General features: G+C 38.2%; 1 protein-coding gene across 5 annotated transcripts; it reads right to left on the bottom strand.

Moving 5' to 3' along the window:
- Nucleotides 1-25,037: 25,037 nt before the first annotated feature.
- On the bottom strand, nucleotides 25,038-106,997 carry LOC149227378 (uncharacterized). Of its 5 annotated transcripts, none has more exons than XM_089377771.1 (5): nucleotides 106,712-106,997; nucleotides 106,256-106,382; nucleotides 26,304-26,425; nucleotides 25,822-26,107; nucleotides 25,038-25,676 (listed from the first exon to the last, which is right to left on the bottom strand). In XM_089377771.1, exons 1-3 carry the CDS (start codon nucleotides 106,784-106,786, stop codon nucleotides 26,364-26,366), a joined length of 264 nt encoding a protein of 87 aa, XP_089233897.1. In that variant the 5' UTR covers nucleotides 106,787-106,997; the 3' UTR covers nucleotides 25,038-25,676; nucleotides 25,822-26,107; nucleotides 26,304-26,363. The 5 variants fall into 5 exon arrangements, 3 of the variants coding, with proteins under 3 accessions (XP_089233897.1, XP_089233896.1, XP_089233895.1); XM_089377770.1 differs by having other exon boundaries at nucleotides 26,308-26,425; nucleotides 106,712-106,986; XR_016247788.1 differs by lacking the exons at nucleotides 25,038-25,676; nucleotides 25,822-26,107; nucleotides 26,304-26,425 and adding exons at nucleotides 104,712-105,393; nucleotides 105,541-105,838; nucleotides 106,043-106,160 and having other exon boundaries at nucleotides 106,712-106,862.
- Between the last annotated feature and the right edge of the window lie 37,182 nt (nucleotides 106,998-144,179).

Consider the following 144,179-nt stretch of genomic DNA (forward strand, 5'->3'; position numbering starts at 1 on the left):
GTATGCTCTTGAGGTTCAAGATGCATGCAAAGCCTTGAGGAGCAAGGAAAATATTAAAGACTGGGTGTTTGAGAGGGAGAGTAAATTACCTATCAACATGCAGTCCCAGAAGAAGTCTCAGACAATTGTGGAGGAGCCACAATTGGAGAAGTAGAGAGGAGACCGAGTGAAGACATCCACTCAAGCAGAGTCTTCCAGAGATGGACGAAAGCGCACAAGAGAAGTTGACAGATTGTTGAAGGATGCGAGAGAGAATGTGGGAGCACCATCTTCTCAGCGCAGACAGAGGAGGTCACCTGAGAGGTACACTGGATACATGGCCCTTGTTGGGGTGATGTGAAGTGATAGTCCCAAGAAGGCTGAAATTGGGTAGGGTCTATTGAGAGGTTTTATCTCATGGATCGTACCTTGCTATGGGAGCCCAAAGTACATAGTAGCGGGACGAATCAGTGGGATTGATGCAGTCAGAGATCAAAGTGACAGAGGCTAGAGTAGTTAGATACTGAAGAGCGTAGAGAAGGATTGACAACAGTGCAGAAAGGCAGAGTCAGCAGAAGCGCAAAGTTTTCAGTTGACAGAGGCAATAATAGTCAAAGACTTTGCTGACAGATGCATCATACTGATTCAGATTGGATGTTTTTTTTTTTGTTTCTGGAGTTGCTGGAGCAACAACACTAGAGAGAAGTGTTGCATGCATAACATTCCAAAGGTTCACGATCGGGATCGAGTTGAATTCCTTTCTTGTTGAGAGGGAGTGTTGAAAATAGCAACAAGAAATGATAAAATTAGAATCAAGAATATTCCAATTTTAATTTGTCCTTGAATTAAAAAACAAATTTAGTCTCACCAGCTGCTTGGAAATAATTAATTAATTCATTATGGATTAATTAGTTGGAGAAATTCAAGTTAGAAGTCTTTCTGAAGTCATGCAAGAGTTATCCCTTAAATTAAGGAGACAGGATTGAGTTATATTTGAGTTGTAATTAGTTAACTTAGTTTACTGAGTTAAGTCGAGTTAAATTAGTTCCAAACTGTTTGAGGAACTAATGGTGAGTTATCAGTCAGTTGATGCATGCATGCACTCAACTAGTGTACTCCAGTTAACTGAAGATTCTCTCATCAGAAACTCATGCATGTCTATTCTGAGAAAGACCTAGTGGATATTAAAGTCAAGGACAATGTACTATTAGTTGCATGTGTTTTCCTATAAAGAAAACTCATGCATGCAGAAGGAATCATTCCTTGAGGATTGCGCAGTTCATACAGGGTGTGAGACCAGTGTGTGAGATCAGTTTTCCACTTGGTTGGAGAAGATCATCCTAGAGGAACAATGCAAGGAAATAAGAGCTTGGAGGGCAGAGGAGAAAGCTGGAGAGAAGCCATGATTTCTTGTGAGCATTTGTGAGGATTGCACTGAGAGTTGGATAGCTGTGAGAGCTAAGGCTTTGTATAATCTCTATGTATTTCCACCTTATTTGATAATACAGATAGTGGGGTTTTTAGCTGAGGCTTTCCCCAAAGTATTTTCATGTGTCTTGTGCATTGATTATTCTTCTTCTGGTTATACGTGTTTAACTCGATCTTTTAAGCTTCCACAAATTGTGAGTAGAAGTAGGTTATAGTATTTTAATTTGGTTACATTGCATTATCAAGTTAATCTACAGGAAGATTTTCTACATAGGTCTCATAGCGAGATTTGTAGAGAATTTGCAGAATTTCTAGATGGTATCAGAGCTAAGTTTATCAGAGCTGGGAACAGTATACTGAGAAGAGAATTCGAAGTTTGAAGTTCGGGGTTGCAAGTGCAAATTGAATTCTTATCATACTTCAAGGTTGGCCAATGGCGTTATATGGCTTGAACTCCAGTATGCCCTGGAAGGTAGCTCGAATTACATAGCATGGAAAGATAGAATGGAGGCTATATTGGAATACAATGGCTTGAAGGAATTCATTAATCAAGAAATCCAAAAGCTAGCTTCAACTAATGCACAAGAGTTGGCTGAGTGGAAGAAGTGTGTGGCGAAGGCGAGACAGATCATCCTTGAGGGAGTTCGAGACCATATTGTCTCGAGTCTCCATGGGAAGGTTACTCCATTTTCAATGTGGAAGACATTCAAGGACCTCTACCAGAACAGTAGTGACCAGAGGAAATTGGCGCTCAAGGATAAGCTTCAAAGAATTAAGATGGAGAAGGGCAATACTATTTCCACATATCTGAGCAAGCTCACCACCTGCAGAGATGAGCTTAGCAGTGTGGGAATAACTACTGCCGATGATGATATGGTGAGCCTCGCTCTCCTTGGCCTTCCAAAGAGCTGGAATAGCTACCAAGACTCTGTGAATGGAAGGGAGAAACTGCCAGATTGGGAACGAATGTGGTCAGATCCGATGCAGGAGGAGATTAGGAGGAGCACATGAGATGGTTCTTCATTCAAGGATGATGATGAAGAAAATCTGGCCTTAGCAAGTAAGGCAAGGAAACGAAAGGGGAAGGCTTCCCATTCCAAATCAAATTCTTCTGATGGAAGGAAGAAGGGTGAGAAGTCTAAAGTGAGATGCTTTAATTGTCACGAGATGGGAAATTATGTGACTAATTGCCCATCGAAGAAGTACAAGAAGGGATCCTCGGAAGGATCGGAAGGTGATTCATTGGCCTCTCAATTTGAAATGGACTTCACCCTCATTGTATGCATGGTGTCATTGATGATGGGTTGTGTTTGGTATCTTGATAGTGCAGCCTCATTCCACATGACAGGCGATAAAAGTTTATTCAGTGCCTTGGAGGAGAAAGACCTCAAGATGCACAAAGAGATGGGTGACGACGGAAGGTATAGTGTTTCAGGAGTGGGCACGGTTGCTTTTCAGAGGGAGCATGGAGCTCCTATCACCTTGACAGATGTGAATTATGTGCCTAGACTAAAGAAGAACTTGGTATCAGTCGCGGTATTAGAAGACCGTGGCTATGATGTGTTTTTTAGTAAGGGAAAGGTTTTCCTTAGACACATCACCACGAGACAGGTGAAACAGATCGGTTCACGAGTTAAGAACCTGTATGCTCTTGAGGTTCAAGATGCATGCAAAGCCTTCAGGAGCAAGGAAAATGTTAGAGACTTGGTGGTTGAGAGGGAGAGTAAATTACCTCTCAACATGCAGTCCCAGAAGAAGTCTCAGACAATTGTGGAGGAGCCATAATTGGAGAAGCAGAGAGGAGGCCGAGTGAAGACTTCCACTCAAGCAGAGTCTTCCAGAGACGGACGGAAGCGCACAAGAGAAGCTGATAGATTGTTGAAGGATGCGAGAGAGAATGTGGGAGCACCATCTTCTCAGCACAGACAAAGGAGGTCACTTGAGAGGTACACTGGATACATTGGGCGATGTGAAGTGATAGTCCCAAGAAGGATGAAATTGGGTAGGGTCCATTGAGAGGTTTTATCTCATGGATCGTACCTTGCTACGGGAGCCCAAAGTAAATAGTAGTGGGAGGAATCAATGGGATTGGTGCAGTCAGAGATCAAAGTGACAGAAGCTAGAGTAGTCATATACTGAAGTGCATAGAGAAGGATTGACAACGGTGCAGAAAGGCAGAGTCAGTAGAAGCACAAAGTTTTCAGTTGACAAAGGCAATAACAGTCAGAGACTTTGATGACAGATGCATCATACTGATTCAGGTTGGATGTTTTTTTTGTTTCTGGAGTTGTTGGAGCAACAACACTAGAGAGAAGTGTTGCATGCATAACATTCCAAAGGTTCACGATCGGGATCGAGTTGAATTCCTTTCTTGTTGAGAGAGAGTGTTGAAAATAGCAACAAGAAATGATAAAAATAGAATCAAGAAGATTCCAATTTTAATTTGTCCTTGAATTAAAATTGTGAATTAAAAATCGAATTTAGTCTCACCAGCTGCTTGGAAATAATTAATTAATTCATTATGGATTAATTAGCTGGAGAAATTCAAGTTAGAAGTCTTTCTGAAGTCATGCAAGAGTTATCCCTTAAATTAAGGAGATAAGATTGAGTTATATTTGAGTTTTAATTAGTTAACTCAGTCTACTGAGTTAAGTCGAGTTAAATTAGTTCCAAACTGTTTGAGGAACTAATGGTGAGTTATCAGTCAATTGATGCATGCATGTACTCAACTAGTGTACTCCAGTTAACTCAAGATTCTCTCATCAGAAACTCATGCATGTCTATTCTAAGAAAGACCCAGTTGAGATTGAAGTCAAGGATAGTGTACTATTAGTTGCATGTGTTTTCCTATAAAGAAAACTCATGCATGCAGAAGGAATCATTCCTTGAGGATTGCGTAGTTCATACAGGGTGTGAGATCAGTGTGTGAGATTAGTTTTCCACTTGGTTGGAGAAGATCATCCCAGAGGAACAACGCAAGGAAATAGGAGCTTGGAGGGCAGAGGAGAAGGTTGGAGAGAAGCCAGGATTGCCTGTGAGCATCTATGAGGATTGTACTGAGAGCTGGCTAGCTGTGAGAGCTAAGGTTTTGTATAATCTCTATGTATTTCCACCTTGTATGATAATACAGATAATGGGGTTTTTAGCTGAGGCTTTCCCCAAAGTATTTTCATGAGTATTATGCATTGATTCTTCTTCTTATGGTTATATGTTTTCAGCTCGATCTTGTATAATCTTTTAAGCTTCCACTAATTGTGAGTAGAAGTAGGTTATAGTATTTTTCTTTGGTTATATTGCATTATCGGGTTAATCTACAGACATATTTTCTACATAGGTTTCAGAGCGAGATTTGTAGAGAATTTGCAGAATTTCTACATGGTATCAGAGCTAAGTTTATCGGAGCTATGAACAGTATACTGAGAAGAGAATTCGAAGTTTGAAGTTCGGGGTTACAGGTGCATATCGAATTCTTATCATACTTCAAGGTTGGCCAATGGCGTTCTATGGCTTGAGAATCGAGTGTGCCTTGGAAGGTAGCTCGAATTACATAGCATGGAAAGATAGAATGGAGGTTGTACTAGAAGACAATGGCTTGAAGGAATTCATTGATCAAGAAATCCAAAAACGAGCTTCAACAAATGCACAAGTGTTGGCTGAGTGGAAGAAGTGTGTGGTGAAGGCGAGACGGATCATCCTTGAGGGAGTTCGAGACCATATTGTCTTGAGTCTCCATGGGAAGGATACTCCATTTTCAATGTGGAAGACATTGAAGGACCTCTACCAGAACAATAGCGACCAAAGGAAATTGGCGCTCAAGGATAAGCTTCGAAGAATCAAGATGGAGAAGGGCGATATTATTTCCACATATTTGAACAAGCTCACCACCTGTAGAGATGAGCTTAGTAGTGTGGGAATAACTACTGCCGATGATGATATGGCGAGCCTCACTCTCCTTGGCCTTCCAAAGAGCTGGAATAGCTACCAGCACTCTGTGAATGGAAGGGAGAAACTGCCGGATTGGGAACTACTATGGTCGGATCTAATGCAGGAGGAGATCAGGAGGAGCACACGAGATGGTTCTTCATCCAAGGATGATGATGAAGAAAATCTGGCCTTAGCAAGTAAGGCAAGGAAAGGAAAGGGGAAGGCTTCCCATTCCAAATCGAATTCTTTTGATGGAGGGAAGAAGGGTGACAAGTCTAAAGTGAGATGCTTTAATTATCACGAGATGGGACATTATGCTACTAATTGCCCATCGAAGGAGTCCAAGAAGGGAGCCTCGAAAGGATTGGAAGGTGAGTCATTGGCCTCTCAGTTCAAAATGGACTTTACACTCATCGCATGCATGGTGTCATCGATGGTGGGTTGTGTCTGTATCTTGACAGTGGAGCCTCATTCCACATGATTGGCGATAAAATTTTATTCAGTGCCTTGGAGGAGAAAGACCTCAAGATGCGCATAAACATGGGTGACGATGGAAGGTATAGTGTTTCAGGAGTGGGCATAGTTGCTTTTTAGAGGGAGCATGGAGCTCCTATCACCTTGACAGATGTGAAGTATGTGCCGAGACTGAAGAAGAACTTGGTATCGGTCGCGGTATTGGAAGACCGTGGCTATGATTTGTTTTTTTAGTAAGGGAAAGGTTTTCCTTAGACACATCACCACGAGACAAGTGAAATAGATCGGTTCACGAGTTAAGAACTTGTATGCTCTTGAGGTTCAAGATGCATGCAAAGCCTTCAGGAGCAAGGCAAATGTTAAAGACTTGGGGGTTGAGAGGGAGAGTAAATTACTTCTCAACATGCAGTCCCAGAAGAAGTCTCAGACAATTGTGGAGGAACCACAATTGGAGAAGCAGAGAGGAGACCGAGTGAAGACATCTACTCAAGCAGAGTCTTCCAGAGATGGACGGAAGCGCACAAGAGAAGCTGACAGATTGTTGAAGGATGTGAGAGAGAATGTGGGAGAACCATCTTCTCAGCGCAGACAGAGGAGGTCACCTGAGAGGTACACTGGATACAAGGCCCTTGTTGGGGTGATGTGAAGTGATAGTCCCAAAAAGGCTGAAATTGGGCAGGGTCCATTGAGAGGTTTTATCTCATGGATCATACGTTGCTACGGGAGCCCAAAGTACATAGTAGCAGGAGGAATTAGTGGGATTGATGCAGTCAGAGATCAAAGTGACAGAGGCTAGAGCAGTCAAATACTGAAGAGTGTAGAGAAGGATTGACAACAGTGCAGAAAGGCAGAGTCAGCAGAAACGCAAAGTTTTCAGTTGACAGAGGCAATAGTAGTTAGAGACTTTGATGACAGATGCATCATACTGATTCAGGTTGGATGTTTTTTTTGTTTCTAGAGTTGCTGGAGCAACAACACTAGAGAGAAGTGTTGCATGCATAACATTCCAAAGGTTCACGATCGAGATCGAGTTGAATTCCTTTCTTGTTGAGAGGGAATGTTGAAAATAGCAACAAGAAATGATAAAAATAGAATCAAGAATATTCCAATTTTAATTTGTCCTTGAATTAAAATTGTGAATTAAAAATCGAATTTAGTCTCACATTCATTATGGATTAATTAGTTGGAGAAATTCAAGTTAGAAGTCTTTCTGAAGTCATGCAAGAGTTATCTCTTAAATTAAGGAGATAAGATTGAGTTATAATTAGTTAACTCAGTTTACTGAGTGAAGTCCAGTTAAATTAGTTCCAAATTGTTTGAGGAACTAATGGTGAGTTATCATTCAGTTGATGCATGCATGCACTCAAATAGTGTACTCTAGTTAACTGAAGATTCTCTCATAAAAAACTCATGCATGTTTATTCTGAGAAAGACCCAGTTGAGATTAAAGTCAAGGAAAATGTACTATTAGTTGCATGTGTTTTCCTATAAAGAAAACTCATGCATGCAGAAGGAATCATTCCTTGAGGATTACGCAGTTCATACAGGGTGTGAGATCAGTTTTCCACTTCGTTGGAGAAGATCATCCCAGAGGAACAGTGCAAGGCAATAGGAGCTTGGAGGGCAGAGGAGAAGGCTGGAGAGAAGCCAGGATTTCCTGTGAGCATCAGTGAGGATTGTACTGAGAGCTGGCTAGCTATGAGAGCTAAGGCTTTGTATAATCTCTATGTATTTCCACCTTGTATGATAATATAGCTAGTGGGGTTTTTAGCTGAGGCTTTCCCCAAAGTATTTTCATGTGTATTGTGCATTGATTCTTATTCTTCTGGTTATATGTGTTTAGCTCGATCTTGCTCAATCTTTTAAGCTTCCGCAAATTGTGAGTAGAAGTAGGTTATAGTATTTTGCTTTGGTTATATTGCATTATCGGGTTAATCTACAGGAAAATTTTCTACATAGGTCTCAGAGCGAGATTTGTAGAGAATTTGTAGAATTTCTACATGCTCATATACTTAATGTGGATTGCAACAAAAAGTAATACATTGACCAAACATAAATGTTCATGGAAAATTTAATTAAAATGAAACAATAATATACTGACCAAACATGAAAGAAAAATTTATTGCAAGAACTTGAGGTTGGAAGGGTTGATGAACAAATAGACCAGGAGAAACGAAAGCGGAATAAGCCTCAACATTAAGCCATCAAGAAATTGTTCAACAAGAATCAATTGTTTGATTACTTTAAACACCATAATTATTTGTTTTCTCTTAACTAAATCAGTTGTTTGATTACTTTAAACACCATAAATATTAGTTTTTTCTTATGCCTAAAAATCTTCAATCTTCTAACATTCCATCCAATGATCTAACCCATATTGTAAAACATCTCTTGATTCAAAACTATTAATAAACATCTTTAAATCACATCTTGATTCAAAACCATTAATAAACATCTTTAAAGTATTTTCAATATAATCTAATTTAAAGTTAATATAAATTTATTAACTAATAATAAATATAAATGATATTGATATTATCATTTTTATCCTATTTTATTATAGAAATAACATTTGAAAAAATAAAAACTTATTTTTCTAATAAGTTATATTTAATACAAAGATAATATCAACAGTGTTCTCACCAAAAAAAATGATCAAACTACAAGGCATTAATGAAAAGACATCTACTCGCCGGTGAATTCTTAATCTCTTGTTGAAGAGATCGGCTCTGAGAGAGGCGACCTGGTGAAAACGGGGGTTTGTAGTTCACGGACTCATCAGATCTAGGGTTCGAAACTGGAAAAGAACAGGGTCAGAGTGGCAGAGCTATACAGAAGAGGACAGATCCTGACCCGACAGATGGAAAACGAGGGGTCCATAAGGACCCCATCTTATAAACAAATAATGATGCACAAACAGACAGCACAGGAAGGTGTGCAAATAGCTGGGTATGAAAGGTCACAGAAAGAGGACGTGACCAGCAAGGGAAGGAAAAGATATGAAGGCAATGAGGATTGCAACACTCAAAAGCTGAAAGGAAAGGAGGATGGTAGTCGAACAAAAAACAGAGGCAGGGAGAAGCCAACGCAAGCACATCCCACCCATGAAAGCAAACAAGAAAAGAAGCAGACAAAAGAAGAAGAAGGGGCTTTGAATAAAGATAAGGAGGAACAAGGAGACAAAACAGAAACATTCAACGATAAAAAGACTCAAGGCCCATGTAAACCTAAGGCGGCAGAAACCCTAAGGGTGGTGATAACAGACCCAAACATTCAAGCCTACCGGGATCACATGATCGAACATGCAGTGATCTGCAAGTTCATGGGACTCTGGCCAACAGAAAGGGCGTTGTGTCAATGGATAAAGCAGCAATGGAAACCCAAAGGTGATGTTAGACTGCACTTAGGAGCCAAAGGTTTTTTCACTGTTGTTTTCTCAAATCTAGAGGATAAGGATAGAATATTTGATGGCGGACCTTATTTCTTCGCTTCTGCGAGCCTATACATTAGGCCTTGGAAGTTCAATTTTGTGCCAGAAAAAGAAACCTTCAAGTAGGTGCCTGTCTGGATACACCTCTTCTCCCTGCTAATAGACTATTGGGGACATGCAGCTCTAAAACAAATAGGTGATAAATTAGGGACCTTCATCAAAACTTCAGAAGCTACTTTGCAGAGAAGATACACCTCCTGTGCCAGAATCTGTGTGGAAATGGATGTGTCGGGGGCACTGCATGAGGGACTGTGGCTGGAATATAGGGATGAAGACTATTTCCAAGCCATTAATTATGAGCAAATTCCATTTCGATGCAGAAAATTTCATGAGCATGGACATTTAATCAGAGAATGCCCATTAAATAAAACAACGGAAGACCTTAAGGTAGACAAGGCAGAGAAAAACAGAGAAGTCTTTACTCGACCAAGAGCGAGACAAAGAGCTAACAGGAAACGCCCGACCAAAGCAAGCACATCACAAGGTAATACTAGCAATGCTTTCGAAATTCTGGAAACTGAAACCGAATCGGAGGACAACAATAAGGAACAAAACACCTCTGAAGCAAACAAAACTACAACAGAGCCTGAAACTAAAACAATGGAAAAAAATCCTCCAAGCATTATACTACAGAATCAAGAGGTAACAGAAGGGGTAGATGAAGACTCAGAAATGCTCATAAGTGACATCGAAAGTGATGAGATGGAACTTACTGACATACTAGAGCAAGAAGGAGTTAATCTACCAGACATGGGGGAAAACTGGAAAAAGAAGGGGATGGAACACATATCGGAAGAGGAAGTTAGGAGAATTAATGATATACTAATAGCACGACAAAGAGTAGAAATAGAAATGCAAAGCAAGAACTTGGGTGTAGCCAAAGGAATGGGACTCCGAACAAAAGGTCTACTTCAAACCTCCACAAGTTCCAAACAAAGGAAAAAGAGAGGACGCAGAACCAATAATGAGGCACTGCAGGAATTGGGACAAATGCTCTTAAACTCTGGTAAGATGAAAGCTCTAGAAGCTTTTTCTCTAAACTACTAAATCTTGTTTTAAAATGAAAGTCATATCTTGGAATGCTAGAGGGCTTAATAGCCAAATAAAACAATAACTTTTAAAGAAGAAGGTCAAAAGGAAAAACTAGACATTATATTTGTGCAAGAAACCAAATGTGCAAGTAGTACTATTCATAATGTAAGCAAAAAATTAGGCAAACACATGGAATACCTGGAAACTGCTAGCAATGGATGGGAGGGAGGCTTAATCACCCTGTGGGATCCGCAAGTAATCAAAATCCTCTCCTCTGAAGCGACCAGATCTTTCGTAGCTGTAGAAGCTCAGGTGGTAGGAAATTGGGAAACCAATTTATGTACTAATGTCTACGGGCCACAAAAGCTAGAAGAGAAGTTTCTTTTTCTAAGAACTCTGCTGAATCTGAAGCTAAGATATCCCAGAGCTAAGGCAGTCATAGGAGGGGATTTCAATATGATAACTACCCTCATGGAAAAGAAAGGAGGGATAAGGAAACTCAACAAAGATTCTGAAGCTTTCTTAGACTTCATCAAAACAGCTAATCTAGTGGATGTCCACCCCAAGAGTGGGGCTTACACTTGGAATAACAAAAGGGGAGGTGAAAGACAAATTGCTTCTCGACTAGACAGATTTCTAATCTCCGAAAGTATTCTGTTGAAGGGAGTTATAGTAGAATCAGATATACTCCCTAGTGGAGGGTCAGACCATTGGCCCATTTCTCTGATTGCTGCTATCCAGGGCACTCCAAGAAACAAGCCGTTTAGATTTGAGAAATTTTGGCTTACCCATCCGGACTTCATTCAACTTATTGAAAAATGGTGGAATGAACCGGTGGGCATCAGAGGTACCAAAATGTACAAATTACAAGGCAAACTGAGATATATCAAAGACAAGATCAAAATTTGGAACAAAATAGTCTTTGGAAACATATTCAAAGAAAAATCCAAATTAGAGGAGCAATTAGAGCAGATACACAAAGGTTGGATCACTGGGGATATTAATCCAGAAACAATAAACAAAGAAAAAATGTTGATGCAGCAATGGCAGCTTCGTTGCCAACAAGAGGAAACCCTATGTAAACAAAAGTCCCGTATTTAGTGGCTTAAGGAAGGGGAACATAATACAAAATTCTTCCATAGATCAACAATGGACCATAGGGGAGCTAACAAAATCCTTAGTCTAAAAAATGAACAGGGAGCCATTCTACAGACACACAAGAAATTTCAACCCTTCTTACTACGCATTTCAGAATTATAGCTCAAGAGCCAGAGGTTGATAGAACAGAGGCAATTGATGAACTCATCAACTCCATCCCCAAGATAATCACTAATGAGAAAAACCTGGCACTGACTCGAGAAATTTCTTTGGAAGAGGTGGAAGAAGTGATGAAGGATATGCCTAATGATAAAGCTCCTGGGCCTGATGGTTTTACCATCAACTTCTACAAGGCTTGCTGGGACATTGTTAAAACAGAGGTCTGGGAAGTTGTGGAAGACTCTCGGCGTTCTGCCTCAATCCTCAAGTCCCTCAACTCTACATTCCTTGCCCTGATTCCAAAAGAAGAGGAAGCCAACACCCCTGCAAAATTTCGGCCGATAGCTCTGTGCAATGTTATATATAAAATTATCTGTAAAGTCATAGCTAACAGAATGAAACCCATTCTTCCGGGCCTCATCTCTGAAGAACAATCTGGATATGTTGAGGGGAGACAAATTCTGGACAATATTTTACTCGCTCAAGAAATGATTCATACTCTTCAATCCAGAAAGATTGCAGGCATGATGATGCAACTTGATTTGTCAAAGGCTTATGACAAGGTCAACTGGAATTACCTGGAAGCAAGTTTAAAAGCTTTCGGCTTTGCTAGTCAATGGATAGTGTGGATTTTAGCTCTGTTCAAATCTACTAAATTTTCTATTCTGGTAAACGGTGCCCCTTCTGATCAATTCTCCCCCTCACGAGGGCTCAGGCAAGGCGACCCATTATCACCATTCCTGTTTGTAATCCTGATGGAAGGTTTAAGTAGACTCATTCGCAGCGCTAAAGAGGAAGGAAATATCATAGGATTGTAGCCCCTGCCTTCCATTCCAACAACCATTCACCAACAATTTGTGGATGATACGATGTTACATGGTACTCCCACAGTCAAAGAAGCCTTGGGCTACAAAAGGATCCTCGATCTTTTCAGCGAAGCTTCAGGTATGGAAGTTAATCTATCTAAATCTACCATCTTCTTTTTCAATACTCATTTAGCAGTGCAAAAAAATCTTTCTACCATCCTAGGCTTCCGGAGAAGAAGCCTGCCCTCTAGGTACCTAGGAGCTCCTCTAACTGATAAACCCTGGCAAAAAATCCATTGGGAAAAGATCCTAGCAAACCTGGAGAAAAGATGCCATCACTGGACCCATAGGGCCCTCAATTTTGCTGGTAGGCTAGTCTTAACCAAAGCAGTCCTTCAAGCTATACCTCAATATATGCTCTCCATAATTCCTGCTCCCAAAGGAGTCCTTTAGAAAATGAGGATAATTCAGAGAACTTTCTTATGGTCAGGGAATTCAGAGAAGAAAAAGTGGGCACTAGTGGCATGGAATAAAATGTGTAAGCCCAAGCAACTGGGAGGGTTAAACTTGCAAGACCCCTCCACAAGCAATAGGGCTTGTGGTGCTAAGTTGTGGTGGAAATGCCTGAAGGAACCCAAACTTCCTTGGGCTAGACATTGGAAGGAAAAATACGCTCCAATGCATAGTATACAGTTCCTGATCAGAATGTAAGAGAACCCAGAAGGCTCACCGATCTGGAACCTAGCAAGAAAAAACTGACACATTATACAGGAGAATAGCTTCTGGGAAATTCGCAATGGAGAAACTGCCCTTTTTTGGGAGGATGCCTGGCAACAACTCCCCAAGTTGGAAAGGCCTGAGTTTGCAGGTCTTCAAAGGAATTACCAGGAGCTTGGGAGAATGACGGTGAATCACTATTGGAATCCTAATAATAGGGACCAGGAGTGGAGAACTTGGGTATCCAATGAAACAGAGCACATGATCGAAGCAAGCAATGACATTAAGAACTTGCAAACACTGTTAAACAAAAGAAGAATTAGAATTGCGAAAGACAATGACCAACTAAGATGGGGAAAGCAAGGAGGGGGCAATTTCACGCTCAAAGAAGCCAGAAAATTCATTGAAGATTCGGAGCAAGAAGAAAAAGTTAAATGGAGCAACAAGGTTTGGGATTCACAGTTCTGGCCGAAAATTAAAACCTTCCTTTGGCTCCTAATGCACAGGAAAACTCTCACTTGGGATAATCTCCGAAAGAAAGGGTTCTGTGGCCCATCTAGATGCCCCGTGTGTGGAAAGGAAGAAGAAACAATGAATCATCTCTTCAACACATGTGATTTGGCAGACCTTCTGTGGAATTGGGCGGAAACCACTTTTCAGCAAACGGACAAAATAAGAGATTCCATTCAAGAAACCATCGAGAATTGGCGAGGCAATTTCTCCAGCAATCAATTGGTTAACATCATTTGGAAAACCATGCCAATATTCATTACATGGTCAATCTGGAAGGAAAGGAATAGAAGAGTATTCTTAAACAAAACCAGAAATATAAATCACTCTATAGATATTATTATACAAAATATCAGGTAATTGGTTCTTGTCAAAGGAAGACCAGAACAAGATACTAAAGCATCAACTGGGGACTTACAAATCTTGAAAGCTTTCAACCTGGATAAAGGAACCTTCGCGGCTACCGTGAATCGCCAACAGGAGATAAATACCACTTTAAGTATCTGGAAACGGCCACCTTCAGGCTTCCTTAAACTAAATTTCGATGGTGCTTCTCGGAGTAATCCAGGTCTGGCCGGCATCGAAGGCATTCTCAGGAAAAACGAAGGAGAAATTCAGTACATCTATAGCAGAGCCTTAGGGGAAGGAACCAATAATGAGATGGAGTTTGCAGCACTGGAACAAGGTCTGAGAATTCTTCGGAAATTACAGGCGGGCGCAGCAGTGGTAGAAGGGGACTCTCAGCTCGCAATCACAGCAGCGAGAAGGATGTATGCGGGAGCCAAAGCAAGCAAAGTCATTCAGCATTGGAGACTGGCCAAGGTGACAAAGAGTATTGCCGAACATCTTGGGCGTTTGAATGGTTTAATCTTTCAGGCAGTTCGCCGCAAAGCTAATATCGTAGCGAATCATCTGGCAAATTATGGTATAGAGAACTCCGCTATCATCATGGACAGCTGTTGGCAAGACGTCACCTGCCCGGAAGTAAGAAACAAGTGTACTATGCTCTCGAGGCAGGACATGGTTAACGAAAGATAAGGCCAGAGGGACGACGGTCTTTGCAGGTATTGGAATCGTACTGCTGGGAGAATTAAGGGTCGGCAAAAGAATGAAGGATAGGCAGGAAATGGGCTTTCAATGCACAAGCAGGCGGGAGGTACTCCCTTCAGCTCCATGAATGAAAAGTATGAGTTCCGCCAGCACCCATTTAAAAGTATGGACACTTGGCACTCATCGGAGAGGTTCAAGCGGGAAAAACTTAATAGCAAAAATCTGATACATCATCGAAAGTGTGAACCACGAAGCAAGGATAATTATGAAAGGATTTGTGGTCAGCAGGTGACAAGATGGAACGCAGCAAGTGACTCACCTGCTCTCTCCTCTATATCTTCAGTCCCCAATAACGGTAGCACCACTGTGTATTCTGTTAGTCTGCAGAAACTCATTTTCTCGGCCCTCAGAATACGGTGTTGTTCGGTGCTTAATTTCAAGACAATGGTGGGCGAGGGCAACAGAAATGCTTCTGCCAACTGAGATCTCAAGCAAGCTCGGGAAACTTATGAAACAAGGACCTCTCAGAGGGAAAAACATAAGATTGAGGAGCTGGAGGCTATAGTGGCCGAGGAAGAGGAGAACTTGGAGGAGCATGCACTGGAGAAGGATATGGAGTGGGTCCAGGACCCTGGAACATCTACAACTCGGGCCACCCACTATGTCCGCACGCAGGCGGAAATGTGGCGGATGAAGACGATGCTGGAAAATGCCATAAGCATGCAAGGTGATTATATCAGCCAGGCACGATAGGCTCAAAAAGCTATTTTTGTAACTTCTGCGGAGCATGAGGCGATCTTGGAAACCTTGGACTTTAAAATCAGCGGTCTGGAGCAGCAATTCGATAGCATTTCCAAAAAGCTAACAATCTTGATCAGCCTTCTGCGTCACTCCATTTGTCAGGAAGTTGTGAGTGTTGGGGAAATGGCAAAGGAGAAAACGGGCACCAGTCAGGGCACACTCTCATCGCTACCTCAGGCGGGCAGAGCCAAGGCTCCGACTGGTCAGGAATCCTCCAAGAATTATGTTGTTCTCGAGATGTAATGGGTATCTGTTGCAAGCACTGGGTGAGTTCCTGGGGCATGGGTCTGTACATTCGATCACTGACCTTGGAACTTATCCGTTTTGTCAGTTTTCTGGTTTTTTTTTTCTCTTAGTAGTTGTCTAAGGCTCTATGTGGGTCTCAGTGAGCCTCGGATTTGGATATACTATGGTTTTGCTGTTATTCTGCTGGTTCACTGTTTGTTTTTTTTTGTCAACCCCTGACTTTCTCTACCGCCCTGCGTGGTGTGCCCTGGGGTTCTTTAGGAGGTCATTTTGGTCATGATTGGTTGTATTCGGACTAGGAAAGCAGTCTTCTGTCTGCACGAGCAGACCTTTTGTAAATATGTATTATTGTCTTAATATAAAATGCTGATTTACACAACAACAACAACAAAAAAATGAAAAGACATCTAGAGGTAAAAACCATTGGTTTAAAAAATGAAAAGTGTTTTACTTTAAGAATAGTTTAGAGAAATATCTACTTTTAAATACATTAAAGAACAAGTAATAATTGGAAATATGTTGAACTTATTCAATAATTAATATACTATTTATTTATATATTATTTATGATTGCCAATAAAAATATGTTTTTATTTATATATTATTTATAATTGCCAATAAAAATATGTTTTATATTTATGTCTTTTATCTCACAAAATATATTTTATATTTATTTAAATTAATTTTTTTATATACTAAAATATTGTATAATATATAATTATTAAATTTTAATAAAATATAATATGTTTTTTTGAAACAAATTAAAAAAAATATCTTATTATTGATAATAATAAATTTATAATAAATATTAAATAAGAAAATTGAAAACAACCTAACAAAATTTTTAACCGTTCAAAACAATATCTACCGATCACAAAAATGCAAAAAAAAAATTATATGAATTCAACTAAAATCCAACTACATATCTCACAAATCACAAATGGAGAAATGTTTTCACAAAAATAAAAATTAAATTAAAATCCAGCTACGCGCAGACGTGGATATATTTAGAAATCCCCAAATTTAGCGAAGCTACTAAACTACGAATTTTGCCAAACATTCAGTTAAAGATTAGATGGTCGTATTGGAAACTCACAGAGCGTTTCAATATCCAGCGAAGAATAGAAGTTTTCAGGTTCTAACGGTCCCGCCGAAAAACCATCGGTGATTTCAAAGTTCAAAGTTCAGTGCCGATGCTGCCCATAGATTCCAAAAGCGGTATTGTGTGTGAATATCCAAAATCTTGGATAGCCATCTCATCTCACTCTGAATTCTCTGATCCTTTTTCTCCGGGCATCATTTATAAAAACCAGCGGCTGAAAAATGTCAGGTTTTGTGTTTTCCCCTGCTTTAAATAATTCACTATAAATCTACAACTATGAAATACTCATCCTGAAAAATAAATATGGGAAAATTTTAAGGAGTCAATTTTAAAATCTAAATCTCATTGTTAAACAACAAACAACCAACATCGCTTTGTGGAGTGTCCTTTTCTACAAGCTAAAACCCCATTTTTAGATTTTCGTTCTACATTTCCTCCTCATTTGTATTGTATAGTAAAACTGAATCAGATCCCAAAAAAAATATAAATTCCAAAATTCAATCATTAGTGTGTCAAAGGACGCAAAAAAACTTACTTTTGCTTTCCTCGGATATAAATAACCCTTCCGAATTCTTCTATTTTTCTCAAGGCTCCGTGTCACGCCCCTACACTAGCGGTAGTCTTCCAACCGCTTATAGCGAGGTGCGGCACCACCGAACGCTTTCTTTTCACCAATACTCACCTTCATGGACTACGCCTAATTCACTTGTCCTTACTTAGTTTGTGTTTCTCAACCAAGTAAAATGCATTAGCCTTTATACTTAATGAAGCCCATACTCATTCATTATCCATATGCAATTAACCGAGAACAACAATTGCAAACAAGTATAAAGGGAGGGGCAACTCCCGGTAAAGTTTGCCCAACAATATATTATAACAGTTCTTCAATAATACAATACAAGTGTGCTTGTCAAAGCTTCAAGCCAACACTTAGAATAATTTACAATCCAAGGCATAGAACAGCCTTACAATACATCAATGCCAATCTACACGGTAGGAGGGTGCTCACCCGAGACACCTAAGACTCCCCCTTAGACTCTGCACGATTTCCACCTCAAACTGCCCTCTTGTCAACCTACGACTGCTTCCGGTAAATCTGTGCACTTCCTCCCTGAGCGCATGAGTTATGCGCACTTATCTGCGCCCTTTTACCCCTGCTCAATGCGTAGAAGAGATAGCGAGTTGCTTGGTGAGTGATTGCCAAATGAGCTCTGCGTCCATGTATATATACTCATGCTTGCTCAAGTGTGAAGGGGTGTCCAGCCTTAAGGCCGACCCCATAAACCATGTTACAACGCCCATAACATAACCAAATACAAGTCGGCTTTGCTCCATCGTGCAAGCCTCTCCAATCGTGGTATAAAGCCTTTCGCTCTCCTTTCATTTTCGCACTAAGTGTTCGTGCTCCCACATATCGTCGCATTCTTTCGTCGCAAGAGGCTCGGATGACCGTCGCGCTTCGTCGCAAGGAGCGCCCGTCCGTCACATTGTTCGCCCGCTCGTCGCACCCGTGTGCGCCCGCCGTGCCGCGCGCCCGTCGCTCGCCTGCCCGAGTTGCGAAGGCCTTACATCCTCCTCCACCTGAAATCGTTGTCGTCCTCGACAACATGCCATCTCGGTAGCTCTCCACCAAGATCATCATCAACCATGATGTAGACTCCTCCATATAAGGCAAACATCCCTGCATAAAGCTCCATCTCCATCATGTAACACCTTAGTGACCAATTGTCACCAAGACAACCATACCAATGTATGTCATAGCTGTCCATGATCATCGACCACGCTGTCACAATCTCCCCATGCTGCTCTCCACCATGGAAGGTTTGATCCCTCCAACTCAAGCTACATGTCTACCGCAACAATGTGTCAACTCCATCATGTCATCATCTCCATGTGCAAAACTGCCCATGATATGTCAACAAGTGCTAACACACCTCAACCATGTGTCAACATCTCATCTCAACAATATATCAGTAGTCATCTCGATCCATATGTCATCATGTGAACCTCTGTCATGATACTCCAGCATAACGCCAACACATCTCTGTACACTTCGCGACCCCATGTCTGAACTAGTTGGGTAGCTAATCCAACCATCACGCTCAATCCATGAGAGTGAACATCCTCATGTCCTCATCAACTGTTCCTCAAACATCAGCCACGTCCTTGACTCATCAATAATCTACAATCCATGCTCAGGTCCATGGAAACTCCATCCATCTGCAACATGCCATGATGCTTGATGCCAAGCCATCCCTGCACCATCAATCATACCTGCTCAAACATGTTTAAGGACTCACTGCCATGAGCAGCTAACAATGAGCCCCATCTTCTATGTCATCTAAGAAGATGTAGAGGGAGTAGAGCCTGAAGGCTCTCCCTCACTAATCAACTCAATCCACCTATCAGGATCCTCAATCTCCATCCTTTGTAGATATGCCTCCCGGTCTTCCTTCTAGATATTCGGCCTCACATACACCTCATCAATATCATCATCATCATCCTCCACTAGCTCTAGCCTTCTTGATAAGTCCAAGATGCTATCTGAAAGTGATCTAATGACCAATGACTGCTCCACAAGCTTTGCCTCAACAGTGGACAACCGCTTGTTCACCTTCTCCTTATCTTCCATTTGCATTCCTCCCAATTTATGATCAGGTTTTGTCACACCAATGGTTGGAACACCAATGGGTACATCTTCCCTTCCATCATAAATGAAGAGTTTCCTCAAATGTGGTACAACCATAGCCTCAAATTGTTTCATGAATTCCATCCCCAATACAGCTTCATAGTCATCAATCCGCACTATAGTGAAGTCCACCTTCCCGGTCCATTCACCAAGTGTAGTGTCCACCTTCTCAGCTATACCAAGAATCTCACTAGGAGGAGAATTCACTGTCTTCATTTGTGCCCTTGCCGGTACAAATTTCAGCCCAATCCTTCTCGCAGTATCTTCACCCATGAAGTTGTGAGAAGCCCCACTATCCACCATAGTGAGTATATCCGCACCTCCAACCTTCATCTGAACATACTCCAACCTGTTCCTTTCAGGATCTCTTCTAGAGGTTACCTCCGTAGTAGCAGAAGCACCAAGTATCTGCATCATCCCCACAGAAGCACCTTCATGCTTTCCATCAGATTGTGCAATAGCAGCCACCTTTGGTTTAGAAGGACAATTCTTCACCGTATGTGGACCAGCACAAATCCAACACTTCAAAGGTTTCTTCATCTTCGAACTATCATCCGATTTTGAAGCATCTTCCTTCTTCTTATCTTTCGGTTTCTCAGACTTCTTCTTCCTATCATCAGAAGTCTCATCATAATGTTCCACCAACCTGTCAACAGCAGCAAAAGCTTCTTCAAGTGTCCTTATCTTTTGCCTCTTCACTTCATTGCGTGCCCAAGGCTTCAACCCAATAATGAAGTTGAACACCTTGTCCCTCTCCGCCATGTCAGGAAGTTCCAGAGCTGCACTTGCAAACTCCCGCTGATATGCTTGTAGGCTTCCGGTCTGCTTTATGTACTTAATCTTTGTCCTTGCTTCCCATGTTTCATCCTGAGGACTGAAATGAGTCTGCAAAGCCTTCTTCATGTCATCCCACGAAGTAATGTCATCAGCACTGCCATTGGCAATCTGATCTAACCTCCTTCGCCACCACATCTTAGCATCCTTTGTTAAGAACTGAGCAGCTACCTTGACCTTTGTCTCATCATCAGATAGACCCAATCGTTCCAAGTATTGCTCCATGTCCCATAGAAAGTTGCCAAGAGTCTTTGCATTCCTTGTGCCATCATAAGATTCCGGTTCCTTGACCTTCACATGAGGTACTCCTCCACCTGAGTTGTGCCTCACTGCTTTCTTCAACACCGCTATCTCATCATTGGCTCCGTCAAGAGTTTTCTTCAAGTTCACGATCTCTGCAAGACCCTGATCCCTTGCTTCTTCAACCTCTTTGACCCTTACTTCAAGTTGTGTACACATAAGATCAGTGTACTCATACTGTGCTCGGAGTTCATCATGTTGTGTTCGGAGTTCTTCAAGTTCTTCCCTGGTCTTCAAGTTGGTCTCTTGCTCTCTAGCAAGTGAGTCCATCTTCTTATCCCAAGAAGTCTCCAAAGCCTCCATCTTTTCAATCACCTTTTCAATGAACCCAAGAGTAGTATCCTTCATTGTATGACTAGACCCAGCCTGAGAATCAGCTGCCATTTCTAACAACTTTTTGCTCTTCTGCAATCTAGTTTCAACCATTCAACAGCTTCACCAAGTCACCTGCAATTAGAACCAACCCTTGTTCCACTTTGTGTGAAACGGTTTCCTTCACCTGCAAGAACCTGTCAAACTTCCAAGTGTCCAAGAGTGTGGGTACACCTGCTTCAATTATCAACCGAACACGAGCAAACCTTGCTCACCAACTCTAAACCGAGCTCTGATACCACATGTCACGCCCCTACATTAGCGGTAGTCTTCCAACCACTTATAGCGAGGTGCGGCACCACCGAACACTTTCTTTTCACCAATACTCACCTTCGTGGACTACGCCTAATTCACTTGTCCTTACTTACTTTGTGTTTCTCAACCAAGTAAAATGCATTAGCCTTTATACTTAATGAAGCCCATACTCATTCATTATCCATATGCAACTAACCGAGAACAACAATTGCAAACAGGTATAAAGGGAGAGGCAACTCCCGGTAAAGTCTGCCCAACAATATATTATAACAGTTCTTCAATAATACAATACAAGTGTGCTTGTCAAAGCTTCAAGCCAACACTTAGAATAATTTACAATCCAAGGCATAGAACAGCCTTACAATACATCAATGACAATCTACACGGTAGGAGGGTGCTCACCCGAGACACCTAAGACTCCCCCTTAGACTCTGCACGATTTCCACCTCAAACTGCCCTCTTGTCAACCTACGACTGCTTCCGGTAAATCTGCGCACTTCCTCCCTGAGCGCATGAGTTATGCGCACTTATCTGCGCCCTTTTACCCCTGCTCAATGCGTAGAAGAGATAGCGAGTTGCTTGGTGAGTGATTGCCAAATGAGCTCTGCGTCCATGTATATATACGCATGCTTGCTCAAGTGTGAAGGGGTGTCCAGCCTTAAGGCCGACCCCATAAACCATGTTACAACGCCCATAACATAACCAAATACAAGTCGGCTTTGCTCCATCGTGCAAGCCTCTCCAATCGTGGTATAAAGCCTTTCGCTCTCCTTTCATTTTCGCACTAAGTGTTCGTGCTCCCACATATCGTCGCATTCTTTCATCGCAAGAGGCTCGGATGACCGTCGCACTTTGTCGCAAGGAGCGCCCGTCCGTCGCATTGTTCGCCCGCTCGTCGCACCCGTGTGCGCCCGCCGTGCCGCGCGCCCGTCGCTTGCCTGCCCCAGTTGCGAAGGCCTTACACTCCGGCTGCCATTCGCACTTGCAACAATGGCCTCTTCAAATGCAATTGCTTCCGTATAAGTCTCCAACGTATGTTGAAGTTCAATCTTGAACATTTCTAATCTACTCTTAGTCTCAGGGTGCATGCATGAAACATTTTGCCATTCAATATCTTTAATGTCTGACCACTGCATTTTTTCTCATTAGGCATCCTAAATAGAAGCTAGTTTAGCTTACCCTTGATATAACTCGGCCTTCAAAATCCCTTTTGTTGTTCCCAAGTTTCTGGTTGCCATTCGCATTTGAAACAATTGCCTCTTCAAATGCAATTGATTCCTTGTTTGTCTCTATATGAAGTTCAGTTTTCAGCGTTTCTAATTTTTTTCTTGATATGAGGGTGCAAGCAGGAAACCATTTTCCATTCAGTTTAGGAACAGATTTGTCTTTTAACATTTAGTTCTAGTTTGTATTAGAACTAAAAATGAATCAGGTCCGAAAAATATGAACCTAAAAATTTAGTCTTTCTTGTGTGACTGGAGATTCTTTCTCACCAGGCTTACTGAAAAGATGCTGGTTTTGTTCTCAGGGTTCTGGCCACCATTCTCATTTGCTCACCTGGGTGATAAACAGGCCTTCAAAAATCTCTTTCCTTGTTCTGAGGGTTCCATCTCAGCAGTTACAACATCAATGCTAGCCAGTGTAATTATCAGGTGGTTTCCACTGCAGACCAAATACAATAAAAATCTCTTTCGTTGTTCTCAAGGTTCCATCTCAGCAGCTACAACATCAATGCTTGCCAGTGTAATTATCAGGTGGTTTCCACTGCAAACCAGATACAATAAATAAAGTTATTTAAAGTAACTCTGATATACAGGCCTTCAAAAATCCCTTTCGTTGTTTTCAGGGTTCCATCTCAGCAGCGACAACATCAATGCTGACCAGCGTAATTGTCAGGTGGTTTCCAATGCAAACCAGATACAAAATAAGCTATTTAAAGTAGAATGCAATGCTATAAAACTCAAAATCCTTAAATCTCGCTGTAGTTTGGAGGTAAAAAATCGTCAAACGTCTATAATATATTTTAAAACGGCAAGTGGTTTCCGAGTTCAAACCAGATACACATTAAAATTATTTGAAAAAAAACGATCATACAAAATTCAAAACCTTGAAATTTAGCTGTTTATAGCAATAAAAGAGGGGACCATTGGTTTACTAATACAGATTAAAATTACTTAAAAAAATAGCAGTCATACAAAACTCAAAACCTTGGAATTTCCCCGTTTATAGCAATAAAAGAGGGGAGCATAGGTTTACCCTCTAATCCATTAAACCCTGCGCTCTGACGTTGAATCAAAAGTTTTCTCTTGTAGAACCCTCTGTCTCAATTAAAGACTCAACCTCTGCTGTAGTAAAACCCTCTGCCTCAATTAAAGATTGAAGGTCTGTTGTAGTCGAGAGAAAGCCACGGAAACCCATTAAACCCTGCGCTCTAGCATTGAATCAAAAGTTTTTTCTTGTAGAACCCTCTGTCTCAATTAAAGACTCAACCTCTGCTGTAGTAAAACCCTCTGCCTCAATTAAAGGTTGAAGGTCTGTTGTAGTCGAGAGAAAGCCACGGAAACTTAGGAAAAAGCCTGCAAATGGCCGTGAAGAACCTATGAGCTTCGTGCAGTGGTCCTAATGTGTCGAAAATGGACAAAGCTTTTCTGCTCGGTGATGTCGATGCTTATATCAAAGATCTTTGTTAAAGCAACAGGGTTTGGAGTATCGTAACAAACTAATACCTGTAAAAAAATCAATCCAATGGTCTGAATTATTTTAATCGTCTAACATTCCAATCAACAGCTCACGAAGGCACAGATGCCCTGGGAAGGGAGTTAATCTCGGAGGAAACGCCTTAGGACATAATTAGGTGGAAAGATTTAGTTTTTATAAAAAAATTGGTCCACTCTTGAGCACTAAGCATGATTGCTTAAATTTAAAAAAACAAATTTTCAAAAGAGAAAGTTACGATTCAACCAAATTTCAAAAGAAGTGATGATTCAAAGTGATCTCAAGTGAAATGTGCAGGTTCTTTAGAGTGGCTCGGTTGAAACATCTCATTGAAGACATGTAGTTCTGAACAATATGAGAATTTGGAAGTGATTATTCTAACCAGAAATTCAATTCATTAGAGTAGCGCTATAACTGGAGAGGTTTCTTTGTTCAAAGAAGTCGCGTTATTTGATTTATTTAGAGGGTTTTGATTAGCTGTAGCTCTAGGTTGCCTATGAAGCAGACATGCATGATTTATTCCCTTCCAAGAGTATGCTATGAAAGATGCTGTTTGATGAGGTCGATCCGGTTGAAAGCCACTAAAGGAGGGGTTTGCAGTTGGATGTTAGAGTTACCCTCTTTATGGGGTTTATTATGAACAACCAACAGTTTTCTTTTGTTACCAGAAGTTCATTGGAACCGCAATTTGAGATAGATGACAACGAACAGGAATGCGAGAAAATTATAATTTTCTATTTTTTTAAGTTCCGGAAATTGAACTTCCAATCACTTATATATAGAGACTTGCTAACATACATTTTGCCAATTATACTACTAGCCAGTAACAAATTATTTCGTTAATATAAATGAAACCAAATAATTAAAAAGTTTTTATATTTACCAAGTAATTATCTGGTAACAAAAGTTGGAACTATTCTACAGAGCTGCAAACTTGTCCGTTAAATTCATCTTAATGTCTCCACTCTCCTGGAGAGTGTCACGAACCTCTGATATCATGTCATCACCACTAACCTATCAAGAATATGAAAACAGACCACAAGTTGAAAGCAAATATCCACAACAAACTTGGCAACATCTCTCTTTATCATACCCAATAAGCCATCACTTTATTATTACGAATAAAACATAATAAAACTACCGATTCGGTGCCTGTACCTGTACTATTTTTACTACCATGAAACAATCTCAACGATCAGTATTACATAAGCGCTAGACACTGCTGCTTTCGCTGTGTTGTTTATAACCCAAGACTACGATGTGCTACTGTACTATTTTGACAACGATTAAACAATCTCAACGCTCGTCATAACTTAAACAATCGAAACTGCTCTTTTTTCTGTGTTCTTTGTAACACAGCACTGCCATCTTCAGCAGAGGTTTTCATTCCATTGGCGCAACTGATCAACAATTCCACCTCCCTACGAACATTACGCAGCAGCTTCCGACACCAAGAAACATCAATCACCTCCAAAGATATCAACGTTACAACTTCTCTAATTGTTCACACCCGCCGACATTTAGCTCGGGAAGTTTTTTTTCCCAACTGCAAAACTCCCCTAATTGTCTCAATTCTTTACAAGAATACAAGGTCACATGTTGGCAAATAAGCTATCAAGGTGCTTTGTTTCCCTATGGTCTTTGGAATGTATCAAAGGGAATCCCATATATTTTATTCTGGCAGTTGTAGAGGCACCTGCAAATGCAAATATTTAGATTTCAGGTACACAGATATATATATCAAATGGAATGAAAATATGAAGCAAGATGCTTTTTTTTTCAGTGGAAAAAAAGGCTTTTTCTTTATATGAATTAAAAAGATAGTAGCTGAAGCAAGATACCTTTGTCTACCATAAATTCATGCTGCCACAATGGTTGTAATTTCCTCCCACTCACTTGTAACACTGAATTTCTCCACATGAATCCGGGAATACAAGGGATTATAAGATGTAGTAACCCCAGTCTTCGGTTGCAACAAGATGTCAGTTCCTCATAACTCAAAATTGGGAAACAGTGAATATGCGTCAGACAGACACCGAGGACCTGATCCCTGATCTTTCCTGTTATAATATTTTTGAACGAATCCCAGATATGTATGTATTGACCTCCGGGAACTTCGCTTATTACCTATTCATTGAAGAAAAATATACAGATTTATCATTCTGCCCTTCAACAAACTTGAGAAGTGTACAGATCTATCACTCTTCATTATCTACTAATTCAAGAGGAAAAATATACACCAGGCAGATCTATCACGCTTGGCATAAACAAACTTGAAATATTCATTTTCAATAGAAGACAAAGTTTGAAATGATTGAAGCACTTACACAAGACGATAGCTCCAAGAAAACTTCAATCTGTGTTGGTCGTCTGCTGCAAACGACTACAGAGCATCCATTTGTCCTCTGCAATATTTCTCCCAAGATCTTTGTGGTGGATTGGCATCTGTAATTTAAATTTGGAAACCTCATATTTCTGTACCTTATTTTTTTTTAATGAAAAAACAAACAGTATACAGAGAGATTCATAGATTCACTTACCAGTAATGTGTAATTTTTCCATCACAAAGTTTGATAATCCGATCTACCAAATCTACACGCTGGATGTGGCTTGAATCTGAAAAGATCGGAAGAATGTTAACCCCTTGACTGCACAACAAGGTCGAGTTCATCCAAGCACCAAGTGAATTGCTCATTGTTTGCATATAAAATGGCAATATGAACGGATGCTGTTTGAACATCGGCTTCTACCCTAGAAGCAATGTGTTTTATCCTTCCACCATTTCCAGCGAACTCGCAATCCATTATCTGCCAGATGATTAAAGATGAGAGGGTGAAATGTTCTTGACCTCCGGACCACCGATGATTGATAAAGACATCGTACTAAGCGATGCAAAACGTGTAAAGATAACATGTTCTTGACATCCAGACCACGTGGTGTGTGAAAAAGTCGTAACAGGGACTGAGTAGGAGGCCGAAGAAGTAAAGAGGGAAAAAGCTTTGTTATTGTGATGGAGATCGGTTGCCATTGATGAACAGAAAGATGAAGCTCAGACATAGACAGACATGCAAATGCAAAGAGGATGAAGCCGAGGCAGGTAAAGATCTAGATAACAAGATAAATGAAGCTAAGCTCAACATACATATGATCGCTGATTAGCTGGAACTGCACGCAGCAATCTTGACCTACGCGTTGAACCGGAGACATCCCACCACATAAAGATTCTTGGGGTTGGTTGCGAACAGACACGTGTTTAGTGCTCGACAGCTTGTGAATTGTGATGTGGTCCTTTCTGAACCAATAGTGCTGACCATGACTCCCTGAACGCCAACTACTAGTTTTGCTTTTGCAATTAATAATCTTAGCACAGTAATCCATTGAATGACCCAACTACCGACATGGTACGTTGGGAGCACATGGCCACGAAAGCAATTTACTTGGTGTTAACATTTGTGAAAGTAATCTACTTGGTATCAACATTTGTAAAAGTAATCTCCTGTACGAATCCGGCGAAAAAGTTCCGCTCCACTAGGCCCACAGCCTACCAGCCACTGCTCAAGAAAGAGTCAACTCCCTCTCGTTAAAAAAGACTTACATAGTTGAGAATTAGCGTCATCGATACAGCCCATTGGATGTAGATTACAAATTTAAAAAGCATTCATATTTTATAGGTAGGTAAAATATTTTTTAATTTAACAATGGAGTTAGTTCCAATTTTTTCTATGTGGTGAGTGTAGTTTACCAGAAAGAGATAGAAAGAGATATATAATGTGTATGAATTTAGGAATATAAAAAGTGTATTTGCTCGATAAATGATGATTCTCAGTGTCAATTCAAACTTGTCATGGTTTATTAGGTTATTGGATTTACTATATCAACAATTTGACCTATGAGATTATTGAAGAACCTCAAGTTTTGTCCATCTGAGACCATTTAAATGTAAATTTGCAATGAAGCGAAAGTTAAGTGTCATAGAACTAGAAAAAGTAGTTAGTGACATTGTAGCCATAGTTTTATTATTATTTGTATTAGTATCCCTTAGGACTATTGGATTTACTTTATCAACAATTTGACCTATGAAATCATGAAATGATGTCTAGTTTCATCCATCTCACAACATTAAAATTCATGTTGGCAAGGAAGTCAAAACTAAGTGTGTCATAGTACTAAAGAAAGCAGTTAGTGACAATGTAGCCACAGTTCAATCTATTATCATTATTGGGACCATTATCCCTTAGGGTTGTTGGATTTACTTTATCAACAATTTGACCTATGAGATCATTGAAGAATCCCAAGTGTCATCCATCCCACAATGTTTGAATTCATGTTGGCAACAAAGTCAAAGATAAGTGTCATAGCCCTAGAGAAAGTAATTAGTGACATTGTGTTCATAATTCAATATTCTATTATTATTATTATCATTGGGATTAACATAGTTTGAAGGGGTGAGATTATGGGTGAGGAAAGCACAATCCATGATGAATTTAATTAATTTGATAACGTATAAGCATTATTGTTGCTCCACTTCCAAACATGTGTCATCTTATGGTTTAGGATTATTGCAATCTCATTTACATCGTCATAACAATTTACTGTGTGCTCAATAGTCAAATAGATTTTCTCGTTGCTTGTGTAGGTGGAAGTGCCATCAACACTTTTGACATGCAATGTGATCATCTACTCATTCTTCTTGTTGATGGCAACTTTGTAAAATAAGATAGGAGACAATTCTCAATATCTATTAGTTGTTAACCCTCCCTAGGCTATTCTTAAATCCCCTACCACTATCCCTCCCTTCGACAAAGTTGTTGATGGTGAAGTCCAAGTTGAGGATTCCTTGTACTATCATTGATAAAAAAAAAAAAGGCATATAAAATATGTTCCCTAATTGTAATGCTAGAGGGTGAATCCACTAAGATGTATCCCACTTCTTAGTAACATGCCGCAATGAAAATTTGACATTTTACATATTTTTTAAATTGAAGCCCTCAAAACGCATATACACCTTGTGAATTTTGAAATGTAATTAAAAATAAATTTGTAATAAATTTTGTTATCTTTCTAACATATGTGTGTGTGTTATGTGTCAACTTTGCATTTAATTATATGTTTTTCTCTATAGTTTTTTTGGAAAAAATTAACGAGTGACTTGTTCTCATTAATTAATTTAGTGCTTAATGCATATTTTTCAAAAAATAAAATAAAATGGGCTCTATCTATACAAGATGTAGTTTATTCCACCTATCTTTTAAAAGATCTTTTTTGGTGAAATCATTTCTATTATTTTTTGAAGGCGATAAATTAATATTTAAATCTCATTTTATACACCTTCATGTTCCCAACATAATTTTTTCCTCTTGCTTACTTAAATTGAAAAATTAAAATACGCTTTTGAAGTGGAAACATCCTAATAGAACACATATGTTTTATAATTATTTCGTTGCATAGTTTTTATATTGTTATTTTTTCTTTGAACGATATCATACTAATGGGATTTTTTTTGAAATATAAGTTTAAAAGAAAATACATTTAAAATATCATATGAGACTAGAAGTGTGAAAATGTTATAACATTGGATAGAGTATTCAATAATGATTTTATTGGCATTGAGTCCACCACATGAGATGGAAGACATGAAAGGGTTTCACACCATGGAAGTTTCAGTCGCAAAAGCTCTTATAGAAAGAGGTTATAATTTATGGTATTTAGGCTCTTAATTGACAACCTCTAATAGGATTTTAGAAAACCTGGATGATAATTTAGTAAACCTTGGATCAAGATTTATTTTGAGTTTATGAAATGACTTGATCAATATATTGTTGTAATCATCAAAAATAAATCTTCAAACAAAATTCATGTACTATTTAATTTTTGTTTACTAAAACTCCATACGTGAACTTATCAATATACAATCTAAATTTATTAAATTTATGTGCAAGTTAAAAATGGAATCAATTGGAGACACAGAGAAATGAACTAGTTTAAGGAGAAATAAGATCATATTTCTCAAAAAACGGTTTCAAGAAGCCATCCATTTCTAGAGAAATTGGTTTCTTGGATGGATAAACCAGAAGGATAATACAAAATGATGTTTTCCATGTTATTATGTTTTCTTCTTGAAACAAAAACTCCCATTTCATTTATGGTAACATAGTTATAATCCTGATTCCGATATTGATATGTCGGTCTATTTTTGGCACAAGTAAAAGCATTGAATAGATTTTTCAAAAGGCCACACTCTGTTTATATAATGCTTCATGCATTTCTAGTAAAACACTAAAAGCTAGATGCTAAATATATTTGTTAGATGTTGCTTATGAATGCATAAATAAGGTTGGTGTATCTGATATATTCTCATTGCAATAATGAATGCTTTGAATGCTTTAGTATTATTGAAGCTATCAATTTAAATCTTCAATAATCCATAAATTGATTTTTAACTTGTTGAGATCTTCATTTCTATGGAATCGAGTTTTGTACCTCTAAGATTGGAATTAGATTCAGTAACTACATAACAACTTTGAGTTCTCTTCCAAGTCTGTGTTTACCATTGATTTTTAGCACATATGAAAGCTTTGAAAGTGTGAAAATTCGCCAGAATAAACTCATGAGATAAATACCCATTTCATGCTAAAGTCTCCCTCATGTTTATATGCGGTTGTTTTTCAACAACAATGGAATTCATAAGGGGAGGACTCTCATGACAACCCAAATCACTGGTGCAAAGAAGAAACCAAATAAAATGGATGAATTAGGCACTTCTAGGTTTGATCTCAAGATTCAAACTTACTCCATATCCTATGCTAGAATAAAATATACATCTTATATAATATAAACGTCATATTATTTCTTAAGATATTTGGATTGAATATGTGGCATATATAAAAGTATGGACAGAGAAATATATTCAAGAAATGCCACGGTGTTACCTTAGTTGATGATGCAGGAGCATCTGGACTTAGCCAACAATGTGAAAGTCTGTTCACATGTTGTGGCTAAACAAGTTGAATTTCATTGACCTAAGTGGTCAAAAGTCAATTTTTACTGAGAAGGTTGGATCTCTCAAGAAATGAGTTGTATTTCATTATTATAATAAGTATAAATTGTCTTATTTTAGATCCAAAGATAAGTTGTTACCATAAGTGTGTGATAGAGCTGAAAATAGAGATTTGACTATTAGAATGTTTAAAATAGGGATTGAGTAGTTAGAGTGGGATTCGATTGATTAAAAGGAGAAAAATGTAATGTAAAAGGATGGGCAGGGATGAGAGAGGATTGAGTGAAGCAAGAGTTAAGTAATAGAGCAAGGATTTAGATTGAAACATAGGTCTTTTAATCGTTGTAATAGAGCCAAAGGCCGAGACTCTATAACTGTTTTTTATAATGAATAATTGATGCCATGTGTATGTTTATATATTGATACTGGGGAAACTCTCGTTTCACCTCTGATTATTCATATTCGGGGCAACACCAATATTTCTCTATTTTCATGTTTTATGTTATAAAACATAGAGTTCAATGGAAATCGCAGGTCTTTAGCCTTATTAACAGTGTTGAGGCCGCTTAAGTTCTTAGTCATTGATCCAAGTTCGAACCAACAATGCGAAACCCCGCCAACCGTTGGATCACCCATATCGCATCGCAAACAAATAGTGGAGTGTGATCGGACCGCAACCTTAAGAAATTATGAAGTGTGATGGCAAAATATCGCATTGCAAGAAGTCCTGTGTATGTTATCGGACCCCGACCGTAGAACAGTGCGATATGTGATGGAAGTGGGACCATTGACTATATCGCATCGCAACACTATGTACGTAAGGGCCGAGACCTGATGCTTACCCCTAGCGACTTGCGATTGCGATATAATCTGTACAGTTGGATCTAATGTGTTACGATCTATAGAGAATCGCGAGTAGTTCTAATTACAAAGGGGAAATATCAGTGTTGGCTACTTAAAAGGGTGGAAATTAGAGATTTGCAGTAGAGGTGAAGTGAGTAAAGGACATAGCAAACGCAGGGCCGATTGTTGATATTTCCTTGAAATAATTGTTTCCTGCATAATTTGTGGTATCGAAGCAAAGATTAAGGTTGATTACAGTTAACATGCTACCAAGGAGAGGAGCTGGCATTGGTCGAGGAAGACTGAAAGCAAATGCAGTTCTGCTAGAGGAGATCTGAAGTCTGCATGCGAGGATGGAAACAATTGAGACTACTCAGAGAAGAACCCCTGATGAAGGGGATGACAGTGTGATCCAGGTGGATATTGGTGGCCACCCGCCAAGTCCACTTGGACCCCACCATTGTGTCTTTCAGTTTTTTAATTTCCTTAATTGTAGCACAATTTACTATTTTTAGCAGTTTTTCGGGTCTTGAACTTCTGGAGCCGTTTTGAGGCCCTAAAAGATGTTTTTTGGGAAAACCGGGAGCAACATAGTTTATAGATTGACGTTGTTCTTCCCAAAGTTATAGTCCTCAGATAGATCTTTCTAACAAGCTATTGTACGCGTTAAACGGAGATCAGATGCCAAAGTTACGACCCCGGGAAGTTGATGTACCAATTTACCCAAACGAGGCCCATAGTTTGGTGTTTCATCTTCTAGGGTTAGGTTTTTGGATGTTTATGATTTTCCGTTGTTTCTCAACAATAAATAGGCCTTCGAGCCTCATTGTAACACAATTCAAAGGCATGTAGCCGCCACATCCCTTCTCAAAGAAAAGCTACCATCGCCCTAGCTGGTTTATTTCCATTTATGTTTGTAAGCATATTTCAATATTTTACATTAATTAAATGAAGTATTATTTCCGCTGCATATCTGTGTCTATGGTTTTTTCCGAAGAAAAAAGCGAACTTTTTATTAAGAAAATAAAAAGTTACATTGCATATGCTTTTAGCATTTCTGATGATTCAGATGCTTGCTGATTTGTCATTCTTTAAAAACACAAAAAATCTCAGTCTTTCTTGACTGATTGAGAAGTTTGAAATATATCCTATACTGCTGTAATAGAAGTCTGATAATAACTATCATGTCTTCCTCCCTTCAGGAGGCTTAGAACAGTTAACAGAAATATTTTAGGGTCTCCTTCAGAGAAGGAAAACAACCCCTTACATGGCTGTAAGTTCACAAAATCATGCTGTTATGAAAAGTATAAAGAGAGTTTTCTGATTGCAATACTCGAAATATAACAGAAAAAGATGCTGGAAGTATAAACAGTGGTGCCCATGAACCAGAACAAAAAGAAATATAGAGCCGCGATCACTGTGGAGGAGCAAAAGGAGGCCGAACAGAGGTAAAGGACTGCCCCTGTCTTAATTCAACTATTGACCAGCTTCCCAGAGCTTGTTGTAAACCAGTCTTAGAAAGCTGGTCTGCTTCCTCGTTTTTATCCCTGTAGACATGGCAGATGATAAAACTGATAAATGATGACTTTAAATGCAATATTTCTTCTAAAATGATCTTCAGAATTTGATTTTGACATATAGCACTCCCATTAACCCAGTTTATGACATTCAAAGAGTCTCTGAAAATTTGAATTGTGAAGATGTTTCTTTGAAGAAGCCAGCAAAGAAGAAGGCGCAAGGCGGACAACTCAACAAAGTTGTTAGTGCCAGAACCTAGACCTACAGATGCTTTTAGAGAGTGATCAGGATTCAGATGAATGCACAATCCTGCACCGGCCTTGTTATTTTGAGATGCTCCGTCGAAAAAAGCCCAGGGCATGCCCTCCTGGATAATAGCAGGCTTGTGATGTGAGTGGGGATTTTTTGCTTCAGGGATAGGGATGGCAGAGTAAATGGCTGCACAGTTAATAACTGTGACAGATGTTGGAGTGTCTTTGTCTTGAAACAGACTTTTATTCCTCGCTATCCACACCCCCCAAAAGAAGATAAGAGGGAGGTTTCTCATGTTCCCCTCCGGGTAGTTCTGCCACCATCTACTCCAAGCTTCTTCCAAGGGTTCAATCCCCCACTACGCCTTAATGTTGAGCAATCTGATTAACTCCCCCCATATCTTTTTTGATTCTGCACAGGATATAAAGAGATGACTTATTGATTCCTCTTCTATCTTACACAAGGGGCACCTCCCTGGCCCAACCAAGTATCTGGCTCGCAAAATGTCCCAAGTTGGAACTTTCCTTTTTAGCATACACCAAAAGAAGATCCTGGCCTTTGCTGGGCATTTTAACTTCCAAATGTGTTTTGACCACCATTCTGGGTTTCCCCAACCTTTCTTTTGCATTAAGAAATTATATCCGTCTTTTGGGGAGTATTCACCTGTTTCCCCCTGAGCCCAGATCAGCAAGTCTGGTTCATTTTTAAGCCTGACATTGGAGCGATGGAGTTCTTGAATGAAAGAGCACCATTCGTTCTTCCACCTGATGTTTATTCCTAGCTCTTCATCATTTTTCCAAGCCTGTCCCCATATAGTAGAATGGCCTGTTTTCTCCACCTGATTTAGAGTTAAAATGCCCTTACTTCCTAAATGTCTGAGTAAGCCTGGGGATAAGGCAAAGGCTTCATTACAACCTACCCAGGGATCCCTGCCAATCCTTATTTGTCTTCCGTCTCCTATCTTCCACGCCAGCCCTTGTTCAATCACTGAGAATGCCTCCACCGTGGCTTTCCAAATGACTGAGACATTCTTCTTTATCTTTTCCTAGCTCCTTATCCAATCTTCCATAGAGACTGGGTCTATGTATTTTCTTTTGACCACCCTTGTCCATAAGTTCTCCAACGAGATTAATCTCCATCCTGATTTAGCTGCCAGAGAGAGACTAAACTCAGGGAGCCTTTTTAACCCCCAACCTCCCCATTCTTTTGGCCTAGCCAACTTATCCCATGCCACCCAGGGAAGAACTGAACTTTCTTTTGAGCCTGCCCACAAGAATCTACAGCATATCCTTCTGATTTTCTCCAACACTCCTTTAGGAACCCAGGTTAAGGCTGCCCAGTGTACTGGAATGACTAATAGTACAGATTTGATGAGGGTCAGTCTACCAGCTCTGGAAAGCCATTTGAAACTCCAATGAGAAATTCTGGCTTCTAACTTGGCTATGAGCCAGTTCCAATCCTCTTTCTTGTATGCTGCCGGTTTTAACCAAAACCCCAAATATTTGAGGGGGGAATCCAGAGGTTGATATTGGAAAGGAAATAGATTAAGCAACGTGGTTCTTTCCCTTCTGTCAATATCTGCCACAGAAACCTGAGACTTCCTGGAATTTATCTGCATGCCAGTAGCTTTCAGAAAAAGATCTAATATGCATTTTAGTTCCTTAAGTTCATTATACGATCCATTTGAGAAAATCAAAATGTCATCAACGAAAAGGAGATGAGTGATGAAAAGATTTATTGCTACCTCGATACCTTTTACCTTCTCCTCTCTTCTAGCTTTATGAATCAACCTGCTTAACCCTTCTGCCACTAGAAGAAACAGAAGAGGAGATAAAGGGCAACCTTGCCTTAAGCCTCTTTGACCTCTGAAAAAAGGTGAAGCTGCTCCATTGATAAGAACTGCATAACTGACATTGGAGATGCAACCCATAATCCAACTGATGAAAGAATAATTGAAGCCCAGATGAGTTAGAAGCAACCGGAGATAAATCCAATTGATTCGATCATAGGCTTTGGAGAGATCTATTTTAAGAACCACACCCTTCTTTTTCTTTTGTCTGACACTGTGTAATACCTCCTGTGCTACTCCAATGGCTTCGTGGATTTGTCTTCCATTTAAAAACCCAAATTGTTCCATTGAGATGTTTCTTGACAGAATAGGAACTATTCTAATAGCTATCACCTTTGCAATAATCTTATATATACAGTTGCATAAGGAGATCGGCCTGAAGTCTTCAAAATTCTCCGGATCGTCCTTCTTTGGAATGAGAGCTAGAAAAGTTGAATTGAAAGGGCTGTAGACTTCTCCTTTCTGTCTTGATTCTTCTACTACATCAGTGATTTCAGAACCAATTAAATCGAAGAAAAAGAGGAAGAGTTCTATAGTCCACCCGTCAGGCCCGGGGCTTTTATCCTTGGCCATAATTTTCATAGCAGCTTCAACCTCCTCCTTGGATACGGGGTTTGATAATTCTTCTGCTTCTCCCTCTTCGACAAATCTTGGAAAGCATTGCGCAGTTCTAATAACCTCTGCTATGGTGGCCTCTCCCGAATCTGAGAATAATCTCTGGAAATGTCTCTGTCCTAAACCAGAGAGGCCTGAAAAAGTACTGACCTCCCTTCCTTCTTCGTCTTTAAGACTCCAGATGGTGTTTGCTGATTTTCTTCCTTTGGCATAATTATGAAAAAAACTGGTGTTTTCATCACCCGCTTTTAGCCATATTGCCCTGCTCTTGAGCCTCCATTCCTCTTCCTTGTCCAAGAGGATTTGGTTCTGAAGTTTTTCCAGATGGAGGATTCTATCCTTAGAAGCCTGCGAAATATATCCATCCTCCTCAGTACTCTCCAATTTCTTCAGTTCCTCCCTGATCCTGATCAGCTCTTCATTCTGTTTAACCTTCCTGTCCTTTGCCCAGGAGATAGTTGCTTTCTTCAATCTCTTAAGATTTTCCATAAACAGGAAACTTTTGTCCTCTCTTGCGCTTCTATCCGGATGAATCCAAGTTTCCTTGAAGAGCTTATTGAAGGAAGGATCTTGTAACCAAGAGGAATTGAATTTAAAGGGGGCAGGAGGCTTTGGGGGGGGGGAAGGAGAGATCCAAAAAAATAGGGAAGTGATCAGAGTTACCTATCTCATCAACCCACTGTCTGAGAATAGGGACCTTTGAAATTAAATCTTCAGATTAAAGAAAACGATCCAGTCTTTTAGCTACTCGAGCCTCCCTTGCTCTTTTGTTCCTCCAGGTTGGCTTGAGTTTGATCGGGGAGGGGTCAATGAGATTGTTGTCCGAGAGGAGATTGAGGAAAAAATCCGACAAGGGGTCTTCCCTGGCCGATGGACCCCAAGCCTCTGCTCTCCCTACTGAGAAATTTAGGTCGCCTCCCACAATCAACAGAGAAGACTTCATCAAGGATTTGGCCATCAGGTCATTCCAGAATATCTCCCTTCCTTGACAGGGGCCATAAATATTTACAATTGAAATGGGAAGAGCGAGGTCGGGGGAAATAATCTCCAAGCCCATTACATGCTTCGTCCCCCATTGATTTATTACCTTTATTCTCCCTTCTTTATACCCAATTGCAAGACCTCCAGAATGGCCCGATGAATCCACTGCTGAGAATTTCCACCCTGGCAGGAGAGCACTTAGCATTGTTTCCACTTCAGTTCCTTTTCCAAGAGTCTCTTGGAGAAAAAGAATTTCAGATTTAGAGTTTTGGATCCAATCTCTAAGGGCCAATTTTTTAGGTTTACTGGCCAAACCCCTACAATTCCAAGAAGACAGAATCATTTGATAACGGATTCAGGGGTCTGCACCGCTCTAAGAACCCCAGGAATTGAGTGTTGTTTTCCATCAGCTACATCCAATTTTGCTTTTAATTTGGCCTTAGATAAATCCGATTTTCTTCCTCTCTTATTTTTGGAGAAACCTTGAGGGACCAACTGCCCTAAACCTCCAACTGATCCTGACGACCCAGGCTTTCCTCCCAAGGATCTAAGGTTATAGGGGCAGGGGGTGTGAGGTACCGGGGGAACAAGAGGAGGCCAAACATCTTCACAATTCAAATCGAGGGAAGGCATGGCAGCCGAAATAGTTTCAATATCAGGTTCACCCATTGAAGTGTCTTTGTTCTCATTTAAGCCTTCGTTTTGATTGTGAGAAAGAGAGGGCATTTTATGCAGAGATTCAGAATTATGTTCTGGAAATTGAAGAGGAGAAGGAGGTAGATCTGAACACATACCCTTTTCAGGTTCTTTGGCAGGATTTTGATCAGCGATTGAATCCCTTACGGTCTCCTCCTTTGCTTCTGCAGGTTGCAATTCTGTAACCTTGGCCGGTTCTCGGAGCTGAGGATCTTCGGGCGATGGCTCTTTCTGAGTCCCCTCTGTCTCCATTTCTTCAACTATCTGCTCCACCAAGCCTTCCTTCTCCTGAGGAACATGTGCGTGAAAGAAATCCTGCTCCCTGAAAGCTGAGGTCCTCCGAAATCGCCTCCTTCTCCTGGACAGCGGACAGTCCTTGGCAAGGTGCCCATACACATGGCACCTATGGCACCGAAAGGGCAAGTGCTCGTAGTCCAAAATCTGCTCAAATACATAGTCTTTGTACTGCAAATTTATTTTTTGGGCAAGACCTCTGCTAGGGTTTAGGATCACCAGAATGCGAGCCATTGCTCTGTTCTTTGTCTCCAGAAATGACATGTCGGCTTCTAGGAAAGAGCCCAATCTATTTTCAATGGCTTTAAACACTGCTTCAGTCCAGAGGAACGAAGGAAGGCCAAGGGCCCTTACCCAGACCGGAAAAACGTTGGTTTTCTCTTTAATAGCGTCAAAGAGGGGGCTCCATTTTTTCAACAGAACCGGGATGTTCCCGATGGTCCAATTTCTTTCAAGCACCCATTCAGCTGCCTCCCTATCCTCGAACCGGAGCATAAACCACCCCTTAGCTAAACAGGATGCCTCAAAACCTAGGGGTCTGTCAGAAACAAACTGTTGTTCTCCCCATGCTTGCAAAAACCCTGACGAGAGTTTCTTGCCTCTCGCCCTGCCGACCAGGGTGCATTCTGCTACTCCTAGGGTTTCTTCAATTGAGACCTCCATACCTAGGACCAAATTTCCTTCCAACTCCTGAGATCCAATCGGTCTTTGGGTTTTTCTTTTCTCTCCTTTTTTCCTAATTCCCTCGGCAGAGATCATGGCTTCCTCGAAAGCACCGTTCCATTCTGGTTCTTCCTGGGTCGGAACCGAAGGGATTTCTAACTCCGGCCGAGACTGAACTAGGACTAAGGAATCGGGGAAGGGGTCTTCTACTGTTTTTTGACCGACCAGGGAACCATCAATTCCTCCCGGCTCACCCTCTTGACTGTCGATATGGCCTTCGAAACCTCCTGCTATGCTTTCTTTAGGAAAGGGAGGGTCTCTTGAAAGAGAAACCCTAGAAAACGAAGAATCCCTTCCAGAGCCCCTTGCTTTGTCGAGCCCTGAAGCAAGCCCTAAATTTACTATATCTTCGATGCCCCCTGAGAGAAAGTTTCGGCCCGAAACAGATTTTCCCCTGTTACCAAGAAAATGAGCAGCATTTGACGCCCTCTCCGCCGCATCCTCTCTGACCGGCTGCTGGAAGGATGTCTGGTTTCGAATCCTGAGAGCATTTCTGTCAGTTTCCTTACTGAGCTGCAGGAAAGAGGGTTTAGTCTCCAGAGATACCTGAGGAGGCGGTTCTAGCCTTAATAGCTCGTAACCCCCGAAATACCATTCAACATTTTGGGCTGTAGGTTCCTTCCCCCAAACTGATAAAATGTCCTCCACTTCCGGGTCCAAATCAACCAGTTCGTTTGGATTAACCATGGTTATGGATGTCGTTCCGAGGATGGCACCGGAAACAGTCTAGGTGCCAGCGCAAACCCTTGACCTATACTGTCGCAAACGGAAAAAGGTTAATCTAGCAGCTCCTGTGAATATGTTGCCTCCCAGCTGACCACATAAGCGAAAGACTCAACCTCCAGTTGCTAGTCAAACCAAGATTGTCTTTCCTACACCTGCTCCTGCGCACGGAAACTGTCTGTAAACCCCCTAACCGTGCCCTGATCGCGGTTTCGCCCGGAACCCTCGCCTCCAAACCCTAGCCATCCCCCGATCTTACTCACCTGATTCTCACATTTTTAAGTTGTACCTCTCTTTTCATCTGTGTCTATGGTTATCTCTGTAATTTATTGTGTTCCTGTTTAAATTTGGATTAGTGGTATTAGAGCGGTTTGCTTTTTCTCTATTTTTCTTTGCATGTCCCCAACAAGGTCGGGATATAAGGAGTTAGGGCTTGAACTGGTCGAACCTTTGCAAAACCAGCCTCGCAAATCCCAACGGCCTCTCGTGGCATATGAAAAGAAAGATGAGGGGGTAGGAGATCCTATCAAAATCTTGCTTGAAGAAGCCCTCGAGCGGTAAAGGAACGCGATGATGGACAACTTTGCACAGATCCTTCAGCGGCTACCCAGAGGCGACGCATCGGCTTCCAGCAGCTACTCTGGAAACGCCACGCCCTTTAAGGTACAAGTTAACTTTGAAATCCCCATCTTCGAGGGTCAAATAGACGCAGATGTCGTAGATAAATGGTTAAATCTGCTGGAAGGGTATCTTTTTGTTCATGAATTTTCGAGTCGGGAAAAGATTGTTTTCGCTCTTCTCAAAGTAGCCCACCACATCAAGGACTGGTGGAAAACCTACTGCGAGTAGAAGGATGAAAGCACAGGCTCACTATTTTCAGTTGCACCCACTTGTAATTCATTCCGAGATGCCATCAAGGAGCAGTACTACCCTGTCAAAAGCTATGAGGACAAATACATAAAGTGGACACGCTGCGGCAGGGAAGGGATCAAGATGTGTCGGAGTTCACCAACATTTTTCATACCCTTCGCACATAGTTGGGTATCAAAGATTCTAAGCTACATCTGGTACTCAAATACTGAGGTTGCCTACATAGATACATCCAGGAAGAGATGGAGTTCCTGAACATCTCCTTGCTCAGCACAGTATACCGATACACTGTCAAAATCAAGCAGAAGTTGAAACAAAAGAAGCGAGACTTTGGATCGGGTGGCCCAAGTCAACCCGTCCAAGCCGCAAGAAAAGAACAACACCACGAAGTTGAAGAAGGACACAAGAAAGTGGTGTGAGTTCCACAAGAGCCCCACTCATAACACAAGTGAGTGTCGGACCAAGTAATCTCTGGTGGTTGAGTTGAAGGATTCTGAATCAGATGCATGTTCTGACCCTGAATTAGAACCCGACAAGGGGAATGGAAAAGGGAAATAGATCATTGATGCGAAGCCCAGCACCACTGTTTCCACCGCCAAGATCCAGAAGAATGAGCCCAAAGATCTAGAGGAGGGGGGCGACTTTTCCACTCACAATTGTGGGTGAAGGGTTCGCCGCTACAATTCATTGTCGATAGTGGCAGCTAAAAGAACCTCATTTCAGTAGAGGTCATGAAGCAGTTGGGCCTACCAACTACACCACACCCACAGCCGTACAATATCGGGTGGCTTCACCAAGGACAAGATCTCCGAGTTCGCCAACAATGCCGCCTTCCCTACAACATCAAACTCTTCACAGATGAGGCATTGTGTGATGTTACACCTCTAGATGTTTGTGATGTATTATTAAGCCAGCCATACTTGTGGAGGCGACATGTTGTGTATGAGTCAAGGCCTCGCGCTATTATTATTTCTTTGGGTAATTCATTATATAGGATACTAGAGGTAGCCCCACCTACCACCACCTCTTTGATCGCTGCTAAGAAAGGCAGCGAGCTCATCTCCTAGACTAGGAAATTCATTTTCTCTCTGGTTCGCTCCCAAAGTAAGGGGAAGATCGTTGCCACATCCATGACCCCCGCGAAGGGTTCCTCCATGCAGCAGCAACAACAAAGGGATACGGTCATGAAAGAACAAAGAAACAACTTCTCCTCACCCACAGGGGTACGACACAAGTTTCAGGTGGGCAACAAAGTCTGGTTGCATCTACAGAAAGAACGCCTTGCAAGAACCCATCTGAAGCTCTAACCACTCTGACATGGTCCTTACACCATTACCAAGGCTATGGGAAACAATGCTTTGGAGCACAACATTCACCCATTCCTTTGCTTACACTGAGTGTTCAATGTGGACTGTCATCGACCATGCTTCCCACCATTACTGGACACAACAGAGATTGTAGAACAGCTCACCAGGGACCCAGCTCAGCAGAAGCTTCCTCATCTCAGGGAGGAACTCAACGCAATGGGGACCATTGCTTCCTGGGGGGGGGATGATCCAGGTGGATATTGGTGGCCACTCGCCAAGTCCACTTGGACCCCCACCATTGTTTCTTTCAGTTTTTCAGTTTCCTTAATTATAGCACAATTTACTATTTTTAGCAGTTTTTCGGGTTCTGAACTTCTGGAGCCATTTTGAGGTCGTAAACGACGTTTTTTTGGGAAAAGTGAGAACAACATGGGTTACAAACCAATATTGCTCTACCCAAAGTTATAGTCCTCAAATAGATATTTCTAACGAGCTATTGTACGCGTCAAACGGAGATCGGATGCCAAAGTTACGACCCCGGGATGTTGATGTAGCAATTTACCCAAACGGGGCCCATAGTTTGGCGTTTCATCCTCTAGGGTTAGGTTTTTGGATGTTTAGGGTTTTCCATTGTTTCTCAACATAAACAGGCCATCAAGCCTCATTGTAACATATTTCAGAGGCATGTAGCCGCCACATCTCTTCTGAGAGATAAGATACCATCACCCTAGCTAGTTTATTTCCATTTCTGTTTGTAAGAATATTTCAGTATTTTGCATTAATGAAATGAAGTATTATTTCCGCTGCATATCTGTGTTTATGGTTATCTCTATAATTTATTGCGTTCCTATTTAAATTTGGATCACAGTGCTAAAGAAGAATCTTCTGAGGAAGAAGAAGAGGAGGAAAATGAAACTACTAGAGTTATTAAGACGCTGGCGAATGTAGGAGGAAAACCAAAGGTGGAAATTCCTACGTATGAAGGGAGTCTCAATGCAGAAGAGCTAATGGATTGGATCAAGTCATTAGACAAATATTTGACTATGAAGAGGAAGCTGACGACAAGAAGAAGGTGAAATTTGCTATTACGAGATTAAAGGCTCATGCAGCTATTTGGTGGAATGAGCTACAAACATCCAAAGCAAGGAAAGGGAAGTCCAAGATCAAGTAATGGGACAAAATGATGAGTAAGATGAAAGCCAAATTTATGCCTAAAGGTTATCAGTTAAATCTTTTTAAACAGTTGCAGAATTTAAGGCAAAAAGGAATGTCTGTAAAAGAATACACAGAAGAGTTTTATAGATTGATTATTAGAGCAGGACATGCAGAGGATGACATAGAGAAGGTAGCTAGATATATCAATGGCTTAAGATATGACATACAAGATGAGATTACCCTGTTAAGTCTAAAGACTATTGAGGATGCCTATCAAGCGAGTTTGAAGGCAGAAGAGAAGATGTTGAGAAAACAGAATCAGAGGAATAGAGGAAGAAGCTGAGTAAGAGGTAGAGGAACTACCAAACCAAGGGGAGAGCAACATCAGCATGAAGCAGGAAATTCAAGTAGTAGACCACCACAGAGAGGGGATTTTAATAGAGGAAGATTTGCACCTAGAGGAAGAGGTTGATGAAGAGATATTCAGTGCTACACATGTGGAGAATGGGGACATGTGTCGTGTGACTGTCCTCATAATAAACCAGCAAGTCAGAGTAATGCGAATGTGGATGAGGCGAAGCCAGAAACACCTTGAATTATGGAGAAGGAAGAACCCCCTGAAGTAGGAGAATCCCTATTGTTGAGAAGGACATTGCTTAAGACTGAGAAAGAGATTGAAGAACTAGCGTAGAGGAAGAGTTTATTCAAAACTACCTGTAAATCCAAAGGTAAGTGTTGTAAAGTAATAATTGACAGTGGAAGCACTGATAACCTTGTTTCTACAGAGATGGTGGATAAGCTTGGACTAGCGAAGATAGTACAGTCTAGCACCAGTCTAGCCGTCTAGCCGTTTTGAATGAGAAAGCATGCAATATTCATACGCTAACAAATTCAATAGTGCACTAGGCTAAATTAAAAGATTGCAGGGATGTTATTGCTTTTCTCAATTAGCAAGAAATAACAATGGCAGAGGAAAATGTAAGACCATAAAACACATAATTCATCAAACCACATATGGTTAGATGCCAAAAGCAAAAGTGGTAAATTTGAAAGTTGTTTTGCAAGAAAATCAATTCCAATGCTAGTAAATAGGTCATTAAATTATGTCATCAATATTCATATCGCTGAAGGTTACTCCCATAATGTCCCATTAATTCTCAACAACCAGATCTTGAAAGAATATAGCACGTTAGCCATAGCCTTGTAGTCTCCATAATGTCTCATTAATTCTCAACAACGAGAGCTTGAAAGAATATAACAAGCTAGCCATAGCCAAAAATATAGCATGTTAGCCATAGCCCTCTAGTCCCCATAATGTTCCATTAATTCTCAACAACTAGATCTTGAAAAAATATAGCAAGCTAGCCATAGCCCTGTAGTCGGTAGGAACAAAGCAATCCTACAAAGCAATCCAATTGGATCATTGATGTAATATGTACATTATAATTAGATTTTTTTAAACTCAACCTTAGTTATAATAAATAATTTTAGGGATTTGCAAATTCCGGTACAATAGATTTTTAAATTTTAAATTTAGATTTTTAATTAAACGTTAAAATAACATGACCCCAATATATTTTAGACAGCACAAATTTTCACCAACCGTAAAATACTTGCTGAAACTTAAAATACGACACGACGTCAATTTCCAGCCCTAGACTCCTTGAACGCCAACCACTACTTTTGCTTTTGCAACTAACATTCTTAGCACCGTGATCCATCCAATGACCCAACTATTGGGGGCACATGGTCATGAAAGCAATTTACTTGGTATTAACATTTGTAAAAGTAATCTCCGGTACAAATCCAGCCAAAAAGGTTCCGCTCCAGAGGTCCCAGCCACTACTCAGGGAAGGCAACCACCACTTGTTAAAAAATAGATAGTTGAGAACAGCGTCATTGGATGTCCTTACAAATTTAAAAAACATGTATATTCCTTGTCATTATGAAGCACGTAACAATAGAGTAATCAATGCTTTGAAGTCCCAAATATAAATCTATTGCGTTTGAGGGATTAAACTCGTATATATCAATGTAAATAAAAGATGTTTCGGAAATATTTTAGATCTTTTAAATATGTTAGTTTATATGGGATTTAGTTTCCATGGTGATATTGGTTTTTGTTTAAATTTTATAGAGCATATATAAAAAGTAAAAAGTGTATGGATGGAATTAAAAAGTGTATTTATTAGATGAATGATGATTTTTAGTGTGAATTCCAATTTGTCATTTTCTATTAAGCTATTGGATTTACTATATCAACAATTTGACTTATGAGATGATTGAAGAACCTCAAGTTCTATCCATCTCAGAATGTTTAAATTTATGTTGGCAATGAGGTCGAAATTAAGTGTGTCATAGTACTAGAGAAAGTAGTCAGTGACATTGTAGCCATAATTCAATTTATTATTATTATTTGGATTAATATCCCTTAGGGCTATTAGATTTACTTTATCAACAATTTGACCTATGAAATCATGGAAGGATGTTTAGTTTCATCCATCTCACAACATTGAAATTCATGTTGGCAAGGAAGTCAAAGCTAAGTGTGTCATAGTACTAAAAAAAGTAGTTAGTGACATTGTAGTCATAGTTCAATCTATTATTATTATTGGGGCCATTATCCCTTAGGTTTGTTGAATTTACTTTATTGACAATTTGACATTAGAGATCATTGAATAATCCCAAGTGTCATCCATCTCACAATGTTTGAATTCATGTTGGAAATGAAGTCAAAGCTAAGTGTGTCATAGCCCTAGAGAAAGTAATTAGTGACATTGTGGCCATAGTTCAATCTTCTATTATTATTATTATTGGTATTAACATAGTTTGAAGGGGTGAGGTTATGGGTGAGGAAATTACAATCCATGGTGAATTTAATTAATTTGATAACATATAAGCATTATTGTTGCTCCACTTCCAAACATGTGTCATTTCATGGTTTAGAATTATTGCAATCTCATTTACATTGTCCTAACAATTAACCATGTACTCAATACTCAAATAGATTTTCTCGTTGCTTGTGTAGGTGGAAGCCCCATCAACACTTTTGACATGTAATGTGATCATCTACTCATTCTTCTTGTTGATGGCAACTTTGTAAAATAAACTAGGAGACAATGCTCAATATCTGCTAGTTGTTAACCCTCCCTAGGCTTGTTCTCAAATCCCCTACCACTATCCCTCCCTTCAAGAAAGTTGTAGCCTATTGATGGTGAAGTCCAAGTTGAGGATTCCTTGTACTGTCATTGATAAAAGAAGGCATGTAAGATATGTTCCCTAATTGTAATGCAAGAGGGTGAATCCACGAAGATGTATCCCGCTTCTTAATAACATGTGGCAAAAAAATTGACATTTAAAATATTTTTTAAATTGAAGCCCTCAAAACTCTTATACACCTTGTGGATTTTGAAATGTAATAAAAAATAAATTTGTAAAAAAATATGTTATCTTTCTAACATCTGTGTGTGTGCTATGTGTCAAATTTGCATTTAATTATATGTTTGTCTCTGCATTCTTTTGGAGAAAGTTAACAAGTGACTTGTTCTCATCAATTAATTGAGTGCTCAATGCATATTTTTCAAAAAATAAAATAAAATGAGCTCTATCTATAAAAGATGTAGTTTATTCGACCTATCTTTTAAAAGTTTTTTTTTGGTAAAATTATATATTGTATTATTTTTGAAGGCGATAAATTAATATTTAAATCTCATTTTATACACCTTCATGTTCCCAACATAATTTTTCCTCTTACTTATGTAAATTGAAAAACTAAAATACACTTTTGAATTGGAAACATCCTAATAGAACACACATGTTTTATAATTATTTCGTTGTATAGTTTTTACACTGATATTTTTTCTCTGAATGATATCATACTAATGGGATATTTTTTTAAATATAAGTTTAAAAGAAAATAAATTTAAAATATCATGTGAGACTAGAAGTGTAAAAATGTTATAACATTGGATAGAGTATTCAATGATGGTTTTATTGGCATCAAGTCCACCACATGAGATGGAAGACTTGAAAGGGTTTCACACCATTGAAGTTTCAGTTGCAAAAGCTCTTATAGAAAGGGGTTATGATTTATGGTATTTAGGCTCTTAATTGACAACCTCTTATAGGATTTTAGAAAACCTCGATGATAGTTTAGTAAACCTTGGATCAAGTTTTATTTTGAGTTTATGAAATGACTTGATCAATGTATTGTTGTAATCATCAAAAATAAATCTTCAAAAAAATGAAATAAAAAAGGAAAATATATGTGAACTAAGTCACACCTGGCTATATTATTGTCATTGTCAAAAGGCAAAAAACAAGAAATTTATGTGAAATCTAAAATCAATTTGCATCAATCAACACTCAAGATGGGGAATATGAAAAACTACAAAAGGGACTATGAACACCAACTAGTTGACAAAGATGAAGTACAAGAGAAGGATAAAGAGAGGATGAGACAAAGATGAGTAGAATTGAGACAACAACATGAAAAAAATGTGGGTGAACCCATTGCCAAACCTTTGGTGCATCTCACTGGAAAGTCTTCAAGACATACAATGAGGGAAATTGTTGGGCCTTCACTTTGATGCCTTGTCCACTATCAAAAACATCCCTTTTTCACCAGTTTACCGCTTCATTTCAGCGCTCTATTATCCTTTTTACCATAGTATTCTCTCGATTCTTCAAGAGAAATGTCATTTCAAGCTTATAAGGTATTAAGTTGATAAATTTTAATGATTTTAATTCTTTCTAATGAATTAATATAATTAATCTTGATTATTGCTAATGATAGTTATGTTAGCATAGATTTGATAACCTCTATGCAAATTTAGTAACCCAAATCATTTGTTGTCATATCTGTGTGCATCCTAGGTGAAATCCACCATATGGGTTTTGTTGCTAGGTGGCCCAATATGGATCAAAGTTAGTTGGATACCTCCTGGGTCAAATGAAGAAGATATGAGCTCGTGGTCAATTCCTTGGTTAAATGTAGGCTATTATACACATACAATGAAACAATAGTCATCCAACAACAAAAGATATTGTGGCTTAGTGATGACTATATTCTCATGCATTTCATGCCATGAGAACATCACAAAAATGAAATTTGTGTTATATTCATTGGTCATGGTCATTCTGTTAGAATTGAGAAACAAGGGATTGTCTTCTTATGAGGTAACACCATATATTTTTTTATAATGGAAATGCTTCAAATGACTCTCCAAAATAGGGAGTTGGTTGTGGTTGCAATACAACCTCCCCGCATCTTATATAAATGGTGTATAATGTAAAGAAAGGGATCAATTGTGATTTTTTGGGAGTCTATATGTTTGCGGAAATAGGAGCTTGTCGTGGCTTACCATGCTCTCCTCTATTTTATTTAAACTTCATGTAATGTAAAAGGAAGTGAGGTGGTGTTTGTGAGAGTAAGAGATCGTTCAATGAAATAGTTAGTTTGTTTATCTCAAATTTGGTTAATCAATTTTATGTGATGGTTGTATAGTAGTGCATTTTTTAGCTCGAACACAAAGCTTATGTAGGTCCATACTGAGTTTGTGCAAACCCTCTTCATGATTTTAATGTGAAATTTTATATTTAATTTTAATGTAAGTGACACTATTATGAGATTTATGATGGAGTAGATTAATGGTGTTGTATCTCTTTCGTTGTAACGCATTTTAGTTAGGAAATCCCCTCTATCTGGTTTGCATTGCAACTATTTCCTTTCTTAGTTAGATTAGTTATATTAGATAGATTTATACCTCTATTTTTTCTTCATAGATTATTATTTCAATTGTTTTCATTTAAGTTCTTGAATTATTCACATGCCTTTAAACTGCAAGTGTGCATTTCCCCACAAAAGTTACACTTTGAAAGCTGAAGAATGAAAGTGCTTCTCAAGGAATCACATAATCGTTTAATGCCTCTAATGCCAAAAAAAGGTTGTTATTTAGTGTCCATATGAAGTTTAATGTAGTCTCATTTATTGATTTAGTTATTAGGATTAAAATTGATGATTAATTAAGATGATGTATTCTTATGTGGTGTAACCACCCTTCCTCCCACATTTACCCAAGTTAACGGGTCCGCTGGGGTAAACATGTGACAAGAAGCTAATATGACATGATTCAACTCCCCGTGTATAGTTAAGGAAGTGGAACCAAAAAAACAAAACCATTCTGACCTTCCACACATGATACAGAATCTTCAAGAGCCAACCAACGCTTCCAGGTGACCAACCCACGAGACAAATTGACATTTCACTGATATGGACCCTCAACAAATCCCATGACAAGCCCTACATGCAAATGATTCCTTCTAGTCACTCCCACAAAAAGGCATGCAAACAACTGTGGACTTTTCCAGCTAGTTCTGAGCCAACGACCCCAAATTATGTGCCACTTTTTCAGGAACAAGGCTCAGGCCACTACCATGAACTTATTGAAACTTTTAGAGATGATAAATAACAATGTAATAAGGCTACTAATGCAATCATTGGTACAAGTATGTGATTTTAACCCTACTAGCCATGACATGCATTTGGTCAAACATGTCACAAATATGAAATCTACAAGTCATAACAACCTATCTGAGCACTGGGGTCTCAGACTTATCTAAGATTCGTAAGGAAGCATTGATGCCTTATCACAATAGATGCATTATCACCTATTAGGTCATATGTTCAATGTACATTCATTTTCAAATCAAAACATGATGAAAGCCATACATCAAGATTGTCATAAAACATCCTCTTAACCAACATATATTTAGCAGAAATAACAAAGAGATAACAACAGTAAAATCTTCATATGAATAAGTATGTTTACCCATAAAATACAAGAGGAAATGAGCTCTTATTAACATATGAAAAATGCAACTAGGTCTGGGACTTCCATGTACCACCCAACGATAAATTGGCTAAACCAAATATTTCTTTCAGCCAATCACCCTCGTGCCATATTCCAAGCATGAATGTGGGATCTCATGGAACAAATCAAACAAAACCAAACTAGGGATTTCAGAGGCCAAACCACCTCAATCCTCAACCAATGATTCCACCTCATGGTTAGACATCACTAAACATCACTAGATTGGTCTCTACCCAAGCTATCCAACACTCCTTAACGTTTGTTCCAACCAGGGCTTCAAGGACTATTAATTCAACCCACAACTCTTGTAGGGATTTCAGAGTGTTTGTCCAACAAGGGCTTTCAGGACTAGTAACTCAACCCACCAAGGGCTTCTAGAGCATTTGTCCAACCAAGGCTTCTAGGATTAGTAACTCAACCCAAGCTGTTACAGGGCTTCCGTAGGGTTTGTCCAACCAAGGCTTCTAGGAACTAGTAACTCAACCCACAACCATAAAGAGCATGAGAACCAACCAGAAAACAAAAGGAAAGACACCCACAACACCATGGATATCCACGAAATGGCAAGGCTAGGAAAATATATCGTCAATCCAGGAAATCCTCCATGCAAATGACATATCATAACCAAGAAACCATATGCATGTGTCATGCATGCCAAAACTAGCAAGTAAATCATACATGCAACTTGGTAACTACAAGCAAAAATAGTTGTAGTTGTTGATCTCGATGTCCTCTTGTGTTTTCCTATTCTTCTTTTTCCTTCTTGCTCCAAATCCCAAGTATGCCACACTCCTACAGGAGTGCTCCAATAAAACTCTAAGTGCCCAAGAGTATGAAAGAGAGAGAATAGAAAGAGAGGTCTAAGCTAAAACTAACAAAAGTCCTTAAACTGATCCTTAGAAGCATTTTTATCATTGAGGCCTCTATTTTCTTCATTTTCCATTATTTTCCTTCATTTTCCTCCTCACATGCAACATGTGACCTTTCAACTTCCTTTTCTTCTAATTTCCATTAATTTCATAAATAAAATGTCAATTAATGCCTCATGCCTTTCCAAAGCCTTTGCCTTTGCCAATTTTCTTAGCCATCATAATCCAAATGAACACCCACTAGGATTTTTTTCCCACCATTCAACTTGGAATATATGTCTCATGACCTTGGTCTTATATTATTTTACATGAATGTTTAACCATGGCTATTACAGAACCCTCCCCCTTGGGGGAACACTGTCCTCGATGTTCAATTACACCTACAACCAGCAAGACTGTTGAAAACCAAAACATACTACCCATGGAGCTTTATGACATAGCTTGTTGCAGTATTTACAATGACACCTTGCTGAAAACATGACAATAATATCGTTTACTAGAGCTTTATAAAAGAACTCATTACAGTATTTACAATAACAACCACATATACTCTTATACACACTTGCTTCAACTAGAAAATAAAAGGATACGATGTCTGCATCCACAACAACGGAATCCAGAGGCTCACACCTCCACCCTCAAAAGTAGTACCAAGATTCACCTCCTTCCCTGTAAGTCCAGAATCCACTGCAAAATTAAAATCTGCATCCAATGTCCAACGCTACAATCCTGTGCTACTATCCTTTCAGTGAACAGTTACCAGCTCATTGTTTCAGGGCACACTCCCAATATGCTTATGATTCCGTCTAGCAATGCTAATGACCAAAACAATTTCATTCCTCACCCTTCCCTTCTCTGCTACACATTCCCTTGGGCAATCTGGTCACCTCCTTTCATGCAATCACACACCTTCCAAGTGAATCCGCAGGTATCCCCTTCTCTGCTACACAGTCCCTCAGGCAACCCCTCCCTTGGCAAGGTTTCCTTACATCAGCAGATCCAAAAACCAAGGCATATCCCTACCTCAAAACCATCATACTATTCATAGCATGCTCATGGCAATCAATGGACATTATTGGGTACCAGTGTCCCATAATGGCCCTTCTCCTTAAGTGATTTACCAGCATACTATTGTCTATTCTAATTCCTTTTGTTTTTTTTGCTAATTCGTGTAGTTGGTTTCAACCACCAAATCCAGGCATTTCCATGCTTTCTTATACCAAGCACATAATTCCCATTAGATTCAAAACAAATTGGAATAAATCCAAATCATACCTCATTGGTTGCCCGTCAATAAGGTACACTTGCACTTATGTTCACTTCTTGTCACAACAACCCAAAGTAGCTCTTTACCAAATCATCATGTGTAAACATATCACCTTCGATTAGCTCAAAATATAACCATCAAAATCATGAATCACATGCAATTATCATAAGCCAGAATCATAGATCACATGTAACCATCATAAGTCAAAATCATAGATTACATACATAATAAAAATGAAATGAAATATTCATACTTATCCTTTAATTGGTCCTTTTCTTCTACCTTTGTCCTTTGTCCTTTTGTACACACACCATATTGGTTGCCACACCTAGAAAACACCTAGTGCATTCTCTCCTCTTCAATCACGTACACATACACACAGTATACATCAAAATACTTACACTCACACATAACATACAACACCACACCATACATTCACCTACACTCGATGTACAACACAACACAATACATACACTTACACCTGGTGTACAACACAATACATATACGTACATAGAGTACATCACAACAAATACACGTCATGATACAACGACTACACGATACACATATGTAGTAATGCATGTACACAACACATCATGTATGACATGCACACAATAACACATATACACTAATACCACATGTACAACATGTACATAGTACCAATTGTACCTAGCACCACCTGCACAATGTGTACACAACATCACATGTACATGACACTTCTGGCACAACATGTACACGACACCCCCTACACAACATGTACACAATGCCACATGTACACTGCACCACATGTACAACGTGTACACCACACCACATGTACAGTGTGTACACAATACCACATGTACACAACAACACATGCACAACATGTACATGACACCACATGTACACAACACCACATGCATGACATGTACTCAACACCACCTGCAAATAGCACCATGTGAACAATATGTACACAACACCACATGCACAAAGCACCACATGTACAATCATGCACACAACACCATATGTACATAGCACCACATGTATAACATGCATGCAACACCATATGTACATAGGACTGCATATACAACATGTACATAGCACCATATGTACACAACATTGCATATCCAACATGTGCACAACAACATATGCACACAATATCACATATCCAACATGTGCATAGTAGGATATGTACACAACACCACATATCCAACATGTACATAGTACCATCTATACCCAACACTGCATATGCAATATACACACAACACCATATATGCAATAGACACACAACATCATATGTACACAATACTACATATGCTACATGTACACAACACCCTGCTTCTATTTTCTTATCCATGCTTGTCCTCGGATGCCACAAAGCACATTGCTTTCATTACGCTTGTAACAGCCCTGGTAAAAATTCCATGTAAAAATATATATGACCACTATTGATGGGACACGTATTCCAAGCTAAATGGTGGGCAAGTGGTGCAGGGTAAACCACCCGCACATACCCACAGTATGAATTTATCAGTAATGCATCCACAACTATCCTAGGTCATTTAACTCTACAATGGAGTTAAATCTTTAGACCATAAATGGTCAAGTGGCCCTCTTATACAGTTCCTTTGTAATGAAACTTCAATCACCCTGCCTGAAACCTTTGTAACTGAACTTCAACCACCGCACTTGAAACCTCCTATCAAAATTAAAACCCTTCAGAACCTTTTAAATCCTTTTATCCACGCATATATAACCTTCCCCCTCTAAATCTTGGGTAATATATGCTATATCTCACAAATTGCACTATTGGCGCTTTTTCCCTTCTTAACTCATTTACAAAGGAAACATACATTTACAAGGGAAACTCCGCAAACAACCCATTTTGCTTTAATACAGCCTTTGCACATCTTTCGAGGCTACCTTAATCGCTACCAGCATTCGCTCCTCACTTTGTCACGGGTATTGTTAACACATGCCTCCTCTGCTCCGATATGCGATTAACGCAATACCAGATTTCAAGCCATATACAATCGCGTCTATATTAATATCGGGTCCGCCCTTAACATCCACTTCCGATCGTTGATAACCCCCGACGCCAAACGCCGATAAGCCTCGACGCCGATCACCGATATATTGTTATCGGTGATATCGCAACATTCATAAGCAATTGACCCCTAGCACCTCTGATCACCGATATGCGATTAAATCGTGACCATTGATCTGGCCACGATCCAACCATCCACGATTAATCACTACTCACTCTTATTCCGCTAACTTAAAAGGGATTCCCGCCGATGCGATTGATTCTCAATCGTTGATCTAACTGATTCAATGGTTGCTGAGCATCCATACTTCACTTCTCTACAATTCCTTTTACTTAGAAATTCTCCGCCATTTCCAATGGTTCTTATGGTTTCTGGGCTTTCACGAGGTTCCAACTTTCTGTTCTTCTATTGCTCAATTCATTCTTGATTGAGCTTAGCTCTGCAGAATACTTCAATCATTGTCCTTTGAGACTTTAATCACTCCCTTGAATGGATTCAAAGGTCCATTATAACTCTCTGTTTCGCTGCTTCTCTAGAGCTTCGCTCTGTTACTTCAATTAGACTCGATGGTCCATTTTGATTCTTCTGAATCATTCTCTTCTCTCTCTATGCTTCGCCTTGACTGTGATTTCTCACAATTATTACAAACCTACAGTTTCACATCATAAACAATTATAGAACATACATTTCATACGTTCTGACATAGTCAAGAAAACTTTGCATACATTAATATAAAGGCACAGATACACCCAAGACACCTCGATCTCACACACACACGGGACTGATTTCTACTATTCGTGGCCTCCCCTTAAGGAACGCATGGGCTCACTTATTTATAAGAATGCATTGGATTGGATCATTGGAGGATACGATCACCCCTCTAAGAAAAGCCCTAAAGCTCTCTGCATGCACACATATGTGGCAGACTTTATCCACTCCATCTTTTCCCTTTGTTTTAAAGCAGAAAAGTCTCCTTATCATCTTAATGGTCCATATCTACTCTAATTAATTCCTAAAATATCTCTCTTGCTCCTAGAGTGTTGGATTTTACTTCTACCACTCATGTTCTCATTTATTTATTTTGAGAGCATTTACATATTCTCCCATTATCTAATCACACTTAAAAGCCTACATTTTTACATTGACTTGAGACTTAGGAAAACTATTTCCTAAAATGCATGACCCCCTATGTCTACTATTTACAACGATTTTCATTGGGCTGAATGCTCCTGCATCAGACTCCCAAAGTAGAAAATATTCATGATCTCTTGATCATGTGTCTTCTGATCTTGGTCTTCCTGGATCCCATACTTTGTTCTGTAACTGTCCAAATGCTTTGTTCCTTTGTTGTCGCTGTATGTCTGCTGTCTTTTGCTCCATGTTCTTCTTCTCCCTGTCAATCAGGTTCAACTTTTGATTGATCTTGCTTGCTGTTGTTACCATTTTTCTCCATTTGGTCTGCTTCATCATCAACTCCCACATTTCTTCAATTTCTATGTCCAGCATATCTTTGAACTGGTCCATTTTCTGCTTTGTATTTCTGTCTCTTTCTCTTTGTTTCAGGTTACTGTTGATGTCTTCTATGCTGAATTTTTCTTTGCTTGCTCCAACTTTTGGTTTACTTGCTTCATTCTTTGGTTTACTTGCTGCCTCCCTATCATCCTTACCCTCTTTCATGATTAAATCATGACTGTTAAACATTCTTTCCAGCAAATTAATTTCTCCATTCCATGGATTGAATTCTTCCACAGAATCTCCTTCTTCCATCTTTATTTGGCTGTTCACTTGTGCCAAATCTCCTCCAGCATTTGCAACGAAACCTGCACACTCAAAACACTTGTTAAAATAAAAAACATAAGGCTATTGTGCCTTATTTCCCTTTGGAAACAATTTAGTTTGCTGCTTAGTTTCTTCCTTTTCCTCTGTCACCACATCAGTATGCTGATTCGAATTCTCAGCAGAATTCATGAGACTATTATTTAGTCTCTTTTTCACACCATCTGTTCTAATGATGTCTTCCTGCTTGCATTCACAGTAGTGAACTTCTCCTCCTTTAACCTGTTGTTGGTTATCTTCACTTTGAAATTGTTTGATTCCTACCGCCTCTTTACCATCTTCAAACAACCTCTGCTCAATCTCTCTGATCACATACTCATACTCATTCATGTTTTTTAATGAACCTGCAAACAAATTATTGCATCTTCATGTCTCCATGGCTATTTGAGACACATCTTCTTCTTCAGAAACTGTAACTGCAGCTTCTGTTCTACCGTCAAGTTCTCTCATCAATTTCTCCAGCAGTTTAATCTCCTCTTCACACTTAGCAAGGACTTCATCACAATGCTCTCTTCTTCCAGCTTGATCCTTTACATGTTGTGTTACAGTATTAAAATATTGTCTTCCTTCGACCCTTGTAATCTCAAGGTCTTTCTACTGTAGCAAATCACTACTTCCCTCACTCAAGAGGTCTTCTCCATCGTACTCTGTTCTCCTAGAGTACTCCTCCAGACTTTCGACATCTTCAAAATACTGTCCATCCTCTTCAAAACACTCCTTTGTTAGTGTTCCTTTCCCCAAGGTTAAATCCTTTGCATAGCGTTCCCCCTTCTTAATATCTTTCAGTAGATATCCTTCTTCCCTATTGTCTGTCTCAACAGTTTCCATGGCTATCTCCACTGTGCCTATCATCATAGTGAATTGATGATCCTTTACTATGTTTTCAGCCAACGTAGTCTCTTCCTCAAGTTTGCCTTCAGTCCCTTGTTGTTTATCTCCGCTGAAGATATCTTCAAATGGCTGTTTTTCTCTTGCAATATCTACCATCATACACAAACTATCAGTTTTAAAAATATAAGACCCTATGGTCTCACTTTATGGTTCAGCCATCATATCTCCTTGTTGTTCTAAATCATTTATATGATTCAAAAATTCTTTGATAGTCTCTTCTTCAATTTCCTTAAGCCCTTCACTTGGTTGCTTGACATCTTTCTCCAGCTGTATACGAGATCTATCTACCTCATCTTCTTCCAGAACAGAATTTTGATTCTGTTGGTCTTTTTCCTTCTTCATGACAATATCATCCAATTGTCCTTCACCTGCAAACATACACAAATTGTCAGATTTAAAATCATCAGACCTTTTGGTCTCACTTGAAGTTTCAGTCTTCAAGTCTTTATCTTCACTTTCTCCCAAAAATTCTCCTTGTTCTGGTTCACAAATGGATTCTTCCATTTCTAACTCAACTTCCTTGAGTTTTTCCTTCAACCAATTCACTTGCTTTTGTTGTAGCCTTCTCTGCATCTCATGCCATTCCACTAGCTTCTTCCTCAAGACCCAACCTAGTCTCTGGCTTTCCTCAAGCATTCTCCTTAATGCATTGAGTTTTTCTTTTAATTCAGCAACTTCCTTGTCAATTTCTTCTTGACTCATCCTCTTGCCATTTTCTTTGGCATCCTCTTTCTTATATCCTCTGCTGTGGCTTCTCTCTAAACCTCTGCTATGACTATCAATAGTCATCTTCTTCTCTTCTTTCTTCATGAGATCCTTTGCAACAACTAGTCCTCCTGGCTGCAATCTTACCTCACTAAGCTCTCCTTAGTCAGTCTTTTGGTAAGCATAGGTCCTCTATCTGGAACCTCCCCTTGAGCAACACCTTTGCTCCTTCTAGGCTTCTGCAATATCTCACTTCCTCTTGAGAACACTTCAGTTGTCCTCTCTGTCCAATCTCTTGTTGGATTCTTGAGGTTCACTGTCACTTCTTCTTCAGAGCATTCTCCTTACTCTGTCTTCAAGAACTCATCTTTTCTCTTCTCACAGCTTCTCTTGTTGTCACCTATGCATTAGTATAAAAACACACATTCTCAATTTAAAACAGAAAATATTATCTCACCCTCAAGATCTTAGCATGATCTTGTTTCACCCATTCTTATGCACTTTGAATGGATTGTCCTCTGTTTGGTTTCCAAGTCCTCTTTCCTTCAGAAATTCCATTAATCAATCTTGCTTTTTCTTTCCTTTAAGGAATTCTCTGTTCCTATTTACTCCAAGCCTCTGTTGGAATGCTACAGTCTTCCAAAACTTCAAAATTTCTCCTTACAGATTACAAATCTGCTCGATACAAACTTCAGCTCTAATATCACTAATGGTGCACGGTAAACCACCCACACATACCCACGGTGTGCATTTTTCAGTAATGCATCCACAAATATCCCAGGTCATTTAACTCTACAATGGAGTTAAATCTTCAGACCATAAATGGTCAAGTGACCCTCTTATACAGTTCCTTTGTAACGAAACTTCAATCACCCTACCTGAAACCTTTGTAACGGAACTTCAATCACCCCGCCTGAAACCTCCTATCGAAATTAAAACACTTTAGAACCTTTTAAATCCTTTTATCCACACATATATAACCTTCCCCCTCTAAATCTTGGTTAATATATGCTATATCTCACGAATTGCACTATCGGCACTTTTTCCCTTCTTAACTCATTTACAAAGGAAACATACATTTACAAGGGAAACTCCGCAAACAACCCTTTTTACCTTAATACGGCCTTTGCACATCTTTCGAGGCTACTTTGATCGCTATCGGCATTCGCTCCTCACTCTATCGCGGGTATTGTTAACAGAGGCCTACTTTGCTCCGATATGTGATTAACGCAATACCGGATTTCAAGCCACATATAATTGCGTCTATATTAATATCGGGTCTACCCTTACCATCCACTTCTGGTCACTGATAAGCCCCGACGCAGATTGCCGATAAGCCCCAACGCTGATCACCGATATATCACTATCAGCAATATCGCCACATTCATAAGTTGCGGACCCTTGGCACCTCCGATCGCCAATATGCAATTAAATCATGACCGTTGATCTGGCCATGATCCAATGGTCCACGATTAATCGCTACTCGCTCTTATTCCGCTAACTTAAAAGGGATTCCTACCGATGCGATTGATTCTTAGTTGTTGATCTAACTGATCCAACAGTTTTTGAGCGTCCATGCTTCACTTCTCTACAATTCCTTTTACTTAAAAATTCTCCGCTATTTCCAATGGTTCTTGTGGTTTCTGGGTTTTCACGAGGTTTCGGCTTTCCGTTCTTCTACTGCTCAATTCATTCTCGATTGAGCTTAGCTCTGCAGACTACTTCAATCACTGTCCTTTGGGACTTTATTTGCTCCCTTGAATGGATTCAAAGGTCCATTATCACTCTCTGTTTCACTGCTTCTCTAGAGCTTCGCTCTACTGCTTCAATTAGACTCGATGGTCCATTTCGATTCTTTTGAATCGTTCTCCTCTCTTTTTGTGTTTCGCCTCGACTATGATTGATTACAATTATTGCAAACCTACATTTTCACATCATAAACAATTATAGAACACACATTTCATACGTTCTAACATAGTCAGGAAAACTCTGCATACATTAATATAAAGGCACAGATACACCCAAGACACCTCAGTCTCACACACACACACGGACCTGATTTCTACTATTCATGGCGTCCCCTTATTGAACGTGCAGGTTCACTTATTTATAAGAATGCATTGGATTGGATCATTGAAGGATCCGATCACCCCTCTAAGAAAAGCCCTAAAGCTCTCTGCATGCATACATATGTGGCAGACTTTATCCATTTCATCTTTTCCCTCTGTTTTAAAGCCGAAAAGTCTCCTTATCAGCTCAATGGTCCATATCTACTCTAATTAATTCCTAAAAGCTCTCTCTTCCTCCTAGAGAGTTGGATTTGACTTCTACCACTCATGTTCTCATTTATTTATTTTGAGAGCATTTACATATTCTCCCATTATCTAATCACACTTAAAAGCCTACATTTTCACATTGACTTGAGACTTAGGAAAACTATTTCCTAAAATCCATGACCCCCTATGTCTACTATTTACAACGATTTTCCTTGGGCTGAATGCTCTTACATCAGCAAGACATCCTAGTGTGGGTGTTTATTTGGTTGTTTATGGCTAAGGAAATTGGAAAAGGCAATGGCTAAGGATTTGGAAAGGCAAAATGGCATTTTCAACACATTTATTTATGAAAATAAAGGAAATTAGGAGAAAAAGGAGGTGAAAGGTCACAAGTTGCATGTGAGGAAGAAATTGAAGGAAAATAGTGGAAAATGAAGAAAATAGAGGCCTCATTGATAAAAAGGCTTATGAGGATCAGTTGGCAAGATTGATTAGTTCAGTTTTGGAGCTCTCTCATAATTCTCTTTCTCTCACTCACTCTTGGACACTTAGAGTTTTCTTGGAGCATTTTGGCATTAGATCAAGAAAGGAAAAATAAGGCAAGAGGAAGCAAAGATAAAGCAAGGAAAGGTAGGATCAAGTAGCTACATCAGGATTCATTGTAGGTATCGATTTGCATGTGTATTTTCCTTTCTAGATTTGGCATGCATGGTATTACATGTGGTTCTTTTGTTGTTGTGGCATGGGTTTTTCCAGGTGTAACAGTGTTTTAAGCCTAGCCTTGCCATTTTTAGATAACCATGGTGTGATGGAGTTCTCATGTTTTGGTTGAGTTGGATTGTTGGATGGATTCAAAGCTGAGTGGTGTGGATCTCCAAATGATAGAGCACATGGCCTAGTGGTCCCTGAGTCAAACTGTGGATCATGGTAAAGCCACTGGCCTAGTGACCCCTGAGCCAGACTGCGGGTTGTGGTAAAGCTAGGATTTTGTTACCTCGATGGGCCTAGGAATCCTTGTCGGTGAATGGTAGGATATATGGTAAAGCCAAGAGGTGGTTTTCTCTCTGTTGGGCCTAGTAATCCTGGGTTTGGGATATGTAGTAAAGCCTAGAGAGTGGGTCTCGGTTTAGGGCCTACTGATCCAGGTTTGGATTGCGGTAAAGCTTGAGAGACTAGAAGGCAGGAAATTTCCTCACGGTGTAGGTGGAGAAATATGGTGGCATCCATGCTTGTTTGGCCTAGTGATCAAGTGGAGATCATGGTAAAGCCTGTTATGATGTGTTCGTTGTGTTGGCCTAGTGATCCAGGATGGATTATGGTCAAGCCTGGTTTCTATTGATGAGGGTGAGGTGGTTTAGCCTCGATATGCCCTAATTGGTTCTTTTGGTTTGAGTCCCACATTCATGCTTGAAATATGGTAGGGGGGTGAATGGCAGAAGAGAGATTTGGCTCAGTGGAATGTGGAAGTCCCATCCCGGGTTTGGTTTTTGTATCATTAATGAAAGGTTATTTATCCTTGTATTTTCAATGAGAATTTTAATGGATTATATGTGGTTTGTATGGTTGTACTTTCATGAGTATTTCATTTGTTATTATGTTGGTTATATGTGTGTTTTATGACAACAACTATGTATGGCTCGCAACATGTTTTTGCTTGTAAATGAATGGATAATGTATATATGGCCTAATATATGATAATGAAATAAATGGCATGAGGGAACAATGGTTCTTAGAGATTCTCAAATAAGTACAAGTTCCCTATGTTTAATTATATTGGTTACACCTATAGATTACATGCTTGCGACATGTTTGAAGAAATGCCTGTCATGGCTGGTAGGGATCTGATTATGGTCGTGATTAACTTATTGCTCTTGCATCATTGTTTCCATGTTATTTTACCGCTCCTAAGTTATCATTCCATTCTAGGAAATGATCTAGGCGCTAGGCCTAAAAAAGTGGCTCAAATCTCAGGGTCATTGGCATAACACTGGAAAATTGGGTCTCTGAATGCTAACAAGAAAGCTTGTGAGAGAAAATTTGGCTTTCTGGATGCTTTCATGCCTATAACATGAGAGCGACTCAGGCTTATGATGTCCATAACATCAGTGGGACCTAGGGATAGGATGTCTGATTGGCTAGCATGTCTCCTAAGGTTTTTATTATTGATGTGGATATGTTGGTTGATGTGTTCCATCAATTCCACTTCCTTAAGGTCACATTGGAGGTCGAATCAAGTCATAGTAGCCTCTCATCGCATGTTTACCCCAGTTGGCTGGTTACTTGGGTAGATGTGTGAGGAGTGTGCTACAGAGTGGTATCAGAGCACAGTTTACCCCTTGGACTCGATGGGAAGTGTGTGTTGGTCATGCATGCATGTCAGTTGCATCTGTGTCCCTTACACTTGCATTCCATGTGCTTGTTGAATTTTCCTAATGACGATCACGGTTGCAGTGATATCGTCATGTGAAACTTGAGGTTGTCATGAGGAACTTGATGTTGATTTTGGTGAAATGCATCACCGTGAGTATATGACTGGTTACATATCGTTATATGTTGCTTACATGTTGTTATATGATGCTTAATTATATCCTTGTATGTTAGTTTGCATTCTTGTATGTTTGCTTACATGTATCGGTCTTGTAGGTTTGGGTATTGATTGCTTATGCTCGACTACATGCATTTATGGGTATGTGTAGTTGATTAGGCATTGCTTATGCATGTTGATGGTTACATGTGGAAATTTGTACAATGGAGTAATGGTTGTTGTCATGGATGATGTCATGGTTTGTGTAGTTGATATGGTCATGCATTGATGACTATACTCTAGCTAGAATGATGTGGATATGGTTTGGTACTCATGTGTTATAGGTATATATGCAGTTGTTATGCATGTATGGCCTTGGTTGTAGTTATGCATGAATAGTAGGTAAAACATGCCTTATGAAGTCATGGTATGCAATTTAGGTCATCATGATGCTATTGGTTCTTAGGATGCTAATGTGTTGGATGAGATAGAACAAGAGATGAAAAACATCAAAGTGAAGTTGCAGTATTGGACCTCGAGGCAAGAGAATGTCGTCATATAGGTGTGTATGTTGGGTGTTTATGTAAGTTAAGGATTGTTATATGCATAGGGTTATATACATTAGGTTTATGTACATATCTTTTGATGTTATGGTTACATACATGATAAATGCTAGTTGATTAGTATAGTCATATGCACATGTGTTAGATAGTCATAAATTATGGTAACATGTGGTTGTATGCATTACTATTGTTGTTTTATGTTAGATAACTTGATGATTATGTTATATGTTGTTAATGAGTATGTTACAAATTAACTTGTTGTTGTTATATGATAGTTAGCTTGATGATTAGGGTTATTGCATTTAAGATCTTGATGTTATATGTATCATGTTAAATTGGATTGGCCTATGCAAATGGTTATGGTTACGACATTCAGGTATGAGCTGACATATTCGTGATACGGTGTTGTACTAATCTAGATTGACTTTGCATATGTGATTGATATGTATGAACGACCAATGTTTATGAGCTTATGGTGTGAACATGTTAATTATTTATTGTTATGGATATCATGATTTATGTTTGAGTTGATATGTTGTGAAATCGTATCCTACTAACCTAGATTGATTATGTAGACAAGATAACCTCCCCTAAGATACATTAAGATATGAGTTTGCTTATGTCATATATGTGGTGCTTGACTGTTTGATTAGGTTATCTAGTTAATTTAGTTAACATGGTATGTTTGCAAGTTTGTTGAATGTTTGATTTATTTCATAATATGAGTATGTGTTCAAATGATCTTGTTTTAAGATGATTGTACTAACACATATGTGTTGAGATAGTTGATATGTACTTGAATGTAGTTGAAAATTATAGAATTATGTCTAATGACTATGAGTTGAATATGGGTTATGACATGATTGTTTGTAAAAGTTTATTTCAAATTGATAGGTATGATTGTCTTGATATTTGGAACATGTGGTCGACATGTGTAAACAGTTGTAGGAAACATGTGTGGTATTAGCATGACAAGGTAATAGTTGATGTATTTATATAACTAATAGTTGGGCGATGTGATATCACATAATAAGACGTAATTGTAACAAAGTAAAATGGTAGAAGAAAGGAATTTTTGAAAGAACTCCCTTAGCTATGTTTGGAAACACTAATTCCAAACGAATGAGTCATTTGCACACAAGAAGTCTTCTTAACCTTGATTTTTATGAAATTATGTGGATATGTGTTATATTCATGGACATCTATTTGATAGATATATTAGTTAGTCTCTGGTTACAGGTGGATTTGTCAAGGGGATTGGAGTCCCTTGAGAGATGGCATGGACGTGTCCATCTACAAGGCAACGTGCTTGGCACAACAAGATAAGGTATCTAGTGTATTGTTATGTTTATTTATGCACTGACAGTTATGTGTTTATGGTGGTATGATGCAAGGGATTGCATGGAAAAAAGATTGCCATAAAATCTTGAAGAAGGCTTGAATTGAGCTTTCCTTTGGAATCACTAGGAACCATGGGGATTGAGTCATGATGTTTTTTGTTAGTCTTAAGCTTTTGGTCTATTGTGATTTTCTTGCACTTGATTTTCATTTTTTTTATGTCTAGTGCATGCTCATGCCAATTGGTTTGTGGTGTCATATTGTTGTTGGTTTTCCATGATTTTCTTATTGTTTTCTTCTCAGCCTTTCCTTTATTGTTTTTTAGAGTCTTGACGATTGGTTTGGAAAAGAGGAAATTAATGGAGCTCGGGTAGAGACATTTGGTACCCAATAGGTAATGTATAACACCCTCCTCCAACATCTACCCAAGAAACTAGCCAACCGGGTTAAACATGTGACAAGAGGCCACTATGATATGATTCGACCTCCTAAGTCACATTAAGGAAGTGGAACCGATGGAAACACAACATAAAAACATTAAGTATTTGCTACAGGACCCTCAGGAATCAATCCAATATTTTAGATAGCTTGCTTTGGGGTCCCATTGATCTTTTGGAAAATTTAAGGCTCAGTCGCTCCCATGCTATAGGCACAAGTGCGACCGTCAACCCAAAGTCACTCTCACAGGCTTGCCTACAAGTGACCAAAGACAAAAATGTCAGTTCTATGTTAACGAATTTGGGATTTGAGCCACTTTTTCAGGCCCAAAGCACAGGTCACTGCCCAAAATTGGACCATCTCTTCAAATCAGTAAAATAACATGGAAATGACAGTACTAAAGTGTAGAAAAACCTGTAGATTCACAAGCTCATGTAATCTACTAAAACAAGAGATAAGAATCTACTTCTACTCTTTACAGCGGAAGCCCATAAACATTGAGCAAAAAATAATCAATAGAGGAAGAGAATCAAAGGAATATAACACAATAAATATTCGGGGAAAGCCACAGTTCAAAACCCCACTATTTGTTTTGTATTAATCTAGAAAACCAGGATGAAATTACAGTTCTTGTTCTCTCTAGAACAATCCCAACACTCAAAAAATTCAATCTCCAACTCATAAGCAAGCTCAAGGCCAAATCTTAGCCAATTCACAAGCTCTCCAAGTTTCTATTCCAATGTGTAATTCCTATGGAGAATAGCTTGTATTTAAAGGGAAATAAATCCTCTAAAAATATAGCAATCCCTCAAGGATCAGTTCCTGATTGCATGCACTATCAGTGCAACTTAGAATAATCTAAAACAAATAGTACACTGTCCCTGCACTCTAGTCTCAACTAGGTCTTTCTCAAAACCAACATACATGAGTTTCTGATGGTGGAATATTCAGTTATCTAGAGTAGCACTAATTAGGTCACTAGTGTCCCAACTGACTGTTTACTCACTATTAGTTCCTGAAACTGATTGGAACTAATTTAACTAGACTTAACTCAATAAACTAAGTTAACTAATTACAACTCATTCATAACTCATCCTTAAATCCTATAAGTTAGGAAGAACATATACATGTCTTCTAAAAAACTTCCCATTCGAATTTCCTAAATTAATTAAGTTAATTAAACTTAATTAATTATTTTCAAATTGCTATGAGAAAATAATTATATTTTAATTCATAGTTTAATTCAAGGACAAATTAAATTGGAATTTCTTGTTGTCATTTCTCAACATAAAGAAAATACTTGTTCAAGACCTTGACTGGACCCCTACTATCCATGATAGGAATTTTGTCAAACACTTAGTAGATATGAAACCTACAAGTATAAATAACCAATCTGAGCATAGGGGTATCATACTTGTCTGAGATTCACTATGAAGCATTGTCTCCGTATCACATTAGTTTCCATTTCACCCATTAGGTCATAGATACATTGATCATTCAATAACAAGTAAGAACATGATCAGAGAAACTCATGGATGTTGTCATAAAACATGTAAATAACCAACATAATAGGGACAAAAATACCAATGAAATCACAGCCATATAAACCACATATAATCCATCATAACGCTCATAGGAATACGAGCAGAAATACCCTTTCATTAATGATGCAAAACCCAAACCCGAGATGGAACTTCCACATTCCTCCCGACCATAAAATGGTTGAGCCAAATCTCTCTTCAGCTATTTACCCCCTGCCATATTCCAAGCATGAATGTGGGATTTCATAGAGCACATCAATAAAAAATCATCCAAGGCTTCCAGAGGCCATCCTCCTCAACCCAAAAAATAGTGATTCCACCTCATGGCCGGACATCACAAAACCATCATCAAATCTGTCTCTATCCAAGCCTTCCAGGGCTTCAAAGCATTTGTTCCAACCAAGGCTCTAGGACTAGTAAACTCAACCCACAGCTCCTGCTGGGCTCCAGAGAATTTGTCCAACCAAGGTTCCAGGGCTAGTAAATAAACCCAAGCTAAGGAAACATGAGAACCAACCAAAAACAAGCAATGAAAGTAAACCCACAATCACCATGGTTATCTAGGAAATAGAAAGGCTATGCAATCCACTGTCAATCCAGGCAATCCTCCATGCCAATGACAGATCACAACCAAGAAACCACATGCATGTGCCATGCATGCCAAAACTAATAAAGGAAACATAAATGAAACTCAGTACCTCCAAGAAAATCTGATGTAGCAGCTGATCCTAATGCCTTCTAGCACTTTCCTGCTCTTCCTTTGCCTTCTTGCTCCAAGAATCCAAGTATGCCACACCCTCCAAGAGTGCTCCAAGAAAACTCTAAGAATCCAAGAGTATGAGAGAGAGAGAGAATAAAGGAGAGCTCTAACACTGAATTGACCAAGTCTTGCCCATTGATCCTCAGAAGCCTTTTTATGAATGAGTCCTCTATTTTCTTCATTTTCTATTATTTTCCTTCAATTTCCTCCTCACGTGCAACCTATGACCTTTCACCTCCTTTTTATCCTAATTCCATTATTTTCATAAATAAAATGCCAATTAATGCCTCCTGCCTTTCCAAAGCCTTTGCCATTTCCTTTTCCAATTTCCTTAGCCATAATAAATCGAATCAACACCCATTAGGATGTTTCGCCCACTATTCAACTTGGAATACGTGTCCCATCACCGTGGCCTTATATATATTTTCACATGTAATTTTCACCAGGGTTGTTACAAAACCCTCCCCCTTGGGGGAACATCGTCCTAGGTGTTGAATGACACCTATAACCAACAAGACTGTTGAAAACAAAACATACTACCCATGGCGGTTTATAACATAGCTTGTTGCAGTGTTTACAATGATCACTGCTGAAACATGACAAACATTCCATTTACTAGACCTTTATAACACAACTCATTATGGTATTTACAATAACCACATATACACATACACATCTTTTTCAACCAGAAAATAACCATAATGTCTATGGAGCTTAAAAAATCCAACTTGATACAAAATTTACAATAACATACACATATACAAATTTACTTAACCAACAAATAAAAAGATATGATGCCTGCATCTGCAACAAGGGAGTCCATAGGTTCACACCTCCACCCTCAAGTAATACCAGGATTCACCTCCTTCCCAGGAAGTCCAGAATCCACTGCTACAATCAAACTACATCCAATGTACAACGTTATAATCCTACACCACTTGTCCTCTCAGTGAACATTTACTGGCTCATTGTTCCAGGGCGCACTCACAATGTGCATCTAATTCCATCTAGCAATTCCAATGACCAAAAAAATTCCATACATGACCTTCCCTTCTCTGCTATACAGTCCCTCGGGCAATCCGATCACCCCTTCCATACAGTCACTCACCTTCAAAGTTCTGTTGGCACCCCCATCTCGGGCAGTCCATCTCTTGGCAAGGCTTCCTTGCATTGGAAGATACAAAAACCAAGGCATATCCCTACCTTAAAACCACCATATTGGTCATAGCATGCTCATGGAAATCAATGGACACTATTGGGTACCAATGTCCCATAATGGCCCTACTTCTGAAGTGCTTTACTAGTATATTGCTGCATGTTCCAATTTCTTTTGTTGTTGTTGCTAATACTCGCAGTCGATTTCAACCACTCAACCAGGCATGTTCATGCATTCCTGTTCTAAGCACATAATTTCCATTAGATTCAAAATAACTTGAAATAACTTCAAGTCATACCCCATTGGTAGCTCATCAATAAGGTACATTTGTGATCCTGTTGACTTCCTGTCACAAGTCAAACTAGCATCTTTGACTAAATCATCATGTATAAAAATATCTCATCAGGTTAGCTCAAAACATAACCATCATAGACCAAAATCATAAATCACATGTAACCATCATAAATGAGAATCATAATTCACATGTAATAATTATATACCAGATTCATAAATCACATGTATGATAAAACTGAAATAATATACTGATACTTATCCTTTAATCAATCCTTACTTATACCTTTGTTCTTATTTCATATGCACACTGGATCGGTTGCCACACCCGATAAACACCCAATGTCTTTTCCTCAAACATGTGAACATATACATAATGTGCATAACACACATACAACCACACACGACATACCACTCCATGCAATACATGCACCTACACCTGACATACAACACATACACCTACACCTAGTGCATACAATACAATACATACACCTACATCCAGTGCATAACATAATACATACACCTACACCTGATGTACAACAAAACAAAATACATCTATACCTGATGTATAACACCACACAATACATGCATGTACAAAATGCACATACATAGTACCACGTGCCCTCAACACAACATGTATGACATCCACACAATACCACACGTGGACCACTATCATATGTACAACATGTACACAGTACCACCTGTACACCACACCACTTGCACAACATTACATGTACACGGCACCACCTGCACAACATGTACACAATGCCATATGTACACTACACCACTTGTACAACGTGTACACAATACCACATGTACATAGTACCACATGCACGACATGTACACGTCACCACATGTACACGGTGCCACATGCATGGCATGTACATGACACCACCTGCACAAAATGCCACTTGTACAGCATGTACACAACACCACATGCACATAACACCAATTGTACATAGCGCCACATGTACAACATGCACACAACACCACATGTACATAACACTGCATATCCAACATGTACAAAGCATCATTTGTACACAACACCACATATCCAACACACGTAGAGCACCATATGCATACAAAACCACATATGCATCATGCACATAAAACAATATGTACACAACATCGTATATCCAACATGTACATAGCACCATCTATACCCAACATTGAATATGCAACATTAATACAACACTATATGTACTAACACCCTGTACATAATATTGCATAAACAACATGTACACACACTACATATGCACAATACTACATGCGCACAATCATCACAGATGAAACATGTACAACATGTATGACATAAGCACAACAATAATTCCACACATCTGAAACCATGCTACCTCTACTGAGCAACCTTGCTTCCATCGTCTTATCCATGCTTGTCCTAGCATGTCGCAAACCACACTGCTTTCATTTCACTGATGTATCCCTTGGTATAACTTGTACATAACATAGACATAATATAATCACATAATATTAACTCATAACCATATGATACTGACCTCATATACTTGTCATGACTACTCTTTGCAATTGATTCCTCGTAAGACTAGGAACCTCTTCATGTCATTTTCCTACATAAGCAATCACTCCTCCACAAGAACGATTCCCGATGACCCTATCAGACAGTGACATAGATATATAGGCACATACATACATATACATAAACAATAGCATAAAAAAATCATGATCCATGATGACCCTTTCAGATAACAACGTACATACATACATATATGCATATAATCATTTCCATAAAGCAACCATGATCACAACATAAACAGTAGATATCAAGGTCAAGGTTAAGAAAACTTCCTTTATTCGTACACAAGATTGAGAACCACCATTTCCAACTTAGTCAAGTCATTCGACATCTCAGGTCCATTTACTTTACCTTTTATGGTTACCTTTCTCTTGCCTATCTTGCGATTGTCCATTTACACCAATGGACCCAACCAATCCTAATGGTTGTCATAGTCTTACCCTCCCCTGCACTTACTCATGCATAAAGCTTCATTTGAATCATATATTACCTTTCGGTTACCACACAACTCTCCTGAGCTCCATCAAACTTCCTATAAAAAATTCCCAAGACTCAAAACAATTAAAGGCAAGAACAAAAACAACATCAAGAAGACCATGAAAACCAATAACAACACGACACTGTGACAAAGTGGCATAGCTATGCACCAAACACAATCAAAATCTACATTCAATCACAACAATTGCAAAAGACCAAAAGCACAAAACTAACAAAAAACACCATGTTGCAATCCCCATGGTTCCCAAGGAAAGGTCAACCCAAGCCTTCTTCATAATTTCATGGCAATTTCCTTACCATGAAATCCCCTGCATCATATTGCCATAAACACATAACTTCATTGCATAAATAAACATAATGACATACTAGTTACCTTACCTTGTTGTTGCAAACACGTTGCTTGCAACTTAACACATCCACGCCATCTCTCAAGGGACTCCAATTCCCTTGATAGGACCACCTGCAACTAGAGACTGGCTGATATACCTGTCAAGTACATGTTCATGACTATAGCACATATCCACATAATGTCAGACAAAATCAAGGTTAAGAAGACTTGTTGTATGTAAGGCACCCATTCGTTTGGAATTGGGGTTTCCAAACATAGCCAAAGGAAATCTTGCCCAATTCATTTCTTTTACCTTTTTACTTTGTTTCAATTGGTTCTTACTATGCATTGTCACATCACCCAACTATTAGTTATATAAACATATCAACTATTACCTTTTCATACTAATACCAATCATGTTCATTTACCCATATCAATCACGCATTCCAAATATCAAGGCAATCATATCTATCAATTTGAAATCAACCTTTACAAATAATCATGTCATAATCCATATTCAACTCATAATCATCAGACATAATGCTATAATTTTCACCTACTATACTCAAGTACATATCAATTGTCTCAACACATATGTGTTAGTACAATCATCTCAAAACAAGATCATTGGAACACATACTCGTATTATGCAACTCATCAAACATTCAACCAACTTGCAAACATGCCATGTTAAATAAATCAACTAGATGACATGATATACACCAAACACTCAACATCAAATAGACAACATAATCAAGAATAAAGCACCAAGTATACTACATAACAGAATTCATACCTTAGTGTACCTCAAGGGACGCTATCTTGTTTGCACAATCAATCTAGTTAGAAAGATATAACTTTACAACATGCCAACTCAAACATAAATAAGATGGTGATATCCATAACACTAACTGACTAATCATGTTCTCATCATAAACTCATAACCATTTATCGTTCATGTAGAACAACCACATGTGCAAATTCATCACAAATATGTCAGCTCATACCTGAATATCATAACCATAACCATCTACATAGTCCAATCCAATTTAGCATGATGCATATAACATCAAGATATTAATGTTAGAACATTAATCATCAAGTTAACTAGCATATAACAATAAGAAATTAACATATAACATGCTCATCAACAACATATAACCTAATCATCAAGATAACCATCATATTACAGTAACAAGTTAACCTATAGCATACTCAACAACAACATTTAATATGATCATCAAGTTATCAACATAAATAAAAAATAGCAATGCATACAACCACAAGTTACTATCATTCATGACACAATGTGCATGTGACTATACTAATCAACTATCATCTATCATGTATGTAACCATAACATCAAAAACACATACATAACCTAATGTATATAAACCTGATGAATATGACAAACCTTAACTTACATACCTGCATGCCAAACATACAATACCTGTATGACGATATGCTCTTGCCTCGAGGTCCAATTTTGTAACTTCACTTTAATGATATGCATATCCTATTCTATTTTAGCTAACACATTAGCATCATAACAACCAATAGCACAATGATGACCTAAATTTTCATACAATGACTGCACAAGGGATTTTTGACCTACTATTCATGCATAACTATAACCAAAACTATACATGCATAACAACTACATATAGACATGTAACACGAGTGAAAAACCATATACACACCATTCTAGCTTGAGTCCAGTCATTAATGCATGCCCATATCAACTACACAAACCATGACCTCATGCATGACAACAAAAACCACTTCACGTGCATTTGATAACATGTGAACACTCACATTCATAACAATGCATAACCAACCATACACACATGAATACATACTCCACGACAGCACCTTCAACCTTCACATGGCGACATCAATACAACCATGATGAGCACCATGCAAATGCAACATGCACATGGACTACATGCATAAGGAACACATATGCAACCAACATGAAATCATGATCAACACACAGCCCAAGGAGAGCGCAACCATGCTCTGATACCACTCTGTAACACCCTTGTCCCACATCTACCCAAGCAACCATCTAGCTAGGGTAAGCATGCGACGAAAGGCCACTATGAATGATTCGACCTCCTAAGTCATGTTAAGGAAGTGGAACTGACGTAAACACACCATACAAACATTAGTTATCAACTACAGAACCCTCAGGAACTAATACAATACTTTAGACAACTTGCCTTGGGGTCCCACTGAGCTTTTGGAAATTTAAGGCTCAATCACTGCCATGCTATAGGCATGAGTGCAACTAGCAACCCAAAGTCACTCTCACATGCTTTTCTTCTAGTGACCAGAGACCAAAACTGTCAGTGCTATGTGAGCGACTCCGAGATTTGAGCCATTTTTTCAGGCCGAGAGCCCAAGTCACTGCCTAGAATTGGACCATCTCTTCAATTCAGTAAAATAACATGGAAATGACAGTATTAAAGAAAATACTTGTTCAAGACCTTGATTGGACCCCTACTAACCATGACAAGAATTTTGTCAAACACTTAGTAAATATGCAACCTACAAGTGTAAATAACATATCTCAACATAGGAGTCTCATACTTATCTGAGATTCGCTATGAAGCATTGTCTCCTTATCACATTAGCTGCCATTTCACCCATTAGGTCATAGATACATTGATCATTCAATAAAAAGTAAGAACATGATGAGATCACTTATGGTTGTTGTCATAAAACATGTAAATAACCAACATAATAGGGGAAAAAATACCAATGAAACCACAACCATATAAACCACATATAATCCATCATAATTCTCATAGGAATACAAGGAGAAATACCCTTTCATTAATGATGCAAAATCCAAACCCGGGATGGGACTTCCACGTTCCACCCGACCATAGAATGGCTGAGCCAAATCTCTCTTCAACCATTCACCCCCATGCCATATTTCAATCATGAATGTGGGATTTCATAAAACACATCAATAAAAAACCATTCGGGGCTTCTAGAGGCCATCCTCCTTTACCCATAAAACAATGATTCCACCTCATGGTCGGACATAAAAAAACCAATTTGTCTCTATCCAATCCTTCCAGGGCTCTAGAGCGTTTGTTCTAACCAAGGCTCCAGGACTAGTAACTCAACCCACAACTTCTACCGGGATCTAGAGCGTTTGTCCAACCAAGGCTCCAGGACTAATAACTCAACCCAAGCTGAGGAGACAAGAGAACCAACCAAAAAAAAACAATGAAAGTAAACCCACAATCACCATGGATATCCAAGAAATGGAAACTCTAGGCAATCCACTGTCAATCCAGGCAATCCTCCATTCCAATAATAGATCACAGCTAAGAATCCACATGCATGTGCCATGCATGCCAAAACTAGTGAAGGAAACATACATGCAACTCGGTACCTCCAAGAAAATCCAATGTAGTGGTTGATCCTGATGCCTTCTTGTGCTTTCCTGCTCTTCCTTTGCCTTCTTTCTCCAAGAATCCAAGTATGCCACACCCTCCAAGAGTCCTCCAAGAAAACTCTAAGTATCCAAGAGTATGAGAGAGAGAGAATAGAAGAGAGCTCCAACACTGAACTAACCATTTCTTGTCCACTGATCCTCAAAAGCCTTTTTATGAATAAGGCCTCTATTTTCTTCATTTTCCATTATTTTCCTTCAATTTTCTCCTCACGTGAAACCTGTGAGCTTTCACCTCCTTTTTCTCCTAATTTCCATTATGTTCATAAACAAGGCCACATAGCTAGCATTTCCCTACAACTTAGCTCAATTATTGAATTTTGAAATGTATGAACTAACTATTGTATTTGAACAAGGGCTACTTTGTAGATATTATTGCTTATTTTAAGTATCCTTAAATTAGAGGCCCATGTCACAAATGCTATCAATTTTATTATTATAATAAACGTACATAAACACATGTTATAAACGTTGACTAAGGCCAACCTAATTTTAACTAGCAATTGCCCCAAAAGGTGCAAGGAGAGGCCGATAGATTTTTTAAATTGGAAAAATGGTATAAAAATTGGAAAAATGGTCTGAGGGTAATATTTGTAGATATGTATCTAGCTACAACGGACATTTTTGCAATTCCATCCTAGATTGCTTTTCAAAGTGTTGGTACACTAATTATATTTCCCAGTAACATTACCATATTTTCAAAAGCTATTGAATGGTTGTGCTCAGGCTATTTAAAAGCTATTCTATTCCTTCTCAAATAAATTGAATAGTTGTTTAGTTTGCATGGAAAAAACACTTGAATGACCAGGTGTGAGTGACGTACACTACTGGCCAATTGGATAAAACAATTGTTTAATTGGCAAACAAGAAAATTGATAAGAGGAACAAATTAGCCACTGCAGCCAACTACTGCAAGAACAACAAATTAAGAAAAAAAAAATGATGAATTAAGGAAATGTTGGTGCCGGAAAATTCCTAGAAAGAATCTCAAATCTGTTTAAGCTTAGTGTCCAGCATTTCATGTTGGCAAATTACTCATGTATATCCATCCATAAATGCATGCCTCTTGAGGAGGAAGCTAGAAGTGAAACATCTGAACCTTCATTGAGTAAAGGTAACCCCTCATTTCCAGACTAATATACACAAAAATAGCCTAATACTTATATTTTTATAATGAATAATATAGAATTTTTGCAACCACAAACCAGTTTAGTCACTGACATCAGCTCATACCTTGCACAAGGTTCAATAAAAAAAAGGATGGCAGAGACACTTACACAAAAACAGATAAGGGTGATTTTATAGCACCCTTGTAACCTTGACATAAATAGTTCATTAGCTAATAAGATGCCACAAGTTGATGCATCAACTTGCTTATGGTGACTTCAGCTTAAACAAAATATATATGAGTATGCAAGCAAGCTCACTGGGTTATCTGACTAAAGCATATGCATATATATGACTGACATTGTAGCCTACAAGTAGTTCGTTCAGCTGCCAAGGAAAATGCTCAAAGATGTATTTGTGCTTTAAGAGATTTCAGCGTCTCAAAATGTGACTGTGATCAATAAACGATCTTGAATATCAAAATCAGCATTAAGTATTAATAAGCAAATGTCTTGACAACATCCATTGCACCGACATAGCGAGGATGCTGGCCAGGAAGAGGCAATGGCTGACTCTGGAGCTTCATCTCAATTGTGTTAAAGGGATGCCCAGATATTAGCTCTGCCACTCCCCCAACAGTGCTACAAATTGGATCTGTTGCTACATCGGTTACCATAATTGGCAGCCACTAATCCTAAACCGGTTAAGACCAAAAAGAATTGGTTTTGCATTACAGTATTCACATAAAGAATCCTAAAATTTAAAAGATTAACTGTTACAATTTAATAACTCAGTTATTAGTAATCACTATTCAATTTTGAACATCTACAAAGCAGTTATTTGGTCATTTGAGATCAGAACCACTACTTAAAGTGTAGGTAGTTGTATTTTGTACAGAATCTAATTGGGTACTGATCATAAGAAGGATTGTAAACGTGAGATTAATTTTTTCCCATCATTGTGAAATACTTTAAATAGAATTCCCACAAGTATAAATGGCAGTAGAATTTTATAAATAAAGAAATGAAAAGGAATAGTAAAATGTGTACATTGTAATATTTTTTTGTTAGTCCTTATCCATTTTTAGCAAAGTTCATAGATGCACAACAGGAGGGAATTGTTTCTTTAAAAATAATTATTTTAAAGGTGGAAGCCTACTTCTCCCTTTATTTTCTAGGACTATTGAAAGCACAAGCATAGATTAAACTTCCTTAGCTACAACACGAATTTAAAGTCAAAGAAATACTTACAAAGATGGGCATGGTGTTTGAGACCTTGCATAGGTAGACATGAGGGGTCTTCTTGTTTCTTTTCATATTCTTACTTTTCCCCATGTCATTCCTGTTCTTAGTCTACAACTTCTATAACAATAATGGTTACCTGAACTTGACATTTTGGTCAGTCCGAAGATTAGCCCAATTCTGACGTTTCTAAACAAGTTTCTAGACATGAATACTTTGCTTGCAGCCCAATTCATCATTTACAGAAATTTGTGAGTTCCATAAGAAAACACTGAATGCTGAATTTATCACTCTGAGAGGAAGACCTCGATGTTACTTTGGCCCTGCTGCTAGATGCAGAGAGAAGATGAATGTATCTCTCTAAGGTTTCGTTGCCTGATTCCATCTCAGTTCTTGATCTTCATTATCAAAATTATCTCTTTACTACATACCCATTCTACTGTTATTTTAATAGATGGGCTCCCTGAAATCTATGCAACCTCTTGCAAACACTCAGTTTTATGATAGAAGTATTCATATATATTATAACAAAAGTAGAAGTCGATCAAATTTAAGTAGATCCAATCTTGGTTCAGGAAGTCGAAACAGTGTAAGCCAGGAGAATAATGATATAGGTGTATCTCTCAATTTGCTTGCAGATTTTATCTAGCTATTAGTAGATCACGGATTTCACAAGTATAGGCATACAGATTTAGGAAAAACATTTTTAATCCTTGTTTTCCCCATTACTGTCCTCGGACATACTCATGTGACAAACCTAGTTTGCATAAACATCGATATTTGGTTGAGGATCATGGTTTGGATTCTGCAAGAGATATGGCATTAAATAAGGTTAGACAATCTGGGGTTGGCCAACATATTTCCAACAATATTGTAGCTCAAGGTTGCATACCCCAAGTCCCAATATCTGATATGTTAGTTATTTGCATGAACTTGAGATATGCATCTTTGATCTTCCCAACCTTGGGGTGAATAATCAAGCCTGTGTTTTGATGGGTGCAAATCAGATCTATGCTTTGATGAGTTTAAACCTAGTGTCCATATTCACTGCAGGCAATTCACAAATCTAGATTCATTGCAACGTTATAATAATAATTGATAAATCACCCCATCACACTGGGGCTGGAAGAATGATAGACCACCCCACCACACCTAGGCTGGAATAATTGATAGTTCATCCCACCACACCCGAGCTAGAGATTATGTATTGCACCTCTCTTATAACTATGCAATCATGATATTTACTTTAGATATTTTTGCATTTCATAAACCACATTTTTCTCTCTTGCAACATGACATACCTCCACCGGAATGCTTTGCGAACACAGATATCCTTGGATCACAGTCTGAATGAGTTCTTGTTGTCAAGGGACATCATTTTCTTCTCTGATGAGGATTTTTTATTATCTAGAATAAAAAATGGAAAACCAGGCTAAATGTTCGTTTCAGAAATATCAAAAGAATATATCAATTCTTTAACATGTATAATTGAAATTTGGTAGTATTCTTGATTTTGCAAAAAGAACTATAAAAGAGAAGTGTTTGATATGATGAGCAGGCATAATTCCATTATTGAAGGAATCCACTTGGTTGGGTACTCAACTTATTTTGCCATTAGATGAATAAGGTAATTCAACGTACCTCACTAAGGCATTAACCACCAAATTTCTAGACTCTATATTACACCCACAAAAGAAGGTTTTGGAGGAAGTAATTTTGACTGTTCAAGCTAACCTCCTTTTGCTTTCACAGTTAAGTTTTGTTCTTTTCCCTACTTGTTGTTTAACATAGTGTTTTTGTCATATTCCTATATACAACTTTTGTTCAAGCTAACCTCCTTTTGCTTTCACAGTTAACCTTTGTTTTTTTTTTCCTATTTGTCATTTAGTCTAGTGTTCCTATCATCTTTGTGCATACAACACTAGTAACAGAGCATTTTTAAGCAAAAGTAACTATTCTTGTTTGCACAGAACATCCCCTGGGGTTGAATGTTGTCAGTTGGCGCAATGTTGTGGCTATGGTTTGAAATGTTAGAAATTCGTGGAACTGCATAATGGCATGCATTTATTGTGGGAGACAAGGCACAGCATATAGTTGAGAAAATATGTACAATGTTGAACAACTTGGCTAAGCAGATGGAGGAAGGAGGGTATGTCGCAGACACAAATTTTGTATTGGATGATGTGGAGGAAGAGGCAAAGGAAGACATGCTACATAGTCATAGTGAAAAGCTAGCTATGCATACCAATGTAGTGATGTTAGAAAGCGTCAGTTTAGGTCCTAAAATTTTTCAAATGAGCAAAGAAGGGCAAGGATATTAATGGGCTGAAACAAACCAGAATAATAGGAACTTTAGTAGTAACTATTTTAGGAAATTAATAATATATTATTGTCTAAAAAGAGAGGCGTAATTGAGTGTTTTTTGTTGATGAAACCGTAACAGAAACGTCCTTATGTGTGATATGTACAAGTAAAACATTACCAAGTGAATATATATACAATGATGAGCAGCTGAAATTTGAATCATATACAATGTTGACGAGTATTGTCACAAAAGTGGATACAATTTTGTACATGTTTTGCAATGTATTTCTTGAAATTTTACATATTCTATACATATAGACATGTTTGGTAGGTAGTAACTAAACATATATACAATGAAAGTATTCTTTGACATCTAAACATATATACAATAAAAGCATTCTATGACATGTAAATGTAATTGACAATGAGCAGCTAATCATATATGCATGATGGGGCATGGCATCAACAACACCAATTAATGTTTATTGTGGTGCCAAATTGTGCGAGTTGTTCATGCAATTGATTCCGCATTTTGTTGTGTGTTTTCCTTTCATGGATGTGAATTGTTTTCTTGAGTATTTTTCTTATCTTCTTTAACAATTCAATGGTTGGACACAAATGGTAAAGAGGCAATGATTGTTGGGGTAGTATCCTTGTTTGCATATCTTGTAATGTTAGTTCTTGTTGTTGGATTTCTTGGCAATACTCATACAACATTCGGAGGTAGCCTGTATCCATACCTGTTGCCATCCAAAAAGAAAACATTGTAAGTGACAATGGATGTATTTGCTCAAACATTTTTTTTAAAGAAATGAATTAAAATAAATAAATTTCTAAAGAAATTTTTAAATTGCAGTGAATGCTAGACTTTTCCATTCGTAGCGGAAAACATTTTGTTTGAAGATTTGAAATAAATTTAACGAAATTTAAACTAATATAAAATCATATGAGGTTAAATGTAATAGCAAGCAAATGTAGGTGAAATTTGGTTATGTAGTAAGTGGTGTTTACCATGTGGGTAAATCTGGAAGACAGGTTCTATGATTGGCTAGAGTGTATTCTCCTGCATAGATTTTGATGCAAGCAATGATTCCTCTTGCTGTCTACGCTTAAGATATGGATTCTCGTGCATTTGTGCAATGCGTGAGAATTGAAATGCTGGATTGATTTGAATGTCTAGCAATGACCGCACTCTTGAAATTGTAGTGAACGTTAGCCCTTGTCGTTCTTTGGTGCCGATGTCTACTGTTGCTTTGTCTAATGTCATTCCTTGTGACTTGTGTATTGTTAAAGCCAATGCCATTTGAAGTGGTATGTGACGGCGTGTATCCCTTGTGATGGGAGAAATGGGTACATATGTTGGGTGTGAAATGTCCCATGGTGTTCCTTTGTATTGTTGAAAGTCGACAACCACGAAGGATGGTAATTCTGGGGGCTTTGAGTCAATTGAATAAAATATCGAGATGACTTTCCCAAGTGCACCATTGACAAGGCCTGCATTCACCCATAAGTTGTTGGTGAGCATAAATTTTTGTTCGTTGCATAAGAGCACTTTTGCAAGAAAATGCTCATCTTCTGTTGTAGTAGAAGTTTTCTCTCTTTGTTGTTCTGCAGAGCAAAGCGCGACTGGGATGTTCAATTTTTTAAGCATTTTCTTATTATGCAACACAACTGAGTTGTTCGTTGCATATAGGTGCATGGATTCTTCAAATGTGTGTTGCTCTTCATGTGTTAGAGAGTAATTTGTCCTTGACATTAGGAGTTGCCAATATTCAAGTGTAGATATCCATTTATGAGATTTGTGAGTATTTGCTGGAAAGAAACCTGGGACGGGCTAGCTCCTTGTTGACGAAAAACAGTTGAAAGTGTTATGGATGTGTCAAAGTTGCGCCAAAGTGTAGTGCCACGTGATGTCCCAACGTATAAAGGAATGTCTTTTACAGGTGGTAGCTAGCCTAAATCTCCGACAAGGATAATTGAGCAATTGCCAAATGGTGCATTTTGGTGAAGAGGGAATGCCTCTCTTAGACGATCGTCAATGCAAGGAAGCATTTTTGCACCAATGAAGCTCATTTCATCAATGAGAATGTATTCTACATAACGAAGTTGCTCTTGCAGTTGTAGGAGTGGTTGGCCTTCAGGAGGATGCATTGTTTGGATAGGGATACGAGGGGCAGAGTGAATTGTGAGGGCATTTATGTTGAAAGTTGCAACGCCGGTTGGTGCAAGTAATAGTAAAGGGTTTTTTTTTGTTGGTGATTTTTCCACAAATGCATGGTGCAGACAGTTAATCAAATGGGATTTCCTGTCCCAGCTGTTCCTTGTATGATGATTCTGCCTGGGCATTTTGGCGAAGGGGATTTAAAGTGTGAAAAAATAGTGGTAAAAGCTATGTTTTGGGTAGGAGATAATGTGTGATCTTGGGGAAGGTTGGAAAAAGAATGTTGTTGGTTTTGAATAGTTGAGCGATTGAATTCAGCGAAATTTATCACAGTTTCTTGCAAGTGGAGAGGGATAGTAGTATGCGACCAATTGTGGTTGGCATTGAAGTCGCAGTAGCCAATCATGTCGAGGTCATCAACTGCAATATTGTAACCTAGGTGCAGTTGAGAGAGGATTTTCCATTCATTCATCTGCATGGAATCAGGAGGGGTGTGGGGGGTAGTTTGATCTTTAATATGTGGGGTTTGTGGGTTTTCAATTTCTCGATGGACATGCCATGGTGTATATGTACCCTTTATTTGTTCCCAGTGTGCAATTATTTCTGCATCAGTTGAACCAATATCATTGGGGAGTGCGCGGAAGGGGAAATACAATAGTAATTCACTCAGCAAAAAGTGGCATAAGAAGGATCATCAGAGAAAGGAATGACATTGTAGTGGGGAAAGACATGTACAATCATTGGAGGGAATATGTGTTTCCATTGGTTTTTTTTCCATTGGGCAGAATATGACAATGAGTGTGCAGATTCAAGGAGGGGCAGTGATTCTAATGAAACATGCCTGTTCATGTATGTAAGGATAAAATTTGGTGTCGAACGGGGATTCTCAGTATCTTCCGAAACACATTTGAAAACAACCTTGTTGACATTCAAAGAATGAAATGTATGGTTGCACAGAGAGAGAGGCAGCGTTTGTAACATATGGCATATTTCTTGCACTCCAATGTCTCTATCTGCAATGGTTTCTGTGAGGAGTTTTCGGATAACAACAATAGTAGGTGCTTCTGGAATGGCACTTTGTGAAATTCGTGATAGAATTTGACGGTAGCTCTCAGATCTTGTTTCTATTTTTGTTGCATACTTTGCAATATACTTTAACACAACATGGCGAGATAGGACTGGTTGACAATCAACATTTGCTCCCCAGATAGAGAGTAGATCAGCATTGTAAATATTCAATCTTTCATCATTGCGAGCAGGGACGTAGGTGTTATGCCCTTTATCATCAAAGAAAATTGAAGATGTGGAGTTTAATTCCCATGACACTCCATATCAACAGTTAAGTACATTGTCTTTCTTGCGGAGACAAGAAGATTCATGACACTTTGTATGACGTTGAACGCAATTGACGAGCTCTGTATAGTCTTCAGACTATTTGGACTTGAATATTGATTCTTTGTCAAGAAGACATGGGTTATGAATAGTTGATTGGTGAAGCGGAATATTTCGGTATTCTACCTAACGTGGATTACAAGCAGTTACGTAGTGGTCGAAATAATTCTGTGCATTAGCAACTTCCACTGCATTGTTCCAGTCAATTATGTCCATATTTGGTGCATTTTGTAACCAGAGGAAGCCATGAATGTGTGCAGATCCTCTATGTTGCCATTCGTATCTGAATATAATATGAAGGTAAAATTTGGTTAAAACATATACGCAACGTAGAAATTAATGTAGAGGGAAATGGATATTAAAAAATACCTGCACCAGTAGTCTATTGCATGGAGGCCTTTTTGCAGGATTTCTTCGAGGAAAATTGTAAATCTGCAGTGCATATATTGGGATGTTAGATGTGGGTTTTTAATTATGTTTTGAATTCTCCATTGGAAGTCGTTGTCTGAACTAGAAGGAACACTGGTAGGCATGATCATGTGCAAGTCATGCCATTTAGTATCAGCTGCATTGAGAGTGAAAAAGAATGTCGGGCTTCCTATTTGCATGATCATGTCAGTCAGTTCAGAGCGTCATTTGTTCCAGAAAGACCGTGTTCCTCGTAGGCCTGAACCAAATCGCATTATTTGCTCTGGAAGTCTTGAATCTGGAGAGTCATGGAGACACTGTCGCAGGTCCAAAACCGTTGTTGGCAAGTTGTTCTCAATGTACTTCTTCATGAAAACACTAGCAGTTGTTTGGCTACGGTGGCGCATTAGAATGTTATAAAGATAGTAGCGGAATCTTGGGTGTTGGCCAAATCGGTTACCATGGTAGTGCAGCAAGTGCAAAGCATATTCATACATCTCAACTTTTGTAAGTCTTGGTTGCATGATCATGGCAATGCTTGTAGGGAAGAGTGTGGGGAATTCCATGGAAAAGAGGCCTCCGGTGTTGTATTCATTCATAGCTGTTAAAGATAGTGGAGGCCAATCAATAGAGCTTGTTGAATTTGCATGGGGCAAGTGCAAATAATCACAAATGTGCTCAAGTTCAGTAGATGAATTTGGGAGTATTGGAACGAAAGAAGAGGGTTGGATTTCTAATGGAGGTAGCATGACATCAGTATCATAAGTAGAATCAGTAGTGGTTTGATGGGGTTCAAAAGAGGAGGTGGTTACATTATGGAGAAGAGAAGAAATATCTGTAGGGTGATCTGGTAGTGCAGAAATTGCAGATGAACTGAATTGAACATCACTGTAGTAAGGGTCATTTTTTATTTTGTATTCAAGTGCTGCAAGGACACGTGATTTTCAAACGAAGAATTCATAAGCCTTTTCAGATGGATTGTGCCTTTTCACAATGAGGATGTCTAAGTCAGAAATCATTCGAGGTAAGTAGTTGGAAATAGTAGTTATGTCTTGAGGGAAGCTAATTGTATGGCTGCTATATTTGTATTGACCACCATGGGCATGAGTGACTTGTAGAATTGGGTTTACACATGCAATGAGAATTTCTTCAACTTGTGTTAAATGTTGAAGGACATAGGGTTGTTCACCAGGGTTCATGTTGTTCAGTTCAGAACAACAATTGGTAGAATTATATGATGCACAATGAAAGCAAGAAAGGCTACCGTGTAGAAGTTTTGTTTTCCTTCCTGGGTATGATTCTTTGCATATTGTGCAAACATGCATGGTAGAAAGTTCATCTATCCTTTGTCGAAAGCGACAATTTCTTCATTAAGGGGAGGGTTATATTGGATTTGATGAAGGTGAGGTGGGTTTGTTTGTATAGTTGGGAGAGAATTTGAGGTGGGAAGGGATGTAGAGGAAGTAGTAGGGTTGTTGCAGTTTTTATAAAGAAGTCGTCAGCGTGCATTTATTGTATCCTTGTGATGTGTGTAAAGAAGACGACGCCGCTCTTTTTTATCCGCCTTTTGAGTGTATTTTGGCATATCTAAACAAGTACAGATAATTATTGTTAGTTTTCATAAATGAGTATTGCATGTTTGGAGAATGTATTACATGTTTTAGAATTAATTTTCTTATTTGAACATCGGTGAAGTGTAGGTAGAATAGGTAAAAGGAAAAACATGCAACTAACAGTATTACAAAAACATAAGTTATTATGGCATCTATTATTGAGAGGAGAAGAGAAAGATAACTATTATTTTTCATTTTTCTGCTCCATTTTTTTTTTTACAAGATTGTACGATAGCATGAATAGCTTAGCAAGCAAGAGATCAATGTATATCCATGTAAACAATGAACGGAAAACTCATGTAGTAAGTCTTTACAAATGTTGATATCTATATTATGTAAAATGCAAAGGGTAAACATACATATTTTGGAATAACTGGAAGAGATTATTTTCAGCAAAAGTGTGCATTACAATAGCATGGGCATAATTCAGAAATTCCAGTTTATGTACAAGCAGTAGTGTTTGAAGAGACCATAAAAAACTTTCAAAGGTGACAAACAACAGGCCGTTTTGAAATGGACATTGCTTGAATGTCATTAAGGGCTTCTTTGCATGCAGAAGCATATTGAATTTCTTTTGAATTTATCAGTATTGGTTGCAAGTGCCCAACATCATTGAAGTAATCTGTTTTAATGGAAAGTGTTAGTAGGAAGCGGCGTCCTGTAATTCAGCCACAAATTTCTTTTAGATCAGTTGGTTTGATAGAAAGAAGGAACAGGTCTTTTACCGTGATGCCTATGAGCTCGTTTCCTATGTCATTGAAAGCTGTGATGTTCTGTAGGTTCTCGGTGTGGTCATGTAGCTCAATTTTAAGTTTGTAATGGTAGTTACATTCTGGGAAGTCGCCATTACATTTTGTACAATGCCAAATATTGTTATAATGCTCCACAACCTTTTTCATGCATTTTTTCCATTAAAATCTAATGGACATGCTAGAAAGTAGAAGTCATCCATGTAAAGAGCAGTTATCGTTGCACGAACTGAAACCCATATTGCTTTCTCGGAGGTTTGCATGTAAGCAATTTCATTAAACATCTTTCGTGGTAGGGCATGTTTTGAAGCAACACCATAGTTTCTACTCAAACATGGAGAAGAAGAGCTATAACCTATTTCACGGAACCATGCATGTAGTTGACGAGTTTCTTCAACTTGTGGATTTATGATGAGAGTGCTCGTTGATATCGTCCCTATTGTGGTGCAATTAAATTCAGATACATGACCTCCTTTGATTGCAAGGATTGGTGGGTTGTCAAAAGAGTATTATTCAGCAAAGTTTTGTCCTATAGAGTCACAATGGTCTCTCCATAATGTTACATCAATGCTAAAACCTGACTTGTCTTTTAATATGAGTGTTTTCATTAATGTTTCACTTCCGTCTTTTCATCGAATTGTTGATGCAGGTGAGGTGGAGTTAACAACACCAATCACATCCACATTCGTATTTGGACTTTCATTTTTTATTTCAGCAATAGTTTTGAAGTGAAAGTCTGGTAAGGAAACGTAGGATCATCTATGGGACATGGGTTGACAGTGGAAGCAACAAACAAGTAAATTTCCCATTTGTTCTTGAGGTGATTGTAGTTTGGGTTTGCTTCTTTGACTGTGCCATTTGAAACAATGTATAGCTGGCCAACTTGAACAAGACTGTAAAGAGATTCGGCCAATTCAGAAAATGCAGAAAGGTGGATCTCTTCATTATCACGATTGATAAGGTCAAATCCAAAAACTTTTCCTGAGCCTCGTACATTGTTGTAAGTCTTCAATGTTGTTTTTGCAGATGCTCTACCTTGGATTGACCAATACTTTTGGTAAGGATTGAGCGCCTTGAATGCAATAGTTGTAATTTTCACCGTAATTAGTGGAGTAACTACAGAGGGAGAGGTATCTTCCACTGATGAAGAGCTATACTGGGATGTACCTGCCTTTTCATGTATTAGTGTTGATGAATCCTTGGTCAATGCTATTGTACGAATTACAACTTCAAGCTCAACCACTTGGATGGACCTTATGTAAACACATGAGAAATGAATTAATGAAGGATTGATTTTTTTTTTTTCTTGTAATGCAGGAAGAGTATAGAAGACAAAAAATTAAAAAGGGTAAATTCAAATGTTGGGCCTTACGAGGAGTTTTGAAGCACCATGAAAGCTGCTTTTTTAAGCAGAATTATTAAGCCAATTTGGATGTCTTCAGATGCAACTTGTGGGCTATATGTTGATGGTAGCAAAGTCTTGTGTTGATGTGTTCCATCAGATAGAGTAGTGCAGAAGTGTGAGGATGTTGTTTTTAATGATGTAACAGAACCAATATCGATTATCTGGAGTAGTGGTTGAATCTCAGTGGAACCATTCAACAGCAAAGGTATGGCATTTGTAGTCAAGGCTGGCTCCATAATATTAACAGAGGGATTCTTTTTACGTGATAGTAGTACCTGTAATTCATCAAATCACCACAACACAAAAGTCTAGTAAAGAGAGATGTGATGAGAATGCGGAAACTAATCTAGCAAGGCTAACTTTCGATGGTGAAACAATAATAAGGGCAGAAGGTATGAGAGTGAATTGTCATTCACACCACTATTAAAGATGAGATTACCTTGTAAGTGTTGTCAGTTAAGGTTAGCTTAGGTACAAGTACTAGTTCATCAAAAGTTCCATGTGATATTAATTTGAACTCATCTATTTTTTCAATAGTAACATCTATTGCTTCCATCAATTCTGAGAAGATTTCAAATGTTTGTATATAGCTCCCATCAAGTATGTCTAACACCTCAATGAACTCTATTTGTGTTGCAGTAATCAATTTCCATTTAATTATACCAGACAGTTTTGGCAAACTCCAACACTTGATACCACTTAATATGGCAAAATAATCCCCTAACTAGTACCATTCAGGGGCCATACAAAATCTCGGGGGAGTCTTCTAAAATGGTGGTTTCTTTGTCATAGCAAGCTCATCTTCCTACGGAGATAATGGACAAATAAGAGACTATTTGCTGACGCTGATTACAGAAGGGAAATTTATATCTCTAGTCCCATTTCATCCCAACTGGGAAACTTTACAAATCAAGAAAACATCTCATTGGCGGTGAAAAGTCACTCAAATACCATGCTTGGGGAGGCTCCACCTAGTGGTGTTGTCTATGTGGATGCTAGCCTTTCACATTGGCTAAAACCTATAGAACCTAGCCTTCTTGCAACAAGAAATTAGCACATGAGCGAGCTCTGCCTGAGCACAGTCAATGGGTATTAGCTCCTTCTAGGACAAACGAATTACTACAAGAGATATATATTATCCACATAAGTTTCTAATCGCAGCGAACTGCTTCAGTGAAAATATCCCTGGATGTGGACCTCATCAGGAAAGTAACTGAACTTATCATAATTGTTCTTCTAGGTTGTGGATCAGTACAAATAGTTCAGACTCCAGAGAGGCCAGGGTAAATTAATTATTGTATTGTGCATTAATTATTCTTCTTTTGGTTATATGTGTTCAGCTCGATCTTGCTCGATCTTTTAAGCTTCCACAAATTGTGCGTAGAAGTAGGTTATAGTATTTTGCTTTGGTTATATTGCATTATCAGGTTAATCTACAGGCAGATTTTCTACATAGGTCTCAAAGCGAGATTTGTAAAGAATTTGCAGAATTTATGAATGGTATCAGAGCTAAGTTTATAGGAGCTGTGAACAGTATACTGAGAAGAGAATTCGAAGTTTGAAGTTCGGGGTTGTAGGTGCAAATCGAATTCTTATCATACTTCAAGGTTGGCAAATGGTGCTATCGATTGAGACTCGAGTATGCCTTGGAAGATAGCTCGAATTACAGATCATGGAAAGATAGAATGGAGGCTATATTAGAAGACAATGGCTTGAAGGAATTCATTGATCAAGAAATCCAAAAGCCAACTTCAACTAATGCACAAGAGTTGGCTGAGTGGAAGAATTGTGTGGCAAAGGCGAGACGGATCATCCTTGAGGGAATTCGAGACCATTTTGTCTTGAGTCTCCATGGGAAGGATACTCCATTTTCAATGTGGAAGACAATGAAGGACCTCTACCAGAACAGTAGCAACCAGAGGAAATTGGCACTCAAGGATAAGTTTCAAATAATCAAGATGGAGAAGGGCGATACTATTTCCACATATCACCACCTGCAGAGATGAGCTTAGCAGTGTGGGAATAACTATTGTCAATGATGATATGGTGAGCCTTGCTCTCCTTGGCCTTCCAAAGACTGGAATAACTACCAGGACTCTATGAATGAAAGAGAGTAACTGCCGGATTGGGAACGACTGTGGTCGGATCTGATGTAGGAGGAGATTAGGAGGAGCACACGAGATGGTTCTTCATCCAAGGATGATGATGAAGAAAATCTGGCCTTAGCAAGTAAGGCAAGGAAACGAAAGGGGAAGGCTTCCCATTCCAAATCGAATTCTTCTGATGGAGGGAAGAAGGGTGAGAAGTCTAAAGTGAGATGCCTTAATTGTCACAAGATGGGACATTATGTGACTAATTTTCCATCGAAGAAGTCCAAGAAGGAATCCTTAGAAGGATCGGAAGGTGAGGCATTGGCCTCTCATTTCGAAATGTACTTTACCCTCATCGCATGCATGGTGTCATTGATGACGGGTTGTGTCTGGTATCTTGACAGTGCAGCCTCATTCCACATGACAGGTGATAAAAGTTTATTCAGTGCCTTGGAGGAGAAAGACCTCAAGATGCGCATAGATATGGGTGATGATGGAAGGTATAGTGTTTTAGGAGTGGGCACAGTTTCTTTTTAGACGGAGCATGGAGCTCCTTTCACCTTAACAGAGGTGAAGTATGTACCTGGAATGAAGAAGAACTTCGTATCGATCGTGGTAATGGAAGACTGTGGTTATGATGTGTTTTTTAGTAAGGGAAAGGTTTTCCTTAGACACATCACCATGAGAGAGGTGAAACAGATTAGTTCACGAGTCAAGAACTTGTATGCTCTTGAGGTTCAAGATGCATGCAAAGCCTTGAGGAGCAAGGAAAATGTTAAAGATTGGGTGTTTGAGAGGGAGAGTAAATTACCTATCAACATGCAGTCCCAGAAGAAGTCTCAGACAATTGTGGAGGAGCCACAATTGGAGAAGTAGAGAGGAGACCGAGTGAAGACATCCACTCAAGCAGAGTCTTCCAGAGATGGATGAAAGCGCACAAGAGAAGTTGACAGATTGTTGAAGGATGCGAGAGAGAATGTGGGAGCACCATCTTCTCAGCGCAAACAGAGGAGGTCACCTGAGAGGTACACTGGATACATGGCCCTTGTTGGGGCGGTGTGAAGTGATAGTCCCAAGAAGGCTGAAATTGGGTAGGGTCTATTGAGAGGTTTTATCTCATGGATCGTACCTTGCTATGGGAGCCCAAAGTACATAGTAGCGGGACGAATCAGTGCGATTGATGCAGTCAGAGATCAAAGTGACAGATGCTAGAGTAGTCAGATACTGAAGAGCGTAGAGAAGGATTGACAACAGTGCAGAAAGGCAGAGTAGGCAGAAACGCAAAGTTTTCAATTGACAGAGGCAATAATAGTCAAAGACTTTGATGACAGATGCATCATACTGATTCAGATTGGATGTTTTTTTTGTTTTTAGAGTTGCTGGAGCAACAACACTAGAGAGAAGTGTTGCATGCATAACATTCCAAAGGTTCACGATCGGGATCGAGTTGAATTCCTTTCTTGTTGAGAAGGAGTGTTGAAAATAGCAACAAGAAATGATAAAAATAGAATCAAGAATATTCCAATTTTAATTTGTCCTTGAATTAAAATTGTGAATTAAAAAACAAATTTAGTCTCACCAGCTGCTTGGAAATAATTAATTAATTCATTATGGATTAATTAGTTGGAGAAATTCAAGTTAGAAGTCTTTCTGAAGTCATGCAAGAGTTATCCCTTAAATTAAGGAGACAGGATTGAGTTATATTTGAGTTGTAATTAGTTAACTTAGTTTACTGAGTTAAGTCGATTTAAATTAGTTCCAAACTGTTTGAGGAACTAATGGTGAGTTATCAGTCAGTTGATGCATGCATGCACTCAACTAGCGTACTCCAGTTAACTGAAAATTCTCTCATCAGAAACTCATGCATGTCTATTTTGAGAAAGACCTAGTGGATATTAAAGTCAAGGACAATGTACTATTAGTTGCATGTGTTTTCCTATAAAGAAAACTCATGCATGCAGAAGGAATCATTCCTTGAGGATTGCGCAGTTCATACAGGGTGTGAGACCAATGTGTGAGATCAGTTTTCCACTTGGTTGGAGAAGATCATCCTCGAGGAACAATGCAAGGAAATAAGAGCTTGGAGGGCAGAAGAGAAAGCTGGAGAGAAGCCATGATTTCTTGTGAGCATTTGTGAGGATTGTACTGAGAGTTGGATAGCTGTGAGAGCTAAGGCCTTGTATAATCTCTATGTATTTCCACCTTATTTGATAATACAAATAGTGGGGTTTTTAGCTGAGGCTTTTCCCAAAGTATTTTCATGTGTCTTGTGCATTGATTATTCTTCTTCTGGTTATACGTGTTCAACTCAATCTTGCTCGATCTTTTAAGCTTCCACAAATTGTGAGTAGAAGTAGGTTATAGTATTTTAATTTGGTTATATTGCATTATCAGGTTAATCTACAGGAATATTTTCTACATAGGTCTCATAGCGAGATCTGTAGAGAATTTGTAGAATTTCTAAATGGTATCAGAGCTAAGTTTATCAGAGTTGTGAACAATATATTGAGAAGAGAATTCGAAGTTTGAAGTTCGGGGTTGCAAGTGCAAATTGAATTCTTATCATACTTCAAGATTGGCCAATGGCGTTCTATGGCTTGAAACTCCAGTATGCCTTGGAAGGTAGCTCGAATTACATAGCATGGAAAGATAGAATGGAGGCTATATTAGAAGACAATGGCTTGAAGGAATTCATTAATCAAGAAATCCAAAAGCCAGCTTCAACTAATGCACAAGAGTTGGCTGAGTGGAAGAAGTGTGTGGCGAAGGCAAGACAGATCATCCTTGAGGGAGTTCGAGACCATATTGTCTCGAGTCTCCATGGGAAGGATACTCCATTTTCAATGTGGAAGACATTGAAGGACCTCTACCAGAACAGTAGTGACCAGAGGAAATTGGCGCTCAAGGATAAGCTTCAAAGAATCAAGATGGAGAAGGGCAATACTATTTCCACATATCTGAACAAGCTCACCACCTGCAGAGATGAGCTTAGCAGTGTGGGAATAACTACTGCCGATGATGATATGGTGAGCCTCACTCTCCTTGGCCTTCCAAAGAGCTGGAATAGCTACCAAGACTCTGTGAATGGAAGGGAGAAACTGTCGGATTGGGAACGACTGTGGTCGAATCTGATGCAGGAGGAGATCAGGAGGAGCACATGAGATGGTTCTTCATTCAAGGATGATGATGAAGAAAATCTGGCCTTAGCAAGTAAGGCAAGGAAACGGAAGGGGAAGGCTTCCCATTCCAAATCAAATTCTTCTGATGGAGGGAAGAAGGGTGAGAAGTCTAAAGTGAGATGCTTTAATTGTCACGAGATGGGAAATTATGTGACTAATTGCCCATCGAAGAAGTACAAGAAGGGATCCTCAGAAGGATCGGAAGGTGAGTCATTGGCCTCTCAATTTGAAATGGACTTCACCCTCATTACATGCATGGTGTCATTGATGATGGGTTGTGTTTGGTATCTTGATAGTGCAGCCTCATTCCACATGACAGGCGATAAAAGTTTATTCAGTTCCTTGGAGGAGAAAGACCTCAAGATGCACAAAGAGATGGGTGATGACGGAAGGTATGGTGTTTCAGGAGTGGGCACGGTTGCTTTTCAGAGGGAGCATGGAGCTCCTATCACCTTGACAGATGTGAAGTATGTGCCTGGACTGAAGAAGAACTTGGTATCAGTCGCGGTATTAGAAGACTGTGGCTATGATGTGTTTTTTAGTAAGGGAAAGGTTTTCCTTAGACACATCACCACAAGACAGGTGAAACAGATCGGTTCACGAGTTAAGAACCTGTATGCTCTTGAGGTTCAAGATGCATGCAAAGCCTTCAGGAGCAAGGCAAATGTTAGAGACTTGGTGGTTGAGAGGGAGAGTAAATTACCTCTCAACATGCAGTCCCAGAAGAAGTCTCAGACAATTGTGGAGGAGCCATAATTGGAGAAGCAGAGAGGAGGTCGAGTGAAGACATCCACTCAAGCAGAGTCTTCCAGAGATGGACGGAAGCGCACAAGAGAAGCTGATAGATTGTTGAAGGATGCGAGAGAGAGTGTGGGAGCACCATCTTCTCAGCACAGACAGAGGAGGTCACTTGAGAGGTACACTGGATACATGGGGCGATGTGAAGTGATAGTCCCAAGAAGGCTGAAATTGGGTAGGGTCCATTGAGAGGTTTTATCTCATGGATCGTACCTTGCTACAGGAGCCCAAAGTACATAGTAGTGGGAGGAATCAATGGGATTGGTGCAGTGAGAGATCAAAGTGACAGAAGCTAGAGTAGTCATATACTGAAGTGCATAGAGAAGGATTGACAACAGTGCAGAAAGGCAGATTCAGTAGAAGCGCAAAGTTTTCAGTTGACAAAGGCAATAACAATCAGAGACTTTGATGATAGATGCATCTTACTGATTCAGGTTGGATGTTTTTTTTTGTTTCTAGAATTGTTAGAGCAACAACACTAGAAAGAAGTGTTGCATGCATAACATTCCAAAGGTTCACGATCGGGATCGAGTTGAATTCCTTTCTTGTTGAGAGGGAGTGTTGAAAATAGCAACAAGAAATGATAAAAATAGAATCAAGAAGATTCCAATTTTAATTTGTCCTTGAATTAAAATTTTGAATTAAAAATCGAATTTAGTCTCACCAGCTACTTGGAAATAATTAATTAATTAATTATGGATTAATTAGTTGGAGAAATTCAAGTTAGAAGTCTTTCTGAAGTCATGCAAGAGTTATCTCTTAAATTAAGGAGATAAGATTGAGTTATATTTGAGTTATAATTAGTTAACTCAGTTTACTGAGTGAAGTCTAGTTAAATTAGTTCCAACTGTTTGGGAAACTAATGGTGAGTTATCAGTGAGTTGATGCATGCATGCACTCAAATAGTGTACTCCAGTTAATTGAAGATTCTCTCATCAAAAACTCATGCATGTCTATTCTGAGAAAGACCCAGCTGAGATTAAAGTCAAGGAAAATGTACTATTAGTTGCATGTGTTTTCCTATAAAGAAAACTCATGCATGCAGAAGGAATCATTCCTTGAGGATTGCGCAGTTCATACAGGGTGTTAGATCAGTGTGTGAGATCAATTTTCCACTTCGTTGGAGAAGATCATCCCAGAGGAACAGTGCAAGGAAATAAGAGCTTGGAGGGCAGAGGAGAAGGCTGGAGAGAAGCTAGGATTTCCTGTGAGCATCAGTGAGGATTGTACTGAGAGCTGGCTAGCTACGAGAGCTAAGGCTTTGTATAATCTCTATGTATTTCCACCTTGTATGATAATACAGGTAGTGGGGTTTTTAGCTCAGGCTTTCCCCAAAGTATTTTCATGTGTATTGTGCATTGATTATTATTCTTCTGGTTATATGTGTTCAGCGCGATCTTACTCGATCTTTTAAGCTTCCACAAATTGTGAGTAGAAGTAGGTTATAGTATTTTGCTTTGGTTATATTGCATTATCGGGTTAATCTACAAGCAGATTTTCTACATAGGTCTCACAGCGAGATTTGTAGAGAATTTGTAGAATTTCTACACGCTCATATACTTAATGTCAATTGCAACAAAAAGTAATACATTGACCAAACATAAATGTTCATGGAAAATTTAATTAAAATGAAACAATGATATACTGACCAAACATAAATGTTCATGGAAAATTTAATTAAAATGAAACAATAATATACTGACCAAACATGAATGAAAAATTTACTGCAAGAACTTGAGGTTGGAAGGGTTGATGAACAAATAGACCAGGAGAAACGAAAGCGGAATAAGCCTCAACATTAAGCCATCAAGAAATTGTTCAACAAGAATCAATTGTTTGATTACTTTAAACACCATAATTATTTGTTTTCTCTTAACTAAATCAGTTGTTTGATTACTTTAAACACCATAAATATTAGTTTTTTTTATGCCTAAAAATCTTCAATCTTCTAACATTCCATCCAATGATCTAACCCATATTGTAAAACATCTCTTGATTCAAAACTATTAATAAACATCTTTAAATCACATCTTGATTCAAAACCATTAATAAACATCTTTAAAGTATTTTCAATATAATATAATTTAAAGTTAATATAAATTTATTAACTAATAATAAATATAAATGATATTGATATTATCATTTTTATCCTATTTTATTATAGAAATAACATTTGAAAAAATAAAAACTTATTTTTCTAATAAGTTATATTTAACATAAAGATAATATCAACAATGTTCTCACCAAAAAAAATGAGCAAACTACAATGCATTAATGAAAAGACATCTAGAGGTAAAAACCATTGGTTTAAAAAATGGAAAGTATTTTACTTTAAGAATAATTTAGAGAAATATCTACTTTTAAATACATTAAAGAACAAGTAATAATTGGAAATATGTTGAAGTTATTCAATATTTGATATACAATTTATTTATATATTGTTTATAATTGCCAATAAAAATATGTTTTATATTTATATGTCTTTTATCTCACAAAATATATTTTATATTTATTTAAATTATTTCTTTAATATACTAAAATATTGTATAATATATAATTATTAAATTTTAATAAAATATAATTTTTTTGAAAAAAATTAAAAAAATATCTTATAATAATAAATTCATAATAAATATTAAATAAGAAAATTGAAAACAACCTGACAAAATTTTTAACCGTTCAAAGCAATATCTACCGATCACAACAATGCAAAAAAAAAAGTATATGAATTTAACTAAAATCCAACTACATACCTCACAAATCACAAATGGAGAAATGTTTACACAAAAATAAAAATTAAATTAAAATCCAGCTACGCGCGGACGTGGATATATTTAGAAATCCCCAAATTTAGCGAAGGTACTAAACTACGAATTTTGCCAAACATTCAGTTAAAGATTAGATGGTTGTATTGGAAACTCACAGAGCGTTTCAATATCCAGCGAAGAATAGAAGTTTTCAGGTTCTAACGGTCCCGCCGAAAAACTATCGGTGATTTCAACGTTCAAAGTTCAGTGCCGATGCTGCCCATAGATTCCAAAAGCGGTATTGTGTGTGAATATCCAAAATCTTGGATAGCCATCTCTCTCTGAATTCTCTGATCCCTTTTTCTCCGGGCATCATTTATAAAAACCAGCGGCTGAAAAACGTCAGGTTTTGTGTTTTCCCCTGCTTTAAATAATTCACTATAATCTACAACTATGAAATACTCAACCTGAAAAATAAACATGGGAAAATTTTAAGTAGTCAATTTTGAAATCTAAATCTCATTGTTAAATGAAAAACAACCAACATCGCTTTGTGGAGTGTCCTTTTTTACAAGCTAAAACCCCATTTTTAGATTTTCGTTCTACATTTCCTCCTCATTTGTATTGTATAGTAAAACTGAATCAGATCCCAAAAAAATAAAAATTCCAAAATTCAATCATTAGTGTGTCAAAGGACGCAAAAAAAACTACTTTTGCTTTCCTCGGATATAAATAACCCTTCCGAATTCTTCTATTCTTCTCAAGGCTCTGGCTGCCATTCGCACTTGCAACAATGGCCTCTTCAAATGCAATTGCTTCAGTATAAGTCTCCAACGTATGTTGAAGTTCAATCTTGAACATTTCTAATCTACTCTTAGTCTCAGGGTGCATGCATGAAACATTTTGCCATTCAATGTCTTTAATGTCTGACCACTGCATTTTTTCTCATTAGGCATCCTAGATAGAAGCTAGTTTCGCTTACCCTTGATATAACTCGGCCTTCAAAATCCCTTTTGTTGTTCCCAAACTTCTGGTTGCCATTCGCATTTGAAACAATTGCCTCTTCAAATGCAATTGCTTCCTTGTTTGTCTCTATATGAAGTTCAGTTTTCAGCGTTTCTAATTTTTTTCTTGATATGAGGGTGCAAGCAGGAAACCATTTTCCATTCAGTTTAGGAACAGATTTGTCTTTTAACATTTAGTTCTAGTTTGTATTAGAACTAAAAATGAATCAGGTCCGAAAAATATGAACCTAAAAATTTAGTCTTTTTTGTGTGACTGGAGATTCTTTCTCACCAGGCTTACTGAAAAGACGCTGGTTTTGTTCTCAGGGTTCTGGCCACCATTCTCATTTGCTCACCTGGGTAATAAACAGGCCTTCAAAAATCTCTTTCCTTGTTCTCAGGGTTCCATCTCAGCGGTTACAACATCAATGCTAGCCAGTGTAATTATCAGGTGGTTTCCACTGCAGACCAGATACAATAAAAATCTCTTTCGTTGTTCTCAAGGTTCCATCTCAGCAGCTACAACATCAATGCTTGCCAATGTAATTATCAGGTGGTTTCCACTCCAAACCAGATACAATAAATAAAGTTATCTAAAGTAACTCTGATATACAGGCCTTCAAAATCCCTTTCGTTGTTCTCAGGGTTCCATCTCAGCAGCGACAACATCAATGCTGACCAGCGTAATTGTCAGGTGGTTTCCAATGCAAACCAGATACAAAATAAGCTATTTAAAGTAGAATGCAATGCTATAAAACTCAAAATCCTTAAATCTCGCTGTATTTTGGAGGTAAAAAATCTTCAAACGTCTATAATATATTTTAAAACGGCAAGTGGTTTCCGAGTTCAAACCAGATACACATTAAAATTATTTGGAAAAAAACGATCATACAAAATTCAAAACCTTGAAATTTAGCTGTTTATAGCAATAAAAGAGGGGACCATTGGTTTACTAATACAGATTAAAATTACTTAAAAAAATAGCGATCATACAAAACTCAAAACCTTGGAATTTCCCTGTTTATAGCAATAAAAGAGGGGACCATAGGTACCCTCTAATCCATTAAACCCTGCGCTCTGATGTTGAATCAAAAGTTTTCACTTGTAGAACCCTCTGTTTCAATTAAAGACTCAACCTCTGCTGTAGTAAAACCCTCTGCCTCAATTAAAGATTGAAGGTCTGTTGTAGTCGAGAGAAAGCCACGGAAACCCATTAAACCCTGCGCTCTAGCATTGAATCAAAAGTTTTCTCTTGTAGAACCCCCTGTCTCAATTAAAGACTCAACCTCTGCTGTAGTAAAACCCTCTGCCTCAATTAAAGGTTGAAGGTCTGTTGTAGTCGAGAGAAAGCCACGGAAACGTAGGAAAAAGCCTGCAAATGGCCATGAAGAACCTATGAGCTTCGTGCAGTGGTCCTAATGTGTCGAAAATGGACAAAGCTTTTCTGCTCGGTGATGTCGATGCTTATATCAAAGATCTTTGTTAAAGCAACAGGGTTTGGAGTATCGTAACAAACTAATACCTGTAAAAAAAATCAATCCAATGGTCTGAATTATTTTAATCGTCTAACATTCCAATCAACAGTTCACGAAAGCACAGGTGCCCTGGGAAGGGAGTTAATCTCGGAGGAAACGCGTTAAGACATAATTAGGTGGAAGGATTTAGTTTTTATAAATTTTTTGGTCCAATCTTGAGCACTAAGCATGATTGCTTAAATTTAGAAAAACAAATTTTCAAAAGAGAAAGTTACGATTCAACCAAATTTCAAAAGAAGAAGTGATGATTCAGAGTGATCTCAAGTATGTGCAGGTTCTTTAGAGTGGCTCGGTTGAAACATCTCATTGAAGACATGTAGTTCTGAACAATATGAGAATTTGGAAGTGATTATGCTAACCAGAAATTCAATTCATGAGAGTAGCGCTATAACTGGAGAGGTTTCTTTGTTCAAAGAAGTCGCCTTATTTGATTTATTTAGAGGGTTTTGATTAGCTGTAGCTCTAGGTTGCCTATGAAGCAGACATGCATGATTTATTCCCTTCCAAGAGTATGCTATGAAAGATGCTGTTTGATGAGGTCGATCCGGTTGAAAGCCACAAAAGGAGGGGTTTGCAGTTGGATGTTAGAGTTACCCTCTTTATGGGGTTTATTATGAACAACCAACAGTTTTCTTTTGTTACCAGAAGTTCATTGGAACCGCAATTTGAGACAGATGACAACGAACAGGAATGCGAGAAAATTATAATTTTTTATTTTTTTAAGTTCCGGAAATTGAACTTCCAATCACTTATATATATAAAGGCTTGACAACATACATTTTGCCAATTATACTACTAGCCAGTAACAAATTATTTTGTTAATATAAATGAAACCAAATAATTAAATGGTTTTTATATTTACCAAGTAATTATCTGGTAACAAAAGTTGGAACTATTCTACCTGTTGGAATTCAGAGGCACAGCAAGTTAATTAAACACACAGCAAACATATCAAGCACATAACACAGTTTTAACGTGGTTCACCCAACCAATCTGGGCTACGTCCACCAAACATAGGCATCAGGTGTTTATTATTAAAATCAGGAGATTACATCAAGAAATCCTCACACTCTCATAGCAAATCATCCGAATGACTGCATGTTATATAGCATAGACAATCTAACAGCCTCATAACTCCCTCACATCAAATATAGGAGGCATTAACTCCCTCCCAACAACCTGGAGCTAATCTAGGAACTGAATCCCTATTGTTGTCATCCTTCAGAGATTTTTGCCTATTTGACTAAAACAGAAAATCTCAACAATCTCCACCTTGACAACAATTCGCCTGATGCCCTGTTATTATTATTTTATCTTTTCTGCAAGCCAAGAGAAGCCAAACACCAGCGTAGCTTCTCCAACAAAACTGGTTTCGTGAACATGTCTGCACAGTTCTCCTTTGTATGCACCTTTTCAAGAGAAACTCCCCTTTCAGTGATAACCTGTCTTACAAAATGATATTTGATTGGAATATGCTTTGACTTACTATGATAGGCCGGATTCTCAGCCAAATGTATTGCACTTTGACTGTCACAAAGTAACCTGATGTTATCCTGTAACCTACCAAACTCACCAAGCAAACCTTTCAACCAAACCGCCTCTTTGCAAGCATGCGAAGCAGCAATGTATTCTGCTTCAGTAGTGGACAAAGCAACAATATTTTGTAGCTTTGACATCCAGCTTATAGCTCCACCTGCAAGAGTAAAGACGTACCCTGAAGTTGATCTTCTCTTATCCAAATCACCTGCAAAATCGGAATCAACATATCCACAAACAAATTCACTACTCTTATTGTAAGAAATACAATAACTACTTGTGCCTCTCAAGTACCGAAGCACCCATTTTACTGCTGACCAGTGCTCTTTACCCGAATTTGCCATGTACCTGCTGACAACCCCAACTGCATGAGAAATATCTGGTCGCGTACACACCATCGCATACATCAAACATCCTACTACATTGGCATAAGGAATTCGAGACATATAATCCTTTTCTTCATCGGTATTAGGACATAAACTCGAAGAAAGCTTAAAATGGGAAGCTAAAGGGATCGACACAGGCTTCACATTGTTCATACCAAACCTCAAAAGTATTTTCTCAACATACTTCTGTTGTGATAGCCAGAGCTTACCATTACTCCTGTCTCTGAAAATCTCCATGCCCAAAATCTGTCTTGCGGCTCCTAGATCTTTCATATCAAACGTCCTTGCCATCTGAGTCTTCAACCTGTTGATTTCTTCAATGCTTTTGCTTGCTAAAAGCATATCATCAACATACAACACTAAGATAATGAACATGCCATTATTTAACTGCTTAAAATAAACACAATGATCATATTCACTTCTTACATATTTCTGACTCAACATGAAAGAATCAAACTTCTTATACCACTGCCGAGGCGACTGCTTCAGGCCATATAATGACTTCTTGAGCCTGCAGACAAATTTCGCATTGCGATGCTGAACAAACCCTTCCTGTTGTTCCATATATATTTCCTCAACTAAATCACCATGTAGAAATGCAGTCTTAACATCTAACTGCTGCAATTCCAAATCAAACAAAGCCACTAATGCTAACACAATTCTAATTGAAACAATTTTAACCACTGGTGAAAATATCTCATGAAAGTCTATGCCAGCTTTCTGAGAAAACCCTTTTGCAACCAGCCGAGCTTTGTACCTGTCTTCCGTATCATGCACACCCCGTTTCAGCTTGAAGACCCACTTGCATCCCACAGTGTTCCTGCCTTTGGGAAGTTCAACCAGATCCCATGTACCATTCTTACCTAAGGCCATCATTTCTTCCTTCATGGCTGCTTTCCATTTGTCACTATCTGAACCTTCTACAGCTTCCTGATAACACAAAGGTTCATCATCATTAGCGATCAAAACAACTGAATCATCATACCTTCTCGGACGGCGTTTGATCCTTGTAGATCTCCTTAAAAATGTTTCTGGTGCTTCCACAACTGGCTGTCTATCAACTGTAGGAATTTCTTCATGATCGCCATCTGAGACCTGTTCATGTCCTCCATCTGAACCCTGTTCATAATCTGATTCTGAAACCTGTTCATGACTAGAATCTGAACTATGGTCGTTATGACTATCATTAGAAATGCTGTCAAACTGAATATGCTGGAAATCAGATACATCATCCTGTTTCAATCTTCTATCTACATCTAACTGTACAAGAGAGGATTCATTAAACTTTACATCTCTGTTGATGATGATTTTGTGGGTAGTAGGATCCCACAATCTATATCCCTTCGTTCCATCACCATACCCAACAAAGATATACCTTTTAGACTTTGGATCTAATTTAGTTCGCTGATGTTTAGGCACTAGAGCATATGCATCGCAACCAAACACTCTGAGTTTAGAATAGTCACAAGGGTGTCCTGTCCATACCTCTTGCGGAACCTTGCAGTCTATTGCCGTTGATGGAGATTGATTTATCACATAACAAGCGGTTGCCACTGCTTCCGTCCACAACTCCTTCGGCAACCCGGCGTTACTCAGCATACACCTTGCTCTCTCTAGAAGAGTCCTGTTCATGCGTTCAGCAACTCCATTCTGCTGAGGAGTATAAACCGTGGTCTTATGTCTCTCGATCCCTGCATCCTTGCAATAGCTGTCAAACTCCTTGGAGGAAAACTCACCACCATTGTCAGTTCTTAAACATTTTATTGTTCTACCAGTGCTGTTTTCTACCAATGCTCTAAACTGCTTGAAAACTGTAAAAACATCAGACTTCTTTTTCAACATGAAGACCCAAACTTTCCGAGAAAAGTCATCAATGAATGATACAAAATAAGATGAACCACCATATGAAGCTGTAGGAGCTGGACCCCACACATCTGAATGGATATAATCAAGTATGCCTTTACTAGTATGTTTTCCTGTTTTAAACTTTTGTTTACTTTGTTTACCAAACAGACAATGTTTACAGAAATCCAATTTTCCAGATCTTAGATTAGGAAGTAACTTTCGGTCAGCCAAAATTTTCAATCCTCTTTCACTCATATGCCCTAATCTTTGATGCCATAAGTGAATGGAACTACTGTCATGTTCAGACACAGACACATGATCTGACCCAGTTCTACCTTCTAACTGAAATAGATTTCCTACTTTCTTGGCCTTCATCACTAGTAAAATACCTTTATAGATTTTCATAACTCCACCTTGAATTACAGTTTTATATCCATTTGAATCAAGTGCTCCTAATGAAATCAAATTTTTCCTTAAATCTGGTACATGCTTCACATCAGTTAATATTTTGGTTGTGCCATCAAACATTTGTAGTTGTATGCTTCCAATCCCAACAATATTACATGTTACATCATTACCCATGTACACAACACCATCATCAATTGATCTATATGTTTTAAACCAATCTTTATGTATACACATGTGGTTAGATGCCCCGGAATCTAACAACCAATGTTGATCATGTTTTGAAACATTAACTGACAATACCTCATCACTCATACCTGAACCAGATACTGAACCTGTATCCGTGGTGTTGGCTTCCTTCTTTTCTGTCGAAGAGCCTTCTTTAGCAGCCTGCTTTCGCTTCCAGCAATCCTTTTTCAGATGTCCAGCCTTGCCACAATGCCAGCACTTCACCTTGGGCTTCTTTCCTTTGGATTTTGAGCGAGAGTCACTATGCTTTCCCCCGGAGTGTCTCTCTCGTGAGCGACCTCTGGCCATCATTACCTCTGATGTAGAGGTGTCTGCATTCGACCTTTTCCTCGTTTCCTCAACCAACAAGGCTCCAACAACATCGTCAAATTCAAGAATTTCTGATGTACTAAAACTTATGGAAGTAACAAAGTGATCCCAGGATTCGGGCAATGAACATAATAAAGTTATCGCCTTATCCTCTGAATCAAATTTCACATCTAGACTGTTTAATTGCACCAACAAGGTATTAAAAACATTCAGGTGATCAGCAATTGAGGTACCTTCTTTCATCCGCAAACTGTAAAGCTGCCGTTTCAGGAGAATTCGATTTGTCAAAGATTTCGTCATATAGAGCTTCTCAAGCTTCGACCACAAGCCTGCGGCAGATTTCTCTGACACAATGTTGAACAGAACATCGTCCGCGAGACATAACCGAATTGCACTCAGAGCTCTATCGTCCATCTCATCCCATTCATCCTCCGTCATGGAAGGAGGCCTTTTGTTTTTCCCCAACAGTGCTTTCGCCACACCTTGTTGAACCAGCAGATCGTGCATCTTCACCTTCCAGATCTCAAAATTATTCTTGCCATTAAATTTCTCAATTTCAAAACGGGCACTTTGAGTTTTCGCCATATGATATCAGCAAAAAACACAGTAATCTCCAAATATCCAACCAGCAATTTAAAAAATAAAATTGCCTATGCCTTTGTTAAAGAAAAAACTGCCTATGCCCTTAAAAAAATTTTCTGCCTATGTCTTTCTGCCTTTCTGCCTTTGCCTTTAAAACAAAAAAACTGCCCTTTGGAACTATTTCAACACATTCACTAAAAAAATTTAGCCAATCCAAAAGGAAAATCAAAAAACTCGGGCATCCTCGGATATATTTGCAAAAAATTCACTGCTCAACATTTTGCGTTCCCATCCATTATGTTTATGGCTTTCTCTGCCAACGAAACTCAAAAAAAAAAAAAAGAGTCACTGTTTTGTTTTAAAACAAAAAATGGAATAACCGGCACTGCGTTTTTATTTTTATTTTTATAACTGCACTGTTCCATGTAAAAACTTGAACGCTGCCATTCCTTACGACAGAGACTCTTCAAAACAAAACTGCTCTTTAAATATTCCCACTGCGTTTTAAATATGAATCTATGCCGTGTTTGAATATACATCAACGCAGGTTATCACAAATCCTTTGCAATATCCATCGCCATTTTCAAAATACATATTCACGCTGTTGTGAAAATAAATACCCATGCTGTTTTTAAAAAAAAAACAATCATATATCCACACGGTTTTGAAACAACGTATATCCATGCTTCACACGGTTTTGAAACAACATATATCCATGCTTTTCCAAGACATTTTAGTTCCAACGTAATTGAATCTCTACCCAATTTACAAAGATATATGCCCACGCAGTTTTTAAAAGGAATACATACCCACGCTGATGGATATCCGCACCGATGGGAATATGTACCAACGCCGTTTGATACACAAAACCATCTCCACGCCGGTTTTTTAAATTGCTTTCCACGCAGGTGTCAATGCACATCAACGAATACGCTGGGTTTTATGAATACGCTGTGGCAGCAAAGCAATCCAGCGTTTTACGGTTCGGCAGCATCAAGAAGTAATGTGCTTTATCAATGCACCGCCAGCGCTAACAGAGCAGCACCGCCTTCATCGATCAGCGCACCAGGTAATGCCGCACAGCTCCCTCACTGCTCCAGCATAGCCAGCGCTCCACCTCCAAACCAACTCCGTGCTCTGCCGCTTCTCCAACGAGCTCTGATACCAATTGTTGGAATTCAGAGGCACAACAAGTTAATTAAACACACAGCAAACATATCAAGCACATAACACAGTTTTAACGTGGTTCACCCAACCAATCTGGGCTACGTCCACCAAACATAGGCATCAGGTGTTTATTATTAAAATCAGGAGATTACATCAAGAAATCCTCACACTCTCATAGCAAATCATCCGAATGACTGCCTGTTATATAGCATAGACAATCTAACAGCCTCATAACTCCCTCGCATCAAATATAGGAGGCATTAACTCCCTCCCAACAACCTGGAGCTAATCTAGGAACTGAATCCCTATTGTTGTCATCCTTCAGAGATTTTTGCCTATTTGACTAAAACAGAAAATCTCAACACTACCGAGCTGCAAACTTGTCCGTTAAATTCATCTTAATGTCTCCACTCTCCTGGAGAGTGTCACGAAACCTCTGATACCATGTCATCACCACTAACCTATCAAGAATATGAAAACAAACCACAAATTGAAAGCAAATATCCACAACAAACTTGGCAACATCTCTCTTTATCATACCCAATAAGCCATCACTTTACTATTACAAATAAAACATAATAAAACTACCGATTCGGTGCCTGTACCTGTACTATTTTTACAACCATGAAACAATCTCAACGATCAGCATTACATAAGCGCTAGACACTGCTGCTTTCGCTAGACTACGCTGTGCTACTGTACTATTTTGACAAGGATTAATCAATCTCAACGCTCGTCATAACTTAAACAATCGAAACTGCTCTTTTTTCTGTGTTCTTTGTAACACAGCACTGCCATCTTCAGCAGAGGTTTTCATTCAATTGTTGGCACAACTGATCAAGAATTCCACCTCCCCTTTTGCAGTTTGGAACAGTTACGAACATTAAGCAGGCAGCTTCCGACACCAAGAAACATCAAAGCAGGCAGCTTCCGACACCAAGAAACATCAATCACCTCCAAAGATATCAACGTTTCAAGGCACGAAAGCTTCTATACTTGTTCACACCCGCGGACATTTAACTCTGGAAGTTTTTTTCCCAACTGCAAAACTCCCCTAATTGTCTCAATTCTTTACAAGAGTACAAGGTCAGATGTTGGCAAATAAGCTGCTTTGTTTCCCTATGGTCTTTGGAATGTGTCAAAGGGAAGTCCATATATTTTATTCTGGCAGTTGTTGAGGCACCTGCAAATGCAAATATTTAGCTTTCAGGTACAGGTAGATATATATATGAAATGGAATGAAAATATGAAGCAAGATACTTCTGTTTTCAGTGGAAAAAAACGCTTTTTCTTTATATGAATAAAAAAGATAGTACATGAAGCAAGATACCTTTGTCTACCATAAATTCATGCTGCCACAATGGTTGTAATTTCCTCCCAATCACTTGTAACACTGAATTTCTCCACATGAATCCGGGAATACAAGGGATTAGAAGATGTGGTAACCCCAGTCTTCGGTTGCAACAAGATGTCAGTTCCTCATATCTCAAAATTGGGAAACAGTGAATAGATGCGTCAGACAGACACCGAGGACCTGATCCCTTATCTTTCCTATTATAATATCTTAGAACGAATCCCTTTGCATATCAGATATGTAGGTAATGACCTCCGCGAACTTAGCTTATTACCTATTCATTGAAGAAAAATATACAGATTTATCATTTTGCCCTTCAACAAAAGTCTTGAGAAGTGTACAGATCTATCACTCTTCATTATCTACTAATTCAAGGAGGAAAAATATACACCAGGCAGATCTATCACGCTTGGAATAACCAAACTTGAAATATTCATTTTAAATAGAAGACAAAGTTTGAAATGATTGAAGCACTTACACAAGACGATAGCTCCAAGAAAATTTCAATCTGTGTTGGTCGTCTGCTGCAAACGACTACAGAGCATACATTTGTCCTCTGCAATATTTCTCCCAAGATCTTTGTCGTGGATTGGCATCTGTATTCTAAATTTGGAAACCTTATATTTCTGTACCTTATTTTTTTTTACTGAAAAAACAAACAGTATACAGAGAGATTCATAGATTCACTTACCAGTAATGTGTAATTTTTCCATCACAAAATTTGATAACCCGATGCTGGATGTTTGAACATCGGCTTCTACCCTAGAAGCAATGTGTTTTATCCCTCCACCATTTCTAAAGAACTCGCAATCCATTATCTATCACATGATTAAAGATAAGAGGGTGAAATGTTCTTGACCTCCGGACCACCGATGATTGATAAACACATCGTACTAAGCGATGCAAAATGCCTAAAGATAACATGTTCTTGACATCCAGACCACGTGGTGTGTCAAAAAGTCGTAACAGGGACTGAGTAGGAGGCCGAAGAAGTAAAGAGGGAAAAAGCTTTGTTATTGTGATGGAGATCGGTTGCCATGGATGAACAGAAAGATGAAGCATAGACAGACATGCAAATGCAAAGAGGATGAAGCCGAGGCAGGTAAAGATCTACATAAAAAGATAAATGAAGCTAAGCTCAACATACATATGATCGCTGATTAGCTGGAACTGGACGCAGCAATCTTGACCTACGCCTTGAACCGGAGACATCCCACCACATAAAGATTCTTAGGTTTGGTTGCGAGTAGACACGTGTTTAGTGCTCGACAGCTTGTGAATTGTGATGTGGTCCTTTCTGAACCAATAGTGCTGAGCATGACTCCGTGAACGCCACCTACTAGTTTTGCTTTTGCAATTAATATTCTTACCACAGTAATCCATTGAATGACCCAACTACCAACATGGTTCGTTGGGAGCATATGGCCATGAAAGCAATTTACTTGGTGTTAACATTTGTGAAAGTAATCTACTTGGTATCAACATTTGTAAAAGTAATCTCCTGTACGAATCCGGCGAAAAAGTTCCGCTCCACTAGGCCTACAGCCTACCAGCCACTGCTCAAAAAAGAGTCAACTCCCTCTCGTTAAAAAAGACTTACATAGTTGAGAATTAGCGTCATCGATACAGCCCATTGGATGTAGATTACAAATTTAAAAAGCATTCATAATCCTTGATGATCATGAAGCACGCCAAAAGAGGTAGCAATAGAGTAATCAATGCTTTGGAAAGAAGGTTGAGAAGTCCCAAATATAAATCTATTGTCTGGCTCACGGACTCTATATATATAAAAGATGCTTCGGAAATATTTATGGTTCGTAAATGCGTTAGTTTTTGTGGGATTTAGTTTTTAGTACGGTATTGGTTTAAATTTTATGGAGGGGTGAGAATAGCAGACATTTTATAGGTAGGTAAAATATTTTTTAATTTAACAATGGAGTTAGTTCCAATTTTTTCTATGTGGTGAGTGTAGTTTATCAGAAAGAGATATATAATGAGCATGAATTTAGGAATATAAAAAGTGTATTTGCTCGATAAATGATGATTCTTAGTGTCAATTTAAATTTGTCATGGTTTATTAGGTTATTGGATTTACTATATCAACAATTTGACCTATGAGATTATTGAAGAACCTCAAGTTTTGTCCATATGACACTGTTTAAATATAAGTTTGCAATGAAGCGAAAGTTAAGTGTCATAGAACTAGAAAAAGTAGTTAGTGATAGTGTAGCCATAGTTTTATTATTATTTGTATTAGTGTCCCTTAGGGCTATTGGATTTACTTTATCAACAATTTGACCTATGAAATCATGAAATGATGTCTAGTTTCATCCATCTCACAACATTAAAATTCATGTTGGCAAGGAAGTCAAAACTAAGTGTGTCATAGTACTAAAGAAAGCAGTTAGTGACATTGTAGCCACAGTTCAATCGATTATCATTATTGGGACCATTATCCCTTAGGGTTGTTTGATTTACTTTATCAACAATTTGACCTATGAGATCATTGAAGAATCCCAAGTGTCATCCATCCCACAATGTTTGAATTCATGTTGGCAACAAAGTCAAAGATAAGTGTCATAGCCCTAGAGAAAGTAATTAGTGACATTGTGTTCATAATTCAATCTTCTATTATTATTATTATTGTGATATCATACTAATGGGATTTTTTTTGAAATATAAGTTTAAAAGAAAATACATTTAAAATATCATATGAGACTAGAAGTGTGAAAATGTTATAACATTGGATAGAGTATTCAATAATGATTTTATTGGCATTGAGTCCACCACATGAGATGGAAGACATGAAAGGGTTTCACACCATGGAAGTTTCAGTCGCAAAAGCTCTTATAGAAAGGGTTTATAATTTATGGTATTTAGGCTCTTAATTGACAACCTATAATAGGATTTTAGAAAACCTGGATGATAATTTAGTAAACCTTGGATCAAGATTTATTTTGAGTTTATGAAATGACTTGATCAATATATTGTTGTAATCATCAAAAATAAATCTTCAAACAAAATTCATCTACTATTTAATTATTGTTTACTAAAACTCCAGACGTGAACTTATCAATATACAATCTAAATTTATTAAATTTATGTGCAAGTTAAAAATGGAATCAATTGGAGACACAGAGAAATGAACTAGTTTAAGGAGAAATAAGATCATATTTCTCAAAAAACGGTTTCAAGAAGCCATCCATTTCTAGAGAAATTAGTTTCTTGGATGGATAAACCAGAACGATAATACAAAATGATGTTTTCCATGTTATTTTGTTTTCTTCTTGAAACAAAAACTCCCATTTCGTTTATGGTAACATAGTTATAATCCTGATTCCTATATTGATATGTCAGTCTATTTTTGGCACAAGTAAAAGCATTGAATAGATTTTTCAAAAGGCCACACTCTGTTTATATAATGCTTCATGCATTTCTAGTAAAACACTAAAAGCTAGATGCCAAATATATTTGTTAGATGTTGCTTATGAATGCATAAATAAGGTTGGTGTATCTGATATATTCTCATTGCAATAATGAATGCTTTAGTATTATTGAAGCTATCAATTTAAGTCTTCAATAATCCATAAATTGATTTTTAACTTGTTGAGATCTTCATTTCTATGGAATCGAGTTTTGTACCTCTAAGATTGGAATTAGATTCAGTAACTACATAACAACTTTGAGTTCTCTTCCAAGTCTGTGTTTACCTATGATTTTTAGCACATATGCAAGCTTTGAAAGTGTGAAAATTCGCCAGAATAAACTCATGAGATAAATACCCATTTCAGGCTAAAGTCTCCCTCATGTTTATATGCGGTTGTTTTTCAACAACAATGGAATTCATAAGGGGAGGACTCTCATGACAACCCAAATCACTGGTGCAAAGAAGAAACCAAATAAAATGGATGAATTAGGCACTTCTAGGTTTGATCTCAAGATTCAAAATTACTCCATATCCTATGCTAGAATAAAATATACATCTTATATAATATAAACATCATATTATTTCTTAAGATATTTGGATTGAATATGTGGCATATATAAAAGTATGGACATAGAAATATATTCAAGAAATGCCACGGTGTTACCTTAGTTGATGATACAGGAGCATCTGGACTTAGCCAACAATGTGAAAGTCTATTCACATGTTGTGGCTAAACAAGTTGAATTTCATTGACCTAAGTGGTCAAAAGTCAATTTTTACTGAGAAGGTTGGATCTCTCAAGAAATGAGTTGTATTTCATTATTATAATAAGTATAAATTGTCTTATTTTAGATCCAAAGATAAGTTGTTACCATAAGTGTGTGATAGAGCTGAAAAACAAAGATTTGACTATTAGAATGTTTAAAATAGGGATTGAGTAGTTAGAGTGGGATTCGATTGATTAAAAGGAGAAAAATGTAATGTAAAAGGATGGGCAGGGATGAGAGAGGATTGAGTGAAGCAGGAGTTAAGTAATAGAGCAAGGATTTAGATTGAAACATAGGTCTTTTAATCGTTGTAATAGAGCCAAAGGCCGAGACTCTGTAACTGTTTTTTATAATGAATAATTGATGCCATGTGTATGTTTATATATTGATACTGGGGAAACTCTCATTTCACATCTGATTATTCATATTCGGAGCAACACCAATATTTCTCTATTTTCATGTTTTATGTTATAAAACATAGAGTTCAATGGAAATCGTAGGTCTTTAGCGTTATTAACAGTGTTGAGGCCGCTTAAGTTCTCAGTCATTGATCCAAGTTCGAACCAACAGTGCGAAACCCCGCCAACCATTGGATCACCCATATCGCATCGCAAACAAATAGTGGAGTGTGATCGGACTGCAGCCTTAAGAAATTGTGAAGTGTGATGGCAAAATATCGCATCGCAAGAAGTCCTGTGTATGTTACCGGACCCCGACCGCAGAACAGTGCGATATGTGATGGAAGTGGGACCATTGACTATATCGCATCACAACACTCTGTACGTAAGGGCCGAGACCTGAATGCTTACCCATAGCGACTTGCGATTGCGATATAATCTGTACCGTTGGATCTAATGTGTTATGATCTACAGAGAATCGCGAGTAGTTCTAATTACAAAGGGGAAATATCAGTGTTGGCTACTTAAAAGGGTGGAAATTAGAGACTTGCAGTAGAGGTGAAGTGAGTAAAGTAAATAGCAAACGCAGGGCCGATTGTTGATATTTCCTTGAAACAATTGTTTCCTGCATCATTTGTGGTATCGAAGCAAAGATTAAGGTTGATTACAGTAAACATGCTACCAAGGAGAGGAGCTGGCATTGGTCGAGGAAGACCAAAAGCAAATGTAGTTCTGCTAGAGGAGATCTGAAGTCTGCATGTGAGGATGGAAACAATTGAGACTACTCAGAGAAGAACCCCTGATGAAGGGGATGACAGTGTGATCCAGGTGGATATTGGTGGCCACCCGCCAAGTCCACTTGGACCCCACCATTGTGTCTTTCAGTTTTTTAGTTTCCTTAATTGTAGCACAATTTACTATTTTTAGCAGTTTTTCGGGTCTTGAACTTTTGGAGCCGTTTTGAGGCCCTAAAAGACGTTTTTTGGGAAAACTGGGAGCAACATAGCTTATAGATTGATGTTGCTCTTCCCAAAGTTATATTCCTTAGATAGATCTTTCTAACGAGCTATTGTACGCGTTAAACGGAGATCAAATGCCAAAGTTACGACCCCGGGAAGTTGATGTACCAATTTACCCAAACGAGGCCCATAGTTTGGTGTTTCATCTTCTAGGGTTAGGTTTTTTGGATGTTTATGATTTTCCATTATTTCTCAACAATAAATAGACCTTCGAGCCTCATTGTAACACAATTCAGAGGCATGTAGCCGCCACATCCCTTCTCAGAGAAAAGCTACCATCGCCCTAGCTGGTTTATTTCCATTTATGTTTGTAAGCATATTTCAATATTTTACATTAATGAAATGAAGTATTATTTCCGTTGCATATCTGTGTCTATGGTTATCTCTGTAATTTTTTGCATCCCTGTTTAAATCTGGATCAGTGGTATTAGAGGTTTGCTTTTTCTCTATTTTTCTTTGCATTTCCCCAACAAGGTCAGGATATAAGGAGTTAGGGCTTGAAATGGTCGAACCTTTGCAAAACCAGCCTCGCAAATCCCAACGGCCTCTCGTGGCAGATGAAAAGAAAGATGAGGGGGTAGGAGATCCTATCAAAATCTTGCTCAAAGAAGCCCTCGAGCGGTAAAGGAACGCGATGATGGACAACTTTGCGCAGATCCTTCAGCGGCTACCCAGAGGCGACGCATCGGCTTCCAGTAGCTACTCTGGAAACGCCACGCCCTTTAAGGTACAAGTTAACCTTGAAATCCCCATCTTCGAGGGTCAAATAGACGCAGATGTCGTAGATAAATGGTTAAATTTGCTGGAAGGGTATTTTTTTGTTCGTGAATTTTCGAGTCGGGAAAAGATTGTTTTCACTCTTCTCAAAGTAGCCCCCCACATCAAGGGCTGGTGGAAAACCTACTACGAGTAGAAGGATGAAAGCACAGGCTCACTATTTTTAGTTGCACCCACTTGTAATTCATTCCGAGATGCCATCAAGGAGTAGTACTACCCTGTCAAAAGCTATGAGGACAAATACATAAAGTGGACACGCTGTGGCAGGGAACGGATCAAGATGTGCCGGAGTTCACCAACATTTTTCATACCCTTCGCACATAGTTGGGTATCAAAGATTCTAAGCTACATCTGATACTAAAATACTGAAGTTGTGTACATAGATACATCCAAAAAGAGATGGAGTTCCTGAACATCTCCTTGCTCAGTGCAGCATACTAATACACTGTCAAAATCGAGCAGAAGTTGAAACAAAAGAAGCCAGACTTTGGATCGGGTGGCCCAAGTCAACCCGTCCAAGCCGCAAGAAAAGAACAACACCACGAAGTTGAAGAAGGACACAGGAAAGTGGTGTGAGTTCCACAAGAGCCCCACTCATAACACAAGTGAGTGTCGGACCAAGTAATCTCTAGTGGCTGAGTTGAAGGATTCCGAATCAGATGCATGTTCTGGCCCTGAATTAGAACCCGACAAGGGGAATGGAAAAGGGAAGTAGATCATTGATGCGAAGCCCAACACCACTGTTTCCACCGCCAAGATCCAGAAGAATGAGCCCAAAGATCTAGAGGAGGGGGGGCGACTTTTCCACTCACAATTGTGGGTGAAGGGTTCGCCGCTGCAATTCATTGTCAATAGTGGCAGCCAAAAGAACCTCATTTCAGTAGAGGTCATGAAGCGGTTGGGCCTACCAACTACACCACACCCATAGCCGTACAATATCGGGTGGCTTCACCAAGGACGAGATCTCCGAGTTCGCCAGCAATGCCGCCTTCCCTACAACATCAAACTCTTCACAGACGAGGCATTGTGTGATGCTACACCTCTAGATGTTTGTGATGTATTATTAGGCCAACCATACTTGTGGAGGCGACATGTTGTGTATGAGTCAAGGCCTCGCGCTATTATTATTTCTTTGGGTAATTCATTATATAGGATACCGGAGGTAGCCCCACCTACCACCACCTCTTTGATCACTGCTAAGAAAGGCAGCGAGCTCATCTCCTAGACTAGGAAATTCATTTTCTCTCTGGTTCGCTCCCAAAGTAAGGGGAAGATCGTTGCCACATCCATGACCCCCGCGAAGGGTTCCTCCATGCAGCAGCAATAGCAAAGGGATACGGTCATGAAAGAACACATAAACAACTTCTCCTCACCCACAGGGGTACGACACAAGTTTCAGGTGGGAAACAAAGTCTGGTTGCATCTACAGAAAGAACGCCTTGCAAGAACCCATCTGAAGCTCTGACCACTCTGACATGGTCCTTACACCATTACCAAGGCTATGGGAAACAATGCTTTGGAGCACAACATTCCCCCATTCCTTCGCTTGCACTGAGTGTTCAATGTGGACTGTCGTCGACCATGCTTCCCACCATTACTGGACACAACAGAGATTGCAGAACAACTCACCAGGGACCCAGCTCAGTAGAAGCTTCCTCATCTCAGGGAGGAACTCAACACAATGCGGACCATTGCTTCCTGGGGGGGGGGGGGGAATGATCCAGGTGGATATTGGTGGCCACTCGCCAAGTCCACTTGGACCCCCACCATTGTTTCTTTCAGTTTTTCAGTTTCCTTAATTGTAGCACAATTTACTATTTTTAGCAGTTTTTTGGGTCCTGAACTTCTGGAGCCATTTTGAGGCCCTAAACGAGGTTTTTTGGGGAAAATGAGAACAACATGGGTTATAGACCAATATTGCTCTACCCAAAGTTATAGTCCTCGAATAGATCTTTCTAACGAGCTATTGTACGTGTCAAACGGAGATCAGATGCCAAAGTTACGACCCCGGGATGTTGATGTACCAATTTACCCAAACGGGGCCCATAGTTTGGCGTTTCATCCTCTAGGATTAGGTTTTCGGATGTTTAGGGTTTTTCATTGTTTCTCAACAATAAACAGGCCATCGAGCCTCATTGTAACATATTTCAGAGGCATGTAGCCGCCACATCTCTTCTGAGAGATAAGCTACCATCACCTAGCTGGTTTATTTCCATTTCTGTTTGTAAGAATATTTCAGTATTTTGCATTAATGAAATGAAGTATTATTTCCGATGCATATCTGTGTTTATGGTTATCTCTATAATTTATTGCGTTCCTGTTTAAATTTGGATCACAGTGCTAAAGAAGAATCTTCTGAGGAAGAAGAAGAGGAGGAAAATGAAACTACCAGAGTTATTAAGACGCTGGCGAAAGTAGGAGGAAAACCAAAGGTCGAAATTCCTACGTATGAAGGGAGTCTCAATGCAAAAGAGCTAATGGATTGGATCGGGTCATTAGACAAATATTTGACTATGAAGAGGAAGCTGACGACAAGAAGAAGGTGAAATTTGCTATTACAAGATTAAAGGCTCATGCAGCTATTTGGTGGAATGAGCTACAAACATCCAAAGCAAGGAAAGGAAAGTCCAAGATCAAGTAATGAGACAAAATGGTGAGTAAGATGAAAGCCAATTTTATGCCTAAAGATTATCAGTTAAATCTTTTTAAACAGTTGCAGAATTTAAGGCAAAAAGGAATGTCTATAAAAGAATACACAGAAGAGTTTTATAGATTGATTATTAGAGCAGGACATGCAGAGGATGACATAGAGAAGGTAGCTAGATATATCAATGGCTTAAGATATGACATACAAGATGAGATTAGCATGTTAAGTCTGAAGACTATTGAGGATGCCTATCAAGCGAGTTTGAAGGCATAAGAGAAGATGTTGAGAAAACAGAATAAGAGGAATAGAGGAAGAAGCTCAGTAAGAGGTAGAGGAACTACCAAACCAATGGGAGAGCAGCATCAACATGAAGCAGGAAATTCAAGTAGTAGACCACCACAGAGAGGGGATTTTAATAGAGGAAGATTTGCACCTAGAGGAAGAGGTTGAGGAACAGATATTCAGTGCTACACATGTGGAGAATGGGGACATGTGTCGTGTGACTGTCCTCATAAGAAACTAGCAAGTCAGAGTAATGCGAATGTGGATGAGGCAAAGCCAGAAACACCTTGACTTATGGAGAAGGAAGAACCCCCTAAAGTAGGAGAATCCCTGTTGTTGAGAAGGACATTGCTTAAGACTGAGAAAGAGATTGAAGAACTAGCGTAAAGGAAGAGTTTATTCAGAACTACCTGTAAATCCAAAGGTAAGTGTTGTAAAGTAATAATTGACAGTGGAAGCATTGATAACCTTTTTTCTACAGAGATGGTGGATAAGCTTGGACTAGCGAAGATAGTACACCCTACCCCTTACAAAGTGTCGTGGTTGCAAAAGGGACATCAGATTATTGTGACAAAACAATGCAAGGTTGAAATACAAATTGGTATGTATAAGGATGTAATATTATGCGATGTAATGCCAATGGATGTATGCCATGTATTGCTGGGAAGACCATGGCAGTTTGATCGGAAAGCTATTCATGATGCGAGAAAAAACACTTATACTCTGGAGAAGGATGGAAATAAACATACATTATTTCCATTGAAGGATGACACTAATAAAGGAGCACCTAGAAATAGTGTTATGCTGATGAGCGGAAAGGAGTTGTTGCAGGAGATTGGAAAAGGTGAAGAAATGCATTTTGTTGTCATAGGGAGATTGAAGGTAATTTTAACTTCCACAAAATTAGATGATTTACTTGAAGAAATCAAAATTCTGTTAAATGATTTCACTGATATTATTGTGGATGAGTTGCCAAATGCATTGCCACCGATCAGGAGTATTAGTCATCATATTGATCTAATACTAGGAGCGAGTTTGCCAAATAAAGCAGTGTACAGATTAACTCCTCAAGAGAATGCAGAAGTTGGAAGACAAGTGCAAGAACTGATGGATAAGGGACTAATCAGAGAGAGTCTTAGTCCATGTGTTGTACCAACAGTACTCAGTCCAAAGAAAGGAGGTGAATGGCATATGTGCACAGATTCCAAAGCCATAAACAAGATCACAATCAGGTATAGATTTCCTTTGCCACACATGGATGATTTGATGGATTGTTTGAGTGGATCAAAGTATTTTACTAAAATAGATATGAAGAGTGGATATCATCAAATAAGAATTAGAGAAGGAGATGAGTGGAAAACTGCATTTAAAACAAACAATGGGTTGTATGAGTGGTTAGTGATGCCTTTTGGACTCACTAATGCACCTAGCATGTTCATGAGATTGATGAATGAAGTCTTGAAGGAATATGCAGGCAAGTTTGTTATTGTTTATCTTGATGATATTCTAGTTTTTAGTAAAAGTAAGGAAGAACATCTAGAGCATCTTAAATTGGTTTTAAGAACTTTGCAAAAAGAGAAACTACTGATAAATCTGAAGAAATGTAGTTTCATGAAAGAAGAATTAATTTACTTGGGATTTGTAGTTTCTAAAGAAGGATTGAAAATGGATCCAGAGAAAGTCCAAGCAATTTGGAACTAGCCTATTCCCAGAAATATATTTGAGGTAAGAAGCTTTCATGGTCTTGCAAGTTTTTACAGGAAGTTTATCAGAGGTTTTAGTCAGATTTGTGCACCAATTCTTGAAACAATTAAGGAGACCAATCAGCCATTCAAGTGGACAGAAGAAACAGACAGGAATTTTAAATTGCTGAAGAGGAAAATCACAGAGGAATCGATTTTAGCTTTACTTGATTTTGAAAAAGTATTTCAAGTTGAAACAGATGCTAGCGGAGTTGCAGTTGGCGCAGTTCTGAGTCAGGAACAAAGACCAATAGCGTACTTCAGTGAGAAATTGAATGAAGCGAAGAAGAAGTATTCTTCTTACGATAAATAGTTTTACGCTATTGTACAAGCCTTGAAAAAATGGAGACATTATTTGCTGCCAAAGGAATTCATATTGTATTCAGACAATCATGCTTTACAATTCATAAATAACCAGCCGAAATCGAGCCAAAAACATGCCAAGTGGGTAGAATTTTTGCAAAGATTTAATTTTGTGATAAAGCAACAAGTGGTAAGTTGAATAAAGTTGATGATGCGTTGAGCAGGGTAAGTTTTATTATGCAAGAATTTAAAGTTGGTGTTGTAGGATTTGAAGAAATGATTGAAATGTACAAAGATGATGTAGATTTCAAAGATATCTATATAGCAGTTCAAAATCCAATAGTTCATAACAGAAGTCAGTGGTTAGATTATCTCATCCAAGGAGACTTATTGTTTAAAGGCAACAAGTTTTGTATTCCCAAATGTTCTATGAGGGAAAACATAATAAAGGAGAAACATAGTGGAGGATTATCTGGTCACTTTGGACAAGATAAAACCTTTGCTCAGGTGAATGCTTTTTATTATTGGCCAAAAATGCAAACTGATGTTAAGAGATTTGTTGAGAAGTGCAGGATATATTAGCATGCTAAAGGGAGAAGCCAGAATACATGATTGTGTTAGCCATTGCCAATACCAGGCCGACCGTGGGATGCAGTTAGCATGGATTTTGTTTTGGGATTACCAAAAACTCAAAGAGGGAATGATTCCATTTATGTTGTGGTAGATATATTTTCCAAGATGGCACATTTCATTGCTTGTAAGAAGACTAGTGATGCAACACATATAGCTAATCTATTTTTTTCAGAAATTGTAAGATTACATGGATTGCCTATAAGTATTGTGTCTGATAGAGATACAAAGTTTGTAGGGCATTTCTGGAGAACTCTTTGGAAGAAACTAAGCTAATCTCAGTTTCAGTTTAGCATACCATCCTCAAACAGATGGACAGACCGAAGTGGTAAACAAGAGCTTGGGAAACATCTTGAGAAGTGTAGTGTATCAAAATCCTAAGCAGTGGGATTTAGTACTAGCTCAGGCTGAATTTTCTTATAATGACACTCCAAACTGAAGTACTGGAATGAGTCCATTTCAGATTGTTTTTGGAATGAATCCAAGAGGTGTGTATGAGCTTAGAAATTTGGGTAAATAGGAGACAAGAAGTGCAAAAATTGAAGAGTTTGCAGAACAGATGCAAAGACTACAAGAAGATGTCAAATGCAAATTGCAGGAAAGCAGTGGTAAATACAAACAGAGGGTGGATATGAAAAGAAGAGAGAAAGAATTCCAAGTGGGAGATCTAGTGATGGTATATTTGAGAAAAGAAATATTTCCTGCTAAGACTTAATTTAAACTAAAGATGAAAAAGATAGGACCATGTAGAATTGTAAGAAAGTTTTCAGCTAATGCATATGAAATTGAATTGATAGAAGGGATTGGAATATAACCTATTTTCAATATTGTAGATTTGTATCCATGCAAAGGGACAGAGACAGAGCTACAAGAGGAAACTATAGAAGATGAAGTTCAAAACTTGAACTAGGAAGAACAAATGCCAAAGACTGTTAAGAAAGAAGTGGAAGTTGTTTTGGAGCAAAGAGTATCCAAAAGAACCAGAGGACAACTTTATTTTCAATATCTAGTCAAATGGAAAGGACAGCCAGTGGAGGATGCTAGCTGGTTGACTACAACAGAGTTGTAGAAGTATGGAGTAAGCCCTGAAATTTTGAAAGATGATCCTTTTCTTCCCCAGGAGTCTGATGCAGGAGCATCTGGAATTAGCCAACAATGTGATAGTTTGTTCACATGTTGTGGCTAAACAAGTTGAATTTCACTGACCTGAGTGGTCAAAAGTTAGTTTTTACCGAGAGGGTTGCATCTCTCAAGAAATGAGCTATATTTCATTATTGTAATAAGTAGAAATTGTCTTATTTTAGATCCAAAGATAAGTTGTTAGCATAAGTGTGTGATAGAGCTAGAAAATAGATATTTGACTGTTAGAATGTTTAAAATAGGGATTGAGTAGTTAGAGTGGGATTTGATTGATAAAAAGGAGAAAAATGTAATGTAGAAGGATTGAAAGAGATGAGAGAGGATTGAGAGAAGCAAGAGTTAAGTAATAGAGCGAGGATTCAGATTGAAACAAAGGTCTTTTAATTGTAGTAATAGAGCCAAAGGCCAAGACTCTGTAACCATTTTTTAGAATGAATAATTGATGTTGTGTGTATGTTTATATATTGATACTGGGGAAACTCTCGTTTCACCTCTGATTATTCATATTCGAGACAACATCAATATTTCTTTGTTTTCGTGTCTTATGTTATAAAACACAGAGTTCAATGGAAATCGCAGGTCTTTAGCATTATTAACAGTGTTGAGGCCGCTTAAGATCTGAACCGTTGATCCAAGTTCGAACCAACGGTACAAAACCCCACCAACCATTGGATCACCCATATCGCATCGCAAACAAACAGTGGAGTGCGATCAGACCGCGACCTTAAGAAATTGCGAAGTGCGATCGCGAAATATCGCATTGCAAGAAATCTTGTGTATGTTACTGGACCTCGGCCGCGGAACAACGCGATATGCGATGGAAGTGGGACCATTGACTATATCACATCACAACACTCTGTATGTAAGGGCCGAGACCTGAATCCTTACCCATAGCGATTCGCGATTGTGATATAATCTGGACCGTTGGATCTAATGTGTTACGATCTACGGAGAATCACGAGCAGTTCTAATTACAAAGGGGAAATATAAGTGTTGGCTACTTAAAAGGGTGGAAATCAGAGATTCGTAGTAGAGGGGAAGTGAGTAAAGGAAATAATCTCAACAATTGTTTCCTGTGTCAGTTGACTGATGTACCAACCAAAATCCAAACAAACTATCCAGTTAATTACCAGAATGAAGTAGTGATTTCAGTGTAATCGATATGTGGAATAGCAATCTAAGTTTTCTTACTGATGTTTTTGTTGCTTTTGCCAACACATCTGTTAGGATATTCCGACACATAGGATATAGTTAAGTTCAACTTGGTCTAGTATAGAGTTAGGTTAGAGTTAGGTAAAGTGTGTTTCTTTACCGTTGTACATTTTGTAACTTACAATCCGACGGTCACGATATGTAGTGATCCGACGGTTCACTCTCACCTCGGTATTACCGACACTTGATCCGTGGCTTGACACCCGATTGGTCCATGAGTTCTATTTAAAGCGCATGGAGGGTCATTGTTCGGGTAATCCGTGCATGAGAGAAGCTTATGTAAATTTTCATTCTTTGATTAATAAATTGTCTGTACCCACGTTGGGACAGGCCGTGGACTGTTTCCCTCCTTGCACTCTGAGGGTTTTAACCACGTCAAAAATACTGGTGTATTGATTTGAGATCTGGTTGTGAGCGGTGTCCTTTTGGTATTCTTTCTGTGGAACTTACCCTGTAAATTCCTACATGGTATCAGAGCTATTTGAGGGCCGCGTCCGTTGGTGATCCAAATCTGAAGCCGGTAGAACTGCATGCGGCTGTCGTTTCCTAGATCTGCTGTTTCTGACTGCTTTCGGGCCGAGAGGACTGCTCTGTTGCATTCGGAGCATCTGTTTCAGTGAGGAACCCCTTTCGTTTCACGCGAAAAGGTTTCCGGTAGCCCTAGCTGCGTCATTTTTCAGATCGGGAGGTATACAGTGTTTTTTTTGCAGTTTACTGTCATTTTCTCTCTGCTTATTTCGGTTTCGGTTTATTTAGCCTTTTTTTTCCCGGATCTATACCTTTCATTTCTGCGTATGCTCTTTGCCCTGCGACTCTGTGCGATCTGGGCAAATCAGAAACAGAAAGAAAGGATTTTTCTCATGCGTATGCTCTTTTCCCTGCACCTTAGTGTGATCTCGGAAAATCAGAAACATTGAGAAAAATATTTAGTTTTTCGGCTAAAGCTAACTTTGAGATTTTTTTTTTAAAATTTCTAGTTTTTTGGCTAAAGCTAACTTCGAGCCGTAAGGTTCGTTTTTCTTTGCATATTCGTGTTGGGTTTTGTGTTTTGTGTTTTGTAGGGAAAAGAGTCTTCCCAAGGCAAGCACGCAAATCGAGGCCCCCCCCCCCCCCCTCTCTCTCTCTCTCTCTCTCTCTCTCTCTCTCTCTCAAATCTTTTGTATAGATCAATTGGTTCAAAGACCTTTTAAGAGAGTAGAGGTCTTGGGTTCAAGTCTCCATTTTGTGGGGGCGGATTTTTTCATTCCCGCACATTCGCGCACTTTGCCGGCAACGTCAACAATTTTTTTTCAAAAAGCCATAACTTCTTCATCCGGAAGCCTTTTTCAGAGCCGTTTTTTTTAAAACCGCCTATTTTTTCGAGATCTATCCATTGGACCACTTACTTTCAGCATCTTCAGCTTCAGTTGTTTTTCAAAAATGGAAAGTCCATGCCAAGTCATTCTTGACAGCACTAACTACTTCCAATGGGTAGCCTACATGGGAGATTTACTTAGAAGTAAAGGTCTCTTCAGAATAGCCACAGACCAAGAGAAGAAACCCAAAGATGAAGACAAGGCCGAAAAATGGGAAAATCGACAAGATCAAGCACGTGGTTTGATAGGAATGTCTGTTTCTCCTGATCTTAGATTCCACATTGCAGAAATTGAAACTCCTCATGAAGCATTAGAAAAACTTGCTAAAGTTTTTGGGATTAAAAATGAAATTAGAGCCCATCAACTTGAAAATGAGCTGCTTACTTTGGATCCTAATAATTTTTCTTGCATTGAAGATTTCTTGTCCAAATTCAAGAACCTTAGATATCTCTTGGAAGGTGTTAAAGTTAAGAAAGAAGATGGTAACCTTATTTATTCCATCCTTACTAAGTTGGGCCAGCCTACTCTGTATTTGTTTCCACTTTCCATTCTACAAGGGAAGCTTTCATTTGTCAAGGCAAAGACTACAAGCCCCCTTCCTTTGACTCCTTTTGTGATTCCTTAATAAGAGAACAAGAAAAACTCTTACACCTTGGTCTTCTTAATCTTGGAAACTCTTCCACGAAAGCGTTAGCCGCCCAGCAGCAACCAAATTCAAAGAATCCTAAGAAGTCTTATCCTCAAAGGAATGGTCCTAAACCAACTCAGCCTCAAGATGAAAGATCATTTCAGCAAAATGATAAGACCAATAAAAACAAATGGAAGAAGACTGATAGACATTGTAACTTTTGTAATCGAGATGGCCACTTAGAATCTAAATGCTTTAAGAAGATGGAAGCCTTGGAAGCCGCAATGAAGAAACATAACATCCATCTGGAGCCTACTTCAACTTCAACTTCCGGAACGGCACTTTCTGCATGTCATCGTCAATCATCTCAGTCTGGTTATGCATTAAATGTATCTTCTTCTTCTTCTCATTCTCATGAGTGGCTCATTGATTCTGGAGCCTCTTGTCACATGGCCAAAAACCAAGCCATGTTTTCTTCTTTAAATGATTGTAACACCAAAAATATATATGTTGGTGATGATAGATCTCTTAATGTTGTAGGGACTGGAACTGTTCATCTAGACAATGGTCAGTTCAATGATGTATTATGTGTTCCAAACTTATCCTGCAACCTTCTATCTGTCTATCAGATAACTCATTCAGGTGAAGGTAAAATTGTTGAATTTTCACCTCATGATGTTGTAATCAAGGATCTAAAAGATCCTAAACAGATTCTAGCTACTGGTCTTGCTGATGATTCCAAAAGGTTGTATAAGTTTCACAACTTTGGGTCATCCCATCTTCCCTCAGTATTTGTTGCTCATAATGATGAAGTGAGCAAACTTTGGCATGAGCGGTTTGGTCACTTAAACTATCGCTCCCTTCAGCATCTATGTAAAGAAAATATGGTGACAGGTCTTCCTATGGTATCTTGCAAAGATGGTGTTTGTTCCGGATGTGTACTCGGAAAACATCATCGGGACAGTTTTGACAAACGTGCCTCTTGGCACGCCTCAGCCCCTTTACAGCTTGTGCACAGTGATTTATGTGGTCCTCTTCCTGTTGCTTCATTCTCTGGCTGCAAGTACTTCTTAACTTTCATTGATGATTTCTCCAGACGCACTTGGGTATACTTCTTAAAACTCAAGAGCGAAGTATTTACCACCTTTTTGGCCTTCAAAGCATTTGTTGAAAAACAATCTGGACATCAAATTCTTAAGCTAAGAACTGATAATGGTGGAGAATATGTTAAAAATGCATTCATCAACTTTTGCACCGAAAATGGAATTCAAATGCAACATACTGTTCCATACACTCCACAACAAAATGGTGTAGCTGAAAGGAAAAATCGCACCTTAAAGGAAATGGCTAATTGTATGCTGCAATCTAAAGGACTCAGTCTTAGTTTTTGGGCCGAAGCAATTAATTGTGCAAATTATATAATCAATCGCACTCCTACTAAGGTTCTAGAGAATATCACTCCAGAAGAAGCTTGGAGTTCCATTAAACCAGATGTAAGTCACTTTCGTGTGTTTGGAAGTGAAGCATGGGCCCATATTCCAGATGAAAAGCATAAAGCTTTAGAACCTAAGAGTGAGAAATGTACTTTTGTTGGATATTCTGAAGATGTAAAAGGTTATAGACTTATTCCATTTAAGTCCAAAAATGTTATCATTAGAAGAGATGTAAAATTTGATGAAAATAAATCGGCCTGCGAGCCTAGTCCGGCGGATGTGCCACCTCTTCCTATCTCTTCTATCTTTGAAAACATTTCTTCTTCTGATGATGAAAGCGAGGATGATAATCCTTCCCCACCTTCTCAGGATCCTCAACTTCCAAGATGGGTCCGTGCTACTCGGGATGCAGCAGGTGATCTTGCCGGTGATCCTACAGATCAGCGACGTACACGTTCTCAGTTTGAAAGAGCCTCTTCTTTACTGGCTCAAGCTCCAGTAAATCATGATCCTGACACTTTTGCAGAAGCTTCAGGCCATCCACATTGGGAAACAGCTATGAATGAAGAATATCATTCATTGATGACAAATGATACATGGGATCTTGTTCCTCTACCAAAGGGACGCAAACTTGTTAGATGCAAATGGGTTTACAGAACCAAGTATGGACCAGATGGGAAAGTTGATAAACATAAAGCTCGTCTAGTTGCTAAGGGCTTTTCACAGGTTGAAGGCATTGACTACACTGAAACCTTCTCTCCAGTTGCCAAAATGAACTCTATCCGCCTTGTTCTTTCCCTTGCTGCCTCTTTAAAATGGGAAGTCCATCAAATGGATGTTAAATCTGCCTTCTTGCATGGGGACTTGCAGGAAGAAATCTATATGGAACAACCCATTGGCTTCATACAAACAGACTCCAGCCTCGTTTGTCGACTTAAGAAATCCCTTTATGGCCTCAAGCAAGCTCCTCGAGCTTGGTATGCCAAAATGGATAGCTTTCTTTTAGAATCTGGCTTTTCTAGGTGTCATTCTGACAATACTGTCTACACCAAGAAAGTGGGCAACTCTCTCATCATCCTTGTTCTTTATGTTGATGATCTTATTCTTACTGGTAGTGATCCCAACCTTATAAACCATGTGAAGTCCAGCCTTAAAAAGAAATTTGAAATGACAGACTTAGGACACTTACACTATTTTCTCGGTCTTCAAGTCTTGCAATCCCAAGAGGGTATTTTCCTTTCCCAGTCCAAGTATGCTTGTGATATTCTTCGTCATTTTCACATGGAAGACTGTAAGCCAGCCCCTTCTCCCTTTCAGTCTGGAGTCAAACTTTCAGTCTCTTGTACTTCTCCTGAAGTTGATGCTACCTTATACCGTCAACTTGTCGGAAAACTCTTGTATTTAACCCATACTCGTCCTGATCTTTCCTTTGTTGTTGGCCTTGTTGCTCGTTTTATGCAAAACCCCCGTGAAAGTCATTGGAAAGCAGCTAAAAGAATACTTCGTTATGTTCGAGGTACAATACAGTTTGGGATTCATTACAGTGCCAAAGCAGCTCCTCTGTTAGTTGGTTTCACTGATTCTGATTGGGCTGGTGACCTTGATGATCGGAAGTCTACTGCCGGTTATGTCTTCACTCTTGGTTCAGGACCTATTACATGGGCTTGTAAGAAACAGGCTGCCATTTCTCTTTCGTCAGCAGAAGCAGAGTATCGTGGTGCCGTGGAAGCTAGTAAGGAAGCCTTGTGGCTTCGTCAGATCCTATCAGAGTTTGGCTTTGAGCAGCAGCATCCAACCACACTTTGGTGTGATAATCAAAGTGCCATTCAGCTATGCAAAGATCCAGTCCAGCATCAGCGCAGCAAACACATTGAACTACACATGCACTTCATCAGAAAGCTCATTCATGACCATGTTCTTGAAGTGCAATATTGTCCAACGGATGATCAGGTTGCAGACATCTTCACAAAGGCTCTCACAGAGGCGAAGTTCACTAAACTTCGATATATGCTTGGAGTTCAGGAAGTTGTCACTAAGGGGGGATAGGCTCTAGTGCCTCCTTCCTTCTCCTATTGTGTCATATTTGTAAATCCTTCAATCCTATCCCAAGTTGTTCTTAAGGGGGGATGTTAGGATATTCCGACACATAGGATATAGTTAAGTTCAACTTGGTCTAGTATAGAGTTAGGTTAGAGTTAGGTAAAGTGTGTTTCTTTACCGTTGTACATTTTGTAACTTACAATCCGACGGTCACGATATGTAGTGATCCGACGGTTCACTCTCACCTCGGTATTACCGACACTTGATCCGTGGCTTGACACCCGATTGGTCCATGAGTTCTATTTAAAGCGCATGGAGGGTCATTGTTCGGGTAATCCGTGCATGAGAGAAGCTTATGTAAATTTTCATTCTTTGATTAATAAATTGTCTGTACCCACGTTGGGACAGGCCGTGGACTGTTTCCCTCCTTGCACTCTGAGGGTTTTAACCACGTCAAAAATACTGGTGTATTGATTTGAGATCTGGTTGTGAGCGGTGTCCTTTTGGTATTCTTCTGTGGAACTTACCCTGTAAATAGCAATCTAAGTTTTCTTATTGATGTTTTTGTTTCTCTTGCCAAATAGAGGACATGGGTTTGACTAATGGTTTTAAAACCTTTTCCTAAACCATTGTTAGCACGAGAAGTATTGTCAAAATCTACTTTCTGAGGAAATTAATACTTGGAAATTAATAGTATTTATGTTATGACCCATCTTTTGGCTGAGTGTTCCTATAGGACATAGATTAATGAGACAACAACACTTAATGAGAGATTGCCAGATGAGACAACAACGCTTAATGAGAGATTGTCGGATTACTTACAAGAACAATAGTAAGATGCTAATAAGAATTAGCATTGTGAGGGTTTGATTTAATATTAATATTAGTGAATAACAAATTTTTATGAGATTTTTATAGACGTGGTCTAATAATTAGGAGGGGAGGTTTGGTTTTTATGGGTTTTTTGGTCTAATTCTGGACAGGACTACGTATATTTGAAAACTGCTTCAAAACATGATTTCTTCAATTAAAAAAACAAATTTTCAAAAAAGAATGATGATTCAACAAAATTTCAAAGGAAGTGACAATTCAAAGTGGTCTCAAGTGAAATGTGTAGGTTCTTCATAGGGGTTCGGTTGAAACATCTCACTGAAGACATGCAATTCTGAACAATATGAGAATTTGGAAGTGATTCTACTAACCATAATTCTGCTAACCATAAATTCAATTCATCAAAGTAGCACTATAATTGGAAAGGTTTCTTTGTTCAAAGAAGTCGCCTTATTTGATTTATTTAGAGGGTTTTGATTGGCTGTAGCTATAGGTTTCCTATATGAAGTAGACATGCATGGTTTATTCCCTTCCAAGAGTATGCTATGAAAGATGTCGTTTGATGAGGTCAATCTAGTTGAAAGCCACTAAAGGAGGGGTTTGTAGTTGGATGTTAGAGTTACCTTCTTTACGCGTTTATCATGAACAACCAACAATATGCTATGAAAGATGTTGTTTGATGAGGTCGATCTGGTTGAAAGCCACTAAAGGAGGGGTTTGCAGTTGGATGTTAGAGTTACTTTCTTTATGGGTTTATCATGAACAACCAACAGTTTTCTATTGTTACTAAAAGTTCATTGGAACCGCAGATGCAATTTGAGACAGATGGCAACAAAAAAGGCATTCGAGAAAATTATAATTTTTTATTTTTTTTAAGTTTAGGAAATTGAACTTTTGATTACTTAGATTTATAAGAAAATTATATATATATTTTTAAATTCAGGAAATTTAACTTTCAATCACTTAAATATACTAGGACTTACCAAATACATTTTTGCCAATTATAATACTAGCCACTAACACAAATTACTTTGTTTATAAAATCAGCTAATTAAATGGTTTTTATATTTCCCAAGTAATTATTTGGTAACAAAAGTTGGAACTATTCTATAGAGCTGCAAACTTTTCCGTTAAATTCATCTTAATGTCTCCACTCTCCTCTCTCTTGGAGAGTGTCACGAACCTCTAATACCATGGCATCATCACTAACCTATCAAGAATTGAAAACAAACCACAAATTGAGAGAAAATATCCACAACAAACTTGGAAACATCTCTCTTTATCATACCCAATAAGCCATCACTTTACTATTACAAATAAAACATAATAAAACTATCGATCTGCTGCTTATTCCTGTACTATTTTTACAACCATGAAACAATCTCAAAGATCAGCATTACATAAGCGCTAAACACTGCTACTTTCATTGTGTTTTTTATAACCCAAGACTACACTATGCTACTGTACTATTTTGACAAGGATTAAACAATCTCAACTTTCGTCATAACTTAAACAATCGAAACCGTTGTCTTTTCTGTGTTCTTTGTAACACAACACTGCATCTTCTGTAGAGGTTTTCATTCAATTGTTGGTGCAACTGATCAAGAATTCCACCTCCCCTTTTGCAGTTTGGAACAATTACAAACATTATGCAGGCAGCTTCCGACACCAAGAAACATCAATCACCTCCAAATATATCAAGGTTTTTTCTTTATATGAATAAAAAAGATAGTACCTGACACTTTTTTCTACCATAAATTCATGCTGGCACAATGGTTGTAATTTCCTCCCAGTCACTTGTAACATTGAATTTATCCACATGAATTCGGGAATATAAGGAATTATAAGATGTGGTGACCCCAGTCTTCACAATCTTCCTCCTAAGAACCATCTTTGGTTGCAAAAAGATGTTAGAAAGACACTGAGGACCTGATCCCTTATCTTTCCTATTATAATATTTTTTAATGAATCCCCTTGGATATGAGATATGTATGTATTGACCTCCGTGAACTTCGCTTATTACCTATTCATTGAAGAAAAATATACAGATTTATCATTCAGCCCTTAAACAAACTTGAGAAGTGTACAAACCTATCACTCTTCATTATCAACTAATTCAAGGAGGAAAAAAGTACACTAGGCAGATCTGTCGCGCTTGGAATGAACAAACTTGAAATATTCATTTTAAATAGAAGACAAAGTTTGAAATGATTGAAGCACTTACGTAAGAGTCAAGACTATAGCTCCAAGAAAACTTCAATTTGTGTTGTTGGTCGTGTGGTGCAAACTACTATAGAGCATCCATTTGTCCTCAACAATATTTCTCCCAAGATCTTTGTCGTGGATTGGCATATGTAATTTAAATTTGGAAACCCCATATTGTTGTATCCTATTTTTTTTAATGAAAAAGCAAACAATATACAGAGAGATTTATAGATTCACTTACCAGTGATGTGTAATTTTCTTCTAACAAGCGCTCCAAACAGTTTCAATAATAATGGCAATCCATCACAAGGTTTGATAAGCTGATCTACCAAATCTATCCGCTGGATGTGGCTTGAATCATAAAAGATCGGAAGAATGGTAACCCCTTGACTGCACCCTTTGACTGCACGACAAGGTCGAGTTCATCCAAGCACCAACTAAATTGCTCATAGTTTGCATATAAAATGGCAATATGAACGGAGACTGTTTGAATATTGGCTTCTACCCTAGAAGTAACATGTTTCATCTTTCCGCCATTTCCAGCTAAATCCAATCCATTATCTGCCAAGTGACTCTAAAGATGGGAGGGTAAAATGTTCTTGACCTTTGGACCACCTATGATTGATAAACACATCGTACTAAGCGATGCTAGAGGTGTAAAGATAAAATGTTTTTGACATACAGACCACGGGGCGTGTGAAAAAGTCGTAAAAGGAATTATAAGTCTAGGCTGAGTAGGAGGCCGAGGAGGGAAGAGGGAAAAAGCTTTGTTATTGTGATGGAGAGCGGTTGCCATTGATGAACAGAAAGATGAAGCTCAGACATAGACAGACAGGCAAATCCAAAGAGAACGACGCTGAGGCGGGGAAAGATCAAGATAACAAGATAAATGAAGCTCAACCCAACATACATATGTGGAACTACACGCAACAACCTTGAACTACGCCTTGGATGGGAGACATCCCACCACATAAAGATTCTTTAGGTAGGTTTCGAACATACAACCGTTTATTGCTTTATAGCTTGTGAATTGCGATGAGGTCCTTTCTGAACCAATAGTGCTGACCAAGCTTGGAATTTCAAATTCCCTTCCCCCTTCAAAAGAGAATTTAATGACGTTTTTACATTTTATATGCCTTTCACTTTACATTTTACGTCAATAAATCACTTTTCATGTTAATAAACTAAACTAGTAGCATTGGATCTTCTAGCATTTAACTCTTCTATGTAATAATCAAGAAATAATTTTATGTTTGTTCATAAAGCTTCAAGGTAGAATCATATAGTTTTCACATAAATGCTAGTGAGCAGTGTATAACATCCGAGCATGGTCATCCAAGCCTCCAATGCGAGTATAATACTAATAATCTTACACTATATGATGTTGAAAATATAGTGGAATTATGGAAATTTACTAAAAGTAACAGCTACCAGCATTTATTCATGCTTAACACAACATTCTTTAAACCAAATTACCAAAGTTGTGCTTATAATTGCAAACTTCCAGACTTCACATAGATATATCCATCTCTAACAAAAACAAATGGCTGGAATATCAACAGGATCCCCAATCTGGACAATCTTCAAGCAACAGAACACTTGAAAACAAATATGGACAGCGTGGACTGTTAGTTGACCATTCAACTATAAATTTTCACCATTAAAGCAAGAGGATTGAATAATTACAAATCGTTCTCGTAAATTTATCTTTGGGTTGACAATTCGATTATCCCAAACGTTGCTAGAACATTAATTTAGGTTTTTTTTTTTAAATAGATCAAGACTATAATTCAATTCATAAACTACCTTCAACATACACAAATCCTTCTCATGCATGTCCAAACCAGATTGAAGCTATTTTCCTCATAAACTCCAAAACAAGGAAGGAAAAAGTCTACTCATAAACCTTTTTCATTCTTCTAAAAAGGCTTAGAAAATTCTAATCACAAACCTTTTTCATTCTTCTAAAAAGGCTTAGAAAATTCTAATCACTCACATTTTATCATTTTTCCGTAATATTTTATGTAGTTTTACCATTAGCAACACATCTGCAACAATGTACAGAGGACAAAATGTTCAAACATTTTTCAACCCGAAAACATTATTTGTAATATTTTATGTAGTTTTACCATTAGCAACACATCTGCAACAATGTACAGAGGACAAAATGTTCAAACATTAGTCAACCCGAAAACATTATTTTTAATATATTCTGGTTTATACATATATTATATATGAAAGTTTTCAATCTTCCTTCACTAACAGACTCGAATTCTAGTTTAATTCTAGTTTTATTACAATTTCTTGATCCAAAAAAATAGGATCTTTTTCACTAAAATTAAAAAGAAACATTTGTTTTTCATTTCTTTAACTCAATTAAATAAAAATAAAAATACAATCGAGACTAGCTGGTTTCAATCTAGTTTTATTGTAATTTCCAGATCCAAAAAAATAAGATGCACTAAAAATAGAAAAGAAATATTTGTTTTCATTTTTTTCTTTTAACTTAATTAAATAAAAATAAAAATACAACACAATTTCAGGTAAATTTCAGCTTGTGTAAATTTCAGCTATGATAAGGTTAGGATATATGAATGATCTAAAATTCGATTTAATTTTTGATTTATGATTTCTCTATTTTTAATTTCCAAAAAAAATATTCATAATTTGAAGTTTGAGTTAAGAATTTTTTTTATTTTTTTTAGGAATTCCTATATGTATTTGGAAAAAATAAATAAAAAAATCCAACAAGTAAATCATGATTTCTTAAAATGTGAAGTTTGAATTAAGAAATTTGTATTATTTCTTTTTCTTCTTTATGGGAATTCCTGTATGCATTTGAAAAAAAAATTCCAAAAGCCAAACCATGATTTCTTAAAATTATCACCATGAAATTGGCGACCTATCAATAGCATGTAATTTCAAAGTATACGGAAATTGCCAAACATGATGGTCTGTAGTGATTTTTAAAATATATTTTTAAATACATAAATATATTTAATGTCTAGTGATATTTGAAATAGAATTAAATTGGTTATATTTTAGTTAAATTAGTTAAATTGGTTAAAAACCTCTTATCTACTCCAATTTTGAAAATTCAAAATCCTCAATTTTGTATTCCAGAAAACTACCAAATAGCATTAAACATCTTATCCACTCCAATTTTGAAAATTTAAAATCCTCACCTTTTATTTCTAGAAAATTACCAAATAGCATTAAAGACTGTTATATAGATTTTAGATACTAAAAATTCTAGGCTTCAGTGAATTACTTAAAATTTATTTGGATTAGTGTTGGATAGATTACTAAGTCGTGGATAGGCTCCTTACTTATGAAATTCCTTATTTAACAAGGTTGCCAACCTTAAAAATTTCGTAAAACAATTTTCAAAACATCATGCACAAAACTGGGGAGAAATCGACGAAAATGTTGATTTTGAAATTTTGATTCATAAATAAATCTAATACTTTAAAAACCTTTTATCTATTCCAATTTTCAAAATTCAAAATCTTCAACTTCCAATTCCAAAAAAAACCCAATAGCATTAAACTTCTTATCCACTCCAATTTTGAAAATTCAAAATCCTCAACTTCTAATTCTATAAAACTACCAAATAACATTAGAGATCGTTATACAAGAAGAACAAACTTTAGATACCCAAAATTTTACCCTACATTTAGTTAATTACTTAAACTTTAAACACTGAACATTCTAAGCACACTACATTTAGTTAATTACTTAAACTTTATTTGGATCAGTATTGGATATATTACTAAGTCGTGGGCATTGGGCAGGCTCCTTAGTTATGAAGTTCTTTATTTAACAAGGTTGCCAACCTTAAAATCTTCTTAAAACAATTGCGAGAACATCATACAAAAAATTGAAGAGAAATCGAAGAAAATGTTTTTGAAATTTTGATTCATAAATCAATCTAATACCTTAAAAATCTTTTATCTATTCCAATTTTGAAAATTCAAAATCTTCAACTTTCCATTCCAGAAAACTACCAATCTTGAAAGAATATAGCATGTTAGCCATAGCCCTGTAGTCTCCATAATGTCTCATTAATTCTCAACAACGAGAGCTTGAAAGAATATAACAAGCTAGCCATAGCCAAAAAGATAGTATGTTAGCCATAGCTCTCTAGTCCCCATAATGTTCCATTAATTCTCGACAACTAGATCTTGAAAAAATATAGCAAGCTAGCCATAGCCATGTAATCGGTAGGAACAAAGCAATCCTACAAAGCAATCCAATTGGATCATCGATGTAATATGTACATTATAATTAGATTTTTGTAAACTCAACCTTAGTTATAATAAATAATTTTAGAGATTTGTAAATTGCGGTACAATAAATTTTTAAATTTTGGATTCAGATTTTTAATTAAACGTTAAAATGACATGACCCCAATATATTTTAGACATCAAATTTCACGTGCACAAATTTTCACCAACCATAAAATACGTCGTCAATTTCCACCCCTAGACTCCTTGAACGCCAACCACTACTTTTGCTTTTGCAACTAACGTTCTTAGCACCGTGATCCATCCAATGACCCAACTATCAACTCCAGTGGCGTTACAGCCTACCAGCCAATACTTTAGATAGTTGAGAACAGCGTCAATGGATGTCCATTACAAATTTAAAAAACATGTATATTCCTTGTCATTATGAAGCACGCCAAAAGACGTAACAATAGAGTAATCAATGATTTGAAGTCCCAAATATAAATCTATTGCGTTTGAGGGATTACACTTGTATATATCAATGTAAATAAAAGATGTTTCGGAAATATTTAAGATCTTTTAAATATGTTAGTTTATATGGGATTTAGTTTCCATGGTGATATTGGTTTTTGGTTTAAATTTTATAGAGCCGAGAGTTAAGAATATATAAAAAGTGTATGGATGGAATTTAAAAGTGTATTCGTTAGATGAATGATGATTTTTGGTGTGAATTCCAATTTGTCATTGTCTATTAAGTTATTGGATTTACTATATCAATAATTTGATCTATAAGATGATTAAAGAACCTCAAGTTTTATTTATTAGGTTGAAATTAAGTGTATCATAGTACTAGAGAAAATAATTAGTGACATTGTAGCCATAATTCAATTTTTTATTATTATTTGGATTAATATCCCTTAGGGCTATTAGATTTACTTTATCAACAATTTGACCTGTGAAATCATGGAAGGATGTTTAGTTTCATCCATCTCACAACATTGAAATTCATGTTGGCAAGGAAGTCAAAGCTAAGTGTGTCATAGTACTAAAAAAAAGTAGTTGGTGACATTGTAGCCATAGTTCAATCTATTATTATTATTGGGGCCATTATCCCTTAGGTTTGTTGAATTTACTTTATCGACAATTTGACCTTTGAGATCATTGAAGAATCCCAAGTGTCATCCATCTCACAATGTTTGAATTCATGTTGGAAATGAAATCAAAGCTAAGTGTGTCATAGCCCTAGAGAAAGTAATTAGTGACATTGTGGCCATAGTTCAATCTTCTATTATTATTATTATTGGTATTAACATAGTTTGAAGGGGTGAGGTTATGGGTGAGGAAATTACAATCCATGATGAATTTAATTAATTTGATAACATATAAGCATTATTGTTGCTCCACTTCCAAACATGTGTCATTTCATGGTTTAGAATTATTGCAATCTCATTTACATTGTCCTAACAATTAACCATGTACTCAATACTCAAATAGATTTTCTCGTTGCTTGTGTAGGTGGAAGCCCCATCAGCGCTTTTGACATGTAATGTGAGCATCTACTCATTCTTCTTGTTGATGGCAACTTTGTAAAATAAACTAGGAGACAATGCTCAATATCTGCTAGTTGTTAACCCTCCCTAGGCTTGTTCTCAAATCCCCTACCACTATCCCTCCCTTCGAGAAAGTTGTAGCCTATTGATGGTGAAGTCCAAGTTGAGGATTCCTTGTACTGTCATTGATAAAAGAAGGCATGTAAGATATGTTCCCTAATTGTAATGCAAGAGGGTGAATCCATGAAGATGTATCCCGCTTCTTAATAACATGTGGCAAAAAATTTGACATTTAACATATTTTTTAAACTGAAGCCCTCAAAACCCTTATACACCTTGTGGATTTTGAAATGTAATAAAAAATAAATTTGTAAAAAATTATGTTATCTTTCTAACATCTGTGTGTGTTATGTGTCAAATTTGCATTTAATTATATGTTTGTCTCTGCACTCTTTTGGAGAAAGTTAACAAGTGACTTGTTCTCATCAATTAATTGAGTGCTCAATGCATATTTTTCAAAAAATAAAATAAAATGAGCTCTATCTATAAAAGATGTAGTTTATTCGACCTATCTTTTAAAAGATTTTTTTTGGGTAAAAATTATATCTTTTATTATTTTTTGAAGGTGATAAATTAATATTTAAATCTCATTTTATACACCTTCATGTTCCCAACATAATTTTTCCTCTTGATTATGTAAATTGAAAAACTAAAATACGCTTTTGAATTGGAAACATCCTAATAGAACACACATGTTTTATAATTATTTCGTTGTATAGTTTTTACACTGTTATTTTTTCTCCGAATGATATCATACTAATGGGATTTTTTTTTTTAAATATAAGTTTAAAAGAAAATAAATTTAAAATATCATGTGAGACTAGAAGTGTAAAAATGTTATAACATTGGATAGAGTATTCAATGATGATTTTATTGGCATCAAGTCCACCACATGAGATGGAAGACTTGAAAGGGTTTCACACCATGGAAGTTTCAGTTGCAAAAGCTCTTATAGAAAGGGGTTATGATTTATGGTATTTAGGCTCTTAATTGACAACCTCTTATAGGATTTTAGAAAACCTCGATGATAGTTTAGTAAACCTTGGATCAAGGTTTATTTTGAGTTTATGAAATGACTTGATCAATATATTGTTGTAATCATCAAAAATAAATCTTCAAAAAAAATGAAATAAAAAAGGAAAATATATGTGAACTAAGTCACACCTGGCTATATTATTGTCATTGTCAAAAGGCAAAAAACAAGAAATTTATGTGAAATCTAAAATCAATTTGCTTCAAACAATGATCAAGATGGGGAATATGACAAACTACAAAAGGGACTATGAACACCAACTAGTTCACAAAGATGAAGTACAAGAGAAGGATAAAGAGAGGATGAGGCAAAGATAAATAGAATTGAGACAACAACATGAAAAAAATGTGGGTGAACCCATTGCCAAACCTTTGGTGCATCTCACTAGAAAGTCTTCAAGACATACAATGAGGGAAATTGTTGGGCCTTCACTTTGATGCCTTGTCCACTATCAAAAACATCCCTTTTTCACCATTTTACCCCTTCATTTTAGCTCTCCATTATCCTTTTTACCATAGTATTCTCTCGATTCTTCAAGAGAAATGTCATTTCAAGCTTATAAGGTATTAAGTTGCTAAATTTTAATGATTTTCATTGTTTCTAATGAATTAATATAATTAATCTTGATTATTGCTAATGATAGTTATGTTAGCATAGATTTGATAACCTCTATGCAAATTTAGTAACCCAAATCATTTGTTGTCATATCTATGTGCATCCTAGGTGAAATCCATCATATGGGTTTTGTTGCTAGGTGGCCCAATATGGATCAAAGTTAGTTGGATACCTCCCAGGTCAAACGAAGAAGATATGAGCTCGTGGTAAATGCCTTGGTTAAATGTAGGCTATTATACACATACATTGAAACAATAGTCATCCAACAACAAAAGATATTGTGGCTTAGTGATGACTATATTCTCATGCATTTCTGGTCATGAGAACATCACAAAATGAAATTTGTGTTATATTCATTGGTCATGGTCATTCTGTTAGAATTGAGAAACAAGGGATTGTCTTCTTATGAGGTAACACCATATATTTGTTTATAATGGAAATGCTTCAAATGACTCTCCAAAATAGGGAGTTGGTTGTGGTTGCAATACAACCTCCCCACATCTTATATAAATGGTGTATAATGTAAAGAAAGGGATCAATCGGGATTTTTTGGGAGTCTATATGTTTGCGGAAATAGGGAGCTTGTCGTGGCTTACCATGCTCTCCTCTATTTTATTTAAACTTCATGTAATGTAAAAGGAAGTGAGTTGGTGTCTGTGAGAGTAAGAGATCGCTCAATGAAATAGTTAGTTTGTTTATCTCAAAGTTGGTTAATCGATTTTATGTGATGGTTGTATGGTAGTGCATGTTTTAGCTCAAAGACAAAGCTTATGTAGGTCCATACTGAGTTTGTGAAAACCCTCTTCATGATTTTAATGTGAAATTTTATATTTAATTTTAATATAAGTGACACTATTATGAGATTTATGATGGAGTAGATTAATGGTGTTGTATCTCTTTCGTTGTATCGCATTTAGTTAGGAAATCCCCCCTATCTGGTTTGCATTGCAGCTATTTCCTTTCTTAGTTAGATTAGTTATATTAGATAGATTTATACCTCTATTTTTTCTTCATAGATTATTATTTCAATTGTTGTCATTTGAGTTCTTGAATTATTCACATGCCTTTAAACTGCAAGTGTGCATTTCCCTACAAAAGTTACGCTTTGAAAGTTGAAGAATGAAAGTGCTTCTCAAGGAATCACATAATCGTTTAATGCCTCTAATGCAAAAAAAAGGTTGTTATTTAGTGTCCATATGAAGTTTAATGTAGTCTCATTTATTGATTTAGTTATTGGGATTAAAATTGATGATTAATTAAGATAATGTATTCTTATGTGGTGTAACCACCCTTCCTCCCACATTTACCCAAGTTAACTGGTCCGCTGGGGTAAAAATGTGACAAGAGGCTAATATGACATTATTCAACTCCCTGTGTATAGTTAAGGAAGTGGAACCAAAAAAACAAAACCATTTTGACCTTCCACACATGATACAGAATCTTCAAGAGCCAACCAACGCTTCCAGATGACCAACCCATGAGACAACTTGACATTTCACTGATATGGACCCTTAAAAACTCCCATGACAAGCCCTACATGCAAATGATGCCTTCTAGTCGCTCCCACAAAAAGGCATGCCAACAACTGTGGACTTTTCCAGCTAGTTCTGAGCCAATGACCCCAAATTATGTGCCACTTTTTCAGGAACAAGTCTCAGGCCACTACCATGAATTTATTGAAACTTTTAGAGATGATAAATAACAATGGAATAAGGCTACTAATGCAATCATTGGTACAAGTATGTGATTTTACCCCTACTAGCCATGACATGCATTTAGTCAAACATGTCACAAATATGAAATCTACAAGTCATAACAACCTATCTGAGCACTGGGTTCTTAGAATTATCTAAGATTCGTAAGGAAGCATTGATGCCTTATCACAATAGATGCATTATCATCTATTAGGTCATATGTTCACTGTACATTCATTTTCAAATCAAAATATGATGAAGCCATACATCAAGATTGTCATAAAACATCCTCTTAACCAACATATATTCAACAGAAATAACAAAGAGATAGCAACAATAAAATCTTCATATGAATAAGTATGTTTACCCATAAAATACAAGAGGAAATGAGCTCTTATTAACATATGAAAAATGCAACTAGGTCTGGGACTTCCATGTACCACCCAACCATAGATTGGCTGAACCAAATATTTCTTTCAGCCAATCACCCTCGTGCCATATTCCAAGCATGAATGTGGGATCTCATGGAACAAATCAAACAAAACCAAAATAGGGATTTCAGAGGCCAAACCACCTCAATCCTCAACCAATGATTCCACCTCATGGTTAGACATCACTAAACATCACTAGATTGGTCTCTACCCAAGCTATCCAACACTCCTTAACGTTTGTTCCAACCATGGCTTCAAGGACTATTAATCCAACCCACAACTCTTGTAGGGATTTCAGAGCGTTTGTCCAACAGGGGCTTTCAGGACTAGTAACTCAACCAACCAAGGGCTTCTATAGCATTTGTCCAACCAAGGCTTCTAGGATTAGTAACTCAACCCAAGCTGTTACAGGGCTTCCATAGGGTTTGTCCAACCAAGGCTTCTAGCAACTAGTAACTCAACCCACAACCATAAAGAGCATGAGAACCAACCAGAAAACAAAAGGAAAGACACCCACAACACCATGGATATCCACGAAATGACAAGGCTAGGAAAATATATCGTCAATCCAGGAAATCGTCCATGCCAATGACATATCATAACCAAGAAACCATATGCATGTGTCATGCATGCCAAAACTAGCAAGGAAATCATACATGCAACTTAGTAACTCCAAGCAAAAATAGTTGTAGTTGTTGATCTCGATGTCCTCTTGTGTTTTCCTATTCTTCTTTTTCCTTATTGCTCCAAATCCCAAGTATGCCACACTCCTACAGGAGTGCTCCAATAAAACTCGAAGTGTCCAAGAGTATGAAAGAGAGATAATAGAAAGAGAGCTCTAAGCTAAAACTAACAAAAGTCCTTAAACTGATCCTTAGAAGCATTTTTATCATTGAGGCCTCTATTTTCTTCATTTTCCATTATTTTCCTTCATTTTCCTCCTCACATGCAACATGTGACCTTTCAACTTCCTTTTCTTCTAATTTCCATTAATTTCATAAATAAAATGTCAATTAATGCCTCATGCCTTTCCAAAGCCTTTGCCTTTGCCAATTTTCTTAGCCATCATAATCCAAATGAACACCCACTAGGATTTTTTCCCACCATTCAGCTTGGAATATATGTCTCATGATCTTGGTCTTATATTATTTTACATGAATGTTTAACCATGGCTATTACAGAACCCTCCCCCTTGGGGGAACACTGTCCTTAATGTTCAATTACACCTACAACCAGCAAGACTGTTGAAAACCAAAACATACTACCCATGGAGCTCTATGACATAGCTTGTTGCAGTATTTACAATGACACCTTGCTAAAAACATGACAATAATATCGTTTACTAGAGCTTTATAAAAGAACTCATTACATTATTTACAATAACAACCACATATACTCTTATACACATTTGCTTCAACCAAAAAAGAAAAGGATATGATGTCTGCATCCACAACAACGGAATCCAGAGGCTCACACCTCCACCCTCAAAAGTAGTACCAAGATTCACCTCCTTCCTTGGAAGTCCAGAATCCACTGCAAAATTAAAATCTGCATCCAATGTCCAACGCTACAATCCCATGCTACTATCCTTTCAGTGAACAGTTACCAGCTCATTGTTTCAGGGCACACTCCCAATATTCTTATGATTCCGTCTGGCAATGCTAATGACCAAAACAATTTCATTCCTCACCTTCCCTTCTCTGCTACACATTCCCTTAGGCAATCTGGTCACCCCCTTTCGTGCAATCACACACCTTCCAAGTGAATCCGCGGGTATCCTCTTCTCTGCTACACAGTCCCTCGGGCGACCCCTCCCTTGGCAAGGTTTCCTCGCATCAGCAGATCCAAAAACCAAGGCATATCCCTGCCTCAAAACCATCATACTGGTCATAGCATGCTCATGGAAATCAATGGACACTATTGGGTACCAGTGTCCCATAATGGCCCTTCTCCTTAAGTGATTTACCAGCATACTATTGTCTATTCTAATTCCTTTTGTTTTTTTTGCTAATTCGTGCAGTTAGTTTCAACCACCAAATCCAGGCATTTCCATGCTTTCTTATACCAAGCACATAATTCCCATTAGATTCAAAACGAATTGGAATAAATCCAAATCATACCTCATTGGTGGCCCATCAATAAGGTACACTTGCACTTATGTTCACTTCTTGTCACAACAAGCCAAAGTAGATCTTTACCAAATCATCATGTGTAAACATATCACCTCCGGTTAGCTCAAAATATAACCATCAAAATCATGAATCACATGCAATTATCATAAGCCAGAATCATAGATCACATGTAACCATCATAAATCAAAATCATAGATTACATACATAATAAAAATGAAATGAAATATTCATACTTATCCTTTAATTGGTCCTTTTCTTCTACCTTTGTCCTTTGTCCTTTTGTACACACACCATATTGGTTGCCACACCTAGAAAGCACCTAGTGCATTCTCTCCTCTTCAATCACGTACACATACACACAGTATACATCAAAATACTTACACTCACACATAGCATACAACACCACACCATACATACACCTACACTCGATGTACAACACAACACAATACATACACTTACACCTGGTGTACAACACAATACATATACGTACACAGAGTACAACACAACGAATACACGTCATGATACAATGACTACACGATACACATACGTAGTAATGCATGTACACAACACATCATGTATGACATGCACACAATAACACATATACACTAATACCACATATACAACATGTACATAGTACCAATTGTACCTAGCACCACCTGCACAATGTGTACACAACATCACATGTACATGACACTTCTGGCACAACATGTACACAATATCACATGTACACGACACCCCCTACACAACATGTACACTGCACCACATGTACAACGTGTACATGACACCACATGTACAGTGTGTACACAATACCATATGTACACAACAACACATGCACGACATGTACACGACACCACATGTACACAATACCACATGCACGACATGTACTCAACACCACCTGCAAATAGCACCATGTGTACAATATGTACACAAAACCACATGCACAAAGCACCACATGTACAATCATGCACACAACACCATATGTACATAGCACCACATGTATAACATGCATGCAACACCATATGTACATAGGACTGCATATACAACATGTACATAGCACCATATGTACACAACATTGCATATCCAACATGTGCACAACAACATATGCACACAATATCACATATCCAACATGTGCATAGTAGGATATGTACACAACACCACATATCCAACATGTACATAGTACCATCTATACCCAACACTGCATATGCAATATACACACAAAACCATATATGCTTGTCCTAGCATGCCGCAAAGCACATTGCTTTCATTACGCTTGTAACAACCTTGGTAAAAATTCCATGTAAAAATATATATGACCACTATTGATGGGACACATATTCCAAGCTAAATGGTGGGCAAGTGGTGTAGGGTAAACCACTCGCACATACCCACAGTATGCATTTATCAGTAATGCATCCACAACTGTCCTAGGTCATTTAACTCTACAATGGAGTTAAATCTTCAGACCATAAATGGTCAAGTGGCCCTCTTATACAGTTCCTTTGTAACGAAACTTCAATCACCCTGCCTGAAACCTTTGTAACAGAACTTCAACCACCGCACTTGAAACCTCCTATCAAAATTAAAACCCTTCAGAACCTTTTAAATCCTTTTATCCACACATATATAACCTTCCCCCTCTAAATCTTGGTTAATATATGTTATATCTCACGATTGCACTATTGGCGTTTTCTCCCTTCTTAACTCATTTACAAAGGAAACATACATTTACAAGGGAAACTCCGCAAACAATCCGTTTTGCCTCAATACAGCCTTTGCACATCTTTCGAGGCTACCTTGATCGCTACCAGCATTCGCTCCTCACTTTGTCACGGGTATTGTTAACACATGCCTCCTCTGCTTCGATATGCGATTAACGCAATACTAGATTTCAAGCCATATACAATTGCGTCTATATTAATATCGGGTCCGCCCTTACCATCCACTTCCGATCGCTAATAAGCCCCGACGCCAAACGCTGATAAGCCTCGACGCCAAACGCTGATAAGCCTCGACGCCGATTGCCGATATATTGTTATCGGTGATATTGCAACATTCATAAGCAATTGACCCTTGGCACCTCTGATCGCCGATATGCGATTAAATCATGACCATTGATCTGGCCACGATCCAATGGTCCACGATTAATCACTACTCACTCTTATTCCGCTAACTTAAAAGGGATTCCCGCCGATGAGATTGATTCTCAATCATTGATCTAACTGATCCAACGGTTGTTGAGCGTCCATACTTCACTTCTCTACAATTCCTTTTACTTAGAAATTCTCCGCCATTTCCAATGGTTCTTGTGGTTTCTGGGTTTTCACGAGGTTCCAACTTTCTGTTCTTTTGCTGCTCAATTCATTCTTGATTGAGCTTAGCTCTGCAGAATACTTCAATCATTGTCCTTTTGGACTTTAATCGCTCCCTTGAATAGATTCAAAGGTCCATTATAAATCTCTGTTTCGCTGCTTCTCTAGAGCTTTGCTCTGTTACTTCAATTAGACTCGATGGTCCATTTCGATTCTTCTGAATCATTCTCCTCTCTCTCTATGCTTCGCCTCGACTGTGATTTCTCACAATTATTGCAAACCTATAGTTTCACATCATAAACAATTATAGAACATGCATTTCATACGTTCTGACATAGTCAGGAAAACTTTTCATACATTAATATAAAGGCACAGATACACCCAAGACACCTCGATCTCACACACACACACGAGACTAATTTCTACTATTCGTGGCCTTCCCTTAATGAACGCGTGGGCTCACTTATTTATAAGAATGCATTGGATTGGATCATTGGAGGATACGATCACCCCTCTAAGAAAAGCCCTAAAGCTCTCTGCATGCATACATATGTGGCAGACTTTATCCATTCCATCTTTTCCCTTTGTTTTAACGCAGAAAAGTCTCCTTATCATCTCAATGGTCCATATCTACTCTAATTAATTCCTAAAAGATCTCTCTTGCTCCTAGAGAGTTGGATTTGACTTCTACCACTCATGTTCTCATTTATTTATTTTAAGAGAATTTACATATTCTCCCATTATCTAATCACATTTAAAAGCCTACATTTTTACATTGACTTGAAACTTAGGAAAACTATTTCCTAAAATGCATGACCCCCTATGTCTACTATTTACAATGATTTTCCTTGGGCTGAATTTGTAGGTATTTACAGGGTAAGTTCCACAGAAATAATACCAAAAGGACACCGCTCACAACCAGATCTCAAATCAATACACCAGTATTTTTGACGTGGTTAAAACCCTCAGAGTGCAAGGAGGGAAACAGTCCACGACCTGTCCCAACGTGGGTACTACAGGCAATTTATTAATCAAAGAATGAAAATTTACATAAGCTTCTCTCATGCACGGATTTCCCGAACAATGACCCTCCATGCGCTTTAAATAGAACTCATGGACCAATCGGGTGTCAAGCCACGGATCAAGTGTCGGTAATACCGAGGTGAGAGTGAACCGTCGGATCACTACATATCGTGACCGTCGGATTGTAAGTTACAAAATGTACAACGGTAAAGAAACACACTTTACCTAACTCTAACCTAACTCTATACTAGACCAAGTTGAACTTAACTATATCCTATGTGTCGGAATATCCTAACATCCCCCCTTAAGAACAACTTGGGATAGGATTGAAGGATTTACAAATATGACACAATAGGAGAAGGAAGGAGGCACTAGAGCCTATCCCCCCTTAGTGACAACTTCCTGAACTCCAAGCATATATCGAAGTTTAGTGAACTTCGCCTCTGTGAGAGCCTTTGTGAAGATGTCTGCAACCTGATCATCTGTTGGACAATATTGCACTTCAAGAACATGGTCATGAATGAGCTTTCTGATGAAGTGCATGTGTAGTTCAATGTGTTTGCTGCGCTGATGCTGGACTGGATCTTTGCATAGCTGAATGGCACTTTGATTATCACACCAAAGTGTGGTTGGATGCTGCTGCTCAAAGCCAAACTCTGATAGGATCTGACGAAGCCACAAGGCTTCCTTACTAGCTTCCACG

This window comes from Pinus tabuliformis, chromosome J (assembly GCF_031772625.1).
Source record: "Pinus tabuliformis cultivar Carrire ecotype Pingquan chromosome J, CPIR1, whole genome shotgun sequence".
NCBI lineage: Eukaryota > Viridiplantae > Streptophyta > Pinopsida > Pinales > Pinaceae > Pinus > Pinus tabuliformis.

What these genes read in the sequence shown, in the direction of transcription:
- LOC149227378 (XM_089377769.1), bottom strand. Translation starts at nt 106,786, where the DNA reads ATGTGGTGGGATGTCTCCGGTTCAAGGCGTAGGTCAAGATTGCTGCGT. An exon ending in CAGCTAATCAGCGATCATAT is followed by an intron (nt 106,383 to 106,711) that starts GTATGTTGAGCT and finishes ATCATGTGATAG; the next exon opens with ATAATGGATTGCGAGTTCTT. An exon ending in GGAAAAATTACACATTACTG is followed by an intron (nt 106,168 to 106,255) that starts GTAAGTGAATCT and finishes TTCCAAATTTAG; the next exon opens with AATACAGATGCCAATCCACG.